The following is a 144,179-nucleotide window of genomic DNA, read 5'->3' on the forward strand; positions in this document are numbered from 1 at the left end:
TGATCGCTAATACACTAGTTCTATCCTACATCCTAGGGTGCAATCTACAGAGGGCCAATTAACCTCCAAACCCAAAGCCTTTGGAACAGGGGGGGAAACCGGAGCACCCAGAGGAAACCCATGCGATCACAGGGAGAATGTGTAAACTCCACACAGACAGCACCAGAGGTCAGGATTGAACCTGGGTCTCTGGCGCTGCGAGTCAGCAACTCCACCACTGTGCCATCCAGAGCCATTCAAATTCTACAAAAACTTCAACACAATTCTTCCTTGGCATCTCACAATTGCACATCTGACTGCTTGCCTTTATTATGGCTGAAAGTTTATAAGAACACAACTTTGATCTCTGAGAATCCAATAAAAAACAAAATCAATTGGATGACAATTAGAAAACCTGCAAATAATGAACAAACAGCAAAGCAACAAGGTCATGAGGAACTAATTCATCAACAGTCACTTCAGTATTGATTTAGCAAGCAAATTGAATAATTGTTATACCAGCAATAATTATAGCAGAGGATAATTATAATCTTCATGTCCAAATCTTTATTTTTTAGAAGACACAAATGTACTTTTGATCACAATTGAATAAAAACATTAAGCAATGTGCGTGGCCCATGAAATTAATAGTTGAAAATATTTTATGCAATAATATGTCATAATTTGTACAACAGAATTTGTTATCCCAATTACTGTTATTAAACTATACTATGACAAAGGAGTGGCACAAGAACTTCTGCTTAAGTATATGAAATAATATGGTCACGTTGAAATATTTTCCTGTCTTTTGAAATTATTTTTCTCTAAGAGCATTAAGCAGACAAAAGGCCAAAAGTGGATCCACTTCAAAGGTTAAGGTAAACAATTACTTCCTTAGACTGAAGGTTTAAACATGAATCCATTATTGAGCAGACACTAGGCCTTTGATCATTTATATACACAAATATCAAACTAAATAAACATTCCATTCAGGCCATTTAAAAAATAACTTGTCCCCTGTCTAGGCATAAAACACATTCTGCAAACACAAACACGAGTGAAAATTAATATACACATTTATTTAGCCCTTAGGAGTCACCACTTGTGAATTGTGTTCCTTACCTAAACCTACATTGAAAGCACAGTCTACATTGTTTTAACAAAAGATTATCCTGGTGCAATCTGCTCTTATCAATGTTGTCATTCTTGCATTATAATTAACATTATAAGCATGTACCTGGATTTTCATTATTTGGCAACATAATGGTGGTTGAATATTTCAGTGGCAGTGGCTGGATGTTTTATATATCAATCCTTTGTCCAGTATTTTGATGGAGGTTTTCACCAGCTATTTAAATTAGGCTAATATGTGCCAAATACCAGATAGCATGCCATTATACAAATTCACCATACATGGCAACAGGACTTGCACAGGATAGATTATATTTTCTATTCTGTTGAGAATGCTCTAGACATTAAAGTGGAATAAATGTCCCACAGGCAGCATCACCAGTGGCTAGACTGGACCTCTTTGGTAGGCAGGTAGAATGAAGAACTAAAGCTACTAAAAAAAAAAATCTACATTTATTTCCCCGTCAGCCTATCAAACATTGCTAAATAATATGTTCAACTCTTATCTGAATCACGCAATCCAAGCTTCATAAGGGTCAGATGTATTATCGTTTAATCAATGGAGAAAATCCATCTTCACCATAGATGCATACACAGGCTAACCTCATATTAAAAAAAAACATTAAAAAAACATTCTGATAATTTTAGATTGTTGCAAAATTCTGGGTAACATTGGACAGGTGATCTATCAAGCTTTCTCTAGATGCACGATCTATAGATTAGACATAGGGGACAGATCGAGAATGGTCTCGACACGTCACCCATTCCCTCTCTCCAGAGATGCTGCCTGTCCCGCTGAGTTACTCCAGCATTTTGTGTCTATTACAGATGAGACATTCTGATTAGACATCAGTGTTTCCCCCATCAGCCACACCCACCCCCTTTCCCCCAGCATGCACAAATCTATCCCTGTCCCAGCACAACAGTGTTGTGTTCTCTCTTGAAAACAAAACCAAACAGAGAGAATAAAAACATCCAGTCATTTAGTGAAAAAAAACACAAGGGTGAAAGAACTGGTTATTCAAATCCTTCAGGCAATAAAAAATAGTTGAGGTTACCCGAATTAGTCACCCAGATTAAATGGCATTAATTTCCTATTTAGATAATGCACTCTGTCCAACAATGACCATGAACTTTGAGTGGTTCCATTCCTATGGTTTTATTTAATATCAGCTGATTATAATAAAAAATATCCTGCAAATCGGATGTTGAATGCATTAACTGGAATGCACCATTTCCCTTCAATAGTTTTCATTTGTTTCTTGCATGGTTTGAGCAGAGCAGTTTAGAATTAATTTGGTGTTGCTCACATGTTGTGTTATTCAATATGTTCATTTTTGGTGGATTACAGGAGAAATTCCATCTTTTGCCCTGCAACATTTTTCAAGGTGATCCAATTATCTTGCAGTTTGTAAATTTAACCTGAAATTTCAATGGGTGATTGTATGTGTTGTTTTTCTTGATGCATTGCCGAGCAACTGAAACTTTTCCAGTTCTTCAATTCACAAGTTAATGGAGTGGCACTGTCAAGCTGAGAATCAGAAGGGTCAACATGATCACAGGATTCCAGTAAATAGTGCCTGAATGAAAACAAAAAAAAACAGAGCATTAAGTTTGAAGGAAAAGCGTGGGCTTATCTGTAATAACATTTTAATACTTAATATTTGCCGAATAAACCAGACTAATCAATTTCCATTTTGTTGCAAATAAGGTTACTGACTTTATTACCCTGCCTGATACCACCACAATCTGTTTCCATTCAGCTAACTGGAATATTAATTTAAAAATAAACAAGGAAAGGTAAATGGCTTTATACAAGTAAAAACATTATGAAGAGCACATTAATCTTGTGGACAAGCATTGCAATGTGAGGGTCTAATTTATGTTTTTGGTATTTGGCGCATTTGTGATATTAACACTTGTCAGAAGTGCATTTACTGCTCGATGTGGAGATTGTGGATGAGATTTACACAGCAAAAGTAGCTCCGAAATAAAATGACACCACCAATGTCACATGAAAACATAAAGGGCCCGTCCTACCAGCATGCGATTGCAAGCGTCTAGCGCGACCAACGTGGTCACTTGAGGCGTACGGCCTCGTGGGGCCGGTCCCACTTCGATCAGCGGAGGCGTATGTAGTTGTGCGGGGCTGGTCCCGACATCATTCGGAGTTCCAAAAATCTTGCACTGTCCGAAAATCCCACGTGCCAACGGCCTGTCGGCCCGCAGGTGCATTGAGGGCGTACGCAGCGTCTTGATGGGCGTACGCAACGTCACGACGAGCGTACGCAACATCTCAACGTCGTACACAGCGTCTTGACGGCGTACGCCTAGCGCATGGCATTGCGCGATGACGTCACCGCCCAACGTCGTGCAACGTCCAAATTCAGTTGGCACGCCTCCTGCCCAGCTGATTGGTGAGTTTGACGTAAATTGCATCACACGCGAACTTTGCGTGTACTTAGTGTGAACTTAGACCAAACTTAGCGCGAACTCCGCTTCAGTTTGGACGCCTAGACGCATGCAATCGCATGCTGGTGGGACAGGCCCTTAAGAATATAAAAAACAATGGAAATGAAGAGGAGCATCTCTATGCACACTTTCTGACTACATTCTATCTCTGTACCGCCCACTCCCCTGACATCAGTCTGAAGAACAGTCTCTCCCATTCCTTTTCTCCAGAGATGCTGCCTGTCCCGCTGATTTACTCCAGCATTTTGTGTCCATCTTTGGTTTAAACCAGCATCTGCAATTCTTTGCTACACATCACTATTCACATATTTTTTGGGTGGGGAAAGAACAAGGTATTGATAACTCCAATTCTAAAAATAGCTTTGAATGGAAATGTGTTGCATGGTTGGTACTGTAGCAATGGGCATGTTGCCTGCCGCTGACAGCATTCAGATGCCTGTTCCAAAATTCAGTTCCATTGAGCTCAAAAGATGTACATTTTGGAAACGGTGCCAAGCACTGCTTCAATCATATAATGGTTTAGCAATGCCAATTGGGCACAAATTCCAAAGCAATTATGTATATTCTGCAATCATTTATCAACCTTTACTGTAAAATGAGCAGAGAGGACAAGCAGGGTGGGACATGGCTACCTTAGAAGAATAAAGCTTTAATTTGTGTTGGTTTACTTAATGGTTTACATTTTAACAATGCCAAGTTAGGGGAGTATGTGGTGGGGAATGTATTGATACTTGGAGTGACTATTGCAAAGGCTCTGTGGGGAAGGATCATAAGGGAGAGTCTTGCAGCCACTGTAAACTGATGGCCAGGCTCAGTAAAACCCCTCAAAGCCTTCATGGTTTTTTAAAGTGGGAACATGAGTGGCATTGATACATTGTTAGAGAAAGGATGAATATGAAAAATGTACTTACCAATTGTATTTAATATATATATTACAAATGAAGCAGTTTTGAATTTAAAAACAGCAATGCAATTTACAAAATGAAAAGTTTTGTTATAAAATACCAACATAATTGAGCTGTTATTTCATACTATAAAAACGGCTGCACTTCAAAAAAGGCTTTGCTTTTCTTACATGCGCTGAGCTCAGTTCTGATGTGCATGTGCATTCCTTTAATGATGTCTCAGTAATGGGTGAAATAAGCACAAGTTGCCCTTGCCTTGTCCCTTTCTTTCAATTGCAATCAGATCACATTAGATGCATGGGCAGAGGTGGCAATTCAATGATTGAAATCCCATCTCCAGCTAGAAACAGGTTGAAGCAAAGTCTGTCTCTGCTTTTCGAGGGGCATTGCTACAATGCCCATTTTTCACATAAAGGACTGGCCTGTAAATTGTTTGGATCTCTGCATGACAATCAATAACAACTTGCAGCTTGCCTTCCAAATATTAGCTTCATAAGCATCTTCCCTCAACTAGAGCTTGATGACTGAAGTCTAGAAAATGTGCATTAATATGTTCTGACTAAGGGCATCTGACACACTCAAAGGAATACTTAGACTTCAAAGTGCCTTAAAGAGCATGTGCAGCTTTAAAAATCTCTCTTATTTAATGAAACATTCATAACTTGAAGTTTTTTAGTCATTCATTTTAATGAAGGTTTAACGATCATAATGGCCAGAGTGTCCACCAGAACTGCATGGACATCAAAATGCATGGCGAGCAAAGTGATACCTTATGCTAGCTTTTAACTTAAATCTATCCTGCCCATTTACATTCTCAGTCACTTAAAGGTTTTGATGTTTAGACACAGCTCTTTAAACATGGCTACTATGCTGCAGCATCCTAGTACTCTGCAATATTTACAAGCGACTGTCAAGAAATACAAATGCATAAATCTATACTGAAAGGCACAGCTGCAAAGTGAATGGACTATTAGTCAGGCAAGGCTCTTGGAGTATTGTTACATTGATAAACAGTGGGCGGCACGGTAGCACAGCGGTAGAGCTGCTGCCTTACAGTGCGAGAGACCTGGGTTTACTCCTGACTATGAGTGCTTGCCTGTATGGAGTTTATACGTTCTCCAATGACCTGCGTGGGATTTTTCTGGGAGCTTCGGTTTCCTTCCACACTCCAAAGACAAACAGGTTTGTAGGCTAAATGGCCTCTATCAATTAAAAATTGTCTCTAGCGTGTGTAGGATAATGCTAGTGTACGGGGATCACTGGTCAGTGCGGTCTTGGTGCGTTGAAGGTTCTGTTTCCACGCTGTATCTCTAAACTGAACTAAACTAAATAATGTAGGGTTGGAAGGCTCGCTTTTTTTCAACTTCATTTTAGAAGTAATGCAAGTTCAGTCCATGATTTCATTGCTGTGCTGTTCCAAAAAGCCCAATTATGGGCAGAGGCTGATAGGGGTTTATAATCAAACTCTGCTCCTTGCAAATGCAACAGCTTTTTCAAAACATTGAGACAATTCTAATTCCACTGCTCACCTGCACCACCCGTGCTTCCAATATTTTCATTCAAGGCATCCAACTGCATACGTGACAATGCTGCTTTCTGTGCTTCAGTTACAGCACCATAATTTTCTGGCCCCAAGTTCCTCAACTGCTCTGAAGACATAGCCTGGGTTGATGTGAGAACAGATATTTCCGTCAGTAAAATAAGAACAACATTTTTTTAATCTATAATTGAGTTGGTAAAGACAATTTTGGATTAATCTGTCCCCATTTGTAATAAACATCTTGCAAAATATTACTATAGCAAAATGCAAGCTTGAACAGTATCTTGACCTATATCTAACCTAAGTAGGAGAGTTTCAGTTACTGTTAGTTTGTGGAAAAGCCTGGATACCTTTGTCATTGCCAACCAAAGGAAAAACCCAGTGAGATAGATTTCCTGCACCTGATTTATTTCAGTAATTTTGATCGAACGTGTGGAAAAACACCCAGAGGAAATGATTGACTGCATGTTTCTTCATTACAGCCCTATGCATTTTTTTTACTTCATTGCAACAGTACTACCTTAGTTCTTTGGGGAGAGGAGGGGATCAATGGCTGTAGAGTTGGTGGAGTGGGTGGTGAATCAAGAGGTCCCCTATATCATAATACACAAACAAATGGCAGGCAACCACCATCTCTGAGAATACTTCTATTTATAAATAAAAGGAGATAAATTTCACTTTAGCAAAGGTAAACATTGCGCATTTGTGAAATGGCGGCCTGTTAATCTCACTACGTTTTATTGGTTTCTGCCATTCCATTTTAAGAGGTAAACGGTATCTTGAATGCTATTTTTAGATGGTAATGGGTTGGAATTGACAAAATGAGGGCCATCGGTATTTTCCTGGTCAATGGAACCAAGGAACGCCAACAAAAGAAAATAAATCACGCAATTTGTAACTCCTTCCCTCACAAGTTCACTTCCATGTGGTTGGCCTGGACTGTCTTGAGGCCTCAAACATTGAGTTGTCCAGGATGTCCACTTGCTGCTCCACAACTTAACTCTGTGATTTCATCAAAGGCAAGGTCTTGAAATGGTCGGGTCTCTACTCAATTGTCGACTAAGCAGCCTGTCAGTCCCATCAAATAGATCCCAATGTGTTTCAAAGCGCAGTAAAAGTAAAGTGTTTCTCAACCTTGTTTAGAGAGAGTCACATTTTCACACACTTCCTATTTGTTTAGATTTTTCAATTATCCAGTTTCCCTTAGAAAGGATATGATGAAGATACTTGCCGAAAAGACTTTAGGAGGGAAGAAGCTGACAGCCATTGGTGTCAGGTACGAAACAGCAGATGTGCTCAGCTTGGATACTTCTTCTGCAGTCAACCCAGCTACGAAGAGAAGAGAAACAAGGTTTGCTCATGATCTGGTAATTAAATTACTTCCACCATTTGCAGTGCTGTAGCTTACCCACTTTTACAGTTCATAGAATGATGGGTCACTTGTCTTGTGAGGTAGGGAAGCTATCTATTGACTAATTCCCCAGCTAACTTTTTACTGGAGTGCTGGAAGCTTAATCGTTCCTGCCAGTTCTCTGAAATTACTCCCTGGCCAAAAGTGAAGCTTCAGTGAACAAGAGGTACGGGACCGTAGAATTAATGTCCATAGTTAGTGGAAGCGACAGGAACTGTCAGTACTGAAGATTAAACTGGAAAGGTGGAAGATAGAAAAATGGCTATGAGGATGTGTGGGATGGGTCAGTAAGGCTGATCAGAAACATTTACTTGTTAGAGGGTGGAGCATATGGAAAAGGAACAGTTGGGCCAAACACTCAATTTCTTTATAATAAACCATATCATCTTTGACATAATTATTACCGGCTACAAGTCCTATCTCCTGTAGCTGTGCTCCAGTCCAGCTTTTTATATTGGGAAACGTCTCGACTGCTTTGACCTTCAAAGCAGTGCGTGTCTCTTCTCTCCAACACATTTTGTTCCCAATATCCCTGGCTGCAGATCTGTGTAATACAAGAAAAACAATCTGTGAGAGTATGTTTTTGTCTGCCACGGTCGATACATATGATTTTTCATTAAGGGAAGCAGTTAAGCAAAATCTACGCTCGGCAATTCTAAAAATATAAATAAATCCAACACATAAGTTAATTGGTGTGATGTGATGTGCAAATGAAATTAATGAGTTCCACCAATCTTAAAACACTTCCCATTTTTTTTGTACTTTCCTCATTTATTTACCACTGCAGATGGTCTAGAATATAGAAACACTGGAACAGGATACCATTCTTGCGACTAATTCAGTTCTGTAATATTATAACTGGTCTTGTAACACTGCATCCTCTAGCACAGAGATATGCTGATGAATCAGAAAGTCAGCTATGAATGTCATTGTAGTTTGTATTGAAGGAGCTCTGTGCTATTTTATTCTCTCATTGGATTTAGAAATCTTTAAAAAGTCACAAAGTGCAACAGTTGGCGGCGTGACTCACCTGTTGCAGGGGCCCCTACCTGTGTATATTTTTTTATTTTTTTATTTTTGGTCCAGTTAAATGTAGTGTTGGTGTTTTTAATACTGGTTTTAAATGTGTATATGTGGGGGGCGGGGAGGGGGGGAGGGGGAAACTGTTTAAAATCTCTTCCCTGTCCGGGAGACTCGACCTTTTCCCTGTCGGGTCTCCGTTGTAGTTGGGGCCTAGCACGGTGGAGCGGCCTCCAACCTGAACGACCCGGGGGCTCGGGAGACTGCGGAGCTGCGGACTACTCACCATCCGGCCGGCCTCGGAGCGTGGGGAGCGGTGGTGACTCGCTGCTGCGACTCGACTGCTGGGGCTTGGAGGCTCCAGCAACGCAGCCGCAGGTCCGGTGGACTGGGACATCGGGAGCTCGCGGGTCCGGTTGAGGAGACCGCTTCCCGGAGCTCCCGCAACGCGACTTCTCCAGCCCGTGTCGCGGGGTTGGAACGACCCGGAGCGGGGCCGTACATCGCCCGGCACGGCTTCATGGCCGTGGGACATTACAGCGCCCACCGGGGGCTCCAACATTATGACTTTTAGACCGGGAGCGGGGCCGTAAATTGCCCGGCACGGCCTAAAATGGCCGTGGGACTTATCATCGCCCGCCTGGGGCTTGGACATTGGGAGAGAAATGGAGAACAGGGGAGAGAAAATACTTTGCCTTCCATCACAGTGGGTTCACTGTGATGGATGTTTGTGTGAATTAAATTGTGTGTATGTCTGTAGGAAATTGTCTTTGTTTGTATGGCTGTGGAAACGGAATTTCGTTTGAGCCTCACTGAGGCTCAAATGACAATAAATATTGTATTGTATTGTATTGAACTCAGCAGGTCAGACAGCATCCCTGGAGAACATGGACAGGTATCATTTCAGATCAGGACCCTTCTTCAGAACTGATGCCTCTACATTATTGTGTCTTTACTGCCCTTAAGAAGATGCCAATGAACTGAGCAATTAAATCACTACCACCATTGTGGTGAAGTGATCCTAAACATTATAGCAAAGTAGTTGTTGAATATCTTCAAGACCCAAGATTTTATATAATTTTGAAAGTCAAGGAATCAACTGATGTGGGAGGTAGATTGGTCATCATCTCTTTATGTGATACGTAGATCAGGCTCAAGGGGGCTAAAACGCCTGCTTCTTCACAATCATAATCATACTATTAGCCAAGTATGTTTTGCAACATACGATGAATTTGATTTGCCATAGTCATAGCAATAAAAAGCAACAAGATACACATTTTAATATAAACATCCACCACAGTGACTCCTCCACATTCCTCACTGTGATGGAAGGCAAACAAAAATCTTGCTCATGTATTTATATTTTTTGCAGATTAGATGGCTTATTTTCTGCTGTTAATTGCATCACAATTGATCAGATTTGATCCTGATTGAGTGCACCCTGCACTTCCTCCAACAACTTTCGAACTGACAACAGGCAAAGAGCTCTTTTAATAAAACAAATCCCTAACGTCACACTGAATGCTTTGGCAGTAGTCCGATCCATGTATCAAGCAGTTTTATTGTTAATCATTTTAATGACTAGCTCAGAGGTGATGGTGATTGTGGAATTGTTTTTACCTGTAGGAAGTAATGGAAAGGATCTGATGTGGACGAACATTGCAAATGAAGTAACCCAGTCCAACCAGTTCCGTGCTGCTGAGATTACTATATGCACGACCATTCATGAAGTTCTTCATGATTGTTCTGGCCTGTGGGTCAAACTTTGAAAGAAATAAAAGCTCTGTAAATCATCAGTCCATTCATCTAAGATTTCAAATACAAATATCACAAGACATTTTTACATTGTTTGTAATTCTAACAAAAAGGAATCTCACTGTCATCAGTGTTTTGAATGGGCCCTAAATGAAGTAGCCCAGAAAATACTGGAAGTACAGATCATGTGGAGGGAAATAAGGCTGGTTTAAAGTTTGAGGTCAATGACCTTTCATCAGGAGTGGTAAATGGGGCTTAATTTGTTTCAGTTCACTGCCCTTTACTTCACTAACCAGGGATGGCAGGTACCTTCCTCTTCATTGCAGTGAAAGTTGATGTTTAATAAGCACACCTGATCTCTGAATGTCTCCTCTTAAACCAATTCGACCCAGATATAGCCCTGCACAAAATGCCTCTGAACATTGTGGGTATATTCTTGGAGTAACGAGTAACTGTGGATCCCACTGTTCTTTTTTTTCCCCCTTTAGCAAAATAATGGGATAATATCAGTCAACATCTATAACACATGAGGGTTCCAAAGCAGCATCTTAGCCCAGAGGCAACAAAGACCCAAATTTCCCTAATTTCAGCAGTAGTGTCTTTTGGAATGTTGCTTTGGTTGAGTAACATTGACAATTATGTTTTCTGTTACTTGTTAGTAATCAAAGCAAAATGTGTAATGAGGTTAATTGCGTTTAACCTTTCCCATTGCAATTAAGAATAAAGGGTAGGCCATTTAGGACTGAGATGAAGAAAAACTTTTTCACCCAGTGAGTTGTTAATCTGTGGAATTCTCTGCCATGGAAGGCAGTGGCCAATTCACTGATTGTTTTCAGGAGAGAGTTAGATATAGCTCTTAGGGCTAAAGAATCAGGGGATATGGGGAAAAAGCAGGAATGGGCTACTGATTTTGGATGGTCAGTCATGATTATATTGAATGGCGGTGTTGGGTCGAAGGGCCAAGGACCGAATGGCACCTATTTTCTATATTTCTAACCGATTAAAATTCAGATTGCAACTCGGTGTTATTTCTAAATATGACCGTTGTCCAAAAGAAAACATTTAAATTCCATGACCTAAGTGAAGAATGAAGAATGAAAAGATGATATCAACCTCAATTAAGGACCACTCGATGTAATTTGAGATTGCACCGACGGTATCAATGTCGGGTTTAGTGAAATATTTCTTGACTTCCTCATTATTAAATCCAAGTGTGATCCTCTCCAGTGAAGCAAGCTGTTCATTGTTGATATTCATGCCATAGACCTGAAGAAGCAAGTCAGACATATTTATAAACACAATGTACATTCATATAAAGCAGTGAAACAACCCAAGGTCCATTACAAATCAGACAAATTTGATGTGGAGGTAAAAGTGATTAGGAATGCTGACAATAGAGTGGTAGCTGTAACAATCAATTTACAGAAAGTTAAAGATGAAGGATGTCCTCAGTATAAAGGTTGGGATATAGCCACCACAAGAACTAGTTTTGCCTTTACAAGACGCAATGTTATCAAGACCACAGGTAGGTTGGTGGACAAGGTTAAGCGAGTTAATTCCCAGTGGCAGAGGTTCTGTCAGTACCATCAAAAGTGGTGCCACCAGGCCAAACTTGATGATGGACATTGAAGTACATTCTGTGTCCTTGGTACTCGCAGTGCCTCTCTGCAGTGTTTTGTAAAAGGAAATAAACATATTCATCAGATAAGGGACGCAGTGTTGTTAATCAGGGGGTTTCCTTGCTCGTGTTTGACCAATTAAAGCATCCATTTTAATTTTTACGTCTACTCTGAGCTATGTCCATGTCGAATTCTACAATTATGGAAACGTCCTGTCTGTATCTAAACAGACCATTTCTGTCTCTCATCCATCCGCCATTTTGGCTCAATTTCTATCTTTCTATCAGTATAGTCTGGCCCATTGAGCAAGTCTGACAACTTTGATATTGTCAAAGAAGCATAATCTGATTCCAAATGCGATTCCAAATGAACACACAATCAGATAGATTGCCTTTGCTCTCACCATTGGTCCTCCAATCCTCTCTGTTGCTGAAAATTAACTTATTTTCTCTCTTTCCCAATTCTACTGACTAAATGAACACTTTCTTTCCACAGCTACTGCGTGATACACTGAATGTTTCCAGCATTTCCTGTTTCTATTTCTATGCTCTCTTGAGTTTAGAAGAATGAGAAATGATCATACTGGAACATACACATTCTTAAGAGATTGACGGATAGATTTGGAGAGCTTTATTCATGTGCTCGGATCTCTCGCCCACAACAAGAACGTTCAAAATAAGGCGGTGCCATTCAGGACAGAAAATATCTTTAAGTGGAAGACATCAAATCTTTGGAGGACACACATTACTTGATGCTGACCTGATGCTGGCTGACCCATTGAGTTACTCCAGCAGTTTGTGTCTTTATTTGTAAACCAGAATATGCAGTTACTTGCATCTATCAAATCTTTGGAGAGACTTTTGTAAAAATCTTTACGGCGCGGATTCACAGAGCTTAGCTGCTGATTATATTCAAGATAAGAGTCAACATTTATGGGGAAATCAAGTGATATGGGGTTTGTGCTGGAAAGTGACAAATTAGTTAAAAGATCAGACTTAGTTACTATGAATGAACAGCCAGTTTCAAGAATAACTTCTAGACACCAACCATCAGGCTCTTGAACATTACGTAACACCACCCTCAGCAACTATGAACTTCTGTGGACTATGTCTTTGGTTGCACCATAGTATTCCTTTTTTTTTTTGCACTAGTATTACGGTTATTTATCTATTGATTTTTCTTGATTATTAAATGTATCAGTATGTATGTATGTATGTATGCTAAGCTGCTGCAGTAGGAACGTCAATGTTCCAATGTCGGTACATATGGCAATTACACACTCTTGACTCTCTTAAATGACTTGCATTTGCTTCTATTTATCGTGAAGCAGGTTAGCAAATCATTAACCCCATTATATTCTCCATTGTCACAGATAAATTTCACAACAGTCATCTCCCTTTTTCAACAGCACTATTTCACTGCATAATGCATCATACTATTGTTAAGTGCACATTTCTCTTACCTAATGCAGTTCCTAAGACCCAAGGTGTAATTGCCCTACTGGGTAAGATGGCACATTTCCTTCTGCAAAGGTCATCAAAAAACCAAATGGATCTTTATGGCAATCAGTGCTTTCATAATCACCACTCCTGATGCTCTCTTTCTATTCCAGATTTACTATAACTGAATTTAAATTACCTGCCTGCCACGGTGGGATTTTAACTCTCTCCACTTCATTAATTCAGGATTCTCCAGTCATATAACCACTCCACCACTGCAGTTCATATTATTACTTTTTTTAGTTTGTTTTAGTTTAGAGATACAGTGTGGAAACAAACCCTTCGGCTCACCGAGTCCGTACCAAACAGCAATCCTCGCACATTGACACTATCCTACATACAGTAGGGATAATTTACATTTATATCAAGCCAATTAACCTACAAACCTGTCCGTCTTTGGAGTGTGGGAGGAAATCAAAGATCTTGTGGCTAAAGGGATCAGGGGGTATGGAGAGAAGGCAGGGATGGGATACTGAGTTGGATGATCAGCCATGATCATATTGAATGGCGGTGCAGGCTCGAAGGGCCGAATGGCCTACTCCTGCGCCTATTTTCTATGTTTCTATGTTTTTATCTTGGAGTAAACCCACCCAGGTCACAGGGAGAACATACTAACTCTGTACAGACAGCACCCATAGTCAGGATGGAATCCGGGCAGCAACTCTACCGCTGCGCCACCGTGATGACCAATTTTACAATAGGCAGTTTTACAGAGTACACACAAATCATCACATTGTTGGATACAAGGAACTGCAGATACTGGTCTTCACAAAAAGAGACAAAGTACTGAAGCAACTCAGCAGGTCAGTCGGTATCTCTGGAGAAGATGGATAGATGACGTTTTGGGTTGTGAGCTTTCTTCAGACTGTTTGTGGTGGGCGAGAAAGAAAGCTGGAAGAGTGGAGAGGCAGGACAAGCCTGACAGGTAATAGGTTGATACGGGTGATGGAGTTTTGTGAAACGCAGACAATGGCCAGCGATGAAAAGACAGAGGTTGTGAGGCAAAATGATTGAAGAGTTGCAAATTGTGATGCTAGAGGAAAGAATGTAAAGGGCCTGTCCCACGAGCATGCGACTGCATGCGGCAAGCGCGACCAAACCGGAAGCGGGGGCCGCGCGGAGGTCGAGTGATCCCCGTACAGGGCCCGTCCCACCAGTATGCGACTGCATGCGGCAAGCGTGACCAAACCGGAAGCGGGGGCCGCGCGGAGGTCGAGTGATCCCGTACGAGTTGACTTGAAGTTCGAGCGAAGTCCGTGGGAAGTTCGCGCTAGGCGTACGCCGTCAAAACTTTGCATACAGCATCGAGACTATGCGTACGGCATCGAGATGGTGCGTATGCCCATCGAGGCGGTGCGTACGGCCTCGATTTTTGAACAGTATCAGTTTTTCTTACCTTCCACTACCTGCAACCTCCGGCAACCACCTGCAACCTCCGGGAACCACCTGCAACAAGCATCGCAACCGGCTTCGACTAAAAAATTACCGATTTTTAAAACAGCAAACTATTTTTAGTCGCGGCCGGTTTTGAATTTTTTGAAATAATCGCCGAAACATAGAAGAAGCGGAAACCATTTTCGACCATTAGGGAGACTGATAAAAACCTTTGGGAACCGCACGGAAACCTTGGATGGAGCGCAAAATATCCAGAGGTTTCGGTTCAGGTTTCCTAAGTGGGACAGGGGCATTACAAATTCAGTCATGTTTTCAGTTGGTAAGTTGATTGGTGATTGAATTGAGGCATTTTAAATTCTAATATTACTTAGATCGGGTATGAAGATAATATTTATCTGGTTTTAGAAATTTCAAAAGAATTGAACGCACGCGCCATTAGATTAAGGCTATTCAAAAGAGAAAAAATAAAGTACTTTCTCAAATTGAAAGGGCTTTCTCACCCAAAGAAGTCTGCAAACATGGAACTCCCTCGCAAAGAAACAATGTCAATGTTGATTAAGTAGGTCATTCGGCATTGAGTTCAGCAGGTATTTAAAAATTCAATGGGGTACCAAGGAATATAAATCCAAGGTACATGTGAACTAATTAAATGGTGGGACAGGTTAAAGGAGTGAATAGCCTCTTCCTTTTCCTATGTTCCCGTCCATGAGTTTCTCTACACCGAGCTCGACATAATACAAAATAAATGGTGAAATGATTCTCCTGAATTCACTCGTTGGTATTGTGATGAATTACACAGTAGGAATTTGAATTAAATTCTTGTCTCATGGCTCATATTTTAATTAACCTGCTATCATCTATTCCATCATAAGAAATATTAGAGTATTGATTGTGCTTTTCTTTTTGACAAAAGTACAATTAGTTATTAGCATTAAATTAGCCTTATTTTTAAAACAAGCTCTTTGGTACAAAAAGGGAGGTTCTCGTCAACCGACACTGATCTCTGTGATTTTTTAAAATAAAACTACCTCCATTGCAATTCAAACCATGTTGCTTTATTGCAGCAGGCGTTTTATATCATCATAATCAGACTTACAAACTTAATAGCCAATCTAAATCACATACTCAATTAGCTACAAATTATTGCCCAGGGGTACCAGTTATTTTTTCAATCGCTTCATTGATGTTATCTGCTCTAAACTGCATCGACACCACATTATTCATTTCTATCTCCTCTTGTCACTCTGAACTGCTTTAATATCTCAGCGACTCTCATCAAAATGCCATCTGAAAGGCACGGAATTGACAATTTCTCTTTCATTTTCTATCCAGGAATATTCAGTGGGAAAAGGTAGATGTTAACTGAAGGAGGGCAGAATGTGTATAAACTGATTGATGGCTTCAGCCTTGGTGAGATACGAGAATTGTAACTGTTGTGTTTGTCACATAAGTAAGTGAGTTGATTGAGGAGGTGCATTTATGTCGGCGAAGCTTTGGAATTTGCAACAGCATCAGGAATCCTCGATCACTCTTTCTGCACTGGAGCCTTTCTGGGCTTCAGAATCCATGCTTTTAATTTACTTTGTGCGGACTTTGATTTACTCAAGGAACACGAGGACCTCGGCTTTACAATCACCCCAAAGCGTTCGAGAAGAATTGGGCCAGTCAACTCGTCAGAACTCGACTTTGCTGATGGCATCGTCCTGCGGTCAGACCAGATTAGGGAGGCACGGGATCTCCTCGGCAGGGTCGAGATGGAGTGGGAGAATGTGGGCCTCCACCTGAATGCCAAGAAGACGGAGTACATCAGAGTCTACTCTGATCAAGAAGGCTTATCAGCGTCTCTTCTTCCTGAGGAGACTGAAGAAGGTCCATCTGTCTCCTCAGATCCTGGTGAACTTCTACCGCTGCACCATCGAGAGCATCCTTACCAACTGCATCACAGTATGGTATGGCAACTGCTCTGTCTCCGACTGGAAGGCATTGCAGAGGGTGGTGAAAATTGCCCAACGCATCACCGGTTCCTCGCTCCCCTCCATTGAGTCTGTCCAAAGCAAGCGCTGTCTGCGGAGGGCGCTCAGCATCGCCAAGGACTGCCCTCACCCCAACCATGGACTGTTTACCCTCCTACCATCCGGGAGGCGCTACAGGTCTCTCCATTGCCAAACCAGCAGGTCGAGGAACAGCTTCTTTCCGGCGGCTGTCACTCTACTCAACAACGTACCTCGGTGACTGCCAATCACCACCCCCCCCAGGACACTTATTATTATTTATTCAAATCGTTTGCTATGTCGCTCTTCCAGGGAGATGCTAAATGCATTTCGTTGTCTCTGTACTGTACACTGACAATGACAATTAAAATTGAATCTGAATCTGAATCTGACATGGTGTTCAACATTGGTGACTATGAGCCTCTCAAGACCAGTGGCGGTGCATCTCTCAAGAAAGAGGAGGATTTCAAGTACCTGGGAGCGAGGATGCAGAACTCGGAGAATGACATTAAGGTCCGGAAAGCACTCGCATGGAAAGACCACTAACACAGGCAAAATCTGGATGTCTCGGATGTCTAAGGGTCCCAAACTGAGATTCTTCCATGCAACTGTAGAGACCATATTATTGTACGGGTGTGAGGCATGGACTCTCACTCGAGCACCGTCCAAGTCTCTCGATGGTACCTACACCCGAATTCAATTCAATTCAATTCAATTCAACTTTAATGTCATCGCACAAATACAAGTATGAGTACAACGAAATGCAGTTTTGCGTCAGTCCGTAGTAGTTGTGCATAAAGAAATAAAAAAAATAGAAAGAGAGAAGATACAGAATCATCAAAAAATACAGAATAATTAAACAATGGGGACGGAGGGACCGGATAAATCTATCGGCGGGACTCCGAGTTCAGCAATGTGATTGTATTGTTGTAGAAGCTGTTCCTCATCCTACTAGTACGTGACCTGAGGCTCCTGTACCACCTCCCTGATGGGAGGAGGGCAAACAGTCCATGGTTGGGGTGTGAGGGGTCTTTGATGATCCTCCCAGCCCGTCTCAGGCACCGTTTTCGGTGGAGGGCATCCATGGCAGGGAGCGGGGCACCGATGATGTGCTGCGCGGTTTTCACCACCCGTTGTAGTGATGCTCAGAAAAACTCTAAATGTCAGTTGGAGGGACCACATCACCAACGCCCTGCTCTATGGGAAGAATCCACCTCTGACTGAGAAGATCAGGTGGAGAAGGATGAGGCCCGCTGGTCACTGCCTCCGCCACCCAGAGATGCCAGCAACAAGGTTGTGCTGTGGGAACCCACCCATAGAAGATGTGACCCAGGACGGCCAATAAAGATGATGCTGAAGACGTTGATGGAAGATGCATGTGTCGAGACAAAAGAGGAGGTTGCCAGCTGCACGGGGGACAGAGATGTGTGTTGCATCCGTTGGAAACCAGCACCACTGCATTGCAAATGTTCTTCAACGATGAACTGTGTGGAAGATCTGGTGTTCAATGATGACACTAAGCCATGCGTGAAGATGATAATTAAAAAAAAAAGAGGACACGAGGTCTATGTGTGTGATAGTGAGTTAATGTGTCTGTTTTCTCTCACTGTTGCCACCATTGCTGAAAAGACTATAATTTCCACAAGGTGGTCTTCAACTTCATTAAAACCCACATTAGCAGAGATGTGGAGTAGCAAGTCATGTAATTGCACAGTTGGTTAAAACCATGAGGGGAATTAACGGGGTGACTGCATAGAATCTTTTTATTCAGAGTGGAGGGCTCGGGAACCAGAGGACATGGGTTTAAGGTGAGAGGGGAAAGATTCAATAGGAAGCTACGGTGCAGCTTTTTCACACAGAGGGTGATGGAGCTGCCAGAGGCGGTAATTGAGGCAGGTACTATAACAACATTTAGAAAACAATTGGGCAAGTAAATGGCTGGGAAATGTTCAGAGGGATATGAGCCAAAAGCAGGCAGGTGGAATGAGTGTAGAGGGAGCATTTTGGTCAGCATGGAAGAGTTAGGCAGAAGGGCTTGTTTTGTTTCCACACTGTATGACTATGTGGCCAAGGCCTTCCAAATATCATCACGATTATTGTGTAGATACAACCAGGTCATGCCTTCACCTGGGGATTATCCAATTACTCACCTGCATGGCCTTTGCTTTTAAAGCTTTCAGCTGTTTAGTGCTGAAGCTTGTGACCTCAGTCAGTGTGTCCAGAGAATTTATAAAGTCTTCATCTGAAATGCAACCCAACTGCTCCACAGTCCACATACTGTTTGCTTCACGGAGAGCTTCAATTTGCATGAAGGTTGGGGTCACTGCACATTCTGGAAGTCAAATAAATACAGTTAGAGAAAGAAGGCAGTAACCAAAGCTTTCAGGATTATTTTTTCTGGAAATATCAGATACCAAATTCTCAATTCTTGAAAATGTAAAGCAGGATCTCAGCCACATTGACCCAGGATCTAACCATCAGCTTCATCAGAAGTCAGGTACAAGGCAAATTCTCAAGGCATTGTAGAGGTGGTTTGTTATGATTTATTTCTCAAATTTAGGCTTGTTTGGCAATGCATATAGTACCACAAAATATAACCCTAATCTGCCTTCGCATCCATTTAAGGCGTAGGTCAGGAGAGAAAAATAACTCACAAGATATCCTTGGAAACTAATGTAAGAGAGACTCTTAAGAGATTCCATAAGTATATTCAAAGGGAGAGAATGTCCTCCTAAGTATCTGTATAGGCATCAATGTGGGGCCTGCATGTTGCTAGAAAGGCCAGCTTTTATTGCCCATCTTTAATTGATGGCTGTAAGCCAGGTAATAAGGGTGGTGGATTTCCTCTTCAAAGAATTTAGTGATTGGAATGTTCTTCAGTGAGTTGCCCAAATACTGCAGTGACTCTAGTTCTAATTTATATACTGGGTCTTCTTAACGCATAGTATCACAGAGACTGGGAAATAGAAACAAATCTAGGAGTTGATCTCTACAGAAGTTTAATTAGGCCGCAATTGGAGTATTGCATGCAGTCCTGGTCGCCCCATTACAGGAAAAGTGTCGAGGCTTTGGAGAGAGTGCAGAAGAGGTTCACCAGAATGCTGCCTGGATAAGAGAGTTTCCCCGAGCTGGTCGTCACAGGCCAAAAATCTTGTTTCCATGCTGTATCTCTAAACTAAACTAAAACTAAACGGATGCCTCCTTGCTGTCCTTCTGCATTAAGTTTCTGCTAACAACATGATACGCACCTGATGCCCGTTTTTTCCGGTTGGACGCTGTCTTCTTGGTCAGGATATCGAAGAACTTCCAATAAAGTGCAGAGAACTTGAATGATCTACCACGAGTAGGCTTGTGAGTAGAAAGGATTTGCTCAAGAGCTATTTTGATGTCATCCTTAGGAAAATGCAAACAATTACAATTAAAATGCATATTCCAATAAATAATTGATATTTGACTACACCTCAATATTACATATTACATAAATATTACAGTCATGTGAATGCAATGACTGGACATCAATCAGAAAATAGATAAAACCTGGAAGATATTCATGGAAAATACTGATGAAGCTGATGCTTTACAGCATCAGATACCCAGATCCATCCTGACCTCGGGTGCTGTCTGTGTGGAGATTGTATGTTTTCCCTGTGACTGCATGAGTTTCCTCCAGGTGCCCTGGTTTCCTCCCGTTCCAAAGATATGCAGGTTAGTAGGTTAAATGGCCTCAAATGTACAGGGAATGGATGCGTAAATGGGATAGCATACTGTAGATGGATCGATGGTGAACGTGCACTCAGTGGGCTGAAGGGGCTATATCCATGCTGTATCTTACAACCAATTATAAAAATATCCATGTAATGTCCATGTAATGAGGAAAACATTTTTCACACAGAGAGTGATGAAACTCTGGAATTCTCTGCCACAGAAGGTAGTTGAGGCCAGTTTGTTGGCTATATTTAAGAGGGAGTTAGATGTGGCCCTTGTGGCTAAAGGGATCAGGGGGTATGGAGAGAAGGCAGGTACAGGATACTGAGTTGGATGATCAGCCATGATCATATTGAATGGCGGTGCAGGCTCGAAGGGCCGAATGGCCTACTCCCGCACCTATTTTCTATGTTTCTATGTGTAATCTTTACAAAATATTGGTTAGATTATATTGAAAATGCTACACTAATTTTAGCAAGTAAGAAACAAACAAAATAAAACAATGTTGAGAAGAGTCAGGGAACCATTGCAGCAAGAATGATTCCATATATGAGTCAAGGAGGAAACTTGATGATGCTATCTCATGCATCCTTTCATAAAATAATTATGAAGCTCTCTTATATTTTCAGGAAATGTCATGGATAGGAGAACCTTTATTACAAAACTGCAGACCATTTACTGACTCTTTTTCAATGAAAGGTATCTTTGCGATGTGTGAGACCACGATGCCCTTCTCACCTGTACGTTTGGTGTGTGTTTGAACAAGCTATTGGGTTTTTTTTGTGCTCTGATTTTTAATGGTTTGCTATCTGTTTTTCTTTCTTCTTTTTGTTTGAATTTGTATATTGGAATCTCTCTCCACACTAAAGTCATTACAGAGTTACAAAATGTTGTTTTCAGACCACAAGTTTGAGAACCAATGATATATTTTCTCAAATGTCTCATGGTTGTACACGGCTCTTCTCCCTGGTGACATGGATGTCGCCATGGCCAAGGGAGAATGTGTTAATAAGTTCTGAGTTAGGACATTTGGCCCAACAAATAAGCTCGGTACTGCAACAAACTATTATTATTGTTGCACTATATTTGTTATTTATTGAGTATGTGTGCATGTGTATACACATACTTCTCTTTTTTTTCTTCTCCCATTATGTACTATGTTTACATATTCTGTTGTGCTGCAGCAAGTAAGAATTTCATTGTCCTATCTGGGACATATGACAATAAACCACTCTTGACTCCTGAGGTCTATACCATTCAATCATGGCTGATCTATCTTTCCCTCGCAAACCCATTCTTGGAGATGCACCAGTCTAGAGCTGTAATCACATTTGGCTTTTCACACTTTAGTTTAGTTTAGCTTCGAGATAGTATGGAGATATGCCCTTCGGCCCACTGAGTTCGCGCCGACACCAATCCCTGCACACTAACACACCAGGGACAATTTACAATTATATCAAGCCAATTAACTCACAAACCTGTATGTCTTTGGAGTGTGGGAGGAAACCGAAGATTTTGGAGAAAACCCACGCAGGTCATGAGGAGAATGTACCAACTCCGTACAGACAAGCACCCATAGTCGGGATCGAGCCCGGGTCTCGGGCGCTGTAAGGCAGCAACTCTACCGCTGCACCACCATGGTGCCCCTAGTAGCTTCTAGGAGCTTGTTTGACACATGACACTTGAGATTTTTGCACTCAATACATGTGGCTATATGTATCATATAGGTTTTAAGTGTAATTTAATTATGGCACAGCCAGTAGTAGAACCTGCTTACATTACTGGGGATTGATATAAAATCATCGTGAGTTAGAACCGTTAGCAAGACATCCAAGAGAGTTAATTCATCCACTGTCCAGGCTGAGGGAGTCCTATATTAAAAAAAAAAAGTATATTGGCATCACACTCAAAGTGATCACAAACAAATAGCTTGGCAAACTCTAACAATATCTTAACAAACTAAAAAACGAATTTTGCTTACGGAAAGGCTAACATGATCGTTTCTCTGAGAGCTTTTTGTTGCTCTTTAGTGAACCACCTACATTCACGGAATTGAGGAATTAGTGCAAGGAAGACAGTTTTATTCAAGGTTTTAATTTCTTCAGCATTGAATTCACAGACTAAGGATCCCAAGCTGGCACCTTGGTCTTCAGTCAATGAGGAAACATTCAGTTTCTGTAAACAAACAAGAAAATAAAATCAGCGAATAAGACAAATGGCAAGTTATTCGACCAAGATGTTTTTGTTGCTGTGAAGCAGCATCTGTTTTAACTGCACCATTGTGCCACCATTGTGGCTGTAAGTAGAGATCAGGCCACTGATTCATTACAACTCTTTTGTTAAACTTCAGGCTCATAGTTATGGCACTTACTGTATGTTCTCTTAGTTTTAGTTTTAGAGATACAGGGTGGAAACGGGCCCATCGGCCCACAGAGTCCATGGGGACTAATGATAACCCACACAATAGTTCCACTTAATCCCACCTCTAACACAGTAGAGGAAATTTGCAAAGGCCAATGAACCTGCAAACCTGTATGCCTTTGGAATGTGGGAGGAAACTGTAGCATCATGGGGAAAAGACCCCATACGGTCACAGGGAGAACATACAAACTGCACACAGACAGCACCTGTAGTCAGAATCGAACCTGCGTCACTGGTGTGTGAGGCAGCAACTCCACCGCTATGCCCTTCTTTCAACATTCATGGACTGTTGTGTCGAAACATGTTGACTGAGCATTGAGAGTTAGGAGAGAAGCAACTGAGGCCATGATACTGGGACCTGATGGATATGAACCGGGTTTAAGAGGGACAGGTGCATAGATCAGAAGCTGAATGATGTGCGATAGCACACCAGAAGCTGGACCGCACAGTTTGAGGACATTGATGTAGCAAGTCCGATTACAATTCATTAATTCTCAGCCCTGGTTTTGATTCTGCAGCAGATAAAGCAAAATTTCATCTCCTACTTTGAAATCGATATTTTTCATCCTTTTGAACAGATTTTGACTATCCCGAGGGATTTGTCATGCTGTGATTGTTTCCACGATTTGTGAGGAACTGAACTGAGGGGGATTTAGTACATTATCCGGCTCCCAACTGAGAACAATGCAAAGGTTACTTAAATCCCTCACGGACTGCTGGCAAACACAGAATGGAGTGCAATGCATCACAGGGGCAATTTGTGCCAGAAATTAGTTACAAGTGGCCTTTCCATTTCAGATCTCTTCTGAAAATGGTCCCCCGTGCTTCCGTCCTTGAAATACAGTCTTATTACGAACTAAATGCAATGAAAAGATTATGATACATTTTGGTGATCTGACTAAATGAAAATCAAATGAAGGCATAATTTGGCAAAGCAACCAAACTAGTCATAGATTCACAAAAAACTGCAGATGTTGGAAGGATGAGCAAAGCACCAAATTACTGGAGGAACTTAATGGCTCAGCCTGACACATTAGGTTCATCCAGCTCCCTGTGTTTTAGGTTAGTTCAGCTTAGTTTAGTTTAGTTTAGAGATACAGCGAGGAAACAGGCCATTTGGCCCAACAGGTCCATGCCAACTAATGACCACCAGTACACTAGTTCTGTCCAACACACCAGGGGCAATTTAAAGAAGCCAATTAACCTACAAACCTATATGCCTTTGGAATGTGGGAAGAAACCTGAGTATCTGAATAAAAACCACACAGTCACAGGGTGAACATACAAATTCCATTCAGACAGCACCCATAGTCAGGATCAAACCTGGGTCTCTAGCGCTGTAAGGCAGCAACTCTACTGCTGCACCACCGTGCCACCATAGTTTAAGTAACCCCAAGCCCACTAGTTATTGAGTCATGAACAATACAAGGTCTGGAGTCCACTGTTAGGGGTGATGGTGGAGGCAGATAAGAGGCTTTAGATAGGAACATGGAAGTACAGGAAATAGAGGACCATGTACGGGTAGATGAGATCATTCTAACAGCGTCATGATCGGCACAAACATTGTGGACTGAAGGACTTGTTCTATGTATGTTCTAACCTGCATTGCTGGAACACCATTTGCTGAAACACTGTTCAGTCTTTACTTCATCAAATTACTTCAGTAAATACCCCTTTCCTTTTCAGTTTTAGAATTAACTCAACAAGTCCAAAAAATGATGACAGCTGTGTTTATGATGTTTAGTTAATTATTGTCCTTATAAATTAGCACATGTCTTGCATACCATGGATATTATCAGTTTTCTATTTTGTTTTTCAAAAATCAGCGTGATTTATTAATGGCTTTTGCAACGTGGCATCCAAAACACACGTTAATAATTTGCTAAAATTAAACATCATTTTAAATTTAAATCGGATTCCGAGCAACGGAACCATTAATAATGCCCACAGAATTAATTAAGACATGGGAATAAAGGTGATGCAATATTCATAGCAAAGTCACAAATGAATCATGCGAGCCAACCTCATAAGTGAAGTGAATGTGTTATTGGTCCAACTTCCATCTAAAAATTGACTTTTAATTTATATATTCATTCAAATGTGAAGGGTTACTGTCACAAATTAAAACATTTGTGCTGGCGTAATCCTATACTGCTAAATAAAAGATTTGCAGTGACTGATTACACATTGAAGGTTTACAAACACTCCATACTGAATTAGAGCAATTAGTTACATTTTTTGAAGGGAATAAATTATTCTCAGCGGTGCGAAAATCTTTATCTTGTTAAAGCTAATTGTACTTTCCGTGTTTGGCAAGTAACTAATTTGTCTATGAACTTATCGCAGACATGAATTGCTGAGATTTTTAATATTGATCTCTGCTAATTGTGATTCTCTGCCAAATCGCCAGTGCTGTCCTTTGGATAAATGGTGAATGTATATGTTGAGGTTTCAGATAACAGATTCTAAGGGTAGGATGGTTGCCCAAACTGGGTGGCAAAATCCCAGACCCAGAAACCCAATTTACACCTTCATCCATTTTGATTCCATTTGAAAATTGTGTTCCCACCCAAGTTACATTTCTACTACACCATGTGTTGGTTTCCTTCAATGGCATAATCTTCAAATATAATGCTGTCAGTATGACAGAAAGCAGTGTTATTTCCTCTTTGATTGCCATTTTATCACGGTACGATGCAAGACAGATGGTGGCCATTTGGCCCATCTTTGTCTATCATGAAAATGCCAGAGCTTTTGTCCAATTTATAAATCTTTCTGAATATCAAAGCTGTTATCCAGATTGATCCATGGAATTCCCAAGCATAGAGACATAGAGCAATAGAACCCGGATGTAAGCCCCTCAGCCCAACCTGCCCATACCGACCTCATCTGCACCAGTCCCATCTGTTCGCATTTGGGCCATAACCCTCTAAACTTTTCCCATCCATGAACCTGCCCAAATGTCTTTAAATTATACATAAATACCTGAAGCATTTTCACAGCAGAAAATTTTACTCTGTTTACTAACGAACAAAACGTAGCAAATTATTTCATTTCAAGAAATAGTACAGATAGTTCTGCCATAATGTGTGTTTATCCAACATGAATTGTACGTAATCAAATTGGTTTTAACATGATTTTAATCAGAAACTAGACAAACAAGAGCTGCTTTGGAGATTGACCATCTGAAAAAGTAGTGTCTGTGTTGGATAAAAACAAACTGATTCCATGTAACTTCCCCACAGTAATCAGGAATCATTTGTCTCTTAAAAAAAACCGACTGCCAGTTTCAAAGCAGTTGCTTCGATTGACATATGTGCCTGATATTCTATTAAACAATATAACATACAGCCTTTAGTATCTTTAACTTGTAGTATAAAATAAGCATATTGTTATTAAAAAGACCGTAATTATTGTGAGCCGAAAGCATTGTAGCACCCAAGTCCTTTTTTCCCCATTGACACCTTTGTTCTGATAACGTGATTTTATGTAGTGCATGCTTATTTACAATCACGTCTATATGGGAACTATCAAATCCAACCTCACAGAGATTTTTATCTTTGCAAACTGTTGTTCAAACATGGCATGATTATTCAAAATGGCATGGAATGAAAGCATCCATCCCCACAGGTAATAATCTCATGTTTATTATTAGGCTATTTGACAATGCAGGATATTACAATCAAGCATGATGCTGCCCTTATTTCAAAACTCTGTGTGTCCTCCTGTCATATATCAGTTATATTTTTCCAGAAGACACAAAATGCTGGAGTAACTCAGTGAATCAGGCAGCATCTCTGGAGACCATGGGTGGGCAATGATTCGGGTCGGGACCCTTCTTAAAAATGATTGCAAATCAGTCTGAAGAAGGGTCCCGACATTAAACGTCGCCCATCCATGTTCTCCTGAGATGATGCCTGATCCATGAGCTACTCCAGCACTTTGTGTCTGCTTTTGTAAACCAACATCTGCAGTTCCTTGTTTCCCTATTTTTCAGAACATTGTCTAAATCAGTACTCCGTTATGCAGAACATCAAGGAACCGTAACCCTGAATATAAATCTCTTGGATGTCCCTGGCTTTAAATATTTTCTGTTCACAGGCCTCTATCATTCCAACATTAGGCATCATAATGGTACCTTAGTCACCAGGTAGAACGAACTGTTCACATGTTAAAATAAAACAAGAAAAAACATTTACAGTACAAGGAGTTATCACACAATTAAACATATTTTACAGTCTAGATGTCTTCTCATCAGCAAACCTGCTAAATTTTGAGCTTACAATACTGTACTAAACCCAGTAAGTGCCAGTCTTGTAATTAGTGCTTTAATTAGTGATTCAGTAAGAGGACACTAATTAAGGTATTTTTTCAGCACCACAGATTCTCACTCACTTTCATTGTCTTCAGATGCCAATAGTGAACTATTAATTCGCTGAGATTAAATTTCTCTCTGAATTTGTTCTTTGTTAATGTCTTTAAGTTTAAAAAAAAAACATTTAAATCACGTTAAAAATACAAATAAAAATACATCATGAGATTATTTAGTGAATTCTGTTTTCTTTGATTATCATGTTTATGAAGGAAATGCAGATGCTGGAAAATCGAAGGTAGACGAAAATGCTGGAGAAACTCAGCGGGTGAAACCCTTCTTCAGACTCAAATAGAAGAAGGGTTTTGACCCGAAACGTTGCCTATTTCTTTCGCTCCATAGATGCTGCTTCACCCGCTGAGTTTCTCCAGCATTTTTGTCTACCTTCTTTGATTATCACTTTCTTTTTCTATTTGCATTTTAGACAATTAGAATCAAAGCACTCAAATATGTTGCCCTGAGTAAAATCAAATATGGCCATGAGGTAGGACCAGATTGTCATCAACCCACATTCCTTCATGCCAAAGAATGACAAAAGTAAGCCAAGGTGTTAAGAGTTGCTCAAAATCTACACCAAACCATAACAAGGAGAAACAATTAAGTGACCACATGTAACCTCAGAAGTGTCCTATTTGTGTCCTTTATGATCTCATAAGTTCTAGGAGCAGAATGACTCCATTTGGCCCATCAACCATGGCTGATCTATCTTTCTCTCTCAACCCCAATTCTGCCATCTCCCCATAACCCCGGACACCCTTATTAATTGAGCAATGACCAGCATTGCCAGATTGCTTGCCTGTGCAAAGCTGCAAAAACGAAGAGGGAAGATTCACAGATCATTAAAAATAGCTGTTCAATATTTGTTTTATCCCAGATAATGAAAATAAAATAAGAGTCTCAGAAACAGGAATACATTTCTCAACTCCCAGATTTCCTCATTCTAGTCTATCTAGAATTGAATGGACCCATCCAGGTGATCCAACCCATTCTCGACTTTTGTTCAAATGATCTTACCTTATTGAACATTGTTTGACCACCCTGCAATAGTTCCAAATCAGGTGATGCCAAATTTGATGATAATGAAATACATCAACTGACGGTATTTTTACAAAATATTTACTGCAATTGGTATAGTCTAAAAGCCACCAAATCCAATACTAGGAACTGAAACATCTCCAAATGGACACTATTTTACTTGTTTAGTTGACACATGCTCTGTCCCAAATGATCCATCTGTCTTTAGCTTTTCAGAATTAATGCTTTGGGTTATACCTCAAACATTGCACTACATTATGGTTCTGATATGCAGTGGCATTACAGAATCAAAACTAGCAACAAAATTAAAATACATCCGCCATTTCATCTTTTTAAATGCTTTCTGATTTGTGAACAGAAGTAGTGTGTCTGCCACCCAGTAACTATTTCACATCTTAACAATCGTCCAGGAAAGAACCAGAATTCAACTGTGATTATATCTAAAAACCAGTTCTGACTAAAGTGGCACATGTTGACTTTTCAAATATCATTACTCGATGCTTATTTTATTCAGTGCGGCAATGTTTTTTTAATGCAAAGTCAATGGATAATTTGTGGTCCACTATGTTAATCCAGTTCTTGCCTTAACTAATTCGCAAAGTACCGCTTCTTCAAATTCATGGTTACTTCTCAGGCAAGAGATACCCTTTCAGGTTTAACAATAGGCTAAAGAATGTCTCCATAGCATGATTCAGTCTTTTGCATTCGATCTTGCTTCTCTATCTAAAAGTAGTGAAATTTTATGGTCCATTCACACGTATAGATTAGAATGGGATGATATATTTACAGTTAAACAGGGCAAGGATGACTACCGTCCTGTTGCCCTCACTCCGGTAATCACGAAGTGCTTCGAGAGATTGGTCCTCCAGCACATCAAGGACTATCTACCACCAGACTTCGACCCCCACCAATTCGCTTATCGCCAAAACAGATCCACAGAAGACGCCATCACCGTAGCTCTCCACTCTGTGCTGAGCCATCTGGAGCAGGGGCAGAGCTACGTCCGGATGCTCTTTGTGGATTTTAGTTCAGCCTTTAACACAATCATCCCGGACATCCTCATTGGTAAACTGGTCACTCTCGGCCTCCCCACTGTCACATGTGCCTGGATTAAGGATTTCCTCACAAACCGGCCCCAGACTGTGAGACTTGGCCCCCACCTCTCCTCCACTCGCAGGTTGAGTACCGGTTCCCCACAGGGCTGTGTGCTAAGCCCCCTCTTATACTGTCTCTACACCTACGACTGTAGTCCGGCCCACAACAACAACCGCATCGTCAAATTTGCTGACGACACTACTGTGGTCGGACTTATTTCAAAGGGAGACGAGGCAGCCTACAGAGAGGAAGTCCTGAAGTTGACAACCTGGTGCTCAGAAAACAATCTGGCTCTGAACACCAGGAAAACAAAAGAGCTCATTGTCGACTTCAGGAGGCACAGCACCGACTTAGTCCCCCTACACATTAACGGCGAGTGTGTGGAGAGGGTCAACACCTTCCGGTTTCTCGGCGTCCATATCGCGGCTGACATCTCCTGGATGGACAACACGACAGCGGTCATCAAGAAGGCTCAGCAGCGGCTGCACTTCCTGAGGGTCCTCAGGAAGCACAACCTGGACTCTAACCTGCTGCTGACCTTCTACCGCTCGTCCATCGAGAGCCTGCTGACATACTGCATTACAGCATGGTATGGCAGCTGCACCATGGCAGACAGGGAGAGGCTTCAGAGGGTAACCAGGACAGCGCAGAGGATCATTGGTTGCCCTCTCCCCTCCCTGATGGACATCTACACCTCCCGCTGCCTTAGCAGGGCAAAGAGGATCACCAAAGACAGCTCCCATCCTGCGTTTGGACTGTTCGACCTGCTGCCCTCTGGAAGGCGCTATAGGTGCATCAAATCCAGGACAAACAGACTCAGGAATAGCTGCTTCCCGAGAATTATATCTACCATAAATTCAAATCCACACATGCACTGACTACACCGCCCAACACGGACTTCCATCTGTATATATGTATATATGTATGTAGCGCCGTAGAATTTGTGCACCTATCCCCCCCCCCCCATCTCCCCTCTGTTTTTTTTTTCTGTTTCTTGTTTTTTGTGTAAAATTGTATGTATGCACTGAGTACGAGCAGCTTTCAGTTTCACTGTACATGTATAGTGACAATAAATGGCATATCTATATCTATATCTTTAATGAATCTGTTCTCAAACCAGAGGGAATACCTGAAACAGGCTTATCCACAGATTTTGATGTGGGTTGTTCTGTGTTTCACATTAACATTTTCCATTTTATTAGACATAAGTAAATGACACTTTTTTATCTACTTTTCATTAGCTCCAGCACCATTCTGTTCATTTCAAATGTTTAGCCAGAGTCTCTTCCATAAACCTGTAGATACTTTTTTTTAGTTTAGATATAAAGCATGGAAATAAGCCCTTTGCCCCACTGGGTTCACACCAATCAACGACCACCTGTACACTATTTCTATGTTATTCCAGTTACACATCCTACACAGTGCAATTTACATATCACAAGATTATTGTTTGGATGAACGCCATACAATTTCCAATTATTGTTATATATTTATCACAAAACATTTGCAGCATGGTTTTGTGTTTATCTCATAACTGCTCACACTTACCAGGCATTCCATGGCATATTTGAAAAGATCTCTACGTCTGTCTGACATTAGGGGCAACACTGATATATTGGCCTGGCTGATCAGATCAACGATATTGGAGCACAGAGACATTGGAATATCCCTCAGTTCCGGAATAGTCCTGAAACAAATAATTTACGGATGTCACAATTGTGGGCAGTATTTATATTACACTTTTACAGTTGGGGAAAGTTACATTAGGAAATATCAGACAATAGGAAGGAAGTATTGGGTTAGATGACTATAAAGTATCCAATTTGTAGAAAGATCTACAATTGTTAACATTGGCCTAATTCCCCACCTCAGAACCGACAGAACTGGTTAAATCAACTCGTCCTCAACCAAAAGGACTGCCCTAAAAGGAGAAGAAGGCTGAGAATCTAAGAGGTGACTGTGAAAGTTGTGAGAAGAGGCAAAGAGCTGAAAGAGCTAAGGACTGAGTACAAGTACAAGCTGCCGAAGTACGAACAGAGCTGTGTGGGTTTCAAAGTTAAGGAGGAGTACAAGAGGTTTGGGTTTTAATGGACCATTGTGAATTAGCACATCATGGCTCTTTCTGAAAGGCTAGAAAATTTCTCAAAAAAAGGATATGTATTCACCAAGACAGTATCAGAACATGTGAATAGGCTAATATGTTGGAGTTACAAGGACATACAGATGCTGGAACCTTGAGTAAAACACAAAGTGCTGGAGTAACTCAGCGGGTCAGGCAGCATCGTTAATGTTTTGGGTCCATCCAACATGAAATGTGATCTATCCATTCCCTCCACAGATGCTGCCTGACCCGCTGAGTTACTTCAACACTTTATGCATATTATAAATGGTTCAAAGAAACATTTAAATGTTTTGTTGAAGTCCCAGAAATATTATTTTGAAACTAACTTTAGAAAACATTGCATTGCTTCATTTTAACTATCACAGTTTAATAATAATAATAATAATAATCTTTATTTATATAGCACTTTTCAACAAAACCAATATTTGAACCAAAGTGCTTTACAGAGATTGATTAAATTAATTGAACAGATCAAATAAGCATCATTTTATGTTACAATTTGTGTCTCCTTGTAGAAGCATCTAAAAGGAAAATATATGGTTGAAACAAATGCATTAAATATACAAAAAAGAAAGTTTGTGCAATAGTATCTGATTTCATAACATCCTTTCATGTTTCTTTAATTAAATATTGTAGTCCCTTGAGAACATTTAAGCCAAGGGAGGAAGTTCGTTTAGACAGCCACCTTAAGCATTTATTATTAAAACTAAACAACAACTGTATGTGAAAATATATTAATATAGAAGAGTAACAATGTATTTTGAAGGAAGAAATAACAGGTATTTTAATTCTCAATATTTGTTTGACCTGCTTTGGATCAGCAAATGTATTAGCCATTGCAAATGGCAGATAAAGCACAAAGGGTTGGTGGATTTGTGGATCAACCACATGACTTGCTCTACCACTGTGCCTTCCACATTTGTCTTGTTAATGAAGGTCAGTGAGTTCAGTTAAATGAAAGGGGCTACTGCTTGTCTGCCAAGCCAAGCCAAGCCTGGACCCTCAACTCAGGTTGAGGATCTCCAAATGGTCTCAATGCTGAGCCCAGCGGCTGAACGGGAGGACAGGGTTACCAGTCACAACAAAACACACATTGACCCTGTTGTTTTAAAGCCAAGGATGGGGGCACCATGCCTGACATCCCATGGAAGCATAATTATCGAGCAGTTACCCCAAGCATTAATCGAAGCAAATTAATAGCAAAGGATAATGATATTTACCATATCATTACTATAAATATACAGCAGCCAAATACCTACGACCAGATGATTTCCAACCAAGAATGTACAAACACGTGAGAGCATTGCACAAGTTACAAAAATCATCTAAAATATCTGTAAACACAAAATAGAATGCTGGAAGAATAGCAGGTCAAGCAATGTCTATGGGGGGAAAATATATTTGCTGACATGTCAGGTGGGGACCTGCATCGGGAGTATTAATGTCAGTGTACAGCAGAACAAGGGCGGGGTGGGACAGAGGCTGGTAAATGATCATTGTGGAAACAAATGGGGACATGTGGATTAAAGTGGAAATGGGTGAGAGGACAGGAAAATTAGCAAAATAGAAAGAAAACATGTGAGTGTCTGCGAGAAAATAAAAAAAAATAGCTGTGGGTTACCTGAAATTGGAAAATTAAAAGTTTCTATAACTTTGGTACATTCCTCTGAATTGGAAAGTTTATGCTGGTCACTTAATTGAGAACACTACACTAAAGAATTATACATCAGTTCAGTCTGATATTCATTGTTAATCAATTTCAAGAATCAATAATTAAAAGGGAGATCAACATTTATGGTTAATCAGTGAGTTCCAGCATGGAGTTGCAATGACTTAATGGATTTAGTTAATGGATTTAATTAATTTAGCTCAATCTTTTGATAAGGCATCTGTGGAAATGGACAGAGAAATAAGGATACATATTGGATAATAAACACGGATTTCAGAAGGCATTAACAAAGTCCCCATAAGAAACTGCTAACTAAATTTGAAGTTCATGGAATAATTGTGAAATTATTTCCAAATTTAGAAGACAAGCCAAAGTGTAGTAGATATAGAATAGGGACGAAGATCAGGTATTCTGTTCAAGTTACTGACCCTGACCTCCCCAGGTACATTTATCAACGTACTTGCCTAGGTTAGGCTGAATATGGTCACAGATGCCAATGGGAATGAGGAGAGCAATTTAAGCATTGTCCCTTCAAATAGCACACCTTCACAAGAAATGGGGCCAATTAAATCTGTTCGTCTTAGAGACCAACAAGGTTAAACATCTCATTGGAAATTACATTTGCAAACTATGCTAGCATTACAATTATTTGCAAAGTCTCATGCCTGAAAAGAGTTGCAGGGACAAATAAAAAGATCTGAAATATCATACATAATTTCTTGATAGGTGTTAAGGTGGCAAGAAATGTGCTAAATAACATTCTGCAGATAACACAAAAAATCTGGAGGAACTCAACGGGTCAGACAGCATCTCCGGAGAAAAGGATTGTGACGTTTGGGGTCGAGACCCTTCTTCAGACTGGAGAAGGGTCTCGCCCCAAAACGTCACCTATTCCTTTTCTCCGGAGATGCTGTCTGACCCGCTGAGTTGCTCCAGATTTTTGTGTCTATCTTTGATTTAAACCAGCATCTGCAGTTCCTTTCTACACATAACTAGCAATCTGCTCTGGATTAAAATAATTTTCAATTGCATCACCATGTTTTTTGTCCAAGGAATTTCCAGCCTTCGTCTTAAATCTACGGGTCTCCCTCGTACACATTCTTTAGCCTTGAAATTATTATTGAGGAATAATACTGAAGATGTATGACATGCACTTTCCTGGAATTTCTTCCTGCTATTTCAGCCAAGTCATTAATCTAGTTTTGACTTTTATTGTGACAAAGAACTGTAGATTTAGTGTTGCTTGCTCTGTATCATTGTCCTAGAACAATTTCACCTCTACATCATCTGAGTTCACATTTACAAAGGTCTTCTGCATATTTTGATCCCCTGTGAGAATACTAGGGAGGGATCAATCAGCTATTAATATCCTGACAACTCTTCAGCATAATGAAGAGTTCAATTTAACTCATAACTGTGCAGTGTTAAGATGTCTTACCTCTTTTTGTCATTTTTAAAACTTGGCTATTCTCACAAACGTGGAAATGATAACCTTTACGGTGGCCTAATTTCAAGGCGTCAGTGTAATTGACATATTTTAAAATTGGAATCTACTGTTAGTTCCAAAAATAAATTGGATATAACACACACACAAAGTCTGCCTTCTGGATGTTATCAACCACCAGCTTGCTAACTGGTCTCCTGCACCTAAATCACTGGAATTCTATGATGCTTTCTGCCTCCATTAGGTGTTGAGTGGGCACAATAGAATGGTATGTTATTCCATCATTTTATCAACTAACTCCACATTGTTTTTATTCTTAGTTGCTATGGAAACATTTTAGCTGTGCATCTTAGTACCGATGTAAATTCAAGGTTTAAATTGATTCACCTTTAATGCCATTGGGGGCAAAGTAAAATTGATGGAGATGATGCAGTTCAACATTAATTGAACAATGCACCCTATCATACTTCAGCGATGCTACATTAGGCTAGTGTATTCTAATTCTCAAAGCAAACGACTGATTCATTTTGGAGGTCCTAAGGCAAATTTCTTATGTAGCATGAATCAAAACCAAACAAATCTATCATACAGCACACCACTATGATGTGGAAATGCTTCATGGATAGGACGTTTCACATATTTTAGCAGGAACATTTTCAGGTATTTAAGTGGTGCTATCTGTTCATCACATTAGAAAATAGTCAATTATCATTGTGATTTATATCAATAAATCTCTGTAATTTTTTTTACAGAATAAAAATAATATTGTTCTTATAATGATGATAACTGATTTTGAACAGTACGATTGATGAGTAGTGTGAAGTGCAATGGTTTGAATTCTAGGGCCGCACGATGGCACAGCTGTAGAGTTGGTTCCTTTACAGCACCAGAGAACCAGGTTCGATCCTGACTACGGGAGCTTATCTGTACAGAGTTTGTACCTTCTTCCTGTGACCTGCGTGGGTTTCCCCCGGGTGCTCCAGTTTCCTTCCACACACCAAAGACGTACAGATTTGTAGGTTAATCGGCTTGGTAAAATTGTAAATTGTTCCCAGTGTCCATAGGATAGTGTTAGCCTACGGGGATTGCTGTTCGGCGCAGACTCGGTGGGCCGAAGGGCCCAATTCCGCTCCATATTTCTAAACTAAACTAAACTAGACAAAGAAAGCTGGTCTTGGTGTCTGGTTGCATGGAGATGTGCTGATTGATATTTAACACCAGGAAGAGAGAAACTTATTTTAAGTTTCAGTTGTTGTAAATTAATTCTACACTTAGTTAGCTGATTATTTTGGAACAAGAATAAGGCCAAGAAAGCCAGGAAAACAGATGGGCTTACACTGTGCATATGCATAGATATGACAAGAAGAACAAAAATATAATTGACAGAATAAATAAATTGACCAACAAACTGGGATTTTAGCACCAGCATTCAAGATGCTGTGCAGTCTTCTAAATCCTCAATATGATACACAAAGTATTGCATACCTAAAGCAACAGATAGTCACTCTTCATTTACAAATAAACTGTGCCCTATTTGAAGATCCCATTGCAAGATTGATTTGTGTTTATGGAATTAGCATCATTCCAGACTGGATCTGGAAAAGCAGTCTAGTTAAAGGAGTGTTAAAATCTGGTCTTGCATTAAACTCTCCTCCCTCCTGATTTGACTTTTGCGTCGTTAATGCCCTGGAGCTACAATTATTCCATCCCCTCCCTCGCCCACCTCCCGCCCACCTCTGGAATATTATCTACATGATCTGGCTCACTGCATATTCAGGTTGTTTTCTAACTACTGTGCTACAAGTTCATAATAATCATATTTACCAGAGGCAGAATTCCTTGTACATTTTCATCAGGCACTGAAACTGATGGATGACACAATTTAGATTGGTTTCCTCTAGCTGACATTTACAGCGACTGCATCCTAGTCTTTTTCAATTATCTCGTTCTGCACCCAAAATGATTTAAAGAATGTTAAGAAGTCTACTATCATTGCATCTTTGTGTTCTTGGAACTTCCCCTTTAACACTGTATCTTTTGCTGGGTGGATGTCTCCAGAACCCTGTTTCCAGGGTTTATAAATGTTTATGCATATCCTTCCAAAGTATTAATGCAAAAAATCAAAATAAAATCAATTACATTTGGGAGCTCCAATAACTACAGCAATGTGAATTTCCACATAAGACGATGCTTTTTGATCAGCATGCTTTCTGTACTGTTTTGGTTCCCTTATGTAATGGGGCATATTTCCAAACCAAATTACATGACTGGAAATTTGACTATGATTCTGGCTGTCATTTATCTTGCACCAATGGTTTCTGCATCTCCATTGATAATAACATATGTGCCTTAGTTCTGGGTGGAATTATGTAATTCACTGAACTGCATGTCCTAAGAGGTGCAGACTGAAGTGGTCTTCCCATGTTAATCAGCTTTGTTTTAACAGCACTGCTCCCCAAATAGTTGTCAGGCCAGCGCGGCGAACCGTACATAGTTAGCTTCACTTGCTTCCCCCCTTCTCCTTCTCGCAATGGAGCAGCAGAAGAAGCATTTAGAAACATGCTGCCACTTTGGGCCTGTTGCAATTCATTACAGTTGGCCTGTGTGCCGTGGCAGTCACCCATGGTCCCCAACCTCCCACCAATGACTTTATAGGCAACATTCTTTAGGAGCTAAAACAGCCTTTTAACCTGATGTCTTCAACACAGCCAATAATTTATACTTTAAGTTTCAGGATAAATAAAGATCTTTATTTTTGGAAGTGGATGCAATAATACCAATTTGCATGAATCATTGTGCTGATTTTTCTTCTGCTAACACCACAGTTTAATTCTTGTAAAACTGGCAATTAATTCCATGCTTGCTGTTGGTAAATTAAGTTTGCAAATGTTTTAATCTTTGTGATTAAACATAAGAAAAATGTGCAGACAAAGGTCATTTTTCCAAGCAAGCGTGTTCCACCATTCAGCATAGACATGGTTGTTTTTTTACTGCAAACATGTTTTTCTGCTCTGCACCATATACCTTGATTCGTGCATTACATAGAAACATAGAAAATAAGTGCAGGAGTAGGCCATTTAGACCTATGAGCCAGCATGGCCATTCAACATGATCATGGTTGATCATCCTAAATCAGTACCCCATTCCTGCTATTTCCCTATATCCCTTGATTCCATTGAATTTGGCTTTGAATGTAGCCTCCATTCTCTGGCATTTATTCCATTTTTTTTTGCATTCTTGGCACTCTCCTAATCACATGGGGGCACTTGCTGCGAGTTGCTTGTCACACTTCGACTCATGTACCAAAGCTATAATGCAACCAAATCTTGACATTATGATTTAAGACAAAGCGAGTGTCCAGGCGATTAAAGCAAATCCAATGAATTAAACCTAAACTAACCAGGTTGTGAAATTCCATGACACATAGCTCTTTGCAGATAGAGATGATTGGTACCAATTTATACATTTCAGACACATTTAAACATGAGTCCCAAGCAGTTTGGGAATAGAAGGTGATGTCATGCTTGCAACAATTGGAGACATGAAACCATTAATTAATACGGAGGAGCAGGAGGAATAGGCTGTTTGGACTCTCAGGTTTGTTTGGCCTTTGAACTAGATCATGCCTCATTCAATCTTAACCACATGGCATTCCCATGTTTTTTTTTGCCTCCCAGTTGGCATAATGGGCATGCTCTGCATTTTACAACATTTACATTATTGCACTTGCATTCTCACCACCAACTACCCTTATTTCATAGATTTTGATAATTTTCTTTTTCTAATTGCCCATTGAGCAGACAACCTTGAAACATATCCCCAAACAACTCGATGAGAGATATTCTTTTTGTCCAGATCGTCGCATGCACATACAACTAATTTGTTTTCTTGTCTCCCCAATTCTAACTAGGTGCCTTGCACCTGAATTGTAAACTCTGTAACTCTTTTCACCTATGTTGCCTGAAGCGCTGAGTGTTCCCCAGCATTTTCTGTTCATATTTCTCATCTGTCAATCTCTCTCAGAATCCTATGTGTCTCAGTAAGATCACTCCTCCTCCATCTAAAATCCACTGAGCTTAGACCCAGCCTGATAAAACTTCTCATTTGTCTTCCCATCAATTCAGGAATCAATCTAATGAATCTTCTCTGGGTTTATTGAGAGGCTCTACTGCTGGATCATGAAATGGGAGAGAAAAGCCAAAACAATTTGATGGAACTATAGAAAGGGAAAGAATGGGGAAACGTGATCATATCAGTTTTGAAAGCGTTTATGTACTTTGGACCTTCAAATGAAAGTTAAGGTGCAAGAAATTATGGTTTCCAAGAATGAAGTGTAAATCTTAAATCAGGTTGGCCAAGCCACAAAAAAAGGATGCCAAATGTCTGATTGCTTTTCTATTTATTTGACAAGAAGGGTGAGTTTGAGGAAAGAATGTACAGATTACTTACGGCTCAAAAATCAAGTAGGAGGCCAGGATCTCATCAATGCCTGCCTTCGTGAGGCTTCTGAAGTAATTTCCTTGACTGAGCTTCTTTTTGGTAAAGAACATACTAGCAGCACAGCGAATCTGTAAATTACATACAGAGTGTCACAATATGCATTAGAGGTGTTGCAAACAATGATCTGTAACATTGCAAAATGTGAAACTTTGCCAACGCAACTTGGTTAAAAATATTGTAACCTATTCAAATATTCAACTTTGCAATCTCAAGCTAAGGATTTGTCTTTGTTTAAAAGGGCGGCACCAGCAATGTTATATAAAAGCAATGGTTTTCACTATTACATGCCAATTTCAGGCCACTGTGTATGCTTCCTCCCTCCCTCACAGACTAGATGGTTAAAATGGCCTCTTTCCGTGTCATACCGAAACATGCCGGAATGAAAAAGTCAGCATACACCAGTATTAGTAGCTGCTTCCACACTGTTAGACAACTGAATATGAAAACAGCAACTTAATTCCAAATTAGAGACATAAAATTACCTGATCAATGGAAACATGTGGGTTATTTGCTAGGGCATTCACCACATCAGGCTTCAGTGTGTGAATGAGAGTACACGGAATACCTTTGACAGCAGTCTTCAGTTTACTTTTACATGAAAGATAAAAATACTTTTAGTCAGACCAATAAAGGACACTGGGAGCACAATACTGAGAAATTGGATCGCACTGCGCCATGTTTTGACGTGATCCCATTTCAAGGAAAATCAAAGCAGAATTGAAATCTGTTGTAAATTTCGTGCAGATGCATCAATGCACACAGGATCCTGGAGACATCAGAGTCAGTCTGATACAACATTGACATAGGCCCCTCTCCCCACTGTGTCCACACCGACCATTAAACATCCATTTACTCTAAGACAACGTTATTTCCTTTCTAAAATCCTCCCCATCAATTGTCCCCAGATTCTACCACTCACCCACACACCAGCGACAATTTACAGAGGCCAATTGACCGACCATCTTTTGGATGTGTGAAATCCAGAGTACCTTGGCAAGACCCATGTGGAATAACACTTCTTTAATTATTATCACAACACATTTGACTTTCATCATCCCTGGGCCACATTCAATGACAGACAGAAGGTTCTCGACCCGAAACATCACCCATTCCTTCTCCCCCGAGATGGTGCTTGTCCCGTTGAGTTACTCCAGATTTTTGTGTCTAGCGTGATAAACTGATGTCAGATTGAGGGAATGCTGTGCAGGGGTGAGCTGTTATACCTCAGCTTCTGGTCTGGGCTATTGCCTCGTTTACCTGCTCCTGTGGTTGCAAAGAGCATTCGAAACTTCCCTGGAATAATTAGCATGAACAATATCTCCTTCAGGTCTGACACGCCCTGATCATTCATTATGTTATTTTTCTTGAGACCTTGCCATGCACATACAGTACAAGTCAATAAACAGTATGGTCATTTACCCTTTTTAAAATGCTTCAATTAAAATGATAAAAATAATTTACCAAGCGGCGAAAGTTCTAAATACTAGTAATTTCTTGAAGCCCATCTGTTGAAATGAAAAACCTCATTGTCAAGCAAGAAGATCTTTGTTTGGTTTACCTGATATCTTGGGCTTTGTTGAGTTGGTATTTAACATAATTAATTAGAGCAACAGACTAGGGGAAAAAAAAAGAAGGCAAGTTAGCTTCAGGAGAATGAGAGAGATACAATTTTCATTCAGAAATGAAAACACATCACTGCGATCCTTCATTGTAAAAAAATTCCGAGGCAGGATACCTCTGGGCATCATCCAGAATAACCCCGTGAACATGTAACAATTTCTAATGGAACACTTACATATTTTATCAATATAGTATAGAGAAGGGAACCTATAATTGATAGGGGTTGGAAAAATGGTGTCAATACCTAGCAGCATTTTAAAACATACAATTTAAATGTCATACGTTCAAAAGATGGCCAGCTTTCTCAATTGACTACACTACCACTTCAAGTTTCCCTTGTGAATGGGGAAATGTGTGTTCCAAAACTCTAAAATTGAGCTTTGGGCAGTTTAATGGCTTTTTGGAGTCAACACTGTATCTGTGTGGTGTATTGAGTTCAACCTGATATCCCTTTCCCCTTGCTGCAATTCCCCATCCGATGCATTGTCTTACCTGACCCAGGTTCCAAGGCTTGTCTTTGCTCAAGAATTCTAGACTGATGTTGCCAGCATGTTCCAAATTGCCTGTTGGAATCTGTGGCACCAGTGATTCGGGAAGTGATTGCAGAACGGAATCAATTTTCACTGAGTCCAAGATCTGTACAATTAAAAGAGGTCCAATTAGTTCATGTTTTGGTGAAAGGCGAGTTCTTTACAAGAGATGAGTCCTTTACAAGAGATGAACATCCAATATGTAGTTGGAATCCCAGTGGCACAAAATGGCGAACCTTGCTTGGTTCTCTGGGTCTCCAGGATTGCTGCAGTAAATGTTGGTTGCCATAATGCTTTCCCATATATTGGATGAACACAGATTTCTAGGCCAAAGCACTCGTCAGGAAAAAAATAGGTGGGTGATAGAAAAGGCAACATAACCTTGCGAGGAGGTATAATATATTTAAGAACAGGAAACAGCACATTGGGGGTAAATATCTGTTCCTCTGACACAAGAGACAATTTGGATGGAATATTCCCCAAGGGTCAGTGCAAGGAGCATTTTACTATGTAATTGGGCATTTTCTAGTCTTGAAATTTACTGATACTACCCAAGTAGAGTATTTCTTAAAGCAAAAGGAGTGCATGCAAAATGATTTGCAAAGACAGAATGAATAAAATGGACAAATAAGTGACAGATGAACCTTGAAAGTTCAAATTTTAACATTCCCTAAACCTACTAGATGTCCACAAATACATTCACAAAAAGGACAAGAAAATGCCAAAGATTTGAGAGCAAAAGATAAGAAACAAAATCAAAGTTTTTAAAGGTATTACTGAGGCTGCCAAAGCACTGGGGCACCAGTTCCATAGAAACCCATTGGTAACTGTGTCCATGGGTCAGCTTGTTCCTGATTTCTGTGCCTGCACATTGCAACCATCCAGACCTGAACCAAGAAGCTGGATGCATTTGACCCCTTAGTTTTATGCCAACCATGTAGCAAAATCATCCAGACTTAATAGGAACCTGAGAGGCAACTTTTTCACATAGAAGATCATGGGTATATGGAATGACTTGCCAGAAGAGGTAGTTGAAGCAGATACTATATTAACATTAAAAATAAAGATTTGGACAGATACACACATAGGAAATGTTTAGAGGGATATGGGGTTAGATGGGGCATCTTGGTCAGCATGGGCAAGTTGGGCTGAAGGGCCAGTTTTCATGCTGTATGACTATTAGAGAGGAAGCACCAACCTACATTGTAAATGCAATGTTGGTAAAGGGTTTATTTATTTTAATTTATTTGATCTTAATATTTGCAATAAAGTTAGAACATATTAAGCATTCATAGTAATTGTTATGTTTAAATATTTTTTGAATCTGATCCTCAGAAACATTTAGATATTGTTCGAAGGTCTTTGGTAACAGCTGGTTGTCAAGAGGTCGGCAGGGCAGCCTGGAGGCTCTGACTGAGGCCCAGTTGCTTCATCTCATGGCGTGCTTGCAGCAACCAGATCTCCAGGACAATTGGGCCCACAGAGCCACATAAAGTGCGGCCTTGGGATAACTGCACAAGTACAGATTGTGGGGCAACCCATCTAAAACCTGCTTCGTTGAGCATTGATTTTTGATCAGGAAGATTCTCATGTTCTTTCCAGGATATTGGCGACAGATAGGAAATTTATATCATAGAAAGTAATATAAGATATTAAGACTTAGTAGAAGCAAAAACAGCAGGTGCTGGTTAATACACAAAAGGACACAAAGTGCTGGAACAATTCGGCAGGTCAGGCAGCATCTCGGGAGACCATGGATAGGTGACATTTCAGGTCGGGACTGTTTAATCAGGGGGAAAGATGATTTAATCAAACATTTTCAACTGAGCATAGACACAAAAAGCTGGAGTAACTCAGCGGGTCAGACAGCATCTCTGAAGAAACTGAATAGGTAAGATTTTGGGTCGAGACCTGAAGACCCACTGAGTTACTCCAGATTTTTGTGTCTATCTTCAGTTTAATCAGCATCTGCAGTTCCTTCCTATTCATTTTCAACGGAACATTTGATATCGTTGCTGAAGTCTATTTCCGTTTTGCGATGAGGTTGGATCACATGAACATTGATACTAAACTGAGGAGCAATGGTCTGAGAAATGTATTTACACAGTATTGAATGGAATGAAGTATCTCCATGGTGCGAGAGGAGCCAAGACTGTTTTGATCTTTTAAGACAAAGGAAAAAGACAAGTCTTGGTTCCTATTGCACCCCATGGAACTAATTGATTGGGAAGAGGGAGTATGAGATTAGTTTTGAATATTACCAATGAAAACCTGAAAAAATAAATTGATCTCTGCTCTAGTGCAGGTTTCAATGGTTTAATGGAGATATAATGAACTGTGATTGCTGGAATCTTGTGTTGAGCACAATGTGCTGAAGTAACATAATAGGTCAGGCAGCATCTGTGGAGGGAATGGATGCACGCTAGAAGTATCTTGACCCGACATTTCCTCCATAGACGCTGCTTGACCTTCTGAGTTAATCCAACACCTTTTGTTTTTAGGGTCCTGACCCGAAATGGCATCTATCAATTCCTTCCATAGATGCTGTCTGATCTGCTGAGTTACTCCAGCACCTTATGTTTTAGGGGTCCTGACCTGAAACGTCCCGTATTCATTCCCTCCACAGAGACTGCCTGACTCACTGAACTACTCCAGCACTTTGTGTTTCAATTGTTTTATGATAGAAAGTGAGTGACCGAAGACTGACAGATAAGGCAACCTTAACTGGGATACATTATCTCTTCAAAAATAGAAAGCAGATAAAGAAAGAATGCTTCTTTAATGAAACAAATTATACATTAGTTTTCATTACAATAAGCAAGTTGACATTAATTTGGTTATTGGAACTCATTTGCTGCATGTTCATCAATGTGTATATTTATTTTAGTTTAGAGTTACAGCACAGAAACAGACCCTTCTGCCCACCGAATCCGTAATGACCAGCGATACCCGCACATTAACACTGTCCTACACACACTAGGGACAATTTAGATTTATACCAAGCCAATTAATCTACAAACCTGTACTTCTTTGGAGTGTGGGAGGAAACCGAAGATCTCGGAGAAACACATGCAGGCCACGGGGAGAACCTACAAACTCCATGCATACAGCACCCACAGTCAGAATCAAACCTGGGTCTCTGTCGCTGTAAGGCAGTAGCTCTACCGCTGTCCCACCGTGCCACCCTAGTCTTAACAAGTACAATCTCCCGCATTGTAGATCAAACCCTCTCCAAGAGACACAGCCCCTCAGTTGCAAAATCCAAAGAAAGACTTGCCGCTTTCATGATCGACTTCTTCTGCACCGGCAACATGACGTTTGAAGACTCTGCCACATCCCTTTGAGAAAAAGCATCCAGAAGCTCCTGACCTTTGAACTTGCCAAATGACTTTGCTCCAAGACCAGAGGCGAGAACACCGAGATCTTTTAACCGTTTAGCAGTGACCTGCGGGAGAGAAAATACATAAATATTATTTTAAGTAAGTTGCTCAAACTGAGAAGAAAAAAAAATGTATACACTGGAATGGAACGGCAAAGCTATGAATTATTCAGTCCAGGATAAAACTATTTATGTCACTGATTTTCATCTTTGCAATGTTCTCCATACACCTCATTCTATCACACATTGGTTTTGCAAAAGGAATTATATCAAAGGTAATGCACCATACAATGAATAATTTGACATTGCATTTCTTTTGGGATGTATTTACATTAGAATATCTGGTGGCACCTTCTTAGACCTGTCCACATGCTGAGTTAAATTTATTAAGATAATCTGCCAGTTTGGCTAGTTTAAAATGGCTGAAGGGAGAGTCAAGCCATGTTAAAACAATTCCATTGATTAAATGTATGGTAGCTGATTGTTTTCAATTATGGATGATCATTGAAGAAAGGAAGACTTGCATTTATATGGTGCGTTTTACAACTTAATAATAGATAAAAGTTCACTTTAGCCTATGCAGCTTTATAACTTAGGAAGCAGTCTGATCTGCTCAGCATTTCCATTATTTTCTGGTTCAATCTTCAATTTTCAGCTTTTGCACTATTCTGCAGAATTATTGTATGGTAATACTCAGTGTACACAAAGGAATTTACTAAAGTATGCAACTCTGCCAGAAATAAAATTACATCTATAAACCTATTGAGAGCGGTTTGCATGTTATATAATGATAACTGAGCACTGTGTTCTGCCTCTGAAGTTCATTATTTTTATTTCAATGCGATGAATTTTTTGAGCAGAATAGTGCAGCTACTATACACAGGTAGTCTTGCTACAATGCATGTTTCCTTGACATGTGTTGGACATAATGTGAGTGATGAATTAGGGAATATTATTTGCAATCACAGGCCAAATTGGTTATAACACAATATCAATCAGAAACTAGGGAACCACTTAAAAGTTACTTTGGAAATTGGCAGGCAGAAAAAAACACTGTCTTGGATTTAAACAGTGTAGGGGAAAAAACATGTTTCCGTGTAAGCACCCCGCAGTAATCAGACACCATTGCCTCTTAAGAACACATCTACTACTTCAACTGCAAGTGGCCAGAGAAATTGACAAGCATTTCTGTTGATATTTATGCAATGATACTCGAATCAGTTTGGATGGAAATAAAGAAATAGTAAACATAGGAGGCCATTGGTTGGAGGAGCATATAAGAACCCAAATGGAGCTTCCCCCCAGTTACGAATGGAGATACCTTGACCCGCTGAGTTACTCCAGTATTTTGTGTGAGGAAGGGATCCAACCCAAAATTTCTTTTCTCCAGACATGCTGCCTGACCTGCTGAGTTACTCCACCATTTTGTGTCTACCCTCTGGGAGAGGTATTAAAAAATAATGGTGGCTTGTAAAAAAAAAAGATAATTGTGTTTCAATTTAATTATCATGCAGAATAAATAAAACAAAATGGTGAACGCAGCCTTGAGGATATTGACTCTACGAGCAATATTTGATGAATGATCGAAGGGCCAAATGGCCTACTCCTGCACCTATTGTCTATTGTCTAAACAACCGGGGAGCCGGTTATTCCAGATTTCATACTGTGTAATGAGGGAGGATTAAGTAATAATCTCATAAAAAAGCATCCCTTGGGGAATAGTGATCATAGTAAGCGAGAATTTCAAAGTTAATTTGAGAGTGAGTAACTTGGGTCGAACACAAGAAGGAAGACAGAATTCAATACATTGTAAGTCAGTTGGTCTAATATTGGTTTTGGGGAAAATGCTGGAATTCAGAGCCAAGGTGTTTGAAAGTCGTAAGGCAATCAGGCAGAACCAGCCTGGTTTATGAAAGGAAAATAACAGGAGACAATTTTCCAGGGCATTAAATGGCAGCAAAAAGCTATAAACCCATTGAGTGAATGGGCATGAAGTTATCAAATGCAGAGTGATGGAGGAAAGTGTGAAGTTATTCACTATGGAAGGTAAAATGTAAAAAATAACATTATTATTTCATGAAACTCCAATGGGTGTCAAGGGATCGCAATACTTTACATACCTTAAAAAAGTTGACACATTGGAACATCAGATATCTAACAAGGTTCATGGATTCTTCATCTTTATTGCACGGGATATGGAGGATAAAAATCAGGATGTTTTGATGAATTCTACATAGCACTGCTGAGATTACACCTGGACTAATGTGTACTGGCAATTATGGAAGCATCTACTTACATCGGAAGCAGTGCAGAACAAATTAATTGAGTTGATTTCTGGTATGAAAAGACTGGCATATGAAAGAAGATCTGTGCTCCCTCAAGTCAAGTCAAGTCAAGTTTATTTGTCACATACACATACGAGATGTGCAGTGAAATGAAAGTGGCAATGCTCGCGGACTTTTGTGCAAAAGACAAACAAAACAACCAAACAAATTATAAACACAATCATAACACACATATTCTTTTTCATAATAAATAATGGAAGGAAAAACGTTCTGTAGAGTTAGTCCCTGGTGAGATAGGCGTTTAGTCCGAATTGCCTCTGGGAAGAAACTCCTTCTCAACCTCTCCGTTCTCACCGCATGGCAACGGAGGCGTTTGCCTGACCATAACAGCTGGAACAGTCCGTTGCAGGGGTGGAAGGGGTCTCCCATGATTTTGTTTAGTTGAAAATAGTGAGAAGTGATTGAATGGAAACATATTCGGCTGTGAAGCGAAATGTCAAAGTGGATTTTGACAGGGTATTTCCTTTGAGGGATACTAGAACCAAGTGACCTATTTTCAGAATAAGGCATCCTGAATTTCTTCCCACAGGAGGTCACCATTCTTTAGAATGTTTTCACCCCAAGAGCTATAAAGGAAAGATCATTAAATATATTCAAGATGGCAATTGACAGATACAAGTGGGGGGGGTGCATGAAACATGGAAAAGTAATGTTTGACCAAGATCAAATTAGTAATTACCTTACTTAATGGCAGAACAGACTTGAAGGGTAAATTAGTTTTCTCCTACTCACGTTTTTTCTTATGTTATGTTCAGAGCAATGAAGTGGAACTACATGCACAATAAGGACAGTTATTTAACAACTCATACTCACTTCTTTTATTTCGTTGTATTTTTTGACAAGAACCTTGATTTGGCCTCTGGACCACCCCTTGACATCCTTCAGTTCACTAAGAGCACCTTGAATGGCCTCTTTGGAGATGTTGGACACTTGACTGATTTTCAATCCAACCACAAAAGCTCCTAGTTCTTTTACTTTCTCAGCAGTCAAATCATTGACATTAACATTTGCCACAAGCACCCGATAGATCTGTAGAAACACATTTATATCGGATAACTCATCAGGAAATACACCACATGTTCTCCTGACAGAAATCTAAAAACTTGATTGGCTTTGAAATGAACATGGCCCTCTTTTAGAAAGTTAGAATTGGACACTTGGAATGAAAATAAACTATTGGTGATATCTCATTCATTACCAACATAACACACATAACACATTCACCTCCTTTAAGTTCCTTGTACAGTTGAGCAATTGGGTCTGCAAACTCTTTAATGCCATCTTATTAAGCATATTCAGTTGCTTGATGGGGTAGAAACATGCCAGTTGACCAAGCCTGGCGATAAAGGAGACAACACAAAAAAATTGGTTACTCTCAGAATGTGATTTAGACATAAAGACAAAAAATAAAATCTGTCCTGTAGCTGGAAATTAGACCAATTTTCCTAAAGGACTAGAACCCTTTTTAATCGGATTAATATTCAGAAATTTATTTTGAAATTTTATCCAGATTTCACAGCAAAAATTATTGGAGTGAATTTCTCAAATTGTTCACTTACACTGTAGTTCTGCAATGCACCCAAATGCAATAGCTCTGAAATTATAGCAGGAAGGAATCAGCATCTGGGCATGGAGGCATAACTTTGGACAGAAGCTAGTTAGGTCCTAAGCCTCAGCTCATTGCAAAAGCCATTATGATGCCTATTAGGGCATATGGTATGTGGTTATCTTATGAGACAATAGATTATGAGGATAATTCTTATGATTAGCATGTTATTTCGTACCATTAAGTACACTTTATTTTAATAATATTCTATATTTGGCACCTGACTCCAATATCTAACACAGGTGGACTTCTTATTGTTAGGTGGAATAATGCTTTCATCTCAAAGCAATAGGATTTTTTGTGAAAACAGAACTTATATAAAAGACAGGAAAGGACACAAAGTGCTGCAGTAACTCAGGAGGTCAAACAGCATTTCTGGAAAATATCGATAGGTGACGTTTTGGGTTGAGTCACTTCTTCAGACTAAGTTACTCCAGCACTTGTTTTCTTTTGTGCATTAACCATCATCTGCAGTTCCTAGTTTCTACAATAAAAGACATGGAACCATATCATGATCAGATCACATAATAGTAAGGTGCTTATAACTTTCAAGAGGAGCATGTCACACTGCTTTAATATGTGCTGGCACACATGACTGTGCTGCTAGATTCAGGGACAACAGGATTATAAAATTTGCAGATGACACCACAGTGGTGGGACTCATCAGTGGAGAGGATGAAACAATGTACAGGGAGGAAGTGAAACAACTAGTGGACTGGTGCGGCAACAACAATCTAGAATTAAACGTAGAAAAAACAAAGGAGATGATTGTCGACTTCAGGAGGTCGCAGCCCAAACACACACCCCTCAACATCAGTGGCACCACGGTGGAGAGAGTGGAGAGCATAAAGTTCCTCGGAGTGTAAATAACAGATAGTCTCACCTGGTCCAGGAACATCACTGGGATTGTCAAACGGGCCCATCAGCGACTGCACTACCTGAGGAAACTCAAACAGGTCTCACTTCCCACCAACATCCTCAGGACTTTTTACAGGGGCACGGTGGAGTCTGTACTCACGTACTGCATGAACACATGGTACTCCAACTGTAACTGCTCAGACAGGAAGTCTCTGCAGAGGGTAGTGAGGGGAGCAGAGAGGATCATTGGTGTCTCGCTACCCTTGGTACAAGAACTGTTCCAGAGCCGCTGCCTGAAAAAAGCACTGAGCATAGCAAAGGACAAACTGCACCCCCTCCACACACACCTGGATCTCCTGCCATCAGAAAAGAGATACCGCAGCATCAAAGCCCGGACAACCAGACTGCTAAACAGCTTCCTTCCACAGGCTGTGAGGCTGCTAAACAGTCATTCCACCTGATTCTGCTGCTTTTGCACAGACAATTTAATAACTGGCACTGAGTAATAACTCTGGCACTGGCTCAGGTCACTTAAATCAGCTGCCCTGGACATTTTACGACTTTTTTTAAAATTGTATTTTAATGTTGCTTTTTTACCTGCACTTTTTAAAAACTATATGTACTGTTTTTTTTTATCAGGAACTGGATTGTTTTTATTTATGTGTGAAATGTTTAAGTTTTTATGTGCAATGCTCCGGTATTCCCTGAGAAACGTCTTCTCATTTTGCACTGTACAAATTGTTGCTTTGCATGATGACAATAAAGAATGACGATGATGATGATTATCTTGTACCTTTTACAGCTAGTAAATGGAAGAAGACTCAGATTTAAAATGGAACAAAATTGTCCCAATGAATTATTCATTGTCAATGACCTTTTAAATATCCAGGTCTGGTAAAAGTTTAAAACAATTACTGCCTGATAAAGTTATAAATTGACAAGCGTAATATACTCTTACTTGGCAATTGTTGCATCTTCACTGATGTTAACGTTGCCACATGCATTAAGTCCTTCGATGAGAATGCGAGCTTGCACTGGTTTGAGATCAAAGAGATTGTCCAAAAGGTCGGATGAAGAGTTGAAAAGCTGGCATATCTGAAAAGTCACATTTTTCATGGGTTAGTCAAATTTGATCGGATGATGTTTCGGGTTGACGAGTGGACAGACGATGCTTTGGGTTGGACGTCGGGACTTGAGTTTTAGTTTTTTAGTTTTAGTTTTAGAGATACAGCGCCGAAACCGGCCCTTTGGCCCACCGAGTCCGCATCGACCAGCGATCCCTGCACATTAACACTCTCCTGCATACACTAGGGACAATTTACACACACACCAAGCCAATTAACCTACAAACCTGTACATCTTTGGAGTGTGGGAGGAAACCCAAGATCTTGGAGAAAACCCACGTGGTCACGGGGAGAACGTACAAACTCCGTACAGACAGCACCCATAGTCGGGATCAAACCCGGGTCTCCGGCGCTGCAAGTGCCGTAAGGCAGCAACTCTACCGCTGCCCTTGAGTTTGAAGATGGGTCTCAACCTGAAATATTGTCTATCCCATCCCCCCGTCCAGATTTTTCCTGGTCTGCTGAGTTCCTCAAAACGTTTGTGTTTTACTCAATATTGAAAGTCCAGTCTCTGAATGCTCCAAACATTTAAAATCCAAGTCTAGTTATTTTGAAAATATTCTTACCGTGCTAGTTTCACCTCGTGCAATGCCCTTGAAAGTGGAGGTAGGTGCTTGGACAATGAATCGACCAAGTATGTTCAACAGATCGAGGGTGATCCAACTACCTTTACCCTTATCCTTACCCTTCCTTTTACCTGAGAAGAAGCATAGAGAACTAGTCATGATTCTGATAACTGCAACAGGCTTAAAAATGACAGAATGGAGATCGATTTATCAACTTTTTAATAACGCCTTATCCTTTTTCAAAATGCAGCAGATATCACTCGTATGTTTTTTGGGTTTTTTTCGTAAGCACATTTTGAAGCATTTCAGAACCAAGTTATGATATTGGAAGTGCATTTGATATTTGTAAGATAAGCAAGCCACAATCACAGCTTCATTCTGTTTAGCAAGCTCCAAAGGAGAGCAGGTAAGACAGCAGATTCTCTAATTTAGTTTAGTAACTGAAGTGAACTGATGTGAATTCACTAGGAAATTGTGAATTTTCTACTCTTCTTTAAATTTTATTTTGGGAAATCACATGACCTTAATTGTACTGTGTTGAGTATCTCTGCCTGTGGGCTGTGTGTATGTGCCCATATACAAAAGTAGCTAGAATTACAATGCTCCTTGTTTATAGTTCCTTTGCTGACTCAAGGCCCAGTCATGCAGTAGTGTGTTTACACAGACTTCTGATGAAGCCGAGTTTTAGTTAAAAATATAAGAAGATATTAAATTGGTTTCTGGGCTAGCTTACAGCTTATATTTAGTGTCAAATTAGGCTTGCCTTAGGTTGTGGGTGTGTGTGAGTATTGTCTCCCAAGTGCAGGCTGAGGGCTAGAGAGATAGCTGGTCAAATCTTTGAAGTGATGCCCCAAATGACCTATGTTTATGGGACCAAATGACAGAGGAAGCACGAAAGAGCTAGGGTGGTCTATTTTGGAGATAACGCAAATGGCCCAATGTTTTCAGTATATCTTGTACCATGTAAACAAAAGGCCTTTGATGTGATGCAATCTGTGGAAACCTTTTCCTGTACCTCTGACATGATTAATGTCTGTGGAAGGTGTTAAGGGAACAAAAAAACCCTATTTAAGGCAATGTAATTCTGTTGTTCAGAGAAGGTGGCTGAGGACAGTCAAGTGTCTGTGTTGGTCACTTGACTGGAATTCTCGCTCCATTCCATCGGCCGATGTTAAGTAAAGTTTTGAACTGGTCTACCAAACAGTTTGTGTGGTGTCTGTTTATTAAGAAGCGAACCTGGTTTAGTAGTTAAGATAAGTAGCTTTTTCACTTCTCTGCACGTTAAAGGCACGTGGCACAACTGGATAATGTAGGTAGGCCCCTTTGGGATTTGAACTTGCTCTATCCCTTTCCATTTCTCTGCAGATCTCCATTACTTGAGGCCAAGTAGTTTCCTGAAACCATCAGGTCCTGCCACATCCGGCAGCTGCTGATGGTCAGACTCTTCCTCCCTTCCACTACAGGCCTTCCTGGACCACAAAGTCCTGTCCTGCACACATGACACAAAGTGTGTACTACTCGAATTCCTTAATAACTCCATCATTGTCTTTACACACGTGACCAAGGTACTCTTCCTGCAAATGGGATGAGATGGGATGGGATGAGTGGATGGATGGATGGATGTGGAGGCTTTGGAGAGGGTGAAGAAGAGGTTTACAAGGATGCTGCCTGAACTAAAGGTTATTAGCTAAGTGGAGAGGTTGGGAAAACATGGATAGCTTTCTCTGGAATGCCAAACGTTAGAGGGAGACCTGATAGAAGTATATAAAGTTATGAGATGGATAGATAAGGTCACAGGGTGGAAACATCAAAGACAAAACGGCTGAGTTTGAAGGTGAAAAGTGCAAAGTTTAGAGGAGTTGTGTGGGGCAAGATTTTTGCTTACATAAAGAATGGCGGGGTACTAGAGTGCGTTGTTAGGGATGGTGGTGGAGGCACATACGATAGTAGCATACTTTAATGACAGAGGGAGGAAACAAAGATATAGTTTCCAAACTGACGGATGAGATAAACATAGGTAGGAAGGCCAGTTGCAAGACGCAAACAGGTAAATTACAAAAAGATGTTTATCGATTAATGCATTGGGAAAAATGTTGGCATGTGGGTAATAAAATGGGAAACTGTGAAGTTGCTGATCTTGAAATGATAAACATAATGGACACAAACTGCAGAACACTACAGCAGAAAGGGCTGTTGGAGATCCTCCAGCACTATGTTTTACTCAAATGTAAAAATTATTTATATAAATGAAAAGAAATTCCCAAAAAGCTGAGTATTATACGGGCTTCAACATCGGGAGAAAAATGGAGAGCATGGGGAGAGAAAAGACTTTGCCTTCCATCACAGTGAGGTAGAGGTTCGCTGTGATAGATGTTTGTGTGAATTGGTTGTGTGTCTCGTAGGAATCGTTTTTGTTTGTATGGCTGTAGAAACAAAGTATCGTATGAGCCTCAAATGACAATAAATATTGTATTGTATTGTATTGTAAATAGGAATGATAGCAACTGCAAGAATTGTTAGTTACGTGAAAGGCTTCAGTTTGTATACAGATTATAATTACTGTTACATTATAAACTTGACAATGTATGAAGATTTCAAGAAAGATAAATAATTCGCAATATAAAGTTGTAAATTAAACTAATCCTCGCTGTGCTCAGCAGCACTTTTTTAATGCTTTGTTGCTAAAGTGAAACTGTTTTTTTCTATTTTGATGAAATTTCTAGTGAGAAAGTGCCTGGAATTAACACATCATGAGGTCAATTAGAAAGTAATTGCTGTGCGTAATCTTAATGTATTAATCCCACAGATTCTGCCTGTGTCGACAGCCAGACACGCATGATGAAAAAAGACAGAGAAAATAATTGCCTTTTTCCTCTTTCCTACTTGCTCAGTTGAAGTGCGATATTTTAAGTGTGACATTTCAAATGTGTAGCCCCTGGGTAATGCTGAGAGATGGGCACCATTTCAGGAATTTTATATATGGGTGTTCATTCAATCATTCTATTGATTCAGTCCATGTTTGCAGCTCTGTTACCTTTATCTTTGCCACCATTAGGCTTTGAACCCTCACCACTGGATGAGTCCATGGTGTTCATTCCAAACGGTCCTGATGATTTTGTGTAAATATCTTCCACCCACTTATAAATCTGCTTCCTGGTACCAGGAATAAGGTCATCATATTTTTCATTTAAGACCATCATTCTGCAATGAAACGACAATGAGTGAGCAATACAACAACACAGTAAAAACATATGAATCCACTTTATTTAAGAAGGCAACAGCTCAAAATATTAAACAGATTAATGTGTCATTGGTGAGGATGCATAAAGAAGATCATGTTCCCTACACATTGATGATTGATGAATAATTTAACCAATCATCAACTGAAATGATTGAACTACCCCCCCCCCCCCATTGATGAATAATTGATGAATAATTTAACCAATCATCAACTGAAATGATTGAACCCCCCTCCCCCCCCCCCCCCATACTTACAGTTTCATCAGGTTGTAGTAACTAACATTAAGACTGAATGATTGGACACAGCCTGGACTCAGAGTGCTTATGGAGTCCTTGAAGCGTTCAAGAAATTTGGTGATATTTCCTGGAGCAATGAGGTTGCTTCTTAGATCCTCTTCCCATCCACGACATCGGCTTGACTTCTACGTTTTAGAATGCACACATTGTTAATTAGAAATGTTTCAAATATCCTTGGAAATTCATAGGTAGGCAAATACATAATTGCAATAGTTGTGTTTTTGTCTTTTACTCGCTGTAATCTTCTGCCCAAGTGATTACTATAGGTACCCCAACCACTTTAATTAGATTTTGTGAATGTTGCCACACATGTCATTTTGTTCAGATCTCTAACAAACCTCAAGCAAGGAAACCCCAGAGGAAATTCTTCCCACAATATATCGTTCAGTTTAATTAGCAGTTGACAGTGCTAGGTGCACAAATACGATGCCCTCAGTTTTTAACCTCTCAAAGATACCAACTCTTAGTTATAATTACATGTGTGCTGTCAGGTCTAGGGAATTGAGCATATCTGAGGCATGGCTATTCACCTGTATCAGTTTTCTGGTTCTAACATAATTTTAACAATTTACTTGATACTATTTTAATAAGCGCTGAAATTAAACCATGAAATTTCCTAAAACCAGTTTAGAACAGTGCTGGTGGGCTTATGTAACATTTTAGGAGCACCAGGAAATAGGAGTCAAATTTCATTATTATTAATATCTTTCCTCATCTTTCTGACCTCACGAGCTAGCCCTTAAAGAGTAACATCAGGATGCAATTAACCTGCCTGTTAAATCCCAAATAGTGAACAAACACAAATGTCTTTACGGCTCTCAATGTCAACGACAGAATCCCTTTCACTCTCAGAAACCTTGCCCGAGGAACCTTGTGGACAACCTCTCTTGATATCTTCAGTTTAGACCTCCCTCAGGTTTGAAGATGATTGCTTCCCATTTTGTTTCCTGTGAATTCTTCCACAGATGGGTCAGGAGGAGCAAGTGAAGTTGTATGCTCCTTCTCTTGCTTTTAGTGGGATGTCCTGTGTTCTTGATGCATGAACATGAAGTTGCTGCATGTTCCTTCTCCAAACTAATGGTCAGTAGCCAGAGATTCAGAGGAGTCAGTGAAGATGGTTGCATTTCTTCAAGGAGACTTTAAACACATAATAGAACATTTTCCTCTGTCTCTTCCCACAACGGAGTTAGAATGTAATGTCTGAAGAAGGGTCTCGGCTAGAAACGTCACCCATTCCTTTATTGCTGCCAGAGATGCTGCCTGTCCTGCTGAGTTATTGCAGGTTTTTGTGTCTATCTTTGGTTTAAACCAGCATCTGCAGTTTTTTTTCTTACACATAGAATATAATGCCTGTTTCATGGACAGGCAGATCATCAAGAAGGTCTACTCAAAAAGACAAAGAACTGAAGTAAATGAATGGGGTCTGGCAGCATCTCTGGAGAACATGGATAGGTGATGTTTCAGGTCGGGAGTCTTCTTCAAACTCACTTTGTGTAAACTGGCATCTTCAGTTCCATGTGTCCACAAGGCATACTGAATATTAATAATTGAGTCTAATTGAGGGCTCGGTGGTTGATGGCCTGAGAGAGGACATTGTTTAGCTTGTCCTTCCAGTGAATTGTGAGGATTTTGTGGAGAGTGGTAAGAGTGGTACTTTCCCAAAGTATCAACTAAAGGTAGTCCAAATCCTGGAAGCATAGAGCCCAAGGATTATTGATAACTGGCGGATTAAGAGTTTTGTGCCGAGTCTGAGATCTTGATCTCCACATAGTCTTTTCCTCAATTGAGCAAAAGGTTTTCTGGTGGATTGAAATCGGCGGTGACTTTCATCATGTGTTTCTGCCATTTCCAAAATTAGCTCCCAGGATACGGAAAATGGTGCACATTTTTCTAGGATCTCATCATGAAGTCTTATCATTGCAGGACAGAGAGATGTATGAAATTTTTTTTATCGTGTGATCATTGAGCATGAGACTATGATTGTCATATACTTCATGGCATGAGCACATGATGGCTTCAGTTCAGCCCCACATATGCAGGCACGTGTTGTCTGCATGCTGCACCCCAACTATTGAGGTTCGGGTGACCATGATGAATTTTGATACTTTGCTGCTCTCTCGTCTGCCTTGCCAAAGTCAAAATGAGCTGAAGTAAGGATCCCTTGCTAGCGATGACTGCAATGATTGGATTCACACTTTCAACAGCTCTTCCTGGTAACTTATTGATTTCCATTGTACCTCCACCTCACCTTACTTGCACAAAGGACAATAAACTTAAATTGACTTGATAAATATCATTTACACATGGAAGTTAAGTCATAAGGCCATAAGGAGTAGGAGTAGAATTTGGCCATTCGGCCCATCAAGTCTACTCCGCCACTCAATCATGGCTGATCTATCTCTCTCTCCTAACCCCATTCTCCTGCCTTCTCCCCATAACTGACACCCCTACTAATCAAGAATCTATCTTCTTTGTCAATTAAACTCTTTGTGATTTGTTCTTAAAAAGCTTGTGCAAGTGCCTCTGTGTCCCAAAAGGACTCTGCCACCATCTTCCCCAACATTGTGGCACCCACCCATTCCTTGTCTACACTTGTCAAGAAATGTAAAAAAAACACCCATGTTGTATTGTGAGGTGATCTTTTCAGGGCTCTTTCTCGAGATCAGAGTTGTGGGGAAACATGAAGTGGTTTTGGGTGCTATTTCTTCTAACCAATGTCTTTCTTCTCTATTTGTTGCGTTAATTTCTGATGTGATGAACTTGGAACCGTTAGGTTTTTTATTTGCAAGTTTTTGTTAGCGTTTCTGCGACTTAAATCTGAAGGAATACTGGCCTGCCTGAAACTCTTTCTTTCTGTCTGTCAACATCAACATCGTGGAAGGTGGCTCAGTCTGTCTGCCATTTAAACTGATGATTCCTCATGAAACCAGCTGGTGGTGTTGTCACTAGGAAGCCAGATTCTATCATTTCAATTGAAAATTGAGGCAGGGAATTGTGCATAACTCTGCATAATATTGTAGGAAAGATGTGTCACAGTCTTGAAACAAAACATTTGGTTTAACGTTGTTACAAGTATATTCTTTGGTGAGTGAACATCACCAGTTGTGATACAATTTAATGTGATTCTTGCCAGAAATGAATTTTGGATTTTGCACTACAATTGATATTTGCAAAAGATACTTGTAAATAGAATCAATGTGATATTAATACATTTTACATGTTTCTGGGTGTTAACTCCCCCAGAATCATGCAGAATTGGTTAATATTGCATTAACATGATTTGCAGGATCAAGGAAAGAGTGTTCACGTCGCGGTCCTGTTTCCACCAATCTTTCCACCACCACGCACAAGAAGCACAAGACAGACTCCATTGTATGCAGATGCTGAGAGGTGTGTTCAGTCCTGGCTGAACAATTTCTAATCTTGTGATGCAGACTCGATAAGAAGAAGAACATGATTTACATCAGTTTCTTATGCAAGTTGTGCAGATCATCTTCCAGGCTTGAGTAACTTGGATACACAGGATTCAGCCATCATGCCCGAGCCTAATTATTACCTATTATCATAATGGAATCATTATGAAGGCGGTTAAACCACTCATCTAGCTTAGCAGACAGCGCAGAGTGGAAATTAAACTAGGTACCTTCTTAAGAGGTGGAAATGCACAGTGCATTCTGCACAGTAAAAAACAATACAATACAATACAAACCAGAAAGCAACTTTAAAAAATTGAATGTTTCAAAGGATTCTGCTGCAGTCAGATCCCCCTGCATTCAGAAAGGAAGTCTACTTACCAACTCTGTCACCAAGGAAACTGGCTTCTGAACATTTAATACAATTGTTGAAAAGCTACAAGAATTCATTTTGCGGAGTAACAATCATTGAAGTGCAACATTGTGCAACCTGAATGTGCTGCTGTAAATGTAGCCTGAAGTTCAGGGCTCTCAAACAATTGTTTCTTTAAAGGAAACGTGATGGCTATCAGTTAGTTATCGAGCTACGTTTTCTGTGTACTAAAACGTCACACTCATTTTAACAAATCTATTGCTGATTTGAATTGCACGCTATTATTATCTTATTAGGCTTGCAGGAAGTTTTCCAGGCTTTATGAGCACTGTAATTACCAAGTGATTATTCACTGTTACAAAACTGCAATCATTACATTATTATCAACACAATTTGACAGGCAAAGTGCATGACAATTGTTAAAATACTGTACCAGCAGTTCCAGGTATCATCAATAATCAACCCTTAGCTTGCCACAGCTTTCAATTGTTCTGTTAACTGTATGTAGTGACTTTTATTTTACCACTTAATTCCTATGAAGATCCTCAGAGCATCTTGTCACATTAAAGGTGCCTTGCATTCCAGATGTTGTTTAGGAATGGTGGACCTCCGATTGGAAATTAAGTACCTACATAATATATTTGCTGTGCTTGGGTGTCAACGAGTAGGGATACAAAGGGAATCTTTCTCAATTCTGCTTGCAAAACAAACATGAATTAGTGGTACAGTATTGTTGACAATCAAATGATTCTTTTTTTATTGAGCCAGCTTTAACACATGTAAAATTAATGTACAAATCTAGGGAGATGACACTTGGAATGCATTGGATTAAAAGCAGCATTCCTTTTCAAGAATTCCTTTCATCGTAAAATTAGAGTAAATTGTTTTACCTCTCTTTGGCCTTTGTTACGTCCATGAGAAAACACTGTGAATGTCAAAAAAGATATGGATGTGAGAAAAATCTGAAAGTAATTGTTATTCACGTACTGTTGTTCATTGATTTATTAGTAATGCATAAACATGTCTGCAGAATTACATGCTGAAAAGTTTCAGGTCCTCTAATCTTCTAATCTATAAGGTAAGTAACAACTACAGTATTCAGGGACAATTTGATGGATGATAACACACTACCTGAAGAAGTGGGCCAAAGTTGGTATATTATTCCAGTTAGCTGCATTTTACCTCCAGAAACAGATGTCAATAACATCGACTACAGTCAAAACGGATATTTACAAACCCAAGGAAGACTGTTCAGAGGTCAGGACTGGTGAAAAATTCATTTCACCTTGCACATCCGAGTACTTCCTACATGCTAGTGATTTAATATGAACCACTGGCTGACATGTGAACAAGAATAAATGGCCCAATGGTTCTTTATTGTCCTGTATGCACAGCACAGTGCATACATCTGAAAAAGGGTCTCGACCCGAAACATCGCCCATTCCTTCTCTCCAGAGATACTGCCCCACTCGCTGAGTTACTCCAGCTTTTTGTGTCTACAGTGCGCACATAAGTTCTTTTGTACAACCAAAAAATGTACAGTCACCATATGTTGATGCCATTTTCAAAGGGAAAGAAAAAGGCCAAAGTCTGGTCCACATGCTGGAAGCACTGGATCGCCCCCGATCCAAGTAAGCATTTAGGTTTCCAGTGGACTTCTGCGACATTTATAATAACTCTTTCTTTTCTGTGTTGATGTTACCACATTGCACTAAAAATACAACTTTAAATAGAATGTACCAAAATTAATTTTGGCTGATCATAATGGTATCATCTGCCATGACAGCTATGTTAGTTGTAGAGAAAGCCCTCTAAGAAAGATGTATTTGTGCATTTGTTCACATTCTTTTCGTTTTCCTCCCAGTTCTCTTATCCTATATTGTTAATTTAACTGACTTCTTCTCTCGCTGAACCTTCTCATTTAATGAAATATAAAATTATTTATTTTCACAGTTTTCTGTACATTCCCTATCTCAGTGGCTGTGAATTAAATTGAAGAATTACCTGATGCGTCTGTGGTAAAACTCTTGTGTATTAAAACAAGAAAATTGAATGAAATTACTTGTGATTCTAGGAGGGTTCCTAGTGCTAATAAAGTGGCACTATCTAAAGTACAGATGCTGAAAACCTCCTTATTTTGGCTTCCGAAAGGTGTTACATGGCCATGAGTGTTGCATTCACTCATAAGTCAGTCTTTATGACTTTAAAGGAATTAATTTCTGAGGCAAAGTCCAATGTGGTGGTACGATTATATAGCACATTTTATGTTACTAACTACAGTTGAAATTTAGGGTAGAGAATTTAAACCGGCATCTGCACTTCCTTCCTACACAGAGAATTTTAGCTGATGGACATTTAAACAAAAAACTTTATTTGGCTTTGGATATTTGTGAGTTACTTTGGTTGACTGATTTATTTAAATGGAGGAATTACCAAGCTAATTGCATGCTACCTGGGGTGATCTGTTTCTTGAAGGCTGTTTTTGGAAATCATTTAAATTCCATTGTTTAAAGATGTCCTCACTTGAGTTTCTTCTCAGACTTGTCCCTTGCAAACACCTAGACAACGTGTATCACCAAATTGGATTCTTTCCTCAAGAATGGTGCAAATTAGCAGAGGATTCCTCGTGATGATGATCAGGCAAAGGGATATTGGTTATGTTTCCCTTCCCAAACCCTATTGATTAAGCTCAACCACAAAATTAAACTAGTTTATTGGCTACAGTTTATTCAAAAAGTCCTGAAATGAGAGCATTGCCTTTATATTAAAAAAAACACAAGATATTCAGAGATAGAGAGAGAGGCAGAGGCAGAGAGACAAAGAGTGAGAGAGAGAAGCAGTGAAAGGCAGAGAGTAGTGGGGAGAGAAAGAGAGGCGGAGACAGAGAGGGAGAGAGAGAGGGGCAGAGGCGGAGATAGAAGAGAGAGAGAGAGAAGAGAGAGAGAGAGAGAGAGGAGAGAGAGAGAGAGAGAGGAGAGAGAGAGAGAGAGAGAGAGAGAGAGAGAGAGAGAGAGAGAGAGAGAGAGAGAGAGAGAGAGAGAGAGAGAGAGAGAGAGAGAGAGAGAGAGAGAGAGAGAGAGAGAGAGAGAGAGAGAGAGAGAGAGGAGAGAGAGAGAGAGAGAGAGAGAGAGAGAGAGAGAGAGAGAGAGGGAGAGAGAGAGAGAGAGAGAGAGAGAGAGAGAGGGAGAGAGAGAGAGAGGGAGGGAGAGAGGGAGAGGAGAGAGAGAGGGGGGGGAGGGGGGGGGGGAGGGGGGGGGAGAGGGGGGGGGGGGGGGAGAGAGAGAGAAGAGAGAGAGAGAGAGGAGAGGGAGAGGCAGTGAGAGAGAAAACAAATGCAAAATATGAGGGGATTGTTAGGTCCTGCTGATTTTTTTGGACCTAGCACCCAAAATCAGCCACATAAACATAATAGAGAAAGGGGATATAAAATGCTATTTTTTATAATTTCCCATTACATAGATGGAAAAGATTTGGCCCTTCAGCTCTGTACCCATCTCAGAGCAATCCCATCAATTACATTTCCTCACCCAGTTTTCCTACCACCTTGGTTCTCTGAACTGGGGATAGTTTATAGTTGCCAATTAAACCTCTAACCAGTGGAATCCCAAGGGAAACACAATCACGCACCCCCCTCACAGGGGAAGTGAACAAACCCTGAACAGATGGTTTCAAAGTTGAGATGAATTGGAATGGAGTTTGGAATGAGAGACATAATAAAACATTTTGGAAAGATCAGCACTATAAAACAAAGAAAAGTTCTGCCAGAACTGAATGACATCACAAATCTTCACCACTACATAAGATGAATACCATGTCTTACCTGTTGATAGACTGAACAAGTGCAAGCAGAAAATGAAGACAATTACATGAGATTTCAATCCCATTTTCGTAGACGCTCCAAACTTTGATGTTAACAGCGAACCCTTTATCAAATAAAAGATGACATAAGTAAATGCAAATAAAATTAATCAGAAACAGTAACTTGGCATATGCTTTTAATAAGTAATCAAAATATTTATAAGAGTAAGTCACGTATATTGAACCTCAAATCAATACATTGTGAAAAAGATACATCTTCCAGATGCGCTGGGACGCATCCTCAATGATGTGACCTGGGGTCATCGGGTGTTTGGGGTCTCACAATATCAGACACCCTCACACAGGCGACCCAGCCGGGGTTGATCAGGCCCTGACTTGCGTCCCAGCAGCAACCGCCCACGGATCAGCCATCTTAGTAACCACTCTGCAGGGGTTGGGAGACTCTAGTGCGTGGAGGGACTGGGCTCTGTGGGGTGAGTCCTGGCCAGGCTCCTCCTGCGTCTCACCAGGTTCAAGGCCTGTGCGCTGCACCTCATTCTCCTTCTCCGAGCATTTCATTCTTGCCTGATGGATTTTAGGCCATGGTGGTTCATTAGGCCTTTCCGTAGCTTTATTGGGTGTCTTTCTCACGAAAGACACAGACTGTGTGCTAACCCAGCCAGTCCCGGGTGCCGGCTTTCCGTGCCGTCAACTGCCTCTCCAGTAGACTCTTAATATAAAAGCCTAATAATAATAATAGAAATAATAGTGGCATATCTGTGACATAGAGCAATTTTCTTTTGAGTTGCTAGTACTAAATATCAATCGCAATACTAATAATAAATGAGTGCTGTTCTAGCACAAATTTCCGATGTAAACCACTATTTGGCCAGACTTGTACATTTTTGTTTGGGTCCAATTTGTGTAAATGCAACATAATTTCAGCAAATGAAAAATAATATTAGCAATTCATTTTGCAGGCATTAGATATTTACGCCTATGAAATGACATATAACATGAACATAAAACAATGCTTTGAATTTTTTTATGTAATAACACAATGTTACACATAACCAATACAATTATTTGAAATGCAAGAGATTACTTGTCAGGTTGGAAAATTAAGTTGCATTTGAAATATATTACTGCATGGAAGATAGATATTGCAGTTCACAATAAAGTGAGGTATTTTCAGAGAGGGCAAAGGCTGAAATCTCCCCAGTTTATTGGAATGACACATTTCTTGTGTTGATGCATGAACAATTCTGCAAATTCCTCAGCCAGTATATAAAAAATATCAATTACCTTGCAAGTATTTTCAATAAATGGTGTTACTCATTTTAATTTTCCTTTGAGTTGTGAAAAAATGTAGCCTTCAATTTAAACCAATGGTCACTTCTTTAATAAATCAGCATAATTGTGCATTAAACAGACATCACCTCATCTGTATGTGTCTCAGACTGCATCACCTCATCTGTATGTGTCTCAGACTGCATTTGGAAAGCTAAGAAAGCAACTCAATTTATATCTGCTCCTTAGCCCACAATGAATTATTTAGCTATTTGTTGACAACGTGGTGAGTCTTCATGACGTCTCAAAACAGTTCACAACCAAAAGTAGATGCAGCAGATTCAGAGATGCTCAAACTGAACAGAGAGCAGTGAGGATTGGGCACAAAATATCATTTTTGAACTGAGAGATAGGTTTGGTGGCCGGATAAGAATAGAGCAAGTCAACCAAGTCAAAATCACTGATTTTTGGTTTAAAAAAAGATATAAAAAGTTGCTAGAAATCTGAAACAAAAGAGTAAATCCTGGAAAGGCTCAATTGGGCAATATCTGCTAAAAGCAACACTTGGCATTTCAGGTGATAGATAGAGGATCTTTAACCTGAAACGTGTGATGAAAGTGTAGGATGGAACTGCAGATGCTGGTTTACACCAAAGATAGACACAAAATGCTGGAGTAACTCAGCGGGACAGGCAGCATTTATGGGGTGAAGGAATGGATGATGTTTTGGGTCGAGACCCTTCTTCAGTTTTTGCCTCTCTTCCCACTTTTTCCCCTTGCACACATGATTTCTGATCTGCTGAGCATTTTCTAATCTGATTGTAACGCTATGTTCTGAAGTGTGGGTAATAATTGAGCTCCAGGTTGGGTTTTTTACTTTTCTTTAATCGCAGGTAATTACGGTAGCAGGTAACTCAACATGCAGTCTCCACATGTCCTCCAGGGGACTATCTGCACCACACAAAATACCATCATCATCATCAACCTTTATTGTCATCTTGCAAGCAACAGTTGTTACAGTGCAAAATGAAAAGACGTTTCCCAGTGAATAGCGGAGCATCGCACATGAAATTTAAAACATTTCACACATAATAACACTAAAAACAATCCAGTCCCTGATGGAACAGTATAAATAGTTAAAAGCAGGTAAAACACAATGTTAAAATACAATAAACCAATCATAAAAATGTCCGGGGCAGCTGATTTGAGTGGCCAGTGCCAGTTATTAAAGTGTCCGTGCCAGCCGCAGAATCAAGTGACTGTGAGTACAGAGTGACTGTTTAGCAGCCTCACAGCCTGTGGTAGGAAGCTGTTTAGCAGTCTTGTAGTCCGGGCTTTGATGCTTCGATATCTCTTGCCTGATGGCAGGAGATCCAGGTGTATGTGGAGGGGGTGCAGTTTGTCCTTAGCAATTCTCTGAGCTTTTTTCAGACAGCGGCTCTACATCCCCAATACAACAATTTCAGTTATAAAATTAAAGCGGGGTGCGACTAATGAACCAAAATCTTATATAATAATGTGTAGGAAGGAACTACAGACGCTGGTTTAAACTGAAGAGAAATTCTGGAGAGAAGGAATGAGGGAAGAGTGAATCGGAGAAGCCTGAAGAAGGATCTCGACTTGAAATGTCACCCGTTCCTTATCTCCAGAGATGCTGCCTGTCCCGCTGAGTTACTCCAGCTGTTTGTGTCTATCTTATATAATAATAATAATGACCTAATTAGTAATCATATAATAATAAACATTGGAATAACATATAGTATTACAAAAATAAAGGAAGTCCAATAGACAAAGATTAATGCTACTTTTCAAAGTTGCCATCATTATTAATTATAAACACAGCTGAGTGGGAGATAACATAAAGTATCGCCTGGATGTCAGCATCATTATGCTGCATTTTGGAACTTTGTGTAAAAGGGTTGTGTGATTTTTGTCCAGGAGAAAAGCATGAAAGTTTCACTGAGAGCTGAGATGACCACAACTGAATCAAGGCCCTCGCTGAAAATGGCAACACACCCTTGTTTAAAGCAAGGGTAAGAATTGTGAAGTTTGGAGAGAGATTTGTGAGATTTACAACACATTGGATTGAAATGTCCTGACCACGGCACGCATTCACTGTACTGAGCCACAGGTATCCTAGTTAAGCGAGTCACAGGTTTATGGTGTGTATTTAAGACAAGCCAGGTGATATGTGCGTCTGTGTGCCACTCCACTCCATCACAGAACACCACACACTTGGGAATGTGTCTAGGTGATTCTGGACCAAGCATTGGATGGAGGTCACCATTCATTTAAAGGGGATTCTGGCCTGGGGATTTGGAAAAAATCCAGGCAGACATTGATCTAACGACTGTGCCAGAAGTTTGAAACTCAATGGTGCACTAAATTCCTTGTGTTTACTCCAACATCAACATCAAGAAGGCCAGTGGCTGGATCGTACAGCACTTTTGTTTCCTGATCTACTCTGTAAGGCCTGATTAAACAATGGGACGTCCCTGTTGCATGTTAGGCCTTTTCTAACAGTAATTCATGTGATTTCCAGGAGTAGGTCGGTTTACAATGCAAATAAAACTCACCGATTAGGGTGCAGTTTATAAGGAGCCTGCAAAAGCAACTCTCAGTGCTGCAGGTGATCACATCATGGTCAGTTATAAGGGTAAACAGCTACATCTAGTCAAGCTAGAACCAAGCTTTCTCAGGTTACAAAACCGGGAAGGCGTGATACTGACATGCATATTAGTAATCGGGGGATACTGTACGAGTGACTACAGCATTACATTAGTAATTACTGAAGAGTGAACACGTACAATGCCATTAGCTTCTTGGTTGATGAATGTAAACTCTTGATAAGGGAATATAGAATGTAGAACAGTACAGCTCAAGAGTAGGCCATTCAACCTACAATATCCATGCTGAATACGATGCCAAGAAGATCTCTTATATACCCATCCATAATCCATATCCTTACAGAACCATATACCTACCTAAAAGCCTCTTAAATGCCACTATTGTATCTGCTTCAATCACCGACACTGACAGTACATTCCAGGCACTCACCACTGTCCGTGTAAAAAAAGTTGACCCACACATCTCCTTTAAACTTTGCCCCACTCACCTTAAGCCCATGCCCTCTAGTATTTGAATTTTCCAACTGGAGAAAAAGGTTCTGACTGTCTACCCTATCTATGCCGCCAATCATTTTACATACGTCTATCCAGTCTCCCCGTTGCATTTGGTATTCCAGAGAAAACAATCTAAGTCAGTCTAACCAGTCCCTGTAGCTAATATCCCCTAATCCAGGCAACATTCTGGTTTTTAAAAAAAAGGGGCATTACAATGTAAACTCTTCATAAGGGAAACAATCTAGAAATGAGATGTTTTGATGGTCTGTTTCAGGAGATCGAAATGTAGACTCTGGACAAGGAAGCTCGAGAGAGTCTCTGCAATAACCAAACGAGTAGTCCTTAGGATTTTTTCTTTCCCAAAGTGAGATGGCGAATTTAGAAATCCTAGAGAACCAGCCCCAGGCAGTAAGTAAATGCAGAGCAACTACAGAATGGAAGGAACAGGAGGAAGAGGAAGGAGAGAGCACAACATTAAAAGCAGCTTTCTGGTCTTCTCTGATCAAAACATCAGCTTGCACCACCAAAGTATGCAATGCCTAGTTCCCCATTCATATCCTGTTTACCTCCCTGTTTTCATAATGTACGCTAAATGCCTGACCATATTGTTAAAACAAACATTTCTGTGGCAAACAACTTTAAACCTCACTTCCCTTAGTACTTGCCTTTTTCCTCGGTTTAAAGCAGTATCACCTGAGTGGTCGATTTAGGGTTGGGAAAGGCAGTTGTCATTCCATGGAAGAAGATGCAAGTGGTCTTGAAGAGTGACTTCAAACCCCTCTGACGTAAGAGAGTCCACCAATATAGTCCAACCTTGTAGCCCCAAAGGCAGCATCTCAGCTGGCTGGCTGTCAGGAGCATGAACACTAGTGAGGTGTCTGATATCTGAAGAGAGGAGACGGAATTGCTGCCAATAGATTCATGGAACTATTACAACATGGAAGGTGGCTGATTACTCGGCCATCTCTTGCCCCTATTAGAGACCCTTTTAGTTCCTGAGAGATGTTAATGGAGAAAATTGCTTTTATGCAGTCATAGTCATAGAGATATACAGCATGGAAATAGACCCTTCGGCCCAACTTGCCCATACCGACCAACATGTCCCAGCTACACTCGTCCCTGCATTTGGCCCATATCACTCTAACCCTGATCTATCAATGTACCTGTCTAATTGCTTCTTAAGTGTTGCGATAGTCCCTGCCTTAACTACTTCCTCCAACACCATACACCCACCACCCTAATTGTAGAAACATAGAAAATAGGTGAAGGAGCAGGCCATTCGGCCCTTCGAACCGGCACCGCCATTCAATATGATCATGTCTGATCATCCACAATCAGGGGGTGGGGGATTGCAACCTTCACGTGGTCCACCCTGTTTCGACGAATGCAATCAACCTGGTGTGCACAGTCAAATAAACCTGCTGTGCACGCCATACGCAAGAAGAAGAAGATCCAAAATCAGTACCTCGTTCCTGCTTTCTCCCCGTATCCCTTGATTACTTTAGCTCTGGGAGCTAAATCTAACTCTCCCTTGAAAACATCCAGTGAATTGGCCTCCACTTCCTTCTGGGGCACAGAATTCCACAGATTCACAACTCTCTGGGTGAAAAAGTGTTTCCTCATCTTAGTCCCAAATGTCCTACCCCTTATTCTTAAACCCGTGACCCCTGGTTCTGGACTCTCCCAACATGGGGATCATTTTTCCTGCATCTAGCCTGTCCAATCCCTTCAGAATTTTATATGTTTCTATAAGATCCCCTCGTTAGTTTAATTTAGAGATGCAACATCAAAACAGGCCCTTTGACCTACTGAGTCCACGCCGACCATCGATCACCCGTTCAAACTAGTTCTATGTTATCCCAATTTCTCATCCACTCCCTACACAAGAAGAACAATTAAAGGAGGCCAGTTAGAAACCTGCATGTCTTTGGGATGTGGGAGGAAACCAGAGCACCTGGAGAAAATCCATGTGGTCACAGGGAGAATACAAACAGCATTCAAGGTCAGGATTGAGCCCAGGTATTGAGGGAGTGTGGAATATGTTCACGAGGTTAATTCCCAGGTGGCGGGACTGTCATATGTTGATAGAATGGTGCGACTGGGCTTGTGTGCATTGGAATTTAGAAGGATGAGAGGGGATCTCATTGAGACATATAAGATTATTAAGGGTTAAAGAGGGAACTGCAGATGCTGGAGAATCGAAGGTTACACAGAAAAGCTGGAGAAACTCAGCGGGTGCAGCCGTACAGTTGGAGGGCAGGAGGGATCACAGATGGGGGACCTGTCTGGAAGTCTGAAGAAGGGTTTCGGCCCGAAACGTTGCCTATTTCCTTCGCTCCATAGATGCTGCTGCACCCGCTGAGTTTCTCCAGCTTTTCTGTGTAACCTAAGATTATTAAGGGATTGGACATGCTAGAGGTAAGAAACATGTTCCCAATGTTGGGGGGAGTCCAGAACCAGGGGCCGCAGTTAAGAATAAGGGGTAGGCCATTTAGAACAGAGATGAGAAAAAACGTTTTCACTCAGAGCTGTGAATCTGTGGAATTCTCTGCCTCAGACGGCAGTGGAGGCCAATTCTCTGGATGCTTTCAAGAGAGAGTTAGATAGGGATATGGGGAGAAGGCAGGATCGGGGTACTGATTGTGGATGAACAGCCATGATCACAGTGAATGACGGTGCTGGCTCGAAGGACTGAATGGCCTACTCCTGCACCTATTGTCTATTGTCTCTGGCCCAGCCTCCAAATGATGCCACTAGATGATTGAATCCCATAGGTATTCTGAGCAAACCTGCTCACTTGACCAAGCTGGAAAGAATAGGCTACAAGCTCTTGGTAAAACCCTGTTCACAAATAGAGTTGTTCTTAACCTTGATGGCTTTACTGGCATGCCTATCTATGTATCAAGTACTTCATTATCCATTTGGGGTTTTTGCATGAAATTGTCTATCTCACTCCTTCTCAGCGGAATTTGTGCGTGCTTTTGCCCAAAGTACTGCTCTGTCTGCTCATACCTTATGTTTTATTTATTGAACTGAACTTACTGTGGTGAAAAATAAACTCTTGTGTTTGCATCCTTCATCCAGGCTTCTGAACGAGAGTGTGGAAATCTCATTATGGCGCTATAGTCATTTATTATCAACGTGTAAACAAATTTACACTCACTCAAAGTCATGAGTAAGGAACAGAGTATAACTCCTGTACTTGCCTGGCAAAAAAGCTCAGGTCACCTCCAGTCTGTAGCGAAGACTCATTAATGCATTTGTAGGAATGTCCTGTTTGTAAATTCTAATGTGAAAATGTACTTTCACAAGATGGTTAAGATTTCAGTGAAAAAATAAAATAAAACTAACAAACACTTTTGCAACATCCTGACAGGCCTTGACACAAGGAACTCTTATTTCACAGTATCTTAACCACATCCTTGGTCATGTAATGACTGTGATTTATTGAGCCATTTCATGAGCTACCGATAACAATACAACGGCATAGCACAGGAACAGGCACTTCAGCCCAAGATGTCTTTGGCAATCAAGATGTCAATTTAAACTGCACATTTACCTACATATTGTCTATATCCCTCCAACTCCTGTCTGGTCATGTGCCTGTCAAAATGCCTTCTAAATGTTGCTATTGCCCCTTTAGATACAATTAGAGACCTCAAGATTTATTTGTTCATCTGTCCTCTTGGAATGGCAGCAATTTGGCTAACAAGGGTTAGCTCCACAACTAAGTATTTTTTCTCCATAGATGCTGCCTCACACCCACACCCGCTGAGTTTCTCCAGCATTTTTGTCTACCTTCGATTTTCCAGCATCTACAGTTCATTCTTAGACGTTTTGCGGTGATGGCTGCATTCTGTTGGGGAGGGGGGGGTGTTGGGGAGGGGAGGACGGGAGGAGAGTCCTAGCCCGTGGCGGCTCCTGATAAGTGATGTGTTCCCTCCGCGGGTGCTGCCTTGCCTGCTGAGTTCCTCCAGCACTCTGTATGTTTTGTTTGGCTCTGAAGTTGAAGGTGGACCCCTCTGTGTCTACCTTCAACTCCCTGTCTGTGGTGGCTCAGCGGGATGAGCAGGGGCTCTGGGGAGAGGGTTGCTGTTCTGGTCGAGATCCTTCTTCAGACAATCACAAATACTCTCACCGATGAGAGTTCAGTTCAGTCTGAAGAGGGGTCTTCTTTCCAGAATCGCTGCCTGTAACCTCAATTGATCTCTTGTTCGCGCTGACACAGGAGTAAGCTCCTGTGATGTTATACATCACCTGCTGACCCACTCCGCTCTATGATCTTTGCTCTTGAGCTGGTCCCCTAACTGTTCAGATGGAGAGCACTGCCAGAGGTGAGCGGGCCGGCAGAAGGCGTTGAGATGGCAGTCGGTTCCGCTATCCGGTGATGGAGGCCACTCGTAGCCATGCGAGCTGCTCTATCCCCGGCCACAATGCGGTGGCGCCCGGAGCGCCGCGGCAGCGGTGAGTGAGTGTTACTGGCATGAACCTGACCCGCTCCTTCCCTCGTCGCAACTTTACCCCTGGCTAAATTCCCCACACGCTGCAAAAGGAACTCTCTCCCGAATTGTCATGTTACTCACGACATGTGACTTAATCATAATTATTTATTTATTTATTTATACTTTAAAAAAAAAACAATTGTGCCCTGCACCTCCTAAGGCCGGCCCTGACAGCAAGGACTAACAAAATTGGGAGAATGCAATGTTCATCTAACAAAATTGGGAGAATGCAATGGTCTTTCCGCTGGCTGGTTAGCATGCAACAAAAGCTTTTCACTGTGACTCGGTGCACGTGACAATAAACTAAACTGAACTGAACTGAAGATGTGCTGGTTAGCAAGTTAATTAGTCACTGTAAATTACTTGTAGGTGGGGAAAGGAGACTCAGGGTGGGGATGATGGTTGAGACTGAACAGGATACAGGGAGATGTGGAGGGATAAATTTGATGGGATTGCCCAGAGTGCTAGCAGAGACTCATTGGGCTGAATGGCCTCCTATATAGTGCGAAAAGTGCAAAACAAGTGCAAACTAATTTACTTTTTCAGCATTTTCAATTGATTTATGTGCATAGCATATTGCTTAATGGCCATGGCGCATTGGCAGGTATTGTTATGTGAAATTTAAATTTTGAACTTAGTGCTGTTGAGATAGGCTTTCTGTGATCACTGCTTATGGATAATCGGAGAGTAACAAAAGACTGATATCTCTTTTCACAGAATGATGTACTGGGCAACGTCTCACAAAGATCTAATAGTCTTGTACAACCAATGATTTTTGTCACCTGCTCACCACCCTTACATTACAGTGGTGATGCCAGGCACATCTTAAGAACAAAGAAAAGCTAAGCCCTTTTGTCTTTCTGCAGTCAGATTAAGGTACAGAATCTATCTATCTATCTATCTATATTACTAAAAGTCTGAACTTGACGGCTTTTGGCCCACTGTGCTGCGATTTCCGAGAGAATGCCGCCATGTCATTTTTGGCCACCTCGCTCAGAGCCCCCCTCCGCCTTCCAGGACCGGAGAATTTTTCCCAGTGATGAAAAATCAGAGAGATATCAAAGTTTTAAAAAAATTCCACATTCTCTCTGCTGCCCCCGCTGGCGGCAGGGGGGAGCGACTATAAAACCCGGAAGTGTAGTCCCTTACTCAGTCTCTGCCAGATCCAAGAAGCGAGAGGGTCACGGCTCTCTGATCTGCGAAAAACACTGAACACACGTCTACTCCACGGTGAGTCCCCTCGATGCGGTTGTAAAGTGGCTGCTGCCCAACTGTTTGCCTCGCCTTTTTAAAACGTTTGTGTTCACAAAATGAATTTTGGTTGTCGGGTTGCTGCAGCCAAATTATTTGCTTGGCTTTTAAAATCGTTGCAACAGTTGGCTGCCAGCCCAAGAATCCATTCGGCCCACAATGTCTATACTAGCCCTCCACCAGTACCTCTGGCCCGCAACACCCATACTAGCGCAACAGAAAGCCCCCACTGGCGAGAAATTTTGGAATTGTTGGAGATGTGGAATATCGCGTTGGTGAGCAGCCCTCCCGTGTGACATTTAGTCTAGTATTTAAATTAAAATATGTATATACATGAAAAAAATAACCCAGCAGTTCTTCAGAGTTACTCAAATAGTCTCTTTCTCTTTAACCATGAAAACAGGGGGCTGAACTGTTTAGCATTCCCTCCCTCAATATTGTTAACTATTTTAACAACTCGTGCCCTGTATATGCACTTATGATTATGCTTTGTTTTAACTTTTGCATCAAAATGCCATTAAATTCAAACTCCTGTATCTGTCTACCTGAAAAAACGTTTTGATCACCTTCCAAGAGTAAAGTTTTGTTGAAGTTACTTCCACCAGTATATCAGACAGTGTGCTTCAGACATTACGAATCCATTGTGTAAGAAAGGTTGTCCTCAACTCACCTCGTGTTTGTTTGCTAACTAAATAATTTGTCTGGTGACGGATGGCTGCTTCACAAAAAAAGTTTCCCATTGTTTATACGATCTGAACTCTCTTGTATTTTGAACACTTGCACCATGCTCTTCCCTAAACAAAGGAAATGGAACACTAGTCTACCTACTGGTGCTTGTACTGGATGTAGCGTTTCATAAAAACATAGAAAATAGGTGCAGGAGTAGGCCATTCGGCCCTTCGAGCCTGCACTGCCATTCAATATGATCATGGCTGATCATCCAACTCAGTATCCTGTTCGTGCCTTCTCTCCATACCCCTGATCCCTTTAGCCACAAGGGCCACATCTAACTCCCTCTTAAATATAGCCAATGAACTAGCCTCAACTATCTTCTGCAGCAGAGAATTCCAGAGATTCACCACTCTCTGTGTGAAAAAAGTTTTCCTCATCTCGGTCCTAAAAGATTTCCCCCTTATCCTTAAACTATGACCCCTTGTTCTGGACTTCCCCAACATCGGAAACAATCTTCCTGCATCTAGCCTGTCCAACCCCTTAAGAATTTTGTAAGTTTCTATAAGATCCCCCCTCAATCTTCTAAATTCTAGCGAGTACAAACCGAGTCTATCCAGTCTTTCTTCATATGAAAGTCCTGACATCCCAGGAATCAGTCTGGTGAACCTTCTCTGTACTCCCTCTATGGCAAGAATGTCTTTCCTCAGATTAGGAGACCAAAACTGTATGCAATACTCCAGGTGTGGTCTCACTAAGACCCTGTACAACTGCAGTAGAACCTCCCTGCTCGTATACTCAAATCCTTTTGCTATGAATGCTAACATACCATTCGCCTTCTTCACTGCCTGCTGCACCTGCATGCCTACTTTTAATGACTGGTGTACCATGACACCCAGGTCTCGTTGCAGCTCCCCCTTTCCTAATCGGCCACCATTCAGATAATAATCTACTTTCCTATTTTTGCCACCAAAGTGGATAACCTCACATTTATCCACATTATACTGCATGCTATTTCCTTCCTATTGTTCTAGTAAACTTCCACTGCAACCACTACAATGTGAGGCTCGAACTGACATTTCTTTCGGGTTTAATACAATTTATTTTTCCTTTGTTGTTTTTTTGGTCTCCATTTTTAAAGTGAAGAATACCAAAAGCATTTTTAATAGCCTTTTTCTTGCTTGTTTCAATTCAACTATATTTCCAGTCCGTCTCTGTTACTGCACCTTACACCATTAATTAGGAATTATTCTATACAATACAACATTGTATCCTAAAAACATTTAATGCTGTTTTTGAAGTCAAACACTAAGCTTTGCAAAATCTGGAAGAAGAATCCAATTCATCTTAAAATTCACAACTCAGAGCTGCAGAGTGTTTGCATTTCTGATGACACGATTATTCATTAAATACCTAAGCTCCTTAAACTATTGGATGCTTTTAGATTAATGCCCCTTGTGAATACATTTTGGAACAAGCCACTGAATATCTGCTGAGTTCAACACGAACATCCTGAAGGACCCCATATAAAGCTAATCAGTCATAAAATAATGGCTACATTCATTAAACCCATACAGTGCCTTCTGGAAATAACTCCTTTAGTGGAGTCTGTGTCTGTTTGTCTTATCTTTTTTTCTGCAATTTCTACATTATTGAATTTGTTTCTTCAGAGTATAACGAAACTTTAATAATAAAAAATATTTCATTTATTTACTAAGTAAAAGCTGCAGTGTTCGACTTACCTCCTGTTGTGGTTGTGGTGAGAATGAATTTTCAGAGCTGGTTCAATCCTCTCCGTTCAGCCTTGCTGATGGTGATCGGTATTCACTTGCACCTAACTGCCTGGAGATAGGGGTTGGTGATGGGAAGAGAGCTTTATATTCTTGCACAATTTGTCTGATTTGCAAATGCACTTCATCAAATTATCATCCTTAAACACCTCCCATTTATGCAACTTTCAGAGTATGATGTTAACTTACACAAAAGACAGTTCTGAAGTTATGCAATGCTGTGACAGACCCTGCAGTTTCTGTTGCTTCATTCCTTTGCAGAGGTGTGGGACAAAGAAGCCTTCAACGTTCCCCACCTGTTTACTTTTGAACAGCCCAGTCTTGTTTCTCAGTGCACGCAACTGATGCTGTAAAAAATAACCAAACTAGCAGCTTTCAGCCTCCACGGAAGTGGCAGGGGTGAGCTTTCATTGGTACATCAGGCCCCAGCTGGTTATCAAGACCCGACATCATGTTCTAATGCAAGCCCACTTATGTGGAAGGGTCTCGACCCGAAACGCCACCCATTCCTCGTCTCCAGAGATGCTCCCTGTCCCGCTGAGTGACTCCAGCATTTTGCATCTATCTTCGGTTTAAACCAGCATCTGCAGTTCCTTCCTACCCACTTCTGGGGCTGCTGTTTGAAGGAGAAAATTGAATGTTGCCTGTCTTTGGGCAAGACAAATCAATATATTTTCTCTGGGTACAATTTTGGAAATATAATGCAATACTTAACAGGTTCAGTAATTAGTATTTTCCTTCTAATCTTAATTTTACATTTTTCTTTTCAGATAAATGATTTCATGGGATAGTAAGCCATTGCAACGTCTATTATCTTGTAAAGATTTTCAGATAGGCATTTTTAAAGTCTGCTTTAGTGTGCTTTAAAGAATTTTGGTGGAGATGAATGGCTCGGATTTTGATTGACTGGGCCTTTCCACAAGCAAAGGTGGATACCATGAGTAATATCTGGCCTGTATATATTTGTATCATGACTGAAACCAGCTGTATCACTTCTCCATTGCGGTATTAACAACAATCATCCACATCTTCATTACCATCATTCTCATGTTTGACCCTATGGGTGTATTTAGGGTCATAGAGTTATAAGTGATACAGTGTGGAAACAGGCCTTTTGGCCCAACTCGCCCACACCGGCCAACAATGTCCCAGCTACATTATCCCACATGCCTGCGCTTGGTCCATATCCCTCTAAAGCTGTCCTATCCATGCACCTGTCTAATTGTTTCTTAAACAATAGGATAGTCCCAGGCTCAACTACCTCCTCTGGCAGCTTATTCCATATGCCCACCACCCTTTGTGTGAAAAAGTTAACCCTCGGATTCCTATTAAATCTTTTCCCCTTCAATTTGAACCTATGTCCTCTGGTCCTCGATTCCCCTACTCTGGGCAAGAGATCCTGTGCATCTACCCGTCTATTCCTCTCATGATTTTGTACTCCTCTATAAGATACCCCCTCATCCTCCTGCGCTCCATGGAATAGAGACCCAGTCAACTCAACCTCTCCCCATAGCTTACACCCTCTAGTCCTGGCAACATCCTCGTAAATCTTTTGAGAACCATTTCAAACTTGACAATATCTTTCCCATAACATGGTGCCCAGAACTGAACACAATATTCTAAATGTGGTCTCACCAACGTCTTATACAACTGCACATGACCTCCCAACTTATATACTCAATACTCTGACTGATGAAGGCCAAAATGCCAAAAGCCTTTTTGACCACCTTATCTACTTGCGACCCGACCTTCAAGGAAAGATGCACCTGTACTCCCAAATCCCTCTGCTCTACAACAGTACTCAGAGGCCCTTGTTTGACATCCCAAAATGAAATACCTCACACTTTTCTGTATTAAATGGGGTGGCATTGCAGTTTAAAGAGTGGATTAATGCAATAGCAAGGAGAGACATTAGCTTGGATGCTGCAGAATCAGTATGGGTAGAACTGCGAAAATGCTTGTTGGAGTGGTATACAGACCACCAAACAGCAGTAGGGAGGTCGGGGATGGCATCAAGCAGGAAATTATAGATGCGTGTAACAACAGTACAGAGGTTATCATGGGTGACTTCAACCTACATATAGATTGGGCCAACCAAATTGGTAACAGTGCTGAGGAGGAGGAGGATTTCTAGGAATGTTTACAGGATGGGTTTTTAAACCAACATGTAGAGGAACCGACTAGAGGGCAGGCCATCCTAGACTGGGTATTGCATAAAGAGGAAGGATTAGTTAGCGATGTTGTTGTCCAAAGCCCCTTGGACAACAGTGACTATAATATTGTGGAATTCTGCATTAGGATGGAGAGTGACGCAATTAATTCAGAGACTGGCAAATTATCCTAGACTGGGTATTGTGTAAAGATCCAATTCGAGGAACCGACTAGAGGGCAGGCCATCCTAGACTGGGTATTGTGTAAAGATCCAATTCTACACGGCCAACATAGAGTCCGTTCTCACCTTCTCCATCATGGTCTGGTTTGGCTCAGCCACCAAGCACGACACCTGGAGGCTGCAGTGAATCGTCTGATCAGCAGAGAAGATTATTGGCTGCAACCTTCCCTCCATTGATGAACTGTACACTGCAAGGGCCAGGAGGCGAGCGGGTAAGATCATCTCTGACCCCTCTCACCCTGGCCACAAACTCTTTGAATCACTTCCCTCTGGAAGGCGACTCTGGACTGTCAAAGCTGCCACAGCCAGACATAAAAACAGTTCATGTCCATGAGTAGTTGCTCTACTCAACAGCCAAAAATCTGTAGCCTTCCTTTGATCTGGTATTTTGTTGGCTCACATGCTTGATCAATGGTGTTTTATCATTAATGTTTTATTATATTATTAATGTTTAGTGTTTTCTGAGTCATTCGTAACTGTCACTGTATGTCATGTTGTTACTTGTGGGCGGAGCACCAAGGCAAATTCCTTGCATGTGAATACTTGGCCAATAAACTTACTTACTTACTTAAAGACTGAATGGATGAACTCCAAAAATTGTTCATCCCTGCCTGGCGAAAAAATAAAACTGGGAAGGGGGCTCAACCGTGGCTGACGAGGGAAGTCAAGGATAGTGTTATGGCCAAGGAAGAGGCATATAAATTGGCCAGAAGAAGCGGCAACATTTTAGAACTCAACAGAGGAGGAGGAAGTGGTTAATTAAGAGGGGGAAACGAGAGCATGAAAGAAAGCTTGCAGGAAATATAAAAGCTGACTGTAAAAGGTTCTATAGGTCTGGTAAAAAGGAAACGTTTGGTGAAGACGAGTGTAGGTTCCTTACAGTCAGAGACGGGTGAACAAGGAAATGGTTGAACAGTTAAATGAGTACTTTGGTTCTGTCTTCACTAAGGAAGACACAAATCTCATTCATCACCATTCTCCGCATGGCCTGACAAAACTACACCAATGTCGCAGAAAAATAACAACGCTTTCACTGTCTCAAAATGATGTTTCTGTGACAGTGTTTCTGTTGTTGTGGGTATCTGGGGACACATTGAGGGAGATTACAGAATGAATTATGTAGTGATCAGACCAACAGACATTAGTACTCGCCACAACAAGATGGTACAAACACTCCTGTAGTCTCTTGCTCAGAGAATAAGGTAATGTAACTGTTGCCAGTTTGTGGGTTGGAAATGAGGCCATATGACATTGTGATTCTCTCTCTAATAAAACGGTATTGATTATGAGAAAACCATGTTCCAAACATGTTAGGAGCAGGAACCCTACGGAGAGACCCTTCACTACTACTTCTTTGCGGTTTACACCTTCCAGTGTTTGTTTTTCTCACTCTGATTTGGAAGTTTACCAGAAGGACATTTGGAGATGTTGGATGGGAGAGGCAGTGGAGCACTCACCTCAAATTTGTCTGCGTGCAGAAATTTATTTCCATTTACTGTTTGCTTTCCTTTGGCATGCAAGACTTAATGATACAGTGCTGATCTCTGTGCTGGAACCTGGCCCTTCGGCCCACAGCAGCGACCAGCGATTCTTGCACATTAACACAACACCAGGGGCAAATTTTACATTTTATACCAAGCCTATTAACCTACAAACCTGTATGTCTTTAGAGAGTGGGAGGATAACTTACACAGGTCACTGGGAGAATGTACAAACACTATACAGACAGCACCCAAACTCAAGATCAAACCCGGGTCTCTGACACTGTAAGCACTGTGAGGCTACAACTCCACCACTGCACCACCGTGCCACCCTGACACTTTTTCAAACTCTCGCCCACCACATCCCTGACCCTTGCCACCAACAAGTAAGCCATGGGACATGATCCAGTTTCCAGCTGAAGAGAACCTCCCATGGGATCTTTGCCTCATCAATCTATCTATCTCCCATTTACAATAAACCTAGACCCAGGTCAGCACCTTCAGAGGCTCTCAAGTCCTTTCATACACACGAATGTACAGTGACAGTAGAGGTCTCGCGGAACAACAAAACAACCAAACAAATTATATCATAAGATCATGGAAAAACATGGAGTTCCACAGGCTCTCCGCAGCCTCTGGGAAGAGAACCTCTCAGCGGAAAGAAATTGATCTCTCAACTTTGCCAGTGCTGAAGTTGGCATTCAATGCAGAGCCTTCTTGTCCTTGGCAAAAGCAGATGGAGAGATGGATCTCACAGCTCGGGACACCATATTCAGGTGGAGGCAGCAAGTGCAAGGCGTGTGATGACCATGTCCCCTCCCATTTTAAAACAATGAACAATAGACTAAAATAGGTGCAGGAGCTGGGCCATTCAGCCCCTTCAGAGCCAGCACCGCCATTTAATGTGATCATGGATGATCATCCCCAATCACTACCCCGTTCCTGCCTTCTCCCTCCCCATATCCCCTGACTCCGCTAGTTTTAAGAGCCTTATCTAGCTCTCTCTTGAAAGCATCCAGAGAACCTGTTTCCATCGCCCTCTGAGGCAGAGAATTCCACAGACTCACAACTCTCTGTGAGAAAAAGTGTTTCCTCGTCTCCGTTCTAAATGGCTTACTCCTTATTCTTAAACTGTGGCCCCTGGTTCTGGACTCCCCCAACATCGGGAACATGTTTCCTTCCTCTAGCGTGTCCAAACCATTAACAATCTTATATGTTTCAATGACATTGCCTCTCATCCTTCTAATCTGCAGAGTGTACAAGCCCAGCCGCTCCATTCTCTCAGCATATGACAGTCGCGCCATCCCAGGAATCAACCTTGTAAACCTACGCTGCACTCCCTCAATAGCAAGAATGTCCTTCCTCAAATTAGGGGACCAAAACTACACACAATATTCCAGGTGTGGTCAAACAAGGGCTCTGTACAACTGCAGAAGGACCTCTTTGCTCCTATACTCGACTTCTCTTGTTATAAAGGCCAACATGCCATTCACTTTCTTCACTGCCTGCTGTACCTGAATGCTTACTTTCATAGAGTGATGGAAGCTTCTGAGGTATGGTCTATTTGTAGTTGGTATGTCAAGGTGAAAAGTAAATATTGCCAGTGCGATCTCGATACAGTTTAGCTTGTGGTAAACATCTCTGGATAATCTCGCATCACTCACTATCCTGGCAGCAGTCAATGTATCTTTATTGTGCTGACATCTACAGTTCCATCAGTATCTAGGCCCTCAGCCAAAGTGAGCGGTTTAGGTCTCATTTCTGGAGGACGGCTCATGTGGATACGCCAGTGTGAGCGTAATATACGCCATGGTACATGTACGCCTGAATGAACCAGCAAATGGCCTGCTCAAACATCGACTGAGGCATGATCTCTGCTTGCAAGGGTCAGCAGAATGGACCTTAGAAGTTGCTGTGCCACCGGCTCTGCACTACACAATCTCTCAATCACGTCTTACACTTGCAAAGTGAAGGATAGGAGGTAACATTGGAGCCCTCCTCTGACCAAGCTGACAATTCATCAGATTAAATTATTGATTCCCTATTTAAAAGCAGGTCTCATTTAACTTTCATCTGTTGCTGTCTGTTCTGGCTTCTGATTGATCACAACGCTAAAATAAAAGCTGACATTAGATGAATAGAGCAAACAAAAGCATCACTACCATTTAACTTGTGAAGGGGAGGGATAGGAGGGAGATGGATAATCTGATCGAAATAGTGTGAGAACAATCCCATGCTCAAAGTTAGCAAGACTAAAGCCCCTATCCTACTTAGGAAACCTGAACGGAAACCTCTGGAGACCCAAGGTTTCCGTGAGGTTCCCGGAGGTTTTGTTCTTTTAGCAGAGAAGTTTTTTTCTTACAATATAGGTTATATATAATGCAATATACACTATAGACCTCATATAGATCTCCCTTTTTTCCAGCAGGGGACCCACAGTTTCCTTCAGCTCATTAAACAGCTCAGGTGTGATTCGTAGAAAGTTTTTAAATGCAGACAAATCCTCCCCTTGCAGCACCTTCATCAGGTTATCATACTGTCCAAGCTTCAATCTTCTTTGCAAGAAGGGCTTCACCCACTGACCTCTTCTTCAGCTTCCTCTTCACCCTTGTGCTTTCCCTTCTGCATTTCTTGAAAGGCTGATGAAGCAAAAGGGCTGCTGCTGACAGCAGTAGATGGACTTTTAATAACATCCACCTAACTTGTTCCTTCCCTACTCTCATTGTTCAGAATGATTAAAAAAAAAAAAACCTGGAGACTTCTCCGACCTTAGGAGACCACTCACGACCATACCGGCTGTAAAGAGGTCTCCAAACAGTCGTAGATTCTTTCTGGTCGCCGCTGAATTTTCAACATGTTGAAATTGTCGGCGACCTATGACGGGTGCCGGCATCGCCTGTAAAGGTCGTGTAAGTGCGACAGGCCCTTAAACCTCCAAACTCGGGTGAATTTGATAGACACAATATACTGGAGTAACTCTGCGGGACAGGCAGTATCTCTGGAGAGAAAGGATTGGTAACATATTGGGTCTGGACCCTTCCTCAGTAGGGGGAGGGGAGTGTGGGAGCAGGGGAGGTGTAGAGTTGGAGACGAGAAAAGACCAGGACTGACCAGGGCCAACCACAAATGGCCTCAGGCTGGGCATTGCCTGGTAGGTCCATTGTTTGCCAGGTGAAGGTGTGATGGATTTGATGTGCTGGTTACATCACGTTCAATAAGTATCAGCTAATTGCAGATCTATACATGTGCACTTCTTTTTTGAAGTCTCCAATAAGGATTCTGATCAGACACATTTAATGATGGATACTTTTATGGTTCGGTTCTATGCATGAAGGATGTTCTCATTTGGTTTCTGAAATGTGGGGGGTCCCACTTCTCTCAGCGCAGTCTTCTCACACTGATTAAAATTGAACGCTGGATATTCTGTTCCAGAATTGAAGATAGATACCATGAAGTGTAAGGCTTGCATGATCATCGCACTTAGTTAATGGCACAGCGATAGTGTTGCTGCTTTACAGCACCAGAGACCCATATTCAATCCTTACTATGGGTGCTGTCTGCCCGGAGTTTCTGCTTTCTCCCAGTGACCACGTGGGTTTTCCCCGGTGCTTTGGTTTCCTCCCACATTCCAAAGACGTACAGTTTTTTAGGTCAATTGACTTCTGTAAATTGTAAATTGTCGCTGGTGTGTAGGATTGTGCTCGCCCTCGGGGTGGGTTAGTACGGACTCGGTAGGTCGAAGCGTTTGTTTCCACGCTGTATCTCCAAAGTCGAAGGTAAATTAAATTATTTATTTTGGCACAGTGTTACGAGATGAGAAGAATGGGGGAACGAATTTTGTCTGATGTAAGCTTCTCCCATGACAATCTAGGGAGGTCTGCACAAAAAATGCCTGAGATTAAGAAACATAGCAACAGCGGTAAACACTGGTTGAAACTGTACAGCTGTTTAAGGGTGTAACTTCTCTGACAAACTGATCAAAAGATAAACGACAAAAACCTTTTCATCTATTCAATAGTTTTTGTCTCTCAATCAAAGTCATATCAGCAATTCAGGTAAAACTGGAGACAACTGACTCTCGTACTTAAGGCAATATTTCATTGAACAATTAACACACTCACATTCTGTTATAAACACCAGGAGGTTTCTCTCAAAAAAATATCATCATTGTAATCAAACTAAATTGAACAGACACAGCACAGAAAGAAAGAACAATGGTGATACATTACCTGTCGTGGGACAATATAACATTCTGAATCTTGGTGATGAAAAGTAACTGTCCAGGAACTGTAAAGCCACAGGCTGTTCTTCCTTTCAAAAACATAAAGCCCCACCCAACAGGAAACAAAGAGTTCAAGAACACAGTCAATGATATTTTATTTATAAGTCAGATACAAGAACATCTCCTGTGTCACCAACACCTGGGGAAATGTGACAAGGGACGGATGGAGAGAAGGGAAGAGGATTGATTAAGTGCTTTTCATGGCGTAATGATCAATGAAGTACTTTTCTAGCCTGTTCATCCTTCTGATGAAGAAAACTCTTGGGGCATCACACCCTTATCAATGACAATATGTTAATAATCAGATGATCTGAGTTTTCTGGGAACATTAATTGGGGAAAAAATACAGCCCAATTTACTGGGGAAAAGACAACTCCTCAACAAATACAAGGGAACTCTTTCTACCCACTACTTGACAGCAAATAAGGCCTCATTTTAAATACCACACCCTAAACACAGCTCTCCGATAATAAGAGCACTCAATACTACTTTTGAGTGTCATCGGGGATTACATGCTTAGGTCTCTGGAGTAGAACTCAAACTCACAGCCTTCTTACTGAGAGCAAGCTTTAAATCTGAACATTACAGTTTACAGCAATGCGAACACTGTTGCAAGATAGTTCCTCGCTCTGTGATCTAGCAATTCATTGTTCCCAGCCGCCTTGCGTACATTTAAAAATGATTTAGAATCCTTCATTTACCTTCTATATCTCTCGTTCCCCTTTCCTTTGACTCTCAGACTGAAGAAGGGTCTCAACCCAAAATGTCACCTATTCCTTTTCTCTAGTGATGCTGCCTGACCCGCTGAGTTACTCCAGCTATTTGTGTCTTATCTTTGGAGCAAACCAGCATCAGCAGTTCAGTGGTATTTAAAACCAGCATCAGCAGTTCTTTCCTACACAAGGAACCCTTCATTGTTTGGTGTCTCTAAAATAATGTGATGCCCTTGGAAGGAAACAAAGAATTCAACATTAAGCAATTAAACAACAAACCTTATAAGACACGACATTAAGGGATTGAATCAAATTGTTCAGAGTCGACACATTTTGCTGAATTTTCATTATCACCACATGCATGTGATTTTCATACTGCTCATTTTTGATGATAAGTTTAAAGGGTATGATGGTGTTGAATGCTGAAGTGTTGTCGATGAACAACAGCCTGATGCACTTTACCTCTTGATACACAACCATCACCAGCAAGGAACTCAATTTAATGCAGTTTGGCTTTTGATGGTGAGGTAAGTCACCAGAGGAGCTGATGCATCCTTTCCCTTCTGAGGAAACACACCTGTGCTTCTTCACCTCTGCTCCAGCTATGATCAAGACCAATTAGACAAAAGGCTAACCATGAATGGAATCCGTGGGCCAAAAGGCCTGTTTCCATGCTGTATCTTTCGATCAATTCAATCTATGAATCAGGTTAGACCATCCATTGCAAGACCTCTGGAAAATCAGACAGGAGAGCAAGAACTCACAGTAGTTTTTAAATTAATGCCGCAACTTGTTTATTAACTTCCAATCGTGGTCTACGTGCTATGTTTTTATTGAATCCTAAGGGCCAGCATAATTCTGTGGTTCTCTGATTAGACTACTCTAAATACTTGTGCAAAACCAATTCATGGTTGAGGGCAAATCATATGAGTAACTTCTGGAGACACAAGAAACTGCAGATGCTGGAATTTGGTGAAGAACAGAGTCCTGGAGTAACTCAACGGTTCAGGCAGCAACTCTGGAGGACAGGGATAGGTGACGTTTCAGGTCGGGACCCTTCTTCAGACTAATTATGTTCGTGGGGAGAAAGCCAGAAAAGAGATGGGAGCAGGACAAAGCCTGGCCAGTGACAGGTGGATATAGTTGAGGGGAGATGGACAAAGGCTAGTGATGAGAAGGAGACATCAGACGATAGGAGTCAGAAATGAGACATAAGGGTGTCAGATAAGGAGAGAAGATGAGTGAAATGAAAAGCCAGAGGGATGGATATAGGTGGAAGAGAACAGGGCTGGAGGCGATGGGGGGACCTCTAGTATTGTTAGTTATACCGGCTCCATTAATTTTCATCACCATATACTAAGTTGCTGCAACAACATGGACGTTTCACAGCATTAGATTGCTGAGACATCAGGATTAATAAAATTAATCAGTTGGAATCCCAAAACTGATTTGATCAAATAAATTGCCTGTCTGATATAAACTATATTATGCACCATCTTTGCCTAAATGAAGCTTAACTGTTCTGGATGTCAGATGTGGGAAGTCATGGTGACGGATGGCCCTCCAGACGTCCACATCTGCACCAGGTGCAGTGAGATGGGGCTCCTAAGGGACCGTATTAGGATCCTGGAGCAGCAGTTCGATGACCTCTGTCTGGTCGGGGAGAGTGAGGAGGTCATAGAGGGGAGTTATAGGGAGGTGGTCACTCCAAAACCATGGGAGAGAGACATGTGGGTCACGCTAGGGAAGGGCAAGGGGCAGAGGCAGGGACGAGTGAGTACTCCAATGTCGGTACACCTTGCAAATAAGTACTCCTGCTTGAGTACGGATGGGGGTGACAGCCTGCCCGGGGGTAGCGACATCGGACGGGCCTCCAGCACAGAGACCAGCCCTGTTGCTCTGAAAAGGTAGGGACAAAAAAAAGAGGGCAATAGTAATTGGGGACTCTATTGTTAGGGGGTCGGATAGGCGATTCTGTGGACGCAGTCGGGAGACCAGGATGGTGGTCTGCCTCCCTGGTGCCAGGGTCTCGGACGTGTCTCAAAGCATCCAAGATATCCTGAAATCAGAGGGAGAGGAGCCTGAGGTCGTGGTACATGTAGGTACCAATGACATAGGTAAAAAAAGGGAAGAGGTCCTGAAGGGAGGATTTAGGGAGTTGGGAGGAGAGTTAAGGAAAAGGACCAAAAAGGTAACAATCTCACAAGAAAGCTTTTGGTATGCTAGCCTTTATAAATCATAGCATTGTGTATAGAAGCTGGGATGTAATGTTAAAATTGTACAAGGCATTGGTGAGACCAAATCTGGAGTATGGTGTACAATTTTGCTCGCCCAATTATAGGAAGGATGTCAACAAAATAGAGAGCGTACAGAGGAGATTCACTAGAATGTTGCCTGGGTTTCAACAAATAAGTTACAGAGAAAGGTTGAATAAGTTAGGTCTTTATTCTCTGGAGAGCAGAAGGTTAAGGGGGGACTTGATAGAGGTCTTTAAAATGATGAGAGGGATAGACAGAGTTGATGTGGACAAGCTTTTCCCTTTGAGAATAGGGAAGATTCAAACAAGAGGACATGACTTCAGAATTAAGGGACAAAAGTTTAGGGGTAACATGAGGGGGAACTTCTTTACTCAGAGAGTGGTAGCGGTGTGGAATGAGCTTCCAGTGGAAGTGGTGGAGGCAGGTTCGTTGGTATCATTTAAAAATAAATTGGATAGGCATATGGATGAGAAGGGAATGGAGGGTTATGATATGAGTGCAGGCAGGTGGGACTAAGGGAAAAAAGTTGTTTGGCACGGACTTGTAGGGCCGAGATGGCCTGTTTCCGTGCTGTAATTGTTATATGGTTATATGGTTATATGGTTAAATGGAAGACAATTAGAGGTTCATATCTTATCACAAGCAAAGATTCCAAATAATCTGTTCAGTAATATACATTGGGAATTGGGATAAAATGTCATTTGTCAGAGAAACTGCAAGTATTTAATCGTTTAATTTAATTCACAAAGGAACTTTTTTGCATTATTAAATTTTTCAGCATTCCTTATATTTCAGCTTTAGCCACAACGAGCTGTGAAAATGTTTTTTCAGTAGAATTCAGTATTCACAGTGGGAAGTTTTGAGCAATTATCTAGAACTGAAACATCAACAGTGTAGGAAAGAACTGCAGATGCTGGTTTGAATCGAAGGTAGACCAAAACGTCACCCATTCCTTCTCTCCAGAGATGCTGCCTGTCCCGATGAGACATCAACACCTTCAGTTAAAGTCAATGCAAAGAGAGGGCATGATAATTCATTCACACATTTAACTGTTTTTCTTTGGGCGTTTGCAAACATCGGAAAGTTTGACAGAGAAAATCATTCACATTTTCAGAAGAACCCTTTCCTACTCACTCTGCCCATCACTGCCCGACATCCCATTCAGCAACTTATTTGGTTCCCCTATCACCAACCTTAGTCTCACCCACACCCTCTCACTGAGATGTACTGATCACCTTCCCTCCACACTCTCACTGTAATGCATGATCTCGACTAGAGGGATCTCAGCCATCCCTCTGCCTCCACCGATACTGCTTGACCTGCTGAGTTCTTCCAGTTGTTTATTTTCCCGCATCTGCAGTCTCTTGTGTCTTCAAATACACAATATAGAGTTGCAGCTTAACTGGTATATGAAGCAGTGCTGTCATTAACTCTTTCCAAGACCTACTTTGGAAATCTGTGCCACACTAGCAGAACAACCTACCTCTGCTTCTCTGAAACAGTCTTCTATACATAGCAGAGGTAGGTTGTTAGGCCATCTGTATTGCCATAACACCATTGCCGCTCATGTGCTCCTTTGGTAATACACCCTTCTGTTGTTTGAGGTCTTTCAATATCCAGCCCATCAATGTCCAATAATGGAAGAACACCAGACTATGATCCATACCCACAGAGCTTAATTTGTTTAGGAAAGTCACCGTTCTCCTCCTTATGTATCCCAGTATACATAGATGGCACCAAAGCACAGATGGTCAAAAACTTCAAGTTCCTAGGATTAAATTTCATCAGCAATTTGGCTTGGATCAGCCATGTTGAAGCTATGGCCACGAAAGCACCCCAACACAGCCTGGTTTTGGAAAAGCTCCATCCAAGACCTCAAGAAATTGCAGAGAAGTATGTACATAGCCCAGACCGGCACACAAACAAACCCCCCTTCCAATAACTCAATTTACATTTCACTCTGCCTCAGCAAGGCCAGCAGCATAAACAAGAACCAGTCTCACCCTGGTTACAGCCCTCGTCCATCAGGCAAGAGGTACAGAAATTTGAAAATGCATATCTCCAGATTAAGGGACTGTTTCTTCCCAGCTGTAATCCAGCAACTAAATTGTCCTGTCGTCAACTAGAGTGTGATCCTGACCTCTCATCTACCTTTTTGGAGATCTATGAGCTATCTTTAATCAGACTTTATCAGACTTCAGTGTTATATCTTGCACTAAATGGCGCATCTATATCCTTTATCTGTGCCCTGTGGCCGGTATGATTGATTGTATTCAGGTATTGTCTTTTCTTCGGCTTGATAGCATGCAAACAAAAGCTTTTCACTGTACCTCCGTACAAGCTCCAATAGTAAACTAAACTTATCAATTATAGGCCTGGCCTTTCAATCTGCAGCCAGTGGAGTCTCATTAATATGGAAATGAGTTCCACTCAGGAGATATTGAAGAGATAATTGTTTTTCATCCATCATATAATTAGGGCAAAATAAATAGGGACCAAGAGAAATAATTCATTGTGTTGAGCAATTATATCATCATTAAAAAGGTATTGTAGATCAACTGTATGCAAATAGGTTTCTCTAATTGGGTTGGAAGTCACCGATTGAAACGCCAGACATTGTGGACCACAAATGACTTTAAACGACGTTTGTAGGCAAATTATGGTCCCATCCACCACAAAGACGTTTTAGCTGAAGAACATGCTCTATAAACTGCATAGTTAATCCTAGTTTTGAATACTGTTACCTTGTATCAAGTAACAATGCCTGATAGATGCCACACACTAAATGATGGTTTGCCATCGATCTCAAAGTATTATTGACAGTGCTCGTGAATCTGAAGATTTAATCCAGGACTAATTTTTTATGAGGAGCAATTCAGTGTTATTTACCCAGAGGCACATGAAGCCTGATCAGCCACATCAGAATCGACAAAACCAGAGTGGAAGTAGTTTAGAGATACAGCATGGAAACAGGCCGTTTGGATTGAACATCGATCATCCATTCACATAAATTCTATGTTATCCCGATTTCTGATCCACTGCTGACACACTGGTGGCAATTTACTCACTGCCGATGACGGTTGACCCACCCGTCTTGCCCACTACAGACCAGAACCCACCCACGAGGCCTAGCTTGCCCGTCGTGGATCCAGGACCCACGCCGCAGACTTGGAACCCATCTGGAAGTCCCGGCGCTCCTGCCTAGAGTGGAAAGAGTTGGGCGGTGGGGCCGTTAAGGAGGGAATGCAGTGCCTCGACAGTGGAGTGCCTGCAAAAGCCTGGGGCTCGGCTGGACCTGGCGCCAATCCAAGAGGCCGAGCACGTGGACCGCATGCGGCCTACAGCGGCCCGGAGCGGTGGAGCAGCGGCAGAGGATACCAATGGCTATACTTAGCCAGGCCAACCCTGCAGCGCCACCTGGATAACTTTGTGGTCAGGCCAAGACCCCTGCTGAGCCAGGACAGTTAGAAGGATGAGAGTGGATCTTATTGAAGCATGTAAGATTATTCAGGGTTTGGACACACTAGAGGCAGGAAACATGTACCCAATGTTCGGGAGTCCAGAACCAGGGACCACAGTTTAAGAATAACAAGTAAGCCCTTTAGAACAGAGACGAGGAAACACTTTTTTCCACACAGAGAGTTGTGAGTCTGTGAAATTCTCTGCCTCAGAGGGCAGTGGAGGCCGATTCTCTGGATACTTTCAAGAGAAAGCTAGATAGAGCTCTTAAAGATAGCGGAGTCAGGGGATATGGGGAGAAGGCAGGAGCGGGGTACTGATTGTGGATGATCAGCAATGATCACATTGAGTGGTGGTGCTGGCTCGAAGGGCCGAATGGCCTACCCTTGCACCTATTGTCTGTCTACTGCAATTACAACAACTAGGATTTGAAAATGGAACCAAATTGGTGAATCTGTATACTGTGTAGGAAGGAATTGCAGTTGCTGGTTTAAAGTGAAGATAGACACAAAATGCTGGAGTAACTCAGCGGGCCAGGCAGTATCCCTGGAGAGAAGGAACGGGTGACTTTTTGGATCGAGATCTTTCTTCTCTCTGTATACTGTGTCAGTGGAATATACAATACATTTGTACTGTATCTGAGATGTAATATGTATCTAAGTGCTTCTGTATGGTGATACGTACTGAACTGTATACAAAAATGAATTTCACTGTACCATACCATTATTCTGTTTCTAACTGTGTGGGTGCTACCTGAACCTGCTCAGTATTTCCAACACATTCTGTTTGTGTTGCCTCATGCCTTTCTAATGTGTTGGCAGTGTGAGCTGGAACAGTAAAACCCTAATATTGGGCTTCAGTTCTCCTTATCATAATGAACTTCCTCAATGGAGTTCAGAAATGTTTGCTCAATGTTTGAAGTTCTTGCAGCATCTGCACTACATTTGGTATTACAAAACAAAAATATCAGTTGGTAAATGAAACAAAATATCTCCTTATAACATGGGTAAAGTGTTATCCATGAGCTGAAATGGTGCTTGGTGAGCAGATTCCAAATTTCCCCTGCACTCATGTAGAAGAATATTTGCCGACCTGTGGTCATTTAAGGTGAGAGGAGCCAATTTTATAAAAAATATATTAAGGGCAAGATATTTTAGACAGAGAATGGTGGGTGCCTGGAACGTGTGGCCAGGAGCAGTGATGGTGGCGGATGTGAGATAGGCACCTGGCATTTTGCGCAGTGGTTATAAGCTCGAATAGGGGCGTGTAAAGCAAAAAGCACATAAAGCAAACCTATGCCGGGCATCGGACACGACTACGCTGTCATAAGGTGCCAGGCAAAAATTTGAGTACGTTAGTCCGAAAACAGGAGCATGTAAATTAAACTTTGGTAGTATTTAGACATGCGCACTATTCTAAAAATGAGGATATCAAGTATGCATATATAGAGTGCAAGGTGGCTGTAATGGTGTCCAAAGTGTTTTTAGATAGGCACATGGATATACAGGGCATGGAGGGATATGGATCCATGTGCAAACACCGGACATTAGTTTAACTTGGCATCATGTTTGGCATGGCCATTGTGGGCCAAAGGGCCTGTTTATAAGCTAGATGTTATATGTTATCTGAAACTAATGAACAAAATAGATACAAAAAGCTGGAGTTACTCAGTGGGTGCGACAGCATCTGTGGAGAAAAGGAATGGGCAATGTTTCGGGTCAAGATCCTTTTTCAGACTGAGAGTCAGGGTAAAGGGAAACAAGAGATACAGACGGTGATATAGAGAGATAAAGAACAGATGAGTGAAAGGTATGTAAACAAGTAACAATGATAAAGGAAGCAGGTCATTGTTAGCTGTGGACTAGGTAGAAAAGAGTTACAGACAATGAGAACAAGATGACTTTGAAGCTAGCACAACGACTCTGGTGGGGGTGGGGGGGGGGGGACAGAGACGGAGAGAGAGTGGAGATGCATGGGGTTGTAAGCTGCAAATATCCTACATGTGTCTGCCCATTCGCCTTAAGCATGAGAGAAATGTACACCTAACTCTGGCAAAAAATAAATATATCCTCCCTTTTTTCTTTGTTACAAACCCCACCTAATCAAGTGCCCTGGCAATCATCGCACTGACTGGTCAGAAAAATATTGTTACTTTCCTTTGAGGATTGTTGCAAAGGCGGCAAAATTAATGACAACACAATGACCTAGCTGATCAGAAGTGCTATTGAAGAGCTTTTGGATGATGCAGTGATTAGAACCACGGGCTAATTAAATGATTAGAATGAACCTATGTTAATACCTCTTACAAATGCACAGAAATGTATGATCGAGTGAAACCATTCGGACCATCATGTCCAAAATGATCGGAAAAGATAATAACTCCTTGCTGTAGATCCTGAGCCCTGGTTTAAAATGAAAATACAGAGGAATGAGGATCCGTAGTGTGATAAAGTCTGCCTTTGTTTTCAACCCTTAAGGATGATGCCACTTTCATAATGGATTGTAATGTGATCATTCAACTGTGACTTCCATAACACTGGGTAATCTGTCATGTTCAATACCTTGGAGAATAACGGCACTCATTACACTTCAGGTTTCATGAGAGATATAGTTACTGTATAATCACAATTGCAGATCATGGAAAGTTCTATAGCAAAAGTTATAATGCATGATTGCAGCATTCATTATGAACTCATTAGTGCTTCATATTAACACACAGTGTGTTATGACTGAAGTGACTGAGGCAAATGGAATGTCAGTTGTTTCATTACCTGACTTAAAGGAGGTTATTAAATCGCTGGAATGAATATTGCCAGGTAAGCAAGGGACACATTGCTTATGAACAAACTAACCCATTAAAACAATTACTGATGGGTTAGGCCATCCAGCATTTCTAACTCATACTTCATTAGAGTCTTCTCAAATTCTGCTTCAAATGTTTCCACAGTTTTGCTATAGCTTCATTAACAAAGCTTTTTCAGGTTCTGAGCATTCTTTATACAAAACGAATCTTGAATGTAACTTTTGGATCTGCATCATGTTTGTCATGTGATAATGCTTTCCTTTTTTTTAAACATTATATGGATTTTGTATTCTGCAATTTGATCCCTTCTCATTTGCCTCATTTCAAGGCTGAATCATTGTAATTAGTGTAATATCTCCTCTTAATTCAGTCCTCAGACACCTCTTCTCAATCTCCTGGTCCTGTTCTCCAATCTGACTAAAGCCAGATACTTACATTGGTGGTTAACTAACACACAGTTTAACAAAATGGATTCACCGTATAAACAGCCTGGCAGCTTTAGAATATAGGAGCTGATTACCCACCAGATTTGACTGGAAATATTTGCTGCAAAAGCCCGGTGTTTACGTATTTGTGAAAGAGTCGATAAAGATGGGGCACAGGTTGCTCACTATAGAACAGGAAGGCTTGTTGCAGCGTTATAGGGCTTTGATTTGGCCGCATTTGGAGTATTGCGTGCAGTTTACAGGAAGGATGTGGAGGGCTTTCGAGAGGTTTAGGTGCAGAGGAGGTTTAGCAGTTGGGGAATGATGCCAGGTAGGAACCTGATTAATATGGAAGGGATGGGAAATATTGAATAACAGATGGAACAAGAACCAAATGGCTGGTGGGTGGGATAGTGGGGAAACAGGATATAAACAATAGGAGTGAGGGAGGGGGGGAGAGGGAGAGGGGAGAGGGGAAAAAGAGAGAGAGGGAGAGGGAGGGAGAGAGAGGGAGGGAGGGAGGGGGAGGGAGGGAGAAGAGAGAGAGAGGGAGAGGGAGGGGGGAGAGGGAGAGAGAGGAGGGAGAGAGGGGAGAGAAAATTGGATAATTCAATGTTCATACCTTGGTTTGTGGCTGCAGTCTACTCAGTCAGAACATGAGATACTGTTCCTCCAGTTTGTGTTGGATCTCATCTTGGCAGTGCAGAAGGTCCGTACGGGATGGGGGAATTGAAATACATGTAACTGGGAGCTTGGGGTGGCCATGCCAACAGTACTTTCTGCACACTGGTCATCTACTTTAGATGTACGAGGATGTTGCCAGGGCTTGAGAGCCTGAGCTGTAAGGAGAGGTTGGGAAGGCTGGGACTATTTCTTAGAGTGCAGGAGGATGAGGTGTGATCTTACACAGGTGTATAACTTCATGAGGGGAATAGATAGGGTAAATGCACAGTCTTTTACCAGGAGTAGAATGAGCTGCCAATGGAGGCAGTTGAAGCAGGTTCTATAACAACATTTAAAAGACATTTCAGCATGTACATGGATAGGAAAGGTTTAGAAGAATATGGGCAAATAAATGGCCTGATGATTATGGAAAGGAGATTAAGAACAGGCCATTGGAATTTAAGCAGAAGACATGGGGCCAAAACTTAATGAGAGCAATGCATTTGGGACTTAGAATTCTGAGAAAGAAAGGCCTATGCGGGGAATAGATTAGTTTTACATTTATCGTTAGAAAGTTAATCTGCTGAGAGTTTTACTATTTTTCCATAAAGAGGCAGGAGACTCTTGCAGCTTATTAGTGTTGTCAACACTGAGTTTCCAATTAAACTAAATACCACCGATCATTATGTCAATAACCATATTTTCATTGCGTTTCAATCTGAAGGAAATATGCAGTAGTTCTTGTTTGTTATCCGTCTGTTTATCCCCCAACTGTGGCCATCAACACAAGTGGGAATTGACAGATTCTTTACTCCTCATTGAAATGACAATGCATGCCTCTGGAGTGACAAATAACACAAGCCCTGTGTTTTATGTACAGATGTTTGGTAGAGTCCATCTGCAAGAGGATTACCTGCAAATTCCAAACTCTGAATATCATCACGTGCATTGGAAACAAATAAGGTACCAGGATATGTTTAATCCTTGCACAGGCTAATAAATGCTGATGGGAGGGGGATCAGCATTGATGAGCAAATACAATAAACTGATCTTTGCAATATATTTCAAAGATGCAGATGAGGCTCGCTGGTCGGCATGGTTAACTTGGGCCAAATGGTCTGTTTTCTGGTATGAAGAAGGGTTTCAGCCCGAAACGTTGCCTATTTCCTTCGCTCCATACATGCTGCCTCACCCGCTGAGTTTCTCCTGCATTTATGTCTACCTTTGAAATATATTCACTGAGTTAAATTCACTACGGGAATCTTAACTATTTACAGGCCTGTACAGATTGGTGCTCTTCATCCAACAGTTCAGCATGCCTTTATTTTTCTATCATCAGACCAGATCCCTCTCCACTTTGGACTGAGACTCCTGCCATTTATGATATATTTAGTTTAGTTTAGTTTAGAGATACAGCATAGAAACAGGTCCTAGGACCTACCGAGTCCGCACCGACCAGCGATCCTCGCACATTAGCACTATTCCCACATACTAGGGACAACTTACACATATACCAAGCCGATCAGCCTATTTTTGGTGTGTGGGAGGAGACCGAAGATCTTGGAGAAAACCCATGCAGTCACAGGGAGAACGTACAAACTTCATAAGTACGAATCCAGCAAATATTAACTCATCGTACAACATAAATCAAATACTAACAAACACTGAAAGCATATGCAGATGGGCCTTCAAAGATCTGACCATCAATGTTAAATGCAAGTGGTGGGAACGCATGAAGCCAAGAGATTGTGGATCAGTTTCCAGGAATAGACTGTACATATTGTGCTGATAATTTGATTCAGCACTTGGGCAATGTTGCCTGTCAGGAGGTACAGGTGAGGTGTTCTGCCAGGTTTGAAGTTGCCATGTTCATACATCCTGTCATCTCCACACTCCAGAGTTCTGGCAACATGTGTAGAGGAGAACTGTTCTCAGTATCCACCTCAACAGCACCATTACATTTAATTATATGTGTTAATATAAAAGATGATTTGGGACTACTCTGTGTGTAAATTGATATATACTGGCCAGTTAATACCTTCTTTGCCCTTTTCTCATTTTAATTTGGTTGGGGAAATGTGTGATCAGAGACCTGGTGTGGCTCATTAATTTTAGGCTATTGTAACAGATATTCTGAGAAACATACAATTTAACATTATCCCACTGGAGAACAACAGCATTTTATAATATTAAACTTCTCATCTAACAACAAACTTGTCAGGTTTAAATACAATTCTGAGCCGTGTTAGGGCAAGGGGTCTAAAATAGTTTGGTGTTGAATAAACAGATTAATAGAAATTTAATTCTGATTCTGAGCTCAATTGATGTCCTTTATTCTCCAAGAGTAAATGGTGAGCAACTTGTTAAATAATTAAAGAGTATTAATGCAAAGAAGATCCAAGATGCAATTTTTTGTTTTCACAAATCTAAAAATCTGAAACATCTGTCCAAAAACAAAAAAATGTTTTCAATGTCTAAATGTTGGCATAGAGTCATAGAGTGTGAAAACAGGCCATTTGGCACAAGTTACCCATGGCGACCAGCGTGCCTCATCTACATAGTCCGACCTGCCCATATCACTCTACACCTCTCCTATCCATCTACCTGTTCAAATGTTTCATAAATTGTTGTGACAATACCTGCCTCAACTAAGTCCTCTGGCAGCTCGGCCATCTACCTACCACACTTTGTGGAAAAAATAAAATCCCCTCAGGTTCTTATTAAATCTTTCCTCCCTCACCTTAAACCTATGTCTTCTGGTCTCCATTATTGCTGATTGTCCACTATAACCAAGTAAGGGGTGACCGATTAAGGGAGTATCCTTGTGCATGTAGTAAAATCAAAGAACTGCAGATGTTGGTTAATACACAAAAAGGCAGAATGTGCTGGATTACCTCTCCGGGTCAGACAGCAAATCGGGAGACCGTGGACGGGTGATGTTTTGGGTCAGGATTCTTCTTTAGACGCTCAGTCTGAAACTTGACTTGCAATCCAGGTGAGGTGAGTCGTGGATCGGCAAAGCCCTTGGTTGCGGTCTGCGGGCAGCCAGAGTGCAGGTGAAAGTCGGTGGCAGTGGCAGGCACAGCCTGGAAGTGGCCAAGGAAGCTGTGTGAGCCAGAGGTGGCGGCAGTAGGTCTAGCCTGTCATAGAGTCATACAGTCACATAGGCCTTTCAGCCCAAATTGCCCACACTGATGAACATATCCCATTTAAACAAGTCCCACATTTGGCCCACACCCCTATAAACGTATCCTATTCATGTATCTGTCTAAATGTTTCCTAAACGTTGCGATATTACTTATCTCAACCACCTCTTCCGGCATCTCATTCCATTGGGTGTTGTGTACAGGCCATCTAACAGTAATAGTGAAGTTGGAGATGGTATCAAACAGGAAATTAGAAATGCGTGCGACAAAGGCAAAACAGTTATAATGGGTGACTTCAATCTACATATAGATTGGGTGAATCAAATTGGCAGGGGTGCTGAGGAAGAGGATTTCTTGGAATGTATGCGGGATAGTTATCTAAATCAACATGTAGAGGAACCAACGAGAGAGCAGGCTATTTTAGACTGGGTATTGAGTAATGAGGCAGGGTTAGTTAGCAGTCTTGTTGTACGTGCCCCTTGAGTGACCATAATATGGTTGAGTTCTTCATTAGGATGGAGAGTGACATTGTTAATTCAGAAACAATGGTTCTGAACTTAAAGAAAGGTAACTTTGAGGGTATGAGACGTGAATTGGCCAAGATTGACTGGCAATTAATTCTAAAAGGGTTGACGGTGGATATGCAATGGAAAACATTTAAAGATTGCATGGATGAACTACAAAAATTGTTCATCCCAGTTTGGCAAAAGAATAAATCGGGCAAGGTAGTACATCCGTGGATAACAAGGGAAATCAGGGATAGTATCAAAGCGAAGGATGATGCGTACAAATTAGCCAGAAAAAGCAGCATACCGGAAGACTGGGAGAAATTCAGAGACCAGCAGAGGAGGACAAAGGGCTTAATTAGGAAAGGAAAAATAGATTATTAAAAAAAAACTCGCAGGGAACATAAAAACTGACTGGAAAAGATTTTATAGATATGTGAAAACAAAGAGATTAGTTAAAACAAATGTAGGTCCCTTGCAGTCAGAAACAGGTGAGTTGATCAAGGGGAACAAGGATATGGCGGACCAATTGAATAACTACTTTGGTTCCGTCTTCACTAAGGAAGACATAAATAATCTACCGGAAATAGCAGGGGACCGCGGGTCAAAAGAGTTGGAGGAATTGAGTGAAATCCAGGTTAGCCGGGAAGTGGTGTTGGATAAATTGAATGGATTAAAGGACGATAAATCCCCAGGGCCAGATAGGCTGCATCCCAGAGTACTTAAGGAAGTAGCTCCAGTAATAGTGGATGCATTAGTAATAATCTTTCAAAACTCTTTAGATTCTGGAGTAGCTCCTGAGGATTGGCGGGTAGCAAACGTAATCCCACTTTTTTAGAAGGGAGGGAGAGAGAAAACAGGGAATTACAGACCAGTTAGTCTAACATCGGTAGTGGGGAAACTGCTAGAGTCAGTTATTAAAGATGGGATAGCAGCACATTTGGAAAGTGGTGAATTCATTGGACAAAGTCAGCATGGATTTACGAAAGGTAAATTATGTCTGACGAATCTTATAGAATTTTTCGAGGATGTAACTAGTAGCGTGGATAGGGGAGAATCAGTGGATGTGGTGTATCTGGACTTCCAGAAGGCTTTCGACAAGGTCCCACATAAGAGATTAGTATACAAACTTAAAGCACACGGCATGGGGGGTTCAGTATTGATGTGGATAGAGAACTGGCTGGCAAACAGGAAGCAAAGAGTAGGAGTAAACGGGTCCTTTTCACAATGGCAGGCAGTGACTAGTAGGGTACCGCAAGGCTCAGTGCTGGGACCCCAGCTATTTACAATATATATTAATGATCTGGATGAGGGAATTGAAGGCAATATCTCCAAGTTTGCGGATGACACTAAGCTGGGGGGCAGTGTTAGCTGTGAGGAGGATGCTAGGAGACTGCAAGGTGACTTGGATAGGCTGGTTGAGTGGGCAAATGTTTGGCTGATGCAGTATAATGTGGATAAATGTGAGGTTATCCATTTTGGTGGCAAAAACAGGAAAGCAGACTATTATCTAAATGGTGGCCGACTAGGAAAAGGGGAGATGCAGCGAGGCCTGGGTGTCAATGTACACCAGTCATTGAAAGTAGGCATACAGATACGGGAAACTGACTTGGATGATCAGCCATGATCATATTGAATGGCGGTGCAGGCTCGAAGTCCGAATGGCCTACTCCTGCACCTAATTTCTATGTTTCTATTCATCGACCACCTCCGTGTGAAAAAAAGACTCCTCCGTTTCCTATTAAATCTTTCCCTCCTCACTTTAAACCTATGTCCTCTGGTCCTCGATTCCCCTGCTTTGGGCAAGAGACTCTGTGCATTCACCCAATCTATTCCTCTCATGATTTTGTGCACCTCTATGAGATCACCACTCATCCTCCGTCATTCCAAGGAATAGTCCCAGCCTGCTCAGACCCTTGAATCCTGGTAATATCCTGGTAAATCTTCTCTGCACCCTTTCCAGCTTGACAATATCTTTCCAGTAACATGGTGCGTACCCAAAACTCAACACAATACTCTAAATGTGACCTCGCCAACGTCTTATGTAACTGCAACATGACCTTCCATCTTCTATTTTCAACACTCAGACTAGTAAAGGCCAATGTACCAAAAGCCTTTTTGACCACCCTATCTACCAGTGATGCCACTTTCAAAGAACTATGTAGCTGCATTCCTTGATCCTTCTGCTCTACAACACACCCAGAGCCTTCCTATTCATCGTGGAAGCGGGCAGGGAAGGGGTGCGGGCTGGCGTTGGCAGCCCGGCCTGGAAATGGCCAGGGGTGTTTTTTCTTCATAAGTTCATAACTCAGCAGAGACAGCATCTAAGGTCAGGATCAACCCACGTCTCTGGCACTGAGTGGCAGCAATTCTACCATTGTGCCACTTTGCCACTCTGATGTTGAATGAAACCTTGCAACGCTAAATATAATCACCTATATCTCCTTCTCTATTTGAGTGCATTATTTTTGCTTTTGGTCAGTGTGCAACATGTATAAGCCGTAGCTTTCTGAAGGCATGGCTAATCTGTGTACAATAAGTATGAGAAGCAGATTCTAGCTCCTGAAGGCAATACACAAAATACCACTTGCTGTTGTGGCTTTTGCTCAGATAACATGCATTTTACAGTTCGCTACCACAATAACATCTATTTTAACATTTGCTGAAGTGAGTCAATACAGTGGTAAGTTCAGGTTGAAATCAAGCATAGAATTGGATCAAATCTAGAAATGAATCAAACTCGGTAATGTTTCTGATGTTTACTCTGTTGGTCACCGCAGATTTCCCATTAATTGGCTGAAGCCTCTTTTCATTTCCTTTCAAACTTAAATAATTTACTTTCTTGTGCAGGCAATTGTGTTTGCATTGTTTAAACATCTGATTGCAATCTTCTAAATACTACCTGAGAGGTATCCTCCTCTGTGACTGGTGCAATTAGAATGTCATACTGATTGCTCTATCATACAGGTTTGTAGATTAATTAGTCCACTGTAAATTTTCCCTGGAGTGTAGGGAAGGAATGAGAAAGTGGGATAACATAGAACTAGCATGGACAAAAGGCCAGTTTCCATGCTGTATAACTAAACTAAATTAAACTAAACTAAACCAAGCCAAGCAACACCCTTTAAATTCATCAAGTATTTTCTGCCATTGATCAAAATCATGGCTGATTTTCTATCTTAGGGCCATTTACCAGCACTATTACCACATCCTTTGATCCTCAATATACAGAAATGTATTTATCTTTTTAATGAACAAAAGAACTGAGCTTACAGAACGGCCTGGGGTGGAGAATTCTGAAAATACACTGCAGACTTTTGTTCTCGTTTCATTCATCGAGCTGTACATACATGCGGGTTCAAGTGCAGAATATATTTCCCACCTCCTCCTACCATTCTCCTGTCCTTTACTAAAACCTCCTGGCTTTGTCTTCACTCTACTCCAGTCTCGAGTTCCCAATCTCTGCTGAACCCACCCCAATCCAATGCAGGCCATCCATTCTGTCTACACGCGTGGGTGGCTATAATCCCAGCCCTTGGGATCTGGTCACATCCTTGGTCAAATTCCTTCCTCCTGACTTTGATTATGCAACCAACTGTCTTCCCGGTCCCCGATCAGTCACTTATAGTATAGTTAAGTTGCCAGTAGGTTCGATTGACAGATTAAACTCCATCCTGGCTTGCATTGTGTTACAAGTTACAAGTTATAGGAGTAGAATTAGGCCATTTGGCCCATTGACTCCACCATTCAATCATGGCTGATCTCTGCTTCCTAATCGCATTTTCCTGCCTTCTCCCCATAAACCTTGGCACCCGTATTAATAAAGAATTTGTCGATTTCTGCCTTAAAAATATCCACTGACGTGGCCTCCAAAGCCCTCCGTGGCAATAAATTCCACAGATTAACTGCCAACTGGCTAAGGAAGTTCCTCCTCACCTTCTTTCTAAAAGAGCATCCTTTAATTCTAAGGCTGTGACCTCTAGTCCTAGACTCTCCCACCAGTGGAAGCATCATTGCATGAGGCTAAATGAAGCTTCAGGATGAGCATAAGATGGTATTAAGCAAACTTTTGAAGTCACTGGGAGAGAAATTCATAATTGATCATTGGTGAGGAGTGTGTGGAATAATATTGATCATTGGTGGAACTTGCCTCCTGATGTTCAACTCTGCTTCAACTTTAAATTAAGCTGATTAACAAAAGTTGAACTTCCCCTCATGAGGGTCAGAAAGAAGACAAACAAGCTCCAGTTTCAAATGAGAATTAATGGGTCTGAACTCAGCTCAGATAAAGTTTGTTGCATTTTCCGATGTCAGGATGTTCAAAATAATGACCAGCTTTCGTTACAAAGAAACATGATACCTATTAAAAAAGGACATCGCGGAAGTGTAGTCAGTCATAACCCTAACCTTTTGTAAGTTTTGTTTCTCGGTCTCTTTTTGTTCTGTCGTTCAAGTGCTGGCATTCAAAGGTGGGAACATTGTATCAGTCAACGGTATGGAGGGGGCAGCAATTGAAAAAAGGCTGACAAACAACATGTGAATAATACAAAGGGAGATCGATTTCTGCTCTGATGACTCTCTGCAATTTTTCTTTTAATTTATGAGCCATTGTACCGGTCCCACAATTGTTCACACAAAAAAAAAAAAATCAATTGTCACTTTAGAAATACACCTAAAAAATGTTGTTAGTGTTCAGATCCCCTGTTGAACGATGAACTTGCCAAGTGGATGACTGAAATAATCAATTTCCAAATAAGCTTTCAATCTCACACACCATTACATTGAATGAAGCTGCTCAGCTACTAGTGAAGGAGTGTAGCAGTGAAAATGTATTCACATTTAAGTGAAGTGTTATGTATCTTTATTTCAAGATAGTGTTCATTTAGAGTAATTGTTGCACTGAAATAAGGTGAATTCTAATGCACTTTCAATTTTTGTCTTCAAAATAAGGGCGGTTTACGTTTATAATAAAAACATTAACTCATAGAATAAATACAGCATGGAGTTCCTCACTTACTCACCAACACCCACACATTCTACCATTTACCTGCACATTAAGGGCCTGTCCCACTTGGGCGTCATTTGCCATCAATTTACTGATGGCAATTATCCAACCAACCCACGTTGTTGCGATGCGGAGTGAATCCGGAGAACCTGGACAAAACCCACGCAGTCACAGAGAGACTGCCCGCAGGTAGGATTGACCCTATATCTCTGGCGGTGTGAAGCAGCATTCAAATAGCTGAGCCACTGTGCCATCAGTACCCCCCTACATGCCAGGAGCACTCAGCAGCAGGTCAGCCAGTATCTGGAGAAAGCAAACCGGTTAACACTTCTGGTCAGAAATCCTTTGACAGAACTGTTTTGTCAAAGAGTCTTGAACCTGAAGTACTAACATTGTTTCTCTTTCCAAAGATGCAGCCTGACCTCTTGAATCTTTCCATTATTTTCGATTTTCTTTTCAGAATTTCAACACCTGTGTTTAGATTTTGATTAAAATTTACAACTAAATTCATCCCATCATGAATTCAAAAAGTTTGAAACTGCATTATCGTTCATGAGTGTATTTGAAGTGTTCAAATCCAGGATGCACAGTCGGCAATTTGTACTTGTCAAAATCTCGCAAGCAGCGATGTGATAACGACCAGGCAATCACTTCTTCCGAGTGCTCATGTTATCTTAGAGTCTGGGAGTCATACAGCACGGAAACAGGCCAGCAGGCTCACCAAGTTCATGGTGAGCACCAGGCACCCATTTACTCTCATCCTGATTCTGAAGAAGGTTCCTGCCCCGGAACATGACTTATCCTTGTTCTCTGGAGAAGCTGCCTGACCTGCTGAGTTATTCCAATACTTTACATCTTTTTCACTCTAATCCCACAGAATTGCTTAATGAATTATGGCCACAGCACAGGATAAAACTACCCTGCTCTTTGATACAGTGTTATGCACTCCTTCTTATTCTAAGTAAAAGGAACCAATGCAGGTCATAGTATTGGAAGCCCAGATTTGTGTTATTATAAGCAGACACATAATCCAAGCATTTCTTTCTTTGTCTTTAACATGTACTGACATGGCAGTTCCAGGGAATCCTGATCAGAGCCATAATTTCAAGGGACAGTTGGCCCAGTTTCCTCTTCATGAGCCACTCTGTGCAGCAAGTTGTGATATGGAGAAATTTCATGCTATCGGAGATCAGAGAGTAAATATTATGACCCACAATTAAGACAATCAGAGTAGTATGCAACCACTACTTCTGACAGAGGCATCTTCTGAGCATTAAGCTTCAATCAGCTTCTGCACAGCATATTAAAGTAAAAAGTAAGAATTTCTGATGTGAAATAACCTACATTTTCATTCTCGGCATGATCATGCTTTGAAGATAGACACAAAAAGCTGGAGTAACTGAGTGGGTCAGACAGCTTCTCTGGTGAAAAGGAATAGGTGACGCATCGGGTCGAGATCATTCTTCAGTCTGACGAACGTCACCTATTCCCTTTCTCCAGAAATGTTGTCTGACCCACTGAGTTTCTCCAGCTTTTTGTGTCTATCTTCGGTTTAAACCAGCATCTGCAGCTTCATCTTACACACATGGTCATGTATCTTGTCTGTGCAGGCACGACACTCCATAGTTGTTGTTCATCCTGATGTGCGGGTGTGGTCTCCATTTGTCTTCACACCGTGATTCATTTACCGTGATCAACAAAGTGCAGAGAGTTCCAGTGAAAATAAACACCTGTACAATGAAAGTGAATAATGTTCTACGGAGATTGTAGCAAGCTGTAATGGTATCATAGCTGTAATCATAACTTATAAATTAATCACAGAAACATTAAAAATGATCATTGGCAGAGAATGCATTCATTGTTCTGCAGTTCAATTTGTACAGGTTGGTCCTTTATTCATTGATCAGTAATTCATTTTCATTCATCAAGACACTCAGACCCTTTTCCCTCAGGGAGGAAATGTTAAAGAGGAGAGGACATGGGGATGAAATGGGCACAAGGACAAAGTTTAAAGGAGATGCGCAGGGCAAGTTTTGTTTTACACAGTGGGATGCATTGCCGGTGATGGTGGTAGAGGTAGATATGATAGCGGCATTGAATAGATTTTTATATAGGCACATGGATATGCAAGGAATGGAGGGATATGGATCACATGCAGGCAGATGAGATTCATTTTTCTTGGTGTTGTGTTAGGCACAGACATCATGAGCTGAAGGGCCTGATTCAGTGCAGTGTTGTTGAATGCTCTAAGCCCAGTAATGTAAATCCTTCATTAGCTGTGCTGGAACTAAAACCAAAAATTATTGTCTGTGGAAAACACAGATGGATTTAGGATGGAATCGCCCTAAACGCCTGGAGTCAATTTTTAAATTAGTTTACGCGTACTGTTTATAGGGTCTTGGTGAGGCCACACCTGGAGTATGGTGTACCTAAAAAAGGATGAGGGAGTGCAGCAAAGATTCACTAAACTAGTTCAAGAGATGACAGTTTTGCCAGATGGAGAGAGGGTGAGTGGTCTAAGTATATATTTGATCGTTATAAGATTCCTCTATGGTTTGATAAGCTGGATGCAAGGATGATGTCACGTCCCCACCCAATACACTATACCTTAAAGACCTGTCCCATTAAAGCAATTTTTTCAACGGCTGCCGGCGACTGTCACAGTCGTAGCAGGTTGTGAAAAAGGTGCGACTAGACCACCCCCCTACGATGGTGTCTACAACAAGCTACGACAACCTACCACCTAATCGATGTCAAGCTACGGCAAGCTACTGACAACTGGCGACCCATTAGGATGTCCATCTATGACAATCTACGACCACACAGGCGACAACCTACGACAACCAAAGTCATCCTACGTTCACCCGCGGCAAGCTACGACAAGCAATGACCCTGTCAGCGACAACTGAAGACGATTCAGTCGCCAGTACCTGTCGCCTACGTAGGTTGACATAGGCAGTCGCCAATGGAATTCACCGAAGTCAGCACCCGGCAACAACCACCATCACCTGGTGACAACCTGCGTTATCCTGGCGACGACCTACGACAGCACCTAAGACAGGAGAAGACAAGTTACGTCAGGCCTACAGTCACCAAAATCTTTGAACATTTTAAAATCCATCGGCGACCAGCAAAACGTTATGACTCTTTAGGTGACTCGAGGAGACCACTCACTACCATACAGGGGTCACCCCGCGACAATGTGGCACCAGCCTAGTCGCCTGTAGTCGCTGAAATAAATCGCCTAAGTGGGACAGGGGCTTAATGTGTCCGTTTTATAATTCCAAGTCAACAAAGGGTATTGGGGCAATATTGCAGACACATCATGCTTAGTTCCAGCCAATATTACACTGCACAGTTCCTGCGGCCCAGAGTGATTCCCATCTCAGGTGCAATCTGGGCAAGTGTTTGCAAGATTTCACTGTCTGCTCCATTTTCCTCCCATATCATGAAGTTGGGATGGCAGATTAATTGGCAGCTGTAAATTGCACCCACTATAGTTGGGTGCCAAAAAGAAAATCAGGGGGAGTTGATGGGTGTGTGGGAGAGAATAAGTTACAGAATACAAAAGTAGAATCCAGGAACAGGCTCGTCAGCCCTAAATTTCTGAACAGATCATGATGGCAAATTAAACTAATTGCATCTTCTTGTGCATGGTCGTGTCTCTCTATTCCCTGCCTATTCCTGTGTCTGTCTGAATGCCTCATAAATATTGCTGTTGTATCTCTTCCTATAAGTTAAGTGTGGGAGTATGAAATTGATGGATGTGTCCTGGGTTTTGGCATCGTTCCAATGGACCAAATGGCTTTCTTCATTGTATGGAAATATGACATATGGGTGTCAGGACTTAGCACAAGGGTACCCAGCCTGGGGTAAATGTACCCCCAGGGGGTAAATTTCGCCAAATTTGTTGATTCTGGATTTGTGCATATTTTTTTCATTGACTGATTGTGTTTGGTTCTGGTATACCGGTATCTGTTCATCATTACTTGGTCATGAAAAAGTGAAATAACATTGTTATGTGCTATTAAAGTTGCCAGTGGTAAACGGGAAGAAAAAGGTTGAGAACCCCTGACCTAGGTGTTTGTCCAATTGTCTCTTTGCTTCGAAGCCACACGTCAGGAACAAGGATCAAAAATATAGGCACCAAGTGTCAAATTGTAGGAAACAAAGAAAATTGATGCCGAGGCACATGATGGATCAGCATAATACACACCACAATGCACACTGACAGGCTTTAGCAGGAGGCATTGACAGTACCCCCAGGGTGGAGAAAGTATCAATAATTCAAAATTAAGCAAAGTGGCTGATGATGCTATTTTCACTGGAAGTCACTGAGTGGAACATGTGGTAATAGAACTGAGGGCATCAGGGAGTTCTACTTCCACTGGTCATATACTTCAGTTGAGTGAATATTATTGCAACATTATGGATGAAGCATCTTAGACAACTCACAGACATTCTGATTCTCAGACTTATATCCTGCTCATAAACCACTCTGAAGAATGTCTCTGAAGACACAAAACACTGGAGTAACTCAACGGGTCAGGCAGCAACTCTGGAGAGAAGGAATGGGTGACGTTTCGGGTCAAAACCCTTCCTCAGGCTGATGTCAGGGGAGGGGGCTGGACAAGGATAGAATGTAGTTCGAGACAAAAAGTCTAGTGGGAGAATTGGGAATGGAGAGGGGATGGAGAGAGAAAACAAGGACTGTCTGAAGTTAGAGAAGTCAATGCTGGGGTGTAAACTACCCAAGCAAAATATGAGTCGCTGTTCCTCCTGGGCCTCACTCTGACAATGAAGGGGGCCCAGGACCGAAAGGTCAGATTGGGAATGGGAGGGGGAGTTGGAGTGCTGAGTCACCGTGAGATCAGGTAGGTTAAGGCGGACTGAGCAGAGGTGTTCAGCGAAACGATCGCTGAGCCTGCGCTAGGTCTCGCCGATGTAGAGAAGTTGACACCTGGAACAGCGGATACAGTAAATGAGGTTGGAGGAGGTGGAAGTGAACCTTACCTCACCTGGAAAGACTGTTTGGGTCCTTGGATGGAGTCGAGGGGGGAGGTAAAGGGACAGGTGTTGCATCTCCTGGGGTTGCAGGGGAAAGTACCTGGGGAGGGGGTGGTTTGGGTGGGAAAGGACGAGTTGACCAGGGTGTTTCGGAGGGAACGGTCTCTGCGCAAAGCAGAAAGGGGTGGAGATGGGAAGCTGTGGCCAGTAGTGGGATCCCGTTGGAGGTGGCAAAAGTGTTGGTGAATTATATGCTGTAAGCAATGGCTGATGGGGTGGAAGGTGAGGATAAGGGGGACTCAGTCCTTGTTATGAATGAGGAGGAGGGGGAGCAAGAGCAGAGCTGTGGGATATCGATGAGACCCTAGTGAGAGCCTCATCTATAATGGAAAAGGGGATCCCTTATTTCCTAAAGAATGAGGACATCTCCGATGCCCTGGTATGGAATACCTCATCCTGGGCGCAGATGCAGCATAGACGGGGGAATTGGGAGTAGGGGATAGAGCTTTACAGGAAGCAGGGTGGGAAGAAGTGTAGTCAGGATAGCTATGGGAGTCAGTAGGTTTGTATGTATGTCGGTCAATAGTTAAAGATATTGAGACAGACTATAGAGGGAACCTAACAAATAGAAACACATAGGATTGACACAAAGTGCTGGAGTAACGCAGCAGATCAGGCAGCATCTCTGGAGAAAAAGGATGGTGACGTTTCATGTCGGGACCTTTCATCAGACTCAGAAAAAGGGTCCGACCCGAAACATCACCCAATCTTTTTCTGTTGGGTTACTCCAGCACTTTGCATCTATCTTTGGTATAAACCATCATCTGCAGTTCTTTGTTTCTACATAGAAAAGAAGTGCAGGAAAAGGCCCTCACTGATCATTAAGGTAAATTGACCTTATTGCATCTTCTAGCAGATGGTTGTATCCCTTTATTCCCTACTTATTCATGTAGTATTATTCCTGGGGTTTGGAGGGAGAGATAAATCAGCCACGATTGATTGGTGTAGACTTGATGGGCCAAATGGCCTAATTCTCCTCCTATCACATAATCTAATGGCATAATAAATATTGCTCTTGTATCTCTCCCCTTGGAGTGCATGTCAGAGACCAACCACTCTCGTATTGAGTAGACTATGACTTTGCTCAATCTGTCCCTTTGATGTTGGGCTGCAAATCCAGTAGTCGTACAGTCTCCAGCAGCTGTCAATGCAAAAATCTGCACCACATTGGACCCAATGCAAAGGGCCTCTTCATTTGTTTCCCTGTGAGGAATCTGACAAGATTATTTGCAGTTTCTGTTCAATTTTATGATGTACTAGACTAAGTTGGACCCGTTGGGTCCCAGCATCACACGAGAGGGCTGGTCCTCCAACGTAATACTCCACCTCTATCCGGCTATCTGCAGCACTAGTATGGGTGTTGTGGGCTAAAGGGACTGGTTTCCAGCAGGCAAGTATGGACATTGTGGGCCGAATGGATTCTTGGGCTGGCGGCTCAGTCACTCAAGCCTGTTGTGCTGGCAGTTCACTCACTCACAGCTGGTGGACCAGCAGTTAACTCACGGCTATTCATTGAAATTCCATTTCAAGCAGGGTGCAAGGCCACCAAATTCAAGTGCAGTTTCATACCATTTCAAGCAGGGTGCAAGGCCAGTAAAGACAGCGAGTTGTGAGCTTTCCTGCCTCCATCTTGCAGAGACTGAGCCACGCCCACACTTCTGTGTTTTTAGTCCCTCCCCCTCCCACCAGAAGGGGCGTGGCCTTCATGGCACCAACAGGAAGTGGTCAAGATTAGACTTTTAATTATATAGAAGGCTAAGCAACTTTAATTTGGCAAGGAAATTTTAATTAGACAAAGCAACTTTAATTAGGCAAGGCAACTTTAATTAGGCAACACAGCGTTATAATTTCCAAACCAAAGGCAATACAGCTTTAGCATTTCCAAACCAAAGGCAACGCAGCTTTAGCATTTCCAAACCAAAGGCAACATAGCTTTAGCTTTTCCAAAATATATTTTCAAACCACATTAAGGGCACTGATAGGTCAGTAAAACCCTCACAGTTTAGTAGACATGTGTTCAGTGTTATTCACAGTTCAGACTGAGAGACGTGGCCCTCTCGCTCCCCCATCGTGCAGAGACTGACTGAGGCACTCAACTCTTCGGGATTTTATAATCCCTCCGAAAGTGTTGAGTTCTGGAGAGCGAATCTCAACATTTTTTAAAAGACTAATAACTCTTTTATTTTTCATCAATGGTAAAATCCTCGTCCTGCACAGCGGAGGGGGACTCTGAGTAAGATGGCCAAAAATCACAGCTATAAGTGGCAGCGTTTTTTTAGTAAAATCAATATACAGAACAACAGGAAGTGGTCAAGATCAGACTTTTAGTAATATAGATTTGAATATTTTCCAATGTCATGCCAATGGCTTTGTGTTTTTTCTTAATCTTCCTCATACATTTTCAAACGATTCAAATATTTTTTCAAAGGTGTGTTATGATTTTTAAATATCTCTCAAATACAAAAACCTTTACAGTGTTGTCAACTCTGATGCCCAGTGACGTTACGGGTGCAGCATAGCCAGCTGTCATTTTCGTCATAGTGTAGGTGTGGGTGAGATAGCGCTCAAGTTTAGTTTAGTTTAGATACAGCATGGAAACAGGCCCTTCGGCCCACCGACTCCATGTGATCCCCGTACACATACACTATCCTACACATCTAGGGACAATTTACATTTATACCAAGCCAATTTGCCTACCAACCCTGTACGTCTCTGGAGTGTGGGAGGAAACTGCAGAATCTAGAGAAAACCCACGCAGGTCACTGGGAGAATGTACTAACTCTGCACAAACATGCACTGGAGTCAGGATCGAACCCTGGTCTCTGGCGTTGTAAGGTAGCAGGTCTACCACTGTGTCACCGTGCCGCTCGTTCACCATCTGATCTACCCCTTACCCCCCTTACCCATCCTTTACCACCCACTCACCCTCCACACACAAGGTAAATTTTTTTTGCGCAAAAGATCCTGCTAGATCGTATGTGAATAAATGAATACTTATTCTGATAATCAGTGAAGAACGAGGGCAATTTTTGCCACCGACTGCAAACACCTCGGGCACCATGATAGATGAATGATTTGAAACATTGGCTGCTTTGACCTGTTTGCCTCCCACGCCACCTATGCTTCCAGCAGCACTGATCCCTACCTACATGAGGCCTTCAAAGTTTCAGTGCAGGCTGACTGCATATTCTGCAATCCGCTGACCCTATTTGCAATTAAGCTGTATGATTCGATGGTGATTCATTGATTAACCATCAGAATATTTCTCATGGGATGATAAATACCTGTGATCGCAACTGGGGTGAAAAAGTTCAAGTTTAGTGATCTCAAATGGTGGAAAACAGAAATAAAAAAACAACTATTTTAACTTACTTTTTTCTCACAGTCATAAATTATTCTTAACAGGTGGGAATCCTTTGATTAATGCTAATTGGTTAGGTCACCAGCAGTTTCTTCTTTGCAGCTAAAAAACAAAAAAAAAATCCACTGGTACAGCTGAAATAGAGGTACTTTAAACCAGAGTTGTACCACAAAAGCTGTGGAATAACTTAGAATGAGCAGACAATTTTTAAACCACACAAATTATATTACCCTAGCTAGAGAGTAAAACAAATCTGTTAAATCTGGTGGCATTATTCTGCTAATATGAATGTTTACATATGCAGGCCAAAGCTGTTCCTCTTTAATTTCCAAACCTCCCCCACAAGCCCACCAACTACCCTGTGAAGAACTTCGAAGATACAAAGCATGAACTCAGAGCTTTTGATCTTTTATTGTGAATGGTATTTAATTTACTTTGTTTTAGTTTAGAGATGTAGCATGGAAACAGGCCGACCATCAATCAGCTGTTCACACCAGTTCTATGTTATCCCACTTTCTCATCCACTCCTTACACACTAGGGGCAATTTACAGCTAACCTACAAACCTGCACGTCTTTAGGGTGCGGGAGGAAACCAGAGGACCCAGAGGAAACCCAGATGGACACAGGGAGAACGTGCAAACTCCACACAGACTGCATATGAAGTCAGGATCAAACCTAGGTTTCTGATAAAGTGAGGCAGCAGCTCTACCAGCTGCGCTACTGAGCCATCCTGTTTTTTCTGTGTTCATCTGGTCCATGCCATGGTATGCATCTTGTCCAGCATCTTCTTCTTGTGCAAGAAACTTGCCATTTGCTGGTAAAAAATCCATCCTGTACCAGGTGAAGCTCATGATTTTGTTCCCTTTTGTGCTGAATAAGCATAGCCCAATGTACAACAACTGCTTACTGAAATATTAAATAGAATATCCAAGAAATATGGTTTCATTTTTGACTGAATTTCAATTCTTGTCTGAAGATGGGGAAGCCTTTGAGGACACTCGAGGGAAAATACTCTGCTGGACAAAGATGGTGGCACATGAAGATGAACAGAGACAAGATATTTATGAGCAGAGTAGCTTTGATTTTGCCAATGCACAATAATTTTAGCTTATCCATGACTAAGCTGTGCAAGTTATGGTACCTTCAGGAGATGTAGAAATAATTCCCTTCAGTGTACTTCTGGAAGCTGACAATAAAGTGATTCATCTCGACTGAATTGGGAATTGTTCAAAGTTGTACAGTGTGGAGATCTTGTTGGTTGGTTGGGAGGTGGGCAACAGAGATGCCTTTCCAGATGATCAGGCTGCCTGATGTCAAAGAGGATAAGACACTCTGAAGGCAGGGAGGTGGCTCAATGGTGGAGGCGACCACTGGTTGAAACAGCACAAAGACTTTGACTAGACTTCTGAGATACAGGCCCTGTGGCCCACTGCATCTGTGTCGACCAGTGGTCATCATACACTAGCACTATCCTACACACTAGCGGCAATTAACAATTTAACCAAAGCCAATTAACCTACAAACCTGTATTTCTTTGGTGTGTAGGAGGAAACTGGAGCACCTGGAGAAAACCCATGTGATCAAAAGGAGAAAGTTAAAACTCTGTATGGACACTACCTATAGTCAGAATCAAACCCAGGTCTTTGGCGCTGCAAGAGAGCAACTCTACCACTGTGCCGCCCAATGACTTTTGATTAATTATAAACCAAGCCAAATTAACTGAAGACATTATAACATCATCCTTATCTATAAACTAATTCCCAACGTCATTCTTATCCATAAATCCAGTCCTAGAAATATCTGTTTTAAAGCTCTGGAAACTAATTAGGTTTCCATCCACTCATTTTAATGGACAATACCGAAACTCAATATTTTATGTACTGTGTGGATTAGGAACAATGTTCAATGAAATAAAGTGGAATTGCAGAAGAATCAAGATTCTAGACAAGAGTTATAGTAACTTTACAGACTAATTGTAGGTTTGGGCAACAATTTTAAGGCACATATAAACTTAGGTGAATACATAATGGATAATAATATCACTAAATGCAGCAAGGACAATATTTATACAGGAATACTGCCAATAAATTAACTTACCTTGATTAACCTTGATCAAAACAACATGCCTGTCATGTTTTAAAAATGGATTAGTTACCAACAACACATTCCTTTCACGCACAGCTCAAGTTACTACTTCAAAGAAATCCAGTATTGTAGTTAATATGATTTCCCTTCGCAAAACCATGTGACTTTACCCTTTTGCCTTGATTGTTTCTGAATGCTCTTCTAAAACAACAATAATAATTGCTTCTAACCTTTTCCCAATGACAGTTGTTAAGCTAACAGGCCTGTAGCATCCTTTTTTCTGCCTTCCTTGATTTTTGAGTGACGGAGTTATATTTGCTATTTTTAAATCAAACAGAAACACTCAGATCTATGCAATTTTAGAAGGCTAATGTCAACACATCAACTATTGCACTGGCCAGTTCTTTTAAGAACTTTAAATGAACTCCATGAGGACCCAGAAACTAATAAGCTCACAGCTCCAAGTATGTGATCCATGCAACTTCCTCAGTGGTAGTCACAAACCATGGGCAAAGGCCCTTCGGCCCAACTTACCCATGCCAACCAAGATGCCCCATCTATGCAAATCAGATCTGCCAACATCCTTGTAATTATCTTGGGAGTCTTCGACCCTTCCAATTACCAATGCGTAGCTCTTTTAGGGAAAATAAACTAAAAATACAAATACGATTAAAAGTAACAGCAGACCAAAGCAGACTCACCATCAAGAGATTCACAAATCTGACTCCACCAATTCCTCAACCGGTAACTGAGGCAGGTTTAGCCCTAAGCAAAGCAGATTGATCACTGTGAATTAAAAGAATGAAAATGTAAATTCTTCCTGGTTGCCTGATTTGGGTTCTACGGCAGATGTTATTCAACATTAGGTGTAGAACAGATAATAGTGGCATGGAAATGTTTTTTGTCATGTGTTGTGGAATTTGAATACAATTTTGCCTTAAAACATTTGACTGGTCTAAAGCCATCGCCGAAAATTCAGTTCACGGTTTGGTTGAAGTGAATATTTATTCTGTTCAAATCCTATGCTGACAGATCCCACTATGGATGTTCATCATATTCCTTTTTAATTTAGTTCAGGTACTTTCCAAACACATTATTTAATTGCATAGCGGCTTCAGCAATAATGGGAGCTGGGCTTTACAATAATGTTGACTCTGGGTTCAGTCTCTCATCGTGCATTTTATCAGCGTTTGTTATTGGCCTTCTTTCCACCTATATACCATTTATGAAAGAGATCCTTAAATGATTAATACCACTGTACTATTTACTCTATCGCTGGGTAAATTACTTAATAAACTTCTACAGAAGCCATGGAAGTACTAACATGGAAGAATAACAGCACCTTTAAAAATATTTCAACAGCTTTTCAAATAATTTTAATAAGAGATTGCACCTGAAATGTGCAAGCATACTTTCTCATCACAAATCATATTATTGTGTAATCACCGAATAGTTTTCTTTGATAATAATGTTCTTTTGAGGATGTTATTTCAACCGTCCCGTTCAGGAAATGTATTGCACATGACCTCAATGCTTTAATGTTTCAACTTACTTCTTAAATATTTGCCTTTTCATTATATTTTGTATGGAAAGAAAGATCCTACTAAATTCATTCCATGTTTCATATTAAATATTCCAAGTTTATATGCATACAGTGGCTTGCAAAAGTATTCGTACCCCTTGAACTTTTCCACATTTTGTCACGTTACAACCACAAACGTAAATGTATTTTATTGGGATTTTATGCGATAGACCAACACAAAGTGCCGCATATTGTGAAGTGGAAGGAAAATGATACATGGTTTTCAAATTTTTTTACAAATAAAAAACTGAAAAGTGTGGCATGCAAAAGTATTCAGCCCCCTTTACTCTGATACCCCTAAATGAAATCCAGTGCAACCAATTGCCTTTAGAAGTCACCTAATTAGTAGAGTCCACATGTGTAATCTAATCTCAGTATAAATACAGCTGTTCTGTGAAGGCCTCAGAGGTTTGTTAGAGAACATTAGTGAACAAACAGCATCATGAAGCCCAAGGAACACACCAGACGGGTCAGGGATAAAGTTGTGGAGAAGTTTAAAGCAGGGTTAGGTTATTAAAAAATATCCCAAGCTTTGAACATCTCACGGAGCACTATTCAATCCATCATCCGAAAATGGAAAGAGTATAGCACAACTGCAAACCTACCAAGACATGGCCGTCCACCTAAACTGACAGGCCGGGCAAGGAGAGCATTGATCAGAGAAGCAGCCAAGAGGCCCATGGTAACTCTGGAGGAGCTGCAGAGATCCACAGCTCAGGTGGGAGAATCTGTCCACAGGACAACTATTAGTTGTGCACTCCACAAATTAGGCCTTTATGGAAGAGTGGCAAGAAGAAAGCCATTGTTGAAAAAAAGCCATAAGAAGTCCCGTTTGCAGTTTGCCACAAGCCATGTGGGGGACACAGCAAACATGTGGAGGAAGGTGCTCTGGTCAGATGAGGCCAAAATTGAAGTTTTTGGCCTACATGCAAAACGCTATGTGTGGCGGAAAAATAACACTGCACATCACCCTGAACACACCATCCCCACTGTGGGGATGCTTTTCTTCAGCAGGGACAGGGAAGCTGGTCAGAGTTGATGGGAAGATGGATGGAGCCAAATACAGGGCAATCTTGGAAGAAAACATGCTAGAGTCTGCAAAAAACTTGAGACTGGGGCAGAGGTTCACCTTCCAGCAGGACAACAAACCTAAACATACAGCCAGAGCTACAATGGAATGGTTTAGATCAAAGCATATTCATGTGTTAAAATGGCCCAGTCAAAGTCCAGACCTAAATCCAATTGAGAATCTCTGGCAAGACTTGAAAATTGCTGTTCACAGACGCTCTCCATCCAATCTGACTGAGCTTGAGCTATTTTGCAAAGAAGAATGGGCAAAAATTTCAGTCTCTAGATGTGCAAAGCTGGTAGAGACATACCCCAAAGGACTTGCAGCTGTAATTGCAGCAAAAGGTGGTTCTACAAAGTATTGACTCAGGGGGGCTGAATACCTTTGCACGCCACACTTTTCAGTTTTTTATTTGTAAAAAAATTTGAAAACCATGTATCATTTTCCTTCCACTTCACAATTATGCACCTCTTTGTGTTGGTCTATCACATAAAATTCCAATAAAATACATTTACGTTTGCGGTTGTAACGTGACAAAATGTGGAAAGGTTCAAGGGGTATGAAAACTTTTGCAAGCCACTGTATAGCCAGTTAGACAGGAAAGTCTCCTAATTTGCTTCAAGCTATTTCCGGCATTTACACAGAGGATGGATCCTTGTAACCGACATTTACATTAGGCAACCTCCCTCAGGGCATGATGTAGAAACAAAGAACTGCAGATGTTGGTTAATACCCAAAAGAACATAAAGTGCTGGAGTAACTCAGCAGCTCAGGCAGCATCTCGGGAGAACATGGATAGGTGACATTTCGGGTCAAGATAGTCTCAACCCAAAATGTCATTTATCCATTTTCTCCAGAGATATTGCCTCCAGCACTTTTCCTCTCCCAGGGCAGGATGGGACAGAACTCAAAGATCATCTAAAATGGAATGTTAAGAAGGACTGCATGGTGATTCTGGCTGGCATTTATTTAATAAAGGCTAGAATACAAATCAGGGATGTAATGTTGTGGCTTTATACGCCACTGGCCAGTCCGCATTTGGAATAATGTGAGCAGTTTTGGCCCCATATCTGAGAAAGGCTGTGCTGGCATTGGACAGGGCCCAGAGGGGGCTTACGAGGGCCTGTTCTTGTGCTGTACTGTTTCATGTTCCATGTTCTAACATTGGCTTTTAGCTAACTTTCAATTGCATAGTGCAATTAAATAATTCCAGACTGTTTTGTAACCGTGACTGAGGCATCTAAAAACAGATTTAGGAGATGTTCACATTTGACTGGCTATAAGTAATTTAAACAATTGCTTGGCCTATAACTTTTCAGTGGCAATATTAAAAAGCTTGACCTACCCCGGCAATTAATATACTTATCGTGTTTGCTTTCTTATGGCTGAGATCACAGCCAAGTGTCAGATAGACATGAACAACATAACCTGGGTACATTATAATCGCTCTTACCCTTTATGGATAATAAACACTGCATGAAATTGCCAATGAAGTGTCAAATTCTGAACATTTTATTCTGCTTCATAGTTGTTATAACTAGACAGATGCTGGTCATGGAAAGTCCATACGTATCAAGAAATGAACAGGAACCTGTTGACTTTACTTATGAAATGAAGAAGGGTCACTCGGGCAAGTAAACAGAAGTGTGCCTGCATCAATGGTATCAAAAATGATATTGGTTAATGTAGCCTCGTAGCTCTGACTGACAATCTCAAGTCTACATTCAAGTCTCATCAAAAATAAATTGTTTTTTAGAATTTGTTTAATGACTTTTGGGCAGGCAAAGAAAAATGATAATGAAAGATGCCAAATCATCATGAACTTGTAAGGTTTTTAAATCTAAAGAACTTGCTGCTTCTATATGTGTGACCAATGCAAATCTACTCCTGTTATGCTGTTGAAAAACATTGCAGACCATCAATCGGAGTTTACCTCACCACATTTCAAAATCAAACAGTTTAAAACGGCTAGAAATTCTCCAGTGGATAAAAGGGTACATTAAAATGGGTCTGAAGTAGCGCCTTGACCAGAAACGGCATCCATTCCTTCTATCCAGAGATGCTGCCTGTCTCGCTGAGTTGCTCCAGCATTTGGTGCCTACATTGAAATGGTGCTGTGTTAGGAGCTTGTGCCAACTCTATGCTACTAATTTTAGCTCATGCATGAGGCTCAAGATACCATTGCAGGTGGACGGCAGATCAGTTCAGTTTAGTTTATTGTCACGTGCATCGAGGTACGGTGAAAAGCTTTTGTACGGTGAAAAGCTTTTGTTACGAAAGAGCCATTCACAGTGTATCGATACATGATAAGGGAATAATATTTAATGCAAGGTAAAGCCAGCAAAGTCCGTTCAAGGATAGTCTGAGGGTCACCAACGTGGAAGATAGTAGTTCAGCACTGCTCTCTGGTTGTGGTAGGGTGATTCAGTTGACTGATAACAGCTGGGAATAAACTGTCCCTGAATCTGGAGGTGTGCTTTTTCACACTTATATATCTGTTGCCTGATGGGAGAGGGGAGAAGAGGGAAAGCCCAGGGTGCTGGATGGAGTGTAGTAGATGAAGGTGGGATCCTCTGCTGGTAGTGGGTAGTGGAGACGACATAGATAGGTGTGGAGCAAGGGAAACATTGTCAGCATCATCTTAAGTCAAAGTATGTTTCAATATTCCTTCTAATAATCCAGAATAAGAACACATTTCAATCTAATTTTGATATTAAGTTCATGTTCATTTATTGTCACATACACCAATTGGTGCAGTAAAATTCACTGGCCAGGTCAGTCATACAATTTAAAAAGCAACAGACTAAAAAAAACACATTTTAAAATAAACGTCCATCACAGTGACTCCTACACATTCCTCACTGTGATGGAAGGCAAAAATAAAGTTCCAAGTCCTTTCTTTGTTGTAACAGAATCTATGATTTAGCAAAACATTTACATGATAGTGTTCATTTCTACTTGCTGCACAACCAACTCCCCCAAAGAACGTTAGATCTGTTAAAAGCGTGTATATTTTTATTGATATCATTAATTTTAAATTACAATGGTTTACTTTACTGAGTATCCAAGCTGTTGGTTCTTTCCATGAATTATTTCATTCATGGACCAATCATACTGATCAGTAAAACACAAAATGCTGGAGTAACTCAACAGGTCAGGCAGCATCTGTGGAGGGAATGGACAAGCGATGTTTCAGGTTGGGACCCTTCTCTTCAATGTTATTGCAAGTAATATCATTGAGATTGGTAATCTCTTGTGACTTCAGTGCTGGGTTACATTAATGACCAGAAACAAAGTGTGAGTTTTTCTCCCAAGCACCAAAAATGTTGGTGTTGGCACCAAAGATTCCAGGCTGGTAATAAAGTGTAAAGGTGTAAAGTTTATAAAGAATCTCATCCACATGCTTAGCAAAGATCCTTGAGTGGATATATTTGATCCTTAGGTACAGCGGCTCAGAAATGGAGGTGGACTCAGCCTATTGTTAACATTTTGCTGTAGTTAGTTTTGCAATGTTATTGCACATTCGTGCAACTGGACTAACTGCACTGCAAAGCTGATTAGAGGTGTGAACAAATCAGAAGGAGCCACCCACTTACCATGGCATCACCAATAAATACGCACACCAAACTTTGTAAATGTCATGAAGAAATTTTCCATTTTATTTCGTACATTTTTCAAAATTTATACACATCTCATTTCATACATTAGCAGTAACTATAATATAGCAGTCACAAGGGGGAGAAAGAAAGATACATAGATAAGTTGAATTTTCCTTAGCTAACCTTAGCAATGAGTGAGATGCAGTAAATTGTCTTAAAAGATTACACTAGGTCAAAGACAGTGATGTATGTGAAAGTATGCAACATCCTTTTCGAAACCTGTTGCACAGAATTATCATAACACACCCAGTTTTTACTTCTCCATAGAAAGAACGACACAGCCACCAATCACGATCCACTTAACACAGAGTTGCCTAAGCGGTACGATGCACAGAAGCAGCCACTGAAAATTGTCGCAGTCACATTCCCGAAACTGAGTGCATTATTAAAAAAATTAACTCGTGCAGCATCACAGGAGCTGGTGCACCTCAGTGAAGGGCAATCCTTGTCACATTTTTTTTTTTTAATTTTACATAGAGCAAGCCCCTTTGTAGAAAGGTGCTCCCCCCTATGAGAGTGATTGGTTTTATATGAACATCCTGAGTTTCACAACAAAAAAAAACACAATTAAGATAAAGGAAAGGATAAAAAGAACATCAGAAAATGACATATTTATTAGAAGGTTGGTTATTGTATGGCAATTACACTGCATCCTCATTAAAACATATACTAACACGACTATGGTAGTATTAACAGCAGAACATCTGTCTCACGGGAAACAATGAAGCATTATTTTACAGAGGGGAGGTTTTGTATAGCATACGTCAGCAATCAGAAAACATTAGACTTTTTAGATACATTACAAGAAGACTGTCTCAAATCTCAGTAAAAATTCCACTGTATAACACAGGATCATTGTATTAATTTGTGCCCAATACAGAACTGCAATGACATTAATATAATATATAAAATATAACCACAATAGCAAATTTGGACAATTATATTGTGACACAATGGAATTTTGTTCAAAGACAGTATCGTAAAACACATCAGATTTGAGCTAATTTACCAGTGATATAAGTGAATTTCAGTTTGAAAACCTAGCTTTCTGATTATGAAATTTAACATTTTGGTGATCTATCCATTGGCAATGGGAAGACTGCACAGCAAACAACTGTAAACCAAGTAGATGCAGCTGACATTATTGTAGATAGAACTTCAGATACTGTTAGCAACATACTGCAATAATCCAACTATAAACATTTGCAGTTAAGAATATGACCATGATTCCCTTCTGAATCTAGCTGTTGCAGTTAACCATATCAAAAAACATTGTAACAAAAGAACCCCTCATCTTAAGTAACTGAACATTGTTCTCTTGTGGTTATATCTCATGTTAGCCGTAATAAAATGTGCACTGAAACCATTTTTCATTTAAAGCTTGTGTGACTTTTTCTTCAGGTTGAACAAGTTACATTTTAAATTAGCAGTCTTTGAGCAAGCTAACACATATCACCATATATAATCTTTAAAAATATCTATATTATAATTAGCATGCAATTAAAAAGTGTTAACTTTGAGTTTCGATGATTAATCAGTTGTGATATGCTGCTGCTTTCACTCTCCTTGGGAACTCAAAAAATACATAGTATACACTACAAGTGATCTTCCCTGCTTGGGTAGCCACTATCCTATGTACAGTGTAGATGGAAGTGCAGACATACAGCCATTGAGATGTGTAAAGAGGCAAGTACTGGAATGTGGATAGTAATTCTGCACTCGAAGGTATATCTTATTGCTTTAGATTCTAAATGATCAAAGGGGTCTTTGCATTCTGTTAATGTACCTTGCTTGTAAGTTGATCAGCAGTAGCTGATGAGGCGTGTTGTTCAACTTGTAAGAGGGAGGCAGGTCAGGAGATTACACGATGGTAGATGGATGGCCCCTATTGACCCTGGACTGGTGTCAGCTGAGATTGCAAAGAAAATTCAAATCTACCCCTGCTGCCATGATTGATTTGACCGTCAATAACAGTTAGTCATGCTCTGAGATGAATGATAACCCCATGACAGTGTATTTTATCTTGTCCCATTTCCAGTATGTATGTCAGTTGCCACTTTCAGCGACACCAAGCATTCAGCGATGGGGTAAAGGCAGAGAGAAATTTAATCTACAGGCACGAGTGATAAACAGGTGTAATAATATCAGTTACCAATTACATTTTGCTTTACAGCACCAAATTTAAGTGATTGATACTTTCAAACCTGTTTAGCACCAAACTCAATACCCTTGGTGTTTTATGTGAAAAGTCATCCATTCTAACTGCTTAAACAAACTCTTAAAGTTACAAACAAAACAAAACTCTTAAGATATAATGAGTCATCAAGGGTATGGGTGCCTTTTTTTTCTATATACCAGTTGCTAGTATAGCAAAATTGTGAGTTTTGTGGATTTTAAACTTATTTCAGAAGTAAAATTTATCGCTGAAGTCTTCTGATATGCAATTTAAACGCAAAGGCATTAATGCAGTGGGTAGTATAGGTTTGATGCCTAAACTTGAATGGAAGCTGAGTAAACATGCCAAAACTCATCAAAGAATGATAGATCAACTTAAGTGGGGCTTCCACTTTTTAGAAACACGATATTATCCTAAAACAAAATACTTGAAGAGCTGCAGATAAACGCACAAATAAAACAATATAAGTATCTAAAAAAAAAGCATACTTCTTGGCTTTTATATATTCACTGACTGACATTAAATTTCTATCATTCTCAATGACACTCGTTCCAAATTTTAGGCAAGCAGAAAACTATTTAGTTAAATTTTCATCTAGCTACCTCCTTATTTATACCTAAAAACTGAGGCGCAGAGCAACAAAATCTCATGGAGAGTTGACCCATCTGGGTCATCTATTGTCCCATTCCCAACTCACCATTCAAATTGGTACATGTAAACAGGAATTAATGCAAATAAGTTTCAGTTGATAGGGTTAACACCAAAATATAATTTTCACCTCCATCAGAATTGCAAAGCAGATAATTTCAGAGGGAGCTAAAGGGAGTACTGGTCACAGAAGGAGAAATGTGTGTAGATCAGGCACTTTTCCCAACTGCAACTGGTTATATTCTTGAGATTCAAATACAAGGGGATCCTCGGGATGCGTGAGCGTTTTGTTCCTGAGAACTGTCCATAAATTGAATTTTCTATGACAAAAACAAACAACTTCCCCCAAAATCGCAATATGAAATCTTTAACCTTCGGTATAGATTGGGCAAGTGATAGATCAGTACAGGTGGTAGGAATTGCTACCAGCCAGAGAACTGCAGCAGATGTTTGTCTGAATGCAGCCTGGGTTGTGATGGAGGGAGGAGCTGATCTGCTGATCAGCAAAAAAACTATCGGCAGGTTAATAAAGTTTGTATTCAAAAGAGATGGCTTGGGGTTCGGAATATTTGTTTTGCACCTGAATTAGTGTTTGGAGGGGGCACTAGCTTTTGCAGTGGGTCATCACTGCATTCTGTGTTCTGGTGAAGAGAATTTAAGTACTATATCCAAGGATTTGTCTAAAGTCAGATTTTCTGTAATCCAGCATTTGATGTTCTTCCTGCACTTGCTGCAATACCACCCCCTGTCTCTAGGTTTTTTTTAGTTTTGGAGCAGATCAGCACACCAAGTCTGCATTGACCAGCAATTCCCACAGATTAACACACAACACACTGGGGACAATTTACACTTATAACAAAGTATGCAAACTGAATCCAATTAACCTATAAACTACAAACCTGTACGTCCTTGTGTGGGTGGAATCCGAAGATCTCGGAGAAAACCCCATGCAATCTCAGGGAGAACGTACAAACTCTGTACAGACAGCACCTGTAGTCGGGATCGAACCTGGGTCCTTGGCGCTGTAAGGCATAACTCTACTGCTGCGCCATCATGCTGCCCGCTGTGCCACCGTCTCTGTACATTGTATTTCTTTCTCTCCTTCCTCTTATTGCTTGTGCCAAAAGGTCCATTAATTTTAGATGCCTTGTTGAATGCTTTGCCCCCTCAGTTGTCGAGCTGCCCAAGTGACCAAGCACATTGCCAGGAGTTCAATGCTTTTTAATATTCCCAACTTTCAATGAGGACAACTAAATGCATCAGGTGGACAGAGAGAAAATGTTGCCTGCACTGCATCTGATAAACTGCTAGAAAAAAACTCCCCTACTTAGTTTCATGAGCTCAATGTTATTTCGACCCTCTCATTTCACCCAAGGTACCAATAATTTTGCTGTATGATAGTTGGAACACAGCTAAAGTAATAATTTAAAAAAAAATCACAAATGAAACTTTAAAAAAATTCAATTTAATGTCTCCATCCTTAATTTTCTCATTACAGTCTTGTCTAACTCTTTTTCCGCTATTTTCACCATCAAAACAGCCTACAAAACCTATTGTTCCATTTGTATTATCTTCCAAAATGGGATAGCAATCTCTAAACAGGAAATTGCAATGTAGTACTTAATAAACTCTCTCTCCATGAAACATTTAATTACATTACCACTCAACAGTGCAACTGAACACAAATTAATCTACTCTATTCTCATTATTGCTGGTGAGGTGATGTGTATTAGCACATAGATGAATTCCTCTGTTGTTTTGGAAGATTAAAATTGCAGAATTTACAGATGGTTCTTCAATTGAAGCTATCTACTAACGTGTCTGAGAGCACTTTTTTGTGAATGCTTCTCTGTGACAGTGAACGGATGTCTTTAGGAAATATTACTCTTCATGACTTAGTGGGCACATAGTCTTTGACATGCAGTTTGTAATCAAAATGTATGCAACGCTTGCAAACCTCAAGACTGGAGTTTCTTTGTGTACAATGTGCAACAAAAGAGCAAACATGTGCATTCACCGTTTTGCTGTGAAATCTGTGGTGTTTTTAGCTTCAACGCCCTTCATAACAAAAAAACAAAATTGACCAAAAATATGCTCAAAAAGATGAGGGGGAGTGGCTTTCATGCCTCAAGCAGGACCTGTGTGTTTCCTAAAAAAAGACACAAAGTGCTGGAGTAACACAGCGGGTCGGACAGAATCTCTGGAAAACATGGATAGGTGACGTTTCAGGTCACAACCCAAAATGTCACCCGGCCATTTTCTCCTGAGATATTGCCTAACCCGATTAATTACCGCAACAGTCATAGAATATTGAACAGTACAGACAGGAACAGTTCGTTCTACCCACCATTATGGCAATCCAACTGATCCCATCTACAGTATATGCATACTGTCTGTATTCCTCTATTCCCTGCCTGTTCGTGTATTTGTCTGAATGGCTCTTAGATAATGCTATCATATCTGCTTTTATCACCTCTCCAGGTAGTGTGTACAGGCATCTACCACTCTCTGTGTAAAAAAGTCTTGCCTCACAAAACAGACATGTAAAGAAGAATAGCATGCCTTAGTGATCAGGTCAATTTCCTAACCTACACAATTTCACCCGAAAATGATAGCTCATGCAAACTACCCTTGGTTATGCATGATTTTATGTATGATTTGCTCACGAAAAATGGGCAAGAGGGAACCTATTTCAAACAGTACTTTGTAAACCTATTTATGATACCTGCACAAAAATGTCTCTGATGTCCCATTTCTGTCACAGTCATACAGCATGGAAACAGGCACTTCGGCCCAACTTGTCCATGCCAACCAAGATGCCCTACCTTAAACTCATCCCATTCGCCTACATTTGCCTCATATCCCTCTAAACCTTTCCTATCCCAATTATTGTCACAATTGATGTCACAATTATTGACTAAGCAAAAATCAAGATATGTAAAACTAATTCCAAAATCAAAGTATAATTTCTCTCAAAGTATTTATTTGCATATGTGTTAATTAGTTGTGGTGGAATTACTTCTGGTGTGGATAATGTGAAATTAAATAATTAGCACTATTAAATCGGTGAGATTGCAGGTCCTTTGCTTTGTGTTCTGTCTTGCACTTCAAGTCTGCTCTGAAAATAATCTATGGCAGCACCAAGCCAAGTGCAGATGACTCATAACTATCTCCCACAGTCATAGTCAACATACGTTGATTTGAATTTGTTCTGACACCATTTGGACACTTTTGATTTAATTCATGGTTAAAACAAACACCAACTAAAGCCTCTATTCAGCACGAGCAGCAAATAAATAACAGAGACCAAAATTTGAATGAAGTAATCCTTTCTGCTCTTCTGTTTTAAATTGTACTTCCTTGTCACATCTGTAGAACTGCATCAAAGGCAAGTACATTTCTGCAAGCAACCGAATCCATTGCAGAAATGAAGTAAAATCATAGACTTTGTGTATTGGGAGTGGGGAACTGCTTCAAAGAGGGCAATTCACTATCAGCCAGACAAGAGTCAAACAGCATGAAAACAGGTTGATCGTGCCAACTTGCCCACACCCACAAGAGGACCAAAGACGGACGGTATATACCAGCATCTGCAGTTCCTTTCTGCACGAAGAAAGATTGTGCTGGAAATACCCAGCAGGTTAAACTGCAGCTCTGGACAGAAAAAAAAGAGTTAAATATTTCAGGTCAATGACCCTTGATAGTGTTTTCTCTCCACAGATGCAGAATATTACAGTGCATTGCATCTTTAATTTTAGAGTTCCAACAACTGCAGAGTTTTGATTTTCAGTTAATTCCCAAAACTTTGGGCAGACTTAATATTCCAGTGATATAACATGCTGAAACTCCATTTCCTAGCTCATGTCAGTGTTTCCACAAGCAGAACGGTAATGCAACAATCGATTTGCTCAAATGATATTCAAAACAGAGGTGACGATGAAATACAATGAGTCAATGCCTACAAAATACATCTGATGCATATCTCTACATTCTAAAAATCACTTCTCCACCTTCAGGGTGATGACTGAGAAATAAAACCACAAGAACTGCCTGGCTGAGAGAGTTGAGGACCAAACAATGTAGTTTACAGCTAGAGATGTATTTTATTTTACATGGTCATTGTTGTAGAGTCGTGGAATGATAGAGCAAGGAAGCAGGACCTGTGGCCCAACAAGTCCGCGCTGAACATCAACTGTGCATTGATATTAATCCTACATTTATCCCATTTTACTTCCACTAGATTCTACCACTCCCCAACACATTAGGGGCAATTAACGACCTATGCGACTTTGGGTGGAGGGGAGAAACTGGAGCACTGTAGGAATTCCACATGGGCACAAGCGAACGTGTTGCTCAATGCAGACAAACATTGTTGGAATTCCTCTGAATTACACCATTGAGATAAAGACCAGATAATATTTCACCTTCCATGCTTTCAATTAAGGATAGAATGGCTCTTCTTCAAAATAATAGGGAGACAGGGGTCATGTTGTAATATTTCATCTGAAAGATAACTATAATACACCAAAGCATTTTTGGAGCTTGCAGCATCTCTGAATAGAAGGAATGGGTGACAGGGTCACTCAAAACAGTCACCCATTCCTTCTCTCCAGAGATGCTGCTTGTCCCACTGAGTTACTCCTGCATTTTATGTTTGTCTTCAGTGTAAACCAGCATCTGCAGTTCCTTCGTACACAAAGCACTCCTGGTACTACTCTGCAATCGCTATCAATTTCTGTGTTCAGGTCTTTGCAGTAGAACTTGAATATAAATATTACCTGAGCCAGACTTAAGGGTGCGACCAATTCATCCTTTGATGGCATCAGCCAATGACACACAGGGAGGGGGATTGGTGACGTAATTCATGATTAAATATGCTTTTTGTGAAGGAAATTGGATATAAATCATCATGGAGTTCAGAAAAAGTCATAAGCAATAGATAAAACTAAAAATGTCTTAATAATCCTTGCCATTTGTTACTTCCGTCTACCTGTCCAATGCAACATATAATGTCTTCAAGATGATTACTTTGTTATTGCTACATTTCTGCATACCAATAGACAATAGGTGCAGGAGTAGGCCCTTCAAGCCCGCAACGCCATTCACTGTGATCATGGCTGATCATCCCCAATCAGTATCCCGTTCCTGCCTTTTCCCCATATCCCTTGACTCCACTATCTTTAAGAGCTCTATCTAACTCTCTCTTGAAACTGTCCTCTGCACTATTTATTATCCAGAATGCAATCCATTCCCATAAACTATAGTTTATCCTCTCTGCCTTCTGTATTTATTTTGTATTGATAGTGGGGCTATATATTTGTTGGTTGTTGTAACCCATCCTCAAAGACCTACTTAGAAAACTCAGCTTTTTAAAATATTCTAGAAATTAAACTTTTCTTCAGTTTTATATATATTATCATTTTAGACATCCATTTTGATTAAGAATTTGGAGATTGTGGACAAGCTATTGACTAATCACAATGAAGTGATGGAGTGACAATCAATGAAGTGATGGCCTGTCCCACTTACGCGACCTTTTCAGTCGACTGTCGGCACCCGTCATAGGTCGCCAAAATTTTCAACATATGATTGTGAGAGGTCTCCTATGGTCGTGAGAGGTCTCCAAAGAGCCGTAGCATCTTTCTGGTCCCCACTGAATTTTCAACATGTTGAAAAATTCGGCGATCTATCACGGGTGCCGGCAGTCGCCAGTAAAGGTCGCTTAAGTGGGACATGCCCTTTAGGATAAAAATAGGATTTAAATAAATCTAGAGGAGCAAAAATAGAGATGACTGTGACCCAGTTTTAAAAATGCAGCTATTAGCAATGTTATTACTAATTCTTGGCAGATATCAAAAGTCGATGAATTGACCTAAGGGTTTCACTTGTCAATATCATTGTCAAATATTAATAATTCAGAAAGAAATTACAATCTGAGCCAAATACAAAATAAATGTAGTTCTAACCAAATTGAAATATATGGTCACATTTCCTGGTGTATTAAATGGACTATGATTGCATTGTAGCTAGTAGCACCACAATGACATTATCAATTCTATGGCTGATATTGAAAATTGATCTTGACACGAATGAACAAAAATAGTTTGATTTCACTGTACATCACCAAGATCCTGAAGAATGATGATGGCAACAAGCTTTCCTCTAGAATAACACGATGATTATAAACTTTCCCAGGTTTAAACTCCATTTGGGGAGGTTGTAATTGTTACCTGGTGATCACTTCCACCTATGTCTCCTGATCCCGCTTTCTGGAATATGCGCTGTAGAATTAAGGGCTCACCCCAGAGATGTGATGAAATGGATCTGTAACAAAATGCAAGGGTCAATCTCTCATTCCTCTTACAGTGGTGATGCCAGGTCTTGAGGCAAGTGTTTAGCATTGTTTTCTATGGAATATCAGTTGATGTTATAGTCTGGCCTTATTATCTGTTCAGTTGTTTTTATGTGCCACAATTTATTGTTGGATATCCAGATTAAAGTGGGAGGGAGATTTTATTTTATTTGTTACCTTTTATTAACCACGATCAAAATGCCTGGAGATTTGACCCTTGCTGTTCAAAAATGCTCACGGCACTTTGTAGGTTTGTTAAGAGCATAGGAATCATTTAAAATAAAGCTTGAACTTTTAGAACAGGAGCTGATTCAACTGTCGCTTGAGCATGTATGTGGCTCTTTACATCCTCACTATGTTTTGTGATTCACCTCAGCTGACTGCTTTGCAAGTTAATTGCATGTGAATCAGAGTTTACACATGAGCAAATGTAACAACTAATCTAGTGATGGCGGCCATGTGCTATAGACTGCATGAAGAGCACATTTAATAGCTAACAAGGATGGGCTCAGTACTTAGAATTCTTTATGTTTGAGTTATAGTATAGTGAAGTTTTCTTGCAAAGGGATACAGATATTATTAATTCAAAAAAATGGATTTACCCGAGAGAATATCTCAAACCAATCAATCTGCAAATTGGGTCCAGAGGATATTTTCAGCTTGATATTATTTTAGTTACAGGTTTGTTCTATGGATAGGTGGAATTAATACCTGGAAGTAGATTTAAGAAAACTTATGGAAGGGTCTTTATCTATTTCACAACAGCCTCTACTGAGTGTTCGTGTAGGTCTTTATGACAATTGAGAGCATCAGCATTTAAAAACTGCATCAAGATAGAGAGCCGGTATGCATTCTTATAAAGTTCACCATCTGCCAGGTGCACATATATATTGCTCAGCCAGACAGATGTACAATCACTGTGGGTGGCCGAGTAGCACAGGGGTAGAGTTGCTGCCTTACAGCGCCAGAGACCCAGGTCCCATCTTGACTATGGGTGCTGCCTGTACGGAGTTTGTCTCTTCTCCCTGTGACCACGTGGGTTTCCTCTGGGTGCTCCGGCTTCTTCCCACTTTCTGAAAATGTGCTTCAGTAAATTTCCCCCAGAGTCAACGTGGACTCGTTGGGCCGAGGAGCCTGTTTCCACACTGTATCTCTAAACTAATCTTAACTAAACATTCAGACATTCTGTTGATGAAATGCAAAATGTATTGCAGCAGTCCTGTCAAAGTCCCAGCCACAGTATACATTTTTTACAAAGCATATGATATGAACTGTTCCATTTTAGGCATTAACTAAATCAAGTCTATGAAAGTCTTTTATCAGTGTATTCAACACCACAGGGAGTTTTATTGCATTAAGCCTGCCGGTTGGTCATCTGTCCTTAGGCAGTGAACTGCTTGATGCTCAGCAGCATCCTATCCAGTTTTTGACCAGTCTGCAGTTTTGGGTGAATATCCATACCATTTTCTTAACCTGCATGCTGTATCATCAACAGAGACTCAGAAACTCTGAGGGAATTTATCCTCATTATCATTGCACAACCATTCCCTAAATCAGTAAACATCAAAAAGGTTGTCCGTGGTGTAGCAGATGCATCCAGCTTGTAAATGAGCACAAGAAAACAAAACAAAATGAGCAGTACAGTGAATGCCAATGTTTGGAATCTGAACAAAAATGTTAGAATTCCAACTACATACCAGCGAGATATTTCTACTATTGCCTAGGTTTCCCATGCTGCCATTTTGCAACTGACATAGCTTCACTTAGACTGGTCCAGAATTTAAATGTGCCTACTTTGAATTTAGGATCGAGTCTTTCCGAACTTGTATGTTTCTATAGATACCAATGCACATTTAAAATGTGATTTATGTACATTTTCTTTCAGCCAGCCGAATCATCCTTTCCATTACATAAAGTTCAAAGGGGCATCTTGAAGTTTGGATAAACTTTACAGTGTTTATGAGGTAATCGCAATCTCAAAGCAGAGCGATTCTTTACCTGATTGTAAGCTGCAGCTCTCAATATCTTGATCAATTTAATTTGTTTTGAGAATCATCTCTAAGGAATCTGGAGGTGAAATTGTGGTTCTGAATTAGTGAGAGGCAAACTAGAGAAATATATGAGGGCCAATCATCTGAATTTGGGTGATATCCATGGCCCTTTCTGATTCTTTGCACATAGAGTCACACAGCATGGAAACAGGCTCTTCAGCCCAACTCGTCCATGCCAACTATGATGTCCCATCTACGCTAGCCCCTTTGGCCTGCATTTGGTCTACATCCCTCTAAACCTTGCCTAATACAAATCTGTCCAAACATTGTTACAGTACCTGCCGTAACTTCCTCGTCTGGCAGTTCATTCCATATACTCAGCACCTACTAAGTAAAAATGGACAGTGAGTCTCTCTAAAGTTCAAGTGAATCTCTCTGTGCCTTTACTCAAGTTTTACTTCAAGTCTACATTGGCTCATTCTCTAATTTCCTTGCATATCTAAGAGAGCACCTGGCCCCACCCATCCGTTCCCAATGGAGAGTCCAACAAGGAAATGACCCCAACTGGAATACCCCGTCATGTATGTGGGTAGCATGGGAGTGAGCTAAAAAACACACTCACTGTTCCAGGAATAAGACAAAGGAATACTTTTAATTTCAAGTACCTGACCTGACTACCACCCATTCTGGGGAGGTAGGTTGCACTAAGATATTCAATCGCAAGTTGGTTGCCAGTAATTATTGTGTTATTGGAAAAATGGGGTGAGTCCATGTTGCTTAAACTTTCCTTGTGCGATCTACACAATGTTGTTGTTCCTCCTTAACCCACAAGGAAAAGAAGTGTCTAATGTACTCATGTCTTTGGGCCCTACACATTTGGCGGTAGAGTTATAGAAACTTCATGTGCAGTTAAAAGCTGGTTCTGGTGGTATCACCAAAGCCAACATCATATGTTAAGAAGGACCCACCATCCATGGCCGGTCATTTTGGCTGCCTAATCAGTTTGCTGGCACTTTCAAGACAAACAAATACCTTGCTTGACCCACACACTAAAGTGAGAGATTGTATTCGACAAACTGCACCTCATGAATGGAAGAACTGCCTGAAAAATGATTAAATTACAGTATTTTTAGAAATAATATTTGTGTCCAAAGACTATTTTAAACATCCATGTAGCCATGTCAAGTGGTCATTGAAATATTTGACCATTCTATTAATAAAAAAGACCAAGATTTCCATTGTCCAACTGAAGATTCGTTTTACAGAGTTTCTACACACTGATACCCATCTCCTTCATCCCCCACAATAGTTTTCACTCCTCCTCTGCAGAAGGTTCATAAGCTATCCTGTAGTACATCTCCACCAGTACAAGAACCACTATCCCTGATCGGCGCAGAGGCAATTTTTAAGCAAATTAATCTATGAAGGAACTACCAAGATGCTTTGATTCTGTAGTTACAACGTACAAATTTGGTGGAGAGGTTCCTGCATAAAAATGATGTTTCCCTCTCAATTGTATTGAGTCAAATTGCTGCCCTGGCTAAGGTTGGACAAAAAAGCAGAGACTAAGGCATGTGTGACCTTCTGGCCCGGAGGCACATTGAAGTGCAAGGATGAGAATAAAAGCCTTCAGTGCGATAAAGATACGGACGTCTAGGTGAATATATGAAAGATGAGAAGTAATGCTGTGATATGTCGCCATGCTGTTGAATTTTGGTTGAAAGAATGAGGTAATATAAATTAGAGGTCACTGTTTGGAAAGGGGTATAAGACTAGAGAGTTCTGGACCATATCTGTATAGTTCACTGCGTGTGCAGGGCAATTCGTGAAAGTGCTTCAAAAGCAAAGGGGATCCTCGACTCTATAAATAGCGGGATAGCATGTGAGTGCGACATAATCAGGTGTCGTCTTGGACCTTTATAAAACAGAGAACAAGCCACAACTGGTTGCGGGTGCTACTAGTCATTAAGATGTAAAGGATTTAGAGAGTGTGCAGAGGAAATGTATTAAGCTGATTCCAGGGATGTGAGACTTAGCTGTGTGGCTGGACTGGGGCTGCTATATATGGAACTGACTATGTTTCAGGAGGATTTTGTTAAAGGTAGTTAAAATCATCAAGGGCACATGTGGGCACAGGAGGAGAGAAACAGATCAAGAACCAAGGGACAGAGAATGGAGATGATCAGCAGGGTCTATAATGCATTGCATCACAAGCAGTGGAGGCAATAGTAACTTTTAAGAAGCTGGGTAGGTATCCGAGTGGAAAGAATTTGTAGGCCTGTGGAGCAAAGGTAGGCCTATGCACTTGACCACGATTCCTCTTGCATAGAAGCAATCTGTGGTGTAAGCATTCTATGAAGTTGGCACTTTTATCATTTTCTGTATAACTTATTCATGACTAAAGTTTCAGAATAGGTGTTAGCAGCCAGCCAATGCACTTCAGCAAAGTACAAAATATAAAGTGTTACATTGGTTTGATTATGGACCCCAACTATCTCACTGATACATCAGTTTGGGATTGTTAAACCCAAGGATATCTCCACTACTGCTGCAGTGGTGGAGAAAAAACAGGTTAATTTTTTTGCCGAGTATGCTTATAACTAAAACAATAACTAAGTAAGCTTAGTTTTTCCTTCTCAGTGAGATCTTGTTTGCCGTTCCAAGTAAAACTGAGGATAAACCTCAACTAGATCGGAGCATGCCATCTGGAAAGAAAAATACAACATCCATCCAGCTAAATGTCAAATAATTGAAGCTGTTCTCTCGTTCTAATGTACGTAAAGAATTTGGCAATATTTAGAGTTGTAATTAGTCTTCTTATGCTTGCATGTAAATTTAAAGACCCTTGATGAAAGCAGTTCTGAAAATGACCAATAATGATAATTAAATATTTATTCTCGATAAAAGCAAGGAGCCTTGCATGACCTTGAAACTTCAAAACTATAGTTGGTAGGGTGTGGATTGAAAAGTGTCGTATTTGAGAAACTACTCAAATAACATCGCTCCTCAAAGAACATTATACAAAAAATGTGGGGAATTTACAGCTACTGAAACTATGTCAACAACAAGAGCATAACAAGTTCTATAAAAGGTATTTATGTTCTGATATAAAGATAGTTACTTCCTGCATTATCCCTAACATCTATTCATCACTTCAATCTCACATCTGTCCCAATGAGTAGGGATTTTTGAACGACCTTTTTGCAAAATGTATATCATCGTGTCACAACAGGCATTGTGGAGGCAAGGAAAATATCCTGCATTAGGTATCTGAAAACTGAGCTGCACCAATTGCTTTGGGGTAAACAATGAGCTAACTGTTCAGTGTTGAAATTATTCAGAAGTTAAATACTAGGATGATGCTAAAGTAGTCATGGAGTGTGGACACATCCCCATCTATATCGCTTTAAATGGAGAGGTTTGAAACCCAACCATTCTACAGTTGCAAGGCAACGTTGAGAGGCAACTAGCAACCCTCTGTACTCAGGCCAGTACAAATCTCATTCATTGCCATTCAAGTTGTTCTGAATAATCTGAGGAGTTGGCATTCAGGTTGTGGTCTTTGCTAGGGAAGGAGGGTTTAGTGTTGGGTGACTTTGAAAACAGGAAGAGCAGAAAATCCACATTAACTTACCACAAAACGAAACGCTGCTCATTTTATTTATGACTTCCTTCACTCCACTCTGCAGGCACAATTTTGCCACATGTGTTTTGATCCGATTGCAGTTCACAATATTCAGCATTGTGCCCTACTTCCTTGCTGCAACAAGCCATTTTTAATATGTGACAAAAACAGGACAGTGGTCATAAAGTTAAAGAAAATCCTTCATCTTCAGAACTGAAATGATTAATAACATAGAACAAGCCAAGTCACATGATGGATTAGAGTTTCATTATTAACTACTATATGACTCAAGGTTTTTACATGGGTCTGAAGTAATTAAATGAGTAATATTGAGGATAAACCTCAACTAGATCTGACCATGCCATCTGGAAAGAAAAATACAACATCCATCCAGCTAAATGCCAAATAATTGAAGCTGTTCTCTCGTTCTAATTTACATAAGGAATTTGGCAATATTTAGAGTTGTAATTAGTCTTCTTATGCTTGCATGTAATTTTAAAGACCCTTGCTGAAAGCAGTTCTGAAAATGACCAATGATAACTAAATATTTATTCTCGACAAAAGCAAGGAGCCTTGCATGACCTTGAAACTTCAAACCTATAGTTGGTAGGGGGTGGATTGAAAAGTGTTGTATTTGAGAAAGAGTAATAGGCTACTCAAATTTAATCGCTCCTCAAAGAACATTATACAAAAATGTGGGGAATTTGTAGCTGCTGAAACAATGTCAACAACAAGAGCATAACAAGTTCTATAAAAGGTATTTACGTTCTGATATAAAGATAGCTACTTCCTGCATTATCCCTAACATCTATTCATCACTTCACCTCAATCTCACATCTGTCCCAATGAGTAGGGATTTATGAACCACCTTTTTGCAGAATGTATATCATCGTGTCACAACAGGCATTGTGGAGGCAAGGAAAATATCCTGCATTAGTAATTAAATTAGTAGTCATATCTCCATTGTTGTATTTAATAATAAGTTTTCATATGCTTCATTCCTATAAAGTTTCAGTTGTATTCTGTAATATTGCAGAGTTGGTTCAAGGTACCTGGTGAAGTACAGAAAAAGCTAATTCTGTGCGACCAGACTTTCCATCTGTTCACCTATGAGCTCAAAAAAGGTATGTAAGTGGTTAAAATATGGTTCAGAAATTTTAAGCTAATATGTAGAATTTATTATTACTTCCAGAATACATTGATATAATTTATAGCATATATTACTATTTGACATCGAAAGCAAAATCTCGATTTTGCACCTAACATTTTACAATTGGGATGACTTGCAGCGCAGTTCAAGACAGGGCCTGGTTCATAATGTGTCAGCAGTACCAGGAATAAAAGATGCAATCTGATCTTTCAGTGATTTTACATGTTCTCAGCTATTGCATTACTTCCCAGAAGTCTACAAGAGGTTACTGTGTTTTTCTCAAGTGTGTGTTTGAATACGTGAAAGTTTAAATCCTACACAATTTAACATGTTTGATATCATTCAAACTTGAAAGGATGCTGCAGCACTAAGACAACTCCAGGATAATAATAACAGGACCCTGTTACCTACCTACTGCCACACCTCCTACTTCTGGAAACAAATTATTTCTCTCCAGGACTAGAATTTGCTCAGTGACTCAATGGCACAATAGCACTTCAAAGGAACAAACGTTTACTGTAACATACTCCACTTAGCTTGGATTTGTACAGGCATATTATGGATGGAATTGAATCATGGCTGATCCATCTCTCCCTCCTAACCATATTCTCCTGCTTTCTCCCCATAACCTCTGAAATCTGTACTAATCGAGAATCTATCTATCTCTGCCTTAAAAATATCCACTGACTTGGCCTCCACAGCCTTCTGTGGCAAAGAATTCCACAGATTCGCCCATAAATTTCTCCTCATCTCCTTCCCAAAAGAAAAAGTAGCACTATCCGAGTGACACAGTAGAAGTTGTACCTTGTACTCTGCTTTCAAAATTTGACTTTGTTGACTGAAACAGAATTTCACATGGAAGTAGAACTGCTCTGTGACCTGTTTAGTGCTAGTGACATGGTCAACTCTTAGGTATGTGTGTACCATGTGATACAAGTGCACCATCATCTGCTGCCTGAGGCTAGCTCAGCAATTGATCATACTGTCTATCCCTCAAATTGAGATCTCTCAACTTGAAATAAATGAAAAGTGAACAATAACAGCTCGATTAAAATAACTGCAAACATTTGAAGTGCAAGATGTCTAACATTACCTCCAAGATTATTCCAACCATCTTCTGCAACAAAGAAATCAGAACAAAATCTCACGTAGCCAGAAGTAGTTTTTAAACGGGTACCATTGTTTACATTTAATTTCGCATTGAAATGCATCATGCCAACAAAATAAAAGGGATACTGCAGCTTTAAGCAATCACATGGCTTCCCTTTATATAAACTAGTAACACAGAAACTTGGAGACACCAATAGTACAGGATGCTGAAAAGGCTTTGCCAGGATGCGTTTTCAAATGGTCATTCGCATTATCTTGTGGTTGGTTATCAATTCTGGTCACTGGAAAAGCCTTCAGCAAATGTTGTAAGTATATTGGACCCAGTGCAGAAATATGGTTATGTGCACACACATAATACACAATCAAATGGAAACTGAGGAGTTATATATTTACTTTAACGTACATGACGGATACAATTGTATTAGTTTCCACAATTTATATATTATGGTGATAGTCGATATGGGCCTAAACGTTAGTGAGATATATTTCTGAAATAGAATTGCTCTAAGATAAGGATCCTTAAACTTTAATGTAAAACTGCCCCTTTTGTTATAAGTGTGCAGCTTATCTGCTAAACATTTGCTCAGCTCGCCAATGGGCTATAGTCCACCTGTTAATTAGCCAATGGTCTACAGGCATATTACATTATTTACTGGTAGTCTACAAATAGTATACAGGTAAATTATATTATCCACCCAGTAAAACCAGACAGCTTTACGTACGTGAGGGAAAGGTACCTGCATAAATAAACATCATTAAAAGCATAAAATATGTAAACACTACATCAGCTAAAACATGGAGGATTAAAAATTGGAAAATCAACAGTAACCGAACTAACAGTTCGACAGCAATTATGCACCAGCGCCCTGCAGCCAACAGAGGGGAAATATCAGTATGGACTCACAAAAAAAACAAATACTTGTCAGCACAGAACCTATACGCGATGTTTTGTAGCCTGTGCACAATCTGTGCAAGGCAAAGTTTATTTGTTCTGTTCGGGTTAGAGGCAGTGCGCTGTTCAGTGGGGGCACGTCACGTCAAAATTTGAAGAGGAAGTGGACGAAGAGTATCACCAGTAGCCATAGTGACGGAGTCATTCCTGCTGGAGCGCGGTTATTCCCGTCAAGCACTGTTCCGGGACCTGTGGGTTGACAAGCACATATTACCAGCTTAGTGACATGCGCCATCGTTTTCAGCTCCCTGTGATGCAGATTGTAATTCAGTCTGACCCTGGATTGCTTCTGAGAGGTGCTGGCAAGCTTTGAAATCATTGCATGTTAAGGAACATCATGGGATAGAAATCCATCATTCGTCACCGAAGCTTGAAAGCGTGCACTACCAGACTCAGGAACAGTTTCGCCCCCTCTGTTATCAGGCTGCTGAACAGTCCTTCCATTAGCTGTCCAATTCACCACTGCCCCATTGTGGATATTGGACTTTGTTTATGGAACTGGTGCACTACAATGCTGAGTAATATATTGTGCACTCTGTATCTTCCCCCTTGCTCTCTCTATTGTAGTTGAGTTTGATGCTTATTGTATCTATGTACAGTATTATTTAATCTGATTGGATAGCATGTAAAACAAAGCTATTCACTGTTCCTTGGTATATGTGACATTAATAAACCTAAACCCAAATGCACGATGGGGTGAGATATGTTGAACTCTGCTTCCACAACACCAGGTCAACACATACACAGCAAAAACACCAGCTTAATACATGTGTTTGGCAATGAATTTGTATCTCAATACTGTCCAGAAAGTCAATTATTGCATTCCCTTCACCTCTGGAATAATATGTTTTACATTTCACTGTGAAAATCGTAGATTAAATCAAATTGGATATATAAATTCAGCTCTCAGCTGCATCAAGCAGGTATTTAAATGTTACTATATTTTGTGTGTGGGGTTTTGTTGGCAAATTTAAGTTCTACTTCCTTAATATGTTAAGGTAGGAAGAAGTAGTTTATGCTATGTTCGAAGTTTCAAACCATACAAATGAGTTGCAATCTGATCTAGTATGTCTTAGTGCAGGTCACTTTCTCCATTTATTCAAACCTAATTCTGTGTTGCAATAGAATTCATCAATATGGTAAGAAATCACACTGATACAGAAGTCAGTGATCTTCTGAAACTTGGATTGGAGTAGGGTTGTTGACATGTTGGTTTGGTTGCTTGTGTTAAAATAAAACACTGGTTGATTGGATTCCCGTTAAACTCCCCACCTCAATAATCCTGTCTGCAAAGTGTGGACAGCTAAGATTCTCATGGGACACACTTGTAATACATTAGGAGTAAAATATATTTCTCTGGATAGCTGACTAATGGCTAAAATCACAGGACAATTAAGGATGGACTATTAGGATGCATGATAGAAGAGTTTGAGGACTTGAAAAAAATGATGTGCGTGGTCAGATTTCCTTTTGCCTCTTGATGGATATTTCTTTACAGGAGTTCTTCTGAAAAATAACTGATGTAATGGGCCAATACGGTTGGATCCCATCTACCCCCTTACACCAATACCACAGGTGCATTTATCTGCTGCAACAGTGTCATGCTGGGGACCTCATATCATGAGATTGCATAGGATTCCTGGGCATGAGGTGGTGAAACCTGAAACCCTGGCTCCAGTACCATGGGCACTATGTTACAGGAAAGATGTTGTCAAGCTGGAAAGGGAGCAGAGAAGATTTTCGAGGATGTTGCCAGGACCTAAGGGCCTAGGTTATAGGGGGAGGTTGAGTGGGCTGGGACTCTATTCCTTGGAGCACAGGAGGAGGAGGAGTGATCTTATGGAGGCTTACAAAATCATGAGAGGAATAGATCGGGTAGACACACAGAGCAGGGGAATCGAGAACCAGAGGACATAGGTTTAAGGTGAGGGGAGAAAGATTCAATGGGAACCAGAGGGGTAAATTTTTCACACAAAAGCTGTTAGGTGTATGGAACAAGCTGCCAGAGGGTGTAGTTGAGGCAGGTACTATTGCAACATTAAAGAAACACTTGGACAAGTACATGGATTGGACAGGTTTAGAGGGATATGGGACAAACGCAGGCAGGTGAGACATGTTGACTGATGTGGGCAAGTAGGGCCGAAAGGCCTGTTTCCACACTGTAAGACTCTGTGACTCTTTGACACAGTACTACTCTGATGGTTTCTGACATCTGGCTGCTGTCAAAAGTTGTTTTCACTGTTTCTATACACGCGGGAACATTTCAAAATGAAATGTTAACAAATTCAATTTGAAATATCTGTTAATTAATTATAGGGCACACAATTTTTATCATGTTCAGATGATCCCAGAAAGCCTCCTCTTACTTTTGCTTAGATGCACCCTATATAATTGGTGGTAAATCATCTCCAATCCAATAATGAACACAGACAGCCAATGGCATTAAATACTAATCTTTAGCAGACATTGTTCAATGAATGGGACTTCCACTTCGATATTAACTCAGAGTCCAAACAATTAGGTCATTTTTTTAAGGGACATTTGTGAAATTATATTGGAGTTGATCTAAAAGCAAAAGTATAATTATTATATGGAGCAGCCGCTGAAAGAATGAAGGGCACGGGGGAAATGTTTTGTGTACCTGCGGCCAATTTGGGCTTTTGATGACCGAGTGCATCGTGTTCCTCTGAAAATCTAAATGCACCCTCAGAAGCCTTTCAGTGACTACATTTTTATGTCAATATTGAAGGATTAAGAGAATTCTTGTTAGAATCACAATTTACAATGTTACCTTATAAAATACATTCTTACCGTACCATCAGAATGATAACAATTTAACAAGGTTCTTTGAGGATTGACAGACTAAATGGCACTTTCAGCCTTATGTTTTACCATCATGAACTACCCTTAAAACACAGAGTGAAAGAAGTCTCTCTGTTTTAGTAATAGGCAATGAAGGGAAAAGGTAACAGGAGTTACCTCATGCCACAAACTAGAGGCATGTCTGACTGCCAAGATAATTTAACAGTAAGTGATAATCACAAGGACACAAATTACACTGTGGCAATAATGGGTACAAATGCATATGGGGTTGACCTAAAATTCCCTGTTCTGCTGTTGCAGCAGAGATATCAATGTGTTTAAATGAAACAAGAGATTTAACTTTCAATATTTGTTTTAGCTATGATTGTTGAAGGAGAATCAATTCAGCATGTGGGTCTATTGCCCCACAGTTCAATTACAAAAGCTAGCAACTCTTCTTCCACAATGGTTCAGCTATTGCTGGAGCAGTTTGGCTTGGCCAGGCACAGTGAATTGGAACATGATTATCTCAGCCTTCAAGTCGCTGCACATTTGCACTGCAAGCTGCTGGGAAATGCAACTCGACAACATTGCAGCAAGGTTAAAGTCGCATCTGGGACCTCTTGAACATTGGATCCAACGACCTGTAACCTTATTCAATGCAACGTGAAAATGGGGGACAGATGGCATGACACAGAAAATGAAGGAAATAGAGCTAAACAGAGTGCAGAGAGAAATTAAATTGAAGGCAATGAACGGGAAGATGTTGAGAGGGAGACAAAAGGACACAATAAAGAAATAAGAGATTAAAAAATACTTCCAAAACACCTATTTCTGCACTCTCAATCGAGATAGACATTAAGGATTTGTACAATAAGTGATGGTGCAGCAAAAATTAACCAGCAGCTTGGTGTGATTTACAATTCAGGACACATCCCTTCATGAACACAAACAGCTTGGGATAGGAGGGGGTGGCAGAGATGATTGGGAGATATATCTTAATCTTGGGGGGATATCTTAAACAAGCCATTGTTTCTCCAGCAATTTCTCAACCATAAAATCTATTACATGTTCTTATATATCCAATATATTTTTAATTAACCTATGAAAACAGGCAACCGAAAAGCACTAAAAATATGCTATAATACAACATTGGTAAAAATAAATTATTAATAACCAAACCATGCCCAGCAAGATCAATCCTCTCCTAAATCATTAAACATTCTTGGTTGATCTTACCAGGGGATTTGGCTGTAAATACTTTCCATGAAAAATGTTTTAAAACACAATTTAAAAAAAAAAAAAGGAATATATCAAAATGATAATTTCGAATAATTTTGTTCACAATCCGAAATGATCCATTGCTACTGATGAAAACTTTAAACACATACATGCACATGTTTACAATGCATTCAGTACATCAAACTAAATGACTAAACCAGGTCACTACAACTGTGCTAATTGGACTAGATGATTGGAAACACTACAAAGCAACAGACATTTTAAAGGGATTTGAATATAGGGAATTAATTAATGGAGCAAATTTACTTAGAAGCTTTAAAGAGGCAACAACAGTATAGGTACTGAAGACCAATTTATTTTGTTAATATGTTAATTTATTTGCTTGATCACCAGCATTTAGTTTAGCATTCTTAGAACTCACAGAGACTGTTAAGTTGTAGTGCAGTTATAATTTGTTTCATGCATTCTTTAACTTCTTTCATTTTACAAACCTTTCCAATTTGCAAGAATTGTAGAAGTTTTCTCTTCTAAAAAAATTGAAGAAAGCAAAAAGCTTATGATAAACAATTTAAATGTAAACTAAGTTGCAACAAGAGTGTGGAGGAAACTTCAATACAGGATTTCAGTATTAGTCATATGATGCATCAGATGATAAAATCCAGAACTAGATACATGCATTCAAAAATCGAAGGTCCAGTGCAAGGAAAGGCACTTTTGAGAAACCCAAATTAATTATTTCACGTGTTGTAGACAAAACAAGAGCAATCAACCCCATTCTTCCTTACCAATAATGGCAACCCAAAATGAAACAACAGCTAATATCTGGGCATTAACCTACCTAGATGTTAAATCTTTTTCTGGGTGAAGATTCCAACAATTGGAGGCAGCTGGATTTTCTGCTTATCTTAAGTGAGCGAACAGTCTAGCTATAAGTCTAACATATTAGAATGTATCTCAGAATATGCCTTTGCATTGTATACCCCAGCAACATATACCTGGTACCACACCGCAGAACATGGTCACTTTAGGATTCGATTTCGCACAAAGTTAGCAAAGTAATTGATTGAGGGCTAACTGAATACCAGAGAAGGATCTCTTCTCCCTTTTTGAAGTGTCTGGTTAAGACTGCTTCCCATGTCTTTAGCAGAAGGAGTGGTGCCAACATCCTCATCAGCAACTGCAAACTTGATTGCGTCTCTCAACCAACAATAGATGGACATTTTAATGGGGTACTGCTTAAAAAAATGTCTCTGTTAATTATTCAACCTGTGGGCTCTCGAGGGTTCCCTTTCTCATGGAGGGGCTGTTCCATCAAACTGTTATCAGGAACAAATAGCTGTTTGCTATTGCTTGAAAAAGACATGTAGGCTGCGGAAAGCTCAGTGAGGTCTTCTGCTACCCAGTGAATCCGGACTCATACAATGACATTTAAAGAACTGGATATTCAATTCAAGAAGCATGTATTACTTCAGGCTGCAGGCGGAATGAAGATTTGTCAATAGAAAAAGTTGATTGCAAATTTATTCAAAATTGTTTTAGAACGTAAGGGATTAGTTCATTGAAAGATTGCTTATAATGAAGTATCTATGTTCTTTTAACTATGACAAATCATTTATAAAAAATGGATGTTCGTAACAATATCAATGCAAATTATGCAAAAATAAGCAAAGTTTGAATCAATAGATGTGTTTGCAAAAATTGTTACTTAAAATGTCTGATTCTTTATTAACTTCCCCGCTCCAAACAGCATGTAGTTAGCTTCAAAATATCGCCAATGACAGCTTCAATCTTTTGTCACCAAATTGTTGATTTTACTTTGAACATACTGCACTGCAGGTGCTATTAATCTCAGTTTGCACAAACTTCATTTTCTTTAATGGAAAAACACAGATGAATGGTTAAATGAAACACTTACCTAAACAGGAATATCTCTCTACATAAAATTGAATTGGATCCTTGCCAAAGATAAACAACACATCTTTTTTTCTTGCATCCTGCACCCATTCCATCCTAAATCAATGCAACCTCTATTTTTCCACGGGCTCCTGTAGCGTGAACTACTATTATGGTTAAAATATGGGACAGGTCATGTTGGATACCTGCTGCTCTCTAGATGTAATGATGCTGGACTCCTGGAGTTGCAATACAAATCTTTACCAATGCCAGAATTTGATTAATATCTGTCAGATTTTACAAGTTCCTTTTCTCAACACGAGTTCGATATTTTTAAAGTGAATAGTTTTTTAGGAAATAGTGTCCAGTACACCATTAGAACAAGGTGGTATTAAAGGATGTCATGTTTTCTTTCACCATTAGAAACTGCAGACCAAACTAAATGAGATGACTTTTGGTTTAAACACAGGCTGCATTAATTTGGGCACGTTTCAGCTAAATTTGTGGTAACTCAAGAACACAAAACAAACTTCACACCTCATCATGGATACCCAAGTGTTATCTGCATCAAACACTTTTATAAGTATCATCTCCATGCTGCTATTTGTACCAAGAGAATAATATCAGAAATGGCACAAATCCAAGTCCATGCTAGGATCTGGTTTTAAAAACTGTATTGAAAGACATACGATAGACGCAAAATGCTGGAGTAACTCAGCGACACAGGCAGCAAGTCTGGAGAGAAGGAATGGGTGATGTTTTGGGTCGAGACTCGTCTTATCTTCTCGGGGACAGATACAGAATCGTAATTTACTGGAGGTGGTGCAGAAATTGGAATCAGATTTTAAGAACACTGGGTCCCTCCAACAAAGTTGACATACTAAAGAGCGGCACTGCCATTGCAACCAAAATATTTTCCAGACAACAGAAATCATCAGTGAAAGGCAAATTTGCTTTTCATTAAAAAATTAACTTTGAAATATTTTTTAATTCAAATATTACGTTTACTGTTGAGTTAGTGGGCATACTAAATGAAATTATGTTGTTTGTGACTAGCGCAGATCCAATAAACATGGCTGTTTATTTCAATGTCCTTCTGGTGTCCAAGCACAGTTATAAATTAAATAGATGCAATTCATGAGGATTTTGAGTAAATTAAATCAATATACATTGCAATTAAATGACAGACGTGGACTTTCAAAGATTACATCACAAGTACCAAAAAGTACAATGCTTTCTGATAGCTTTGACAAACTTGCTAATAAAAAGTTGTCAAATTTAGAATCTTTTGCAATACAGAGTTTTAAATTGTGATAAGTAAATTTAATAAAACCAGATTAACATTAGAATTTGATTAAAGTGTTGTCTATCATTTTAATCCGCTGACTTAAATTCAGAATGCTGAGAATTCACATCATCAATTAATTGT

General features: G+C 40.7%; 2 protein-coding genes across 7 annotated transcripts in view; both read right to left on the minus strand.

Moving 5' to 3' along the window:
* Window positions 1-523: 523 nt before the first annotated feature.
* Window positions 524-77,171, minus strand: LOC129712404 (otoancorin-like). The gene is made up of 25 exons (XM_055660806.1): window positions 74,805-77,171; window positions 62,252-62,354; window positions 59,322-59,356; window positions 54,604-54,770; window positions 54,143-54,309; window positions 51,109-51,239; window positions 50,377-50,513; window positions 48,179-48,290; window positions 47,768-47,983; window positions 44,508-44,675; window positions 41,193-41,336; window positions 40,639-40,694; window positions 39,563-39,668; window positions 39,030-39,148; window positions 30,894-31,032; window positions 22,404-22,597; window positions 22,200-22,293; window positions 19,966-20,110; window positions 18,868-19,049; window positions 11,327-11,479; window positions 10,079-10,221; window positions 7,843-7,982; window positions 7,259-7,356; window positions 6,017-6,149; window positions 524-2,690 (listed from the first exon to the last, which is right to left on the minus strand). Exons 2-25 carry the CDS (start codon window positions 62,313-62,315, stop codon window positions 2,620-2,622), a joined length of 3,114 nt encoding a protein of 1,037 aa, XP_055516781.1. The 5' UTR covers window positions 62,316-62,354; window positions 74,805-77,171; the 3' UTR covers window positions 524-2,619.
* A 58,739-nt stretch (window positions 77,172-135,910) lies between these two features.
* opcml (opioid binding protein/cell adhesion molecule-like) overlaps window positions 135,911-144,179 on the minus strand; it is a 798,950-nt gene continuing 790,681 nt past the window's right edge. For 4 of the 6 annotated variants that reach the window (XM_055660813.1, XM_055660812.1, XM_055660807.1 and 1 more), the window contains 2 exons: window positions 141,349-141,384; window positions 135,911-137,002 (listed from right to left, as the gene is read on the minus strand). In XM_055660813.1, coding sequence (XP_055516788.1) covers window positions 136,899-137,002; window positions 141,349-141,384 — 140 coding nt within the window. In that variant the 3' untranslated portion in view covers window positions 135,911-136,898. The remainder of the gene's footprint in view (window positions 137,003-141,348; window positions 141,385-144,179) is intronic. The other 2 variants (XM_055660810.1, XM_055660811.1) reach the window with 1 other exon arrangement.

The sequence above is a fragment of the Leucoraja erinacea genome, chromosome 32 (assembly GCF_028641065.1).
Source record: "Leucoraja erinacea ecotype New England chromosome 32, Leri_hhj_1, whole genome shotgun sequence".
Classification (NCBI taxonomy): Eukaryota; Metazoa; Chordata; class Chondrichthyes; order Rajiformes; family Rajidae; genus Leucoraja; species Leucoraja erinaceus.

Bases quoted from the DNA above. Each gene is read 5' to 3' on its own strand.
- LOC129712404 (XM_055660806.1), bottom strand. From the start codon at position 62,315: ATGGGATTGAAATCTCATGTAATTGTCTTCATTTTCTGCTTGCACTTG. The intron at 40,695-41,192 runs GTAAGACAATGC...TTTTTCCCCTAG, and splicing joins AGCCTTGGAACCTGGGTCAG to TCTGTTGCTCTAATTAATTA. The intron at 20,111-22,199 runs GTAAGCAGGTTC...CATTTTCCTAAG, and splicing joins TTATATCAATCCCCAGTAAT to GATGACATCAAAATAGCTCT.